Source organism: Astyanax mexicanus, chromosome 17, assembly GCF_023375975.1.
Source record: "Astyanax mexicanus isolate ESR-SI-001 chromosome 17, AstMex3_surface, whole genome shotgun sequence".
NCBI classification, from domain to species: domain Eukaryota; kingdom Metazoa; phylum Chordata; class Actinopteri; order Characiformes; family Acestrorhamphidae; genus Astyanax; species Astyanax mexicanus.
In genome coordinates, this window is record NC_064424.1 from 33873394 (window position 1) to 33980453 (window position 107060).

The 107060-nt window shown below is 38.2% G+C and overlaps 7 protein-coding genes across 9 annotated transcripts; 2 read left to right on the forward strand and 5 right to left on the reverse strand.

Annotated features, from left to right (window-relative positions):
- Positions 1–307: 307 nt before the first annotated feature.
- On the reverse strand, positions 308–7090 carry arsib (arylsulfatase family, member Ib). The gene is made up of 2 exons (XM_007236263.4): positions 6100–7090; positions 308–3611 (listed from the first exon to the last, which is right to left on the reverse strand). Exons 1-2 carry the CDS (start codon positions 6402–6404, stop codon positions 2207–2209), a joined length of 1710 nt encoding a protein of 569 aa, XP_007236325.2. The 5' UTR covers positions 6405–7090; the 3' UTR covers positions 308–2206.
- Positions 7091–8848: 1758 nt separating this feature from the next.
- On the reverse strand, positions 8849–12685 carry ndufa2 (NADH:ubiquinone oxidoreductase subunit A2). The gene is made up of 3 exons (XM_007236264.4): positions 12509–12685; positions 11766–11872; positions 8849–9020 (listed from the first exon to the last, which is right to left on the reverse strand). Exons 1-3 carry the CDS (start codon positions 12604–12606, stop codon positions 8929–8931), a joined length of 297 nt encoding a protein of 98 aa, XP_007236326.1. The 5' UTR covers positions 12607–12685; the 3' UTR covers positions 8849–8928.
- An 878-nt stretch (positions 12686–13563) lies between these two features.
- ik (IK cytokine) lies at positions 13564–24821 on the forward strand. Its single transcript, XM_049466183.1, has 20 exons — positions 13564–13714; positions 14327–14393; positions 14540–14632; positions 14900–14959; positions 15043–15210; positions 15674–15788; positions 16651–16721; positions 16826–16872; positions 17180–17343; positions 17460–17568; positions 17659–17698; positions 18149–18344; positions 19345–19363; positions 19899–19975; positions 20488–20573; positions 21144–21201; positions 21531–21619; positions 22248–22356; positions 23471–23505; positions 24455–24821. The coding sequence occupies exons 1-20, from the start codon at positions 13699–13701 to the stop codon at positions 24480–24482; spliced, it is 1647 nt and encodes a 548-aa protein (XP_049322140.1). The 5' UTR covers positions 13564–13698; the 3' UTR covers positions 24483–24821.
- On the reverse strand, positions 23340–54185 carry LOC103047121 (arf-GAP with Rho-GAP domain, ANK repeat and PH domain-containing protein 1). 3 transcript variants are annotated; one of them, XM_015602155.3, is made up of 24 exons: positions 53987–54185; positions 51907–52013; positions 51740–51792; positions 47812–48001; positions 46005–46091; positions 44307–44435; positions 43939–43999; positions 41709–41829; positions 41052–41209; positions 40518–40624; positions 38434–38633; positions 38052–38137; positions 36970–37152; positions 36678–36843; positions 35325–35369; positions 34598–34721; positions 32838–32937; positions 31303–31498; positions 30341–30386; positions 29858–30036; positions 28457–28666; positions 28222–28327; positions 26271–26418; positions 23340–25115 (listed from the first exon to the last, which is right to left on the reverse strand). In XM_015602155.3, exons 2-24 carry the CDS (start codon positions 52011–52013, stop codon positions 25071–25073), a joined length of 2847 nt encoding a protein of 948 aa, XP_015457641.3. In that variant the 5' UTR covers positions 53987–54185; the 3' UTR covers positions 23340–25070. The 3 variants fall into 3 exon arrangements, with proteins under 3 accessions (XP_015457641.3, XP_007236329.3, XP_007236328.3); XM_007236267.4 differs by having other exon boundaries at positions 47812–47998; positions 53997–54184; XM_007236266.4 differs by having other exon boundaries at positions 53997–54184.
- Positions 54186–56710: 2525 nt separating this feature from the next.
- Positions 56711–73650, reverse strand: oatx (organic anion transporter X). The gene is made up of 10 exons (XM_007236265.4): positions 72856–73650; positions 69857–69960; positions 65600–65754; positions 64947–65115; positions 63336–63459; positions 62175–62290; positions 61360–61574; positions 59362–59470; positions 57851–58057; positions 56711–57761 (listed from the first exon to the last, which is right to left on the reverse strand). Exons 1-10 carry the CDS (start codon positions 73255–73257, stop codon positions 57656–57658), a joined length of 1707 nt encoding a protein of 568 aa, XP_007236327.1. The 5' UTR covers positions 73258–73650; the 3' UTR covers positions 56711–57655.
- Positions 73651–77423: 3773 nt separating this feature from the next.
- LOC103021356 (reticulon-3-A) lies at positions 77424–87897 on the reverse strand. Its single transcript, XM_022676355.2, has 7 exons — positions 87777–87897; positions 85435–85645; positions 84433–84571; positions 83973–84042; positions 83015–83061; positions 78723–78781; positions 77424–78019 (listed from the first exon to the last, which is right to left on the reverse strand). Exons 1-7 carry the CDS (start codon positions 87850–87852, stop codon positions 77971–77973), a joined length of 651 nt encoding a protein of 216 aa, XP_022532076.2. The 5' UTR covers positions 87853–87897; the 3' UTR covers positions 77424–77970.
- Positions 87898–89216: 1319 nt separating this feature from the next.
- Positions 89217–94906, forward strand: LOC103021671 (microfibrillar-associated protein 3-like). The gene is made up of 4 exons (XM_007236270.4): positions 89217–89489; positions 92453–92639; positions 92846–93216; positions 94226–94906. Exons 1-4 carry the CDS (start codon positions 89427–89429, stop codon positions 94568–94570), a joined length of 966 nt encoding a protein of 321 aa, XP_007236332.3. The 5' UTR covers positions 89217–89426; the 3' UTR covers positions 94571–94906.
- Positions 94907–107060: the final 12154 nt, after the last annotated feature.

The following is a 107060-nucleotide window of genomic DNA, read 5'->3' on the forward strand; positions in this document are numbered from 1 at the left end:
TAGATAATCAACCACTGCTCTGCTAAACCTGTCAAGAATCTTCTGTTCCAACATACACACACTGACACACACACTCACACACAGCTGGTGTTTAAATATCAGCAGTGACAGTATTACGGTAAGATTTATAATCACCATAATATCAGCGTGTTAATGTGTACTATTTACAACATCAGACCCTGCGCTCAGAGTATGTGTGTTCAAATCCCTAACTAGGAGGTAATGAAGCAGGGAGATTCCCCGTCGTACACTTGTACGTAATCAAACAGAGACTTCTCCAGTTTAACGCTAATGAAGAGCTTAGTGCTAATGTTACAGTGTAAAGCTTTTATTCTCATCAGTACAAAAGAACAGCTCAGAAACAGAACAAATTCAACCACACGTTATACAGGAACATTCACAACCCAGTTCTGGAATTCTGTTCTGGGTGATGTCCATCCAGCTGAACTCCAGAGGTGGCAAATCCAGATCCAAAAAGTTCAAATTCACATGCTGATTTTGTTGACTGCTGACTGGACAGCTTGGTAACATTCAGTGACTGTATATAAACATGGACACCACGGTTCTGTCCTCTTCTGTTCTATAGAAATGAAGCCAAATATTTGCAATATTGTTAAGTTTGTAACCAGGTAGAAAAGGCTACTACCGTCCAGTTTAACCCCCAAACTGCTGTGCAAGGATCAGCATGCACAATGGACAATTTGAAGAAGAAGAAATTATGTTTTAAACACTATTTGTACCCAGACAAGGACATTGACCAAGGCTAAGGACCAATAATAACACCATGTCTACTATACTAAAATAAGCTGGTATGCTAGCAACTAATTAGATCACATTTTGGTAATTTTATGTTAACATCAGACTGTAAAGAACTTCATACAGAGTGACGTAGACTTAATTTAACCAACATCCCAACTCCACATGATCAATAATAATGATTAAATAAATTGATTAAATAACTAGGTAGCTATCTGACAGCTCAACAACAATTCAGTAATTCATGTAATGCAGATAATCAGTCTGTTTCAGGCCAGACTGTCAATTGCTTCATTCCTAAGTATCACCCTGCTTTCTTAGGATAGAGCAGAATACGGTTTTAAAACTATTAACAAATGTTGTAATATTAGAAAACTAATGGAATTGGACATTTGGATGGTAAGACAGTTTAAATTTAAAAAATTGAAACTTATGGGGATGACTGGAGCTTCCCATTATACTGCAACCAGCCAGCAGAGGAGCTAGACCTGTGGTGGCTTCACGTTTGAGAGATGCTGGGCTGTCCATGCTTGTATACAGTCATAGGCTACATCAGAGCTGGCCAGGCACTGGAGTGTATTTTTACCTTCTAGACATGGATTAACCACCATTGCTAAACACCCAGTGCAACAAGTTTTCCCCATAGTTGACCATGACATACAGGTGGTACATGTGGAATAACATGGGTTTATAAGTGCATGTGCATTTATATCTGTAACAGCTCCCAGTAAAAACATCGTAAAAAAGAAGACACTAAAAAGGTGCAACAGCAATAACTTCACAATGTGTGAGTGCAAAATACAGCATTAGAACCTGCTGGTTCTCTGAAGAAGCTAAATGTGTGTTCACATTGCTGTCGTTGGCTCTAATAGTTAAGATCTTTGGTCACAGAGCTCCCGTTTGAGCTCTTTCTCCAGTTCTGTGTAAGACAGTAACACTGTGTCGTCCTGAACCCTGTCTAATTTCGCTACTCAGACTCCCTAAGGCAAATATTTACTCTAGCCGGGGCTTCAACAGCCCTGTGATTTATCTAGTGCAGGTACACAGACAGTTCCTGACAATCTGCAAGGTTAAGCAAAGACTCTAAAGGCTCAGATAAATAATGATGGCTCATGTACACTGCATCGCTTCCATTGCAGGGCCTAACACTCACCACGGCCCATATCACACCGTTCTGCTCCAGCTCAGACTCACTCAGGTCACAGTTTCTTTATCCAGTTGGTCTGCAGCTAAATCAGGCCTAGCAAGAACCTAAAAATAACTACAATGATGATAGGAAGTGATAAAGTGGTCAGTGGCAGTCTCCAGGTTGGGAAGGAGTCTTAGACCAAGCACAGAGCTAACTAGGATTAACTGAAGTCAGGAGGATTTCTCAGAACAAACATGGCAGTGACTAAGTCCGTTTATGGCTCAAGTCTTGAAGATCTGATAATGCAGTTATGTCAGTGCTTCATATTCTATTGGACATGATCCTCCAGTTTAACTTCTTGAAAAAGGATCGTATTTTACAGAACCTGCACTTTTTCCTCTTGCGGTTCCTTCCCCTCTTGTAATAGACACCACTCCACTTGCCTTCCTGCTCCTCCTCGTCCACCCAAGGTACCCAAGCTCCACCGTTCACATTGGGGTTGGCACGAGGATCGTCTGGTGGATAGCACACAGGAATGGCTGTGTGGTTATATGACACCAGACGTGCCAACAGTTTTCTGACCACGCCAGGCCTCTGGTCTGCCAAGTCATTCCTCTCACAAGGGTCAGCGGTGATGTTGAAGAGCCACACAGACTTCTTCACTTCTCCAGTCCCTCGCTCCAGATTCCACCAGCCACCAGGGAAGCTGGTCAAAACCTGAGGTGGAACCCAGTCCCCATGGCCCGGGTCCCCTGTCAGAAGCTTCCAATCTCCAACCCTGATTGCAGCCTGCACAGTCGTGTCCCAGAGACCTTGACCTGCTTGCCAGGACCCAAGTCCTTGCCGGTTAAGAGGGTCAATATTGTGTAAAATTTCTAACCGTGGAGATTCTTTATTTTCACTAAGTACAGGCCAAATATCATACCCATCAAGCCCTTGGTCCTGGGACACGTTGCCTCCAGCTAGTCGTACCAGGGTAGGGTACCAGTCAGTGATGTGGAGGAGAGCCTTGCTGACTCTTCGCTTGTGCCGTAACAAGGGGCTGTGGACGAATCCCACTGCACGAATTCCACCTTCCCAGTATGTACCCTTGCGCCCTCGCAAAGGCCAGTTGCTGCCCCCTGTAAAGGGCTGGGCTCCATTATCACTGGAGAAGATTATGACACTGTTCCGGTAGTAGCCGTACTTACGAAGAGCGTAGGTGATGTTATGCACAGCTTCATCCACGATGGAAACCATGGCAGCATATTTCCTGCGAGGAACATTGCCCATGGACCGGTAAGGGTAGATGTAGGACTTGGGTGGTTTCAAAGGCGTATGAACCGCCTGCAGAGAGACAAAGATGAAGAGCGGCTGCTGGTCCGGATGGTGCGAGGCCAGAATTTTGCGTACCCTTTGGGTGTAGAGGTGGGTGGAGTATTTTCCTGCTCTACCCCAAGCCACCGATTCCCCATCGTGGAGGTCAAAGCCGCAGAGGGACTTGCCATCGCAGGAGCCGTAGGTGTAGTAATCCACACTTCCAGTCAAAGAGCCGAAGTAGGAGTGGAAACCCCGGCGAGTGGGCAGGCAGTCTTTTCGGTAGAAGCCCAGATGCCATTTGCCCACCATGTGGGTGGAGTAACCTGCCTCCTGGAGCCGCTGGGGTAGAGTCACCAGGTTCCTGGGAAGGCAGCTGGGCTGGCGAGGCCTGATGATCGAGTGCTGAAGACCAGTATGGATCTGATACCTGCACACACAAACACATACATAAATATGGTAATAAGGCCATACATACAGTCTAATCAAAAATGATTCTTTCATAAAATAATTAGAATTATACAATTATATAAAACAATTATTTCATAATAATTTTGGGGTCCTTTTTAGTGTTAGACCATAGAACCTTTTTTACTATAGTGGAATCTTTTTAAAACTTCTATAAAAAATTAAGTTTCTTGTATGTGAAGAGTTTCATAATCAGGTACAAAAAAAACATGCAGATAGTGAACAGTAGAACTGTACAGTGGGAGTAGGGGCAGATAGCCAGTGTTAGATGAGGCATTCAATTTTTTTTAAGTTGGGCCGACATTTAAAATTTAATATAGACAATATTTAAAAATATTGTCTATATTAAAACTTATATATGAAGTAACTCTTATTACTTAACAATAAATAAAGTATTTTAACATTTTTTGTTTGGCTTGTTAACCTTATACACTGCATTATTAACTGATTAATAATGGTCTCGTTACTGTCAGGTTTACCTGGTGGAACAGCTTAGATCTTCTCGTGCTATGTTTTCATTTGAGTTTGATGGTTCAGCTGGTGCCAAAATTTAGTTAATAGTGATTCTACTGAAAATATGTTTCTTTTGTGAATCATAGTACAGTCATTTTAAAGAAGGTTTCATTTTCAGCAGTTAAAACTGTCTTTACTTAATGTCGATTTCCCAGTATTTCTAACTCAGATACTAGTTTTTATAATCATGCAGATTAATTTTTAATTAATGCTACCATCCAGTCTTTTTGCTCTTTTAGCAGACTTACGCTAGTATTTGGTTTCCTCAGCTTGTTTACGTTACGGGTTGGGTCCTTTTCATGTGTATCTTTCAAGAGGAAAACAGTCAGTCTGTGAATATATAGTAAATAATACCAAGCATATTAAATGCTTAATTTCCTGCAGTTTATGTAAGTAGATAATATTAATCAACTTTCGTGTTATATCAACACTATGTTAATATCTCTCCCTGCTGCTACATAGTTAATGCTAGCTACAACTTTTCAGCAGTTTTAGTTCATAAAGGCGGATGCGCCTCCACAGTGCCATCTACAGACTGTTACCCACATCACAGCAGAGTTTCGCCTCTTGGGCTTCTATTTTCTTTGACTGCACTGGGAAAGAAAACACTGGAGAGACACAGTTTTCTTATCTAGTAAATAACCAAAATAAAAAAATGTACATTAAATACTTAACAGATTTTGTTATCTGGTGACTCTTAGTTGATAACATTACTGGATAAATGTATTTGGCTTCACTAGCTTGAGTTGGTGCACTGGCTAGCTGACTCCATGTGGTAAAGCTGATCACTTGTGTTTCTCTTGCCAGCTTATATGATTCTGAGGGATAAACAACCGTTAAAAACAACCTTTATTTACATTGTCTAATAGGCATCAGTTAGTGTTGAAATCCTGACATTGAATCAACGTTTTTTTTAAGACTATGAATGATCTTCTAAACTCAAAATACTTTAATCCCCTAATTTAATCCCCTAATACTCCCTTTCTACACTCCAGAAACACAGTATATAAAAAATACATATTTAAATGCAAGTAAAGTTTAATACAGACAATACATATAAATCCACAAAGTTAAGACAGTGTTGAATCAAAGTAAAATCAGTGTACACAAATAAATCAGAGATTAAGATTCTATGTGGGATGTGCTTAACATATGTTTTAAAATATTGGTATAAAATTTCATTTTATTTTTCTGTTTGTAATTTGTGACAGGGAAATACAGCCACCTAATATAATAATGTGTGTGTGTATATATATATATATATATATATATATATATATATATATATATATATATATATATATAATAATAATGATTGTGATTATCACTGTAATAAATGATTCTGATAATTTTTATGTACTATAGTTAAATGTAGGCTACAGTATGAATACTTTTAAATTTACTAAATCAACTTATTTGATAATTGCTCCCAGCAAATTAAGGTACATTTACAATGTTCTTTTACAGTGTTGTTTATAAAATAGATAATTATTTTTTTTCTAATGAATGTTTAAAACTCTTATATTTCACCTAAATAAAACATGTATTTTGGTGCAGTAGCATATTCTTGAAATGAATAAAGTATTTATGTTTTGTCTTATTGGCAGGAATATTGTTTTTGCATAGATACCCTGTGATATTATTTTAAGGGCCACATCATCAACATAACCAGTATGGCCAGTTTCGCCATCATGACCAATTTTGTTGACCAGTGTGAGCAGTTTGAGAGAGTGGCTGGTCAAGGTGATGTGCTGGTTTTAATGTTATGGCTGATTGGTGAGCAGTTCTGAATGTTATGGACTCGAATGGGCATGGGATCAGTTGACCTTATTTAACCCCTCCAGAACATCTGCTGAACACCAGTGTGTGTGTATGTGTATGTATGTGTGAGAGTTTGTGTGTGTGTGTGTGTGCGTGTGTGTGTGTGTGTGTGTTACCTGCCGGTGATGAGCTGGCTCCGGGAGGGGGTACAGAGGGGCTGTACGTAGTAGTTCTCCAGCCGAACCCCGTCTGCGGAGAGGCGGTCCAGTGTGGGGGTTCTGATCTCGGCGCTGTGGTAGCCGATGTCACTGTAGCCCTGATCATCGGTCAGGATGAAGATGATGTGCGGGGGTCGCTGCGGCCGCTTCACCGGAACCTCATCCACCTGGTTCGGCTTCAGCCAGGCCCACGAACCCCCGCCCAGCCGGACCAGCCCGAACCAGCACACCGCGCGCACACACAGCCCCGCGAGCCCGGACATCCCGCTCAACACCACTTCCGGCAGAGATCCCGATCCAAACTCGAGGCAAACTTCCTAAACACTATCTAGAACCTTGTAAAACTCTTCACAACTATCTAGAACCCGCGCGCTGTAGAGTAAAGCCCTGCGCGCGGACACAGCTCTGACGCTCGCGCTCTGCCACAACACTGCCCAGATCTGACCAATCAGAGCCGAGCAGAACCGCCGCGCGCACTAACAGAACCCAGAGCTGAAGTTTAACCAGCGGCACCAGCTCTTACTACACTTCTCTATACCTCCCTCCCTCTCTCCTAATACTACTCTCTATCTATCTCTGCCACACACACTCTTTCTCTACCACTCTCTCTGTCTCTCGTTCTCTATCTACCTCTTTCTCTCTCCACCACTCTCTCGTTCTCCACCGATGGGTGTCCTTTCCTTCTTATTTTTTTTAAAACTCTAAATCTAATAACACATCTATTTAACATGTACTGGTCAATCTCAGGCAGCTTTACTCAGTTTTTATAAGGTGTCTAAGCCGAAGATGGTTACATTTTTCTCAGTCCTGTTTCCAAACCTCATGCGACATTTAAAAAGCATGTTGCAAGTCAACTTATTGATTTTCTCACAAGAAAGAGATTATTTTAAAGAAATTGTTTACTGCTGCCACGCCTTTGCCCTGTTTCCCATCTATGCTCATGTTTTTCTGTGTTCATTTACCTTCTCCATGCTTGTCTTTCTCCGGTTGGTGGCCTGTGAGTGTGTTCCCCACGTGACCCCAAAGTTCCTCATTGCTTGCATTTGCGTCCGCCTCCTCGTCCTTCCTGCATCCCACCTGACAGAAGGACCGACCGATATGGACGCAGCAAGGATATCTGTGTATCTTTCTCTAACTCATCTCTAAACAGAAATAACAAGATCTAAAAACAGGGCCAGCTCAAGCCTTTAGGGGTCCCTAAGTAGAATTTCTTTTTACCAGCACCTCAGCACTAGATGCTTAATTGTTCAATAGCCTACATTGTGTGTGTAACACACCCACTATCATTAGCAATATTTGTAACTAGCTTACATCATACTGGTGTCATTCTGGCTTTTGTTTTTAACATTACATGGGTTGCAAACTCACAAAATTATTTTTATAACATTTCACTTTCAGATATAGACGTGACATTAATTTAACTACTTAAAAGTAACATCAGCAGAAAAGACACAAGAAAGTTATTTTTCTTTTTTTGTGACTTTTCCTTTCCTTTCTTATCCTGTGAACCTGACTGCAAGACAAGTTTATCTTTGGCAAGATAAAGTGGAAAAAAAACTCATCATAGCCTAAATGAACACCCCATCCACTCTTATCCTGTAACAAACTAGTAAACTGGGGCATATTTTGAGTATACTGTATCAAAACAAGCACGCCATTCCATGGAGTGGACAAAAACTTGCCCAGCTTCGAAACAGCTATCTCTGACACATTAGCAATTCTACCTACCACAAAACAGCAGACTCTACCAATGAGCCACAAGAACCTACAATGTTTTGTGAGCAGCTTTGGATCATTTGTGTCTCGTTCAGTTTTGGGCCTCCCAGCCAATACTATAACAAAAACAAAAGAAAAAAACCTTAAGGTTCCTGAAAAACCATGAGTCCTGGTCTTAAACCGGCAACCTTGGAAAAAAGAGCGAATCCAACTAACACAGAGTGTAACAAATGAAATAGAACTCTGGTCAAGAAATAGACTTAAAACTAAAAGTGGGACAACTGTTAGAATCACAGTTAGAACTGAAATTTGGATTAGGGTTAGAATCAGAAGTGAATTTGAAATCAACAACGAGACTTAAAGACAGAATCAAAAAATTGCGAGGGACAGTTGTAATCATAATCAGAGAGATCAAACACACTGTCAGGAACACTCTGAAGTTCTGCGTAAAAGACGTCATCTCCCTCGCTCTTTCTCTGCAGTGTTTATAGCTCTCTTGGTCAGGAGAGGGTCAAGTTCCAGCTGTCTAACATCTGCAGAGCTTTCAGATAAACAGCTTTTACAGCCGTTTCTCTCTCTTTAAACTGAAGCGATTCTGCAGTAGCAGAGAGAAAATGCATATCTATCCGTGTAACTTTCTACCTATCTTGTCTGTATCGCTATCAGTCCTTACTGATAGTCACTGTTCTACACCTGCAATTTACAGCACAGCCAGCAGATGGAGAATTCCTGCAGTAATCAAACAGATTACACTTAAGATTCCTGAATCCACTTAAATGTCATGACGTAGTGCAGTCACTCACTAAACACACATACATATTTACATTTTAACAAACATTATCATAGGTCCAGACTTTAAGGTGTGAGAATGCCCTAGATTTTTTTTTTTTTTTTTTTACAAGACATGGGATAGCTGTACTTTGTGCAACAATCCTTACTTTGTTTATAACAGTAGAGCATACCTTGTGAGACAAAAAAACACAGACTGAGCTTATGGAATTAAACACTATAATTTATTCTGGCAAAAAATTACATTTTTACACACAATACAAACAAATATGCAGAGTAAGATCATGGCTTTAAGTTGACTGCTTTCTCAAGCTCCTTGGCCACCTGTTCTGCGTTCATATTATCCAGAGCAAAGCTGCGTTCTTTCCCCAAACCTGGAACAGAAAAACAGAAAACCATGGTCAGAGCTTCAGTTCTACACTGTATACTAACACCACTTTTAACACAGCCCACAGGAACAGCATACAATACAGGGCGATTTGTTGTACCTTGGGCTAATACTAATTCCTTTCAATGTACATTTATACCTAGAGCAATTACTGCATGGAACAAGGTGCAACAACTCTCATGACTAAATCTAAGATCATCTTTAAAACACAGGTCAAAATATTAGAGAATTAAGTTATATTTAGTTGGGTATTCATTTATTATTGCAAACTGTGTGTGACAATGTCAATATTTATATATTGTGTGTTCTATTGGTGTTTTCCTTATTTAAGCTCTGTAGTAGTACTTTAATGATGAAACTTTGCAACATTGATGGAATTAATATTATTTTAAATAAATACGATAATAGTGACTAACCTGACATTTTGTACCAATCTGTGGATTTTATTGTTTATAGACTACAGTGTTATTTAATATAGCTATCAAACCATAAAAAGTGCATAGCAATTAAGTAGTTAATGTATTTATGAGCACGTTTTTTCCACATAAGCTCATTCTTTGCATTCTTGGTACAAAGAAACACACAATTTGTCCATAGGATGAGCATCAGTATCACTGGAGAGCAGCTCATCACCTCCAGACTCTGCTAGCTACTGGTCAGGGAATGCTGCACAGACCAGGTCATGAGATCAAACTTTCAAAACATAGGGCAGTATAGAGATGTATGACTAAATATATTCATTAAAAAATTAAAATCTATACATTCATTATGGATTCAAATTAATTCCTGTCAGACTATATTACAACACACAACATATTCATACTGCATTAGACTGTAGGACTGTGAATTGATACTGTATTAGACTGTTAAAAATAATGTTATAAAAATTCACAGTCAGAAGCATGATGAAAAAAAAAACACTTGTTTCCTGACTAAAAACTACACACAATAAAGATTCATAGTGCATTTAGACTGTATGACTACAGATTCACACTGCATTAAAATCACTTACTTAAACTGAAAAATGACACACACATGTTCCAAATTCATACTGGATTAGACAATAGGACTACAGATTCTTAGTGGATAACACACAAGTAACAAATGCCTATTTCACATTCATACCGGATTAGACTACTGGTCAGACTATAAAAAACTAGGGGTAATCTCGATTCAGATGTGGACAATCCTGAATTGATTCACAAACAATAAGAATCAATTTTCTAGACATAAGATATGATTGAAAACAAAATGACAGGACTCAAAAGGCAGAACTCAGAAGTGTAGCACATCAAACACATAACACAAGATACAGTCACGCAAGAAACCCCACAGGCACAAACTAAGCACTGCCTGGTTTGGGACTATTAGTGTGTACCGGTCAGATACGCTCTTATATCCTCCCAAGTGCAATGCCAAGGGTTGGACAATGAAACTGAAACACCTGGTTTTAGATCACAATAATTTATTGTGGCGACGGACAGTTCTGATGGAAACAGGAGAGTTGAGGTGCCGTGATTTGGGCAGCCGTGGTTTTAGGTTTTTTGGATACAATCCAGGTTAGCACCCAAACATCCCTTTCAGACAGCTTCCTCTTGCATCCACAGTTAATCCTGTTGGATGTGGTTGGTCCTTCTTGGTGGTATGCTGACAATACCCTGGATACTGTGGCTCTTGATACATCACAAAGACTTGCTGTCTTGGTCACAGATGCGCCAGCAAGACGTGCACCAACAATTTGTCCTCTTTTGAACTCTGGTATGTCACTCATAATGTTGTGTGCATTGCAATATTTTGAGCAAAACTGTGCTCTTACCCTGCTAACTGAACCTTCACACTCTGCTCTTACTGGTGCAATGTGCAATTAATGAAGATTGGCCACCAGGCTGCTCCAATTTAGCCATGAACCCTCCCACACTAAAATGACAGATGTTTCAGTTTTATTGTCCAACCCCTGTAGATCTCTTTAGATCTCTCTTCTCTCTGTCTTATTTCTAATTTTATTTTTATAGCTAACAAAAGCACTATATTTTATATCTTAAATGCTTTTAATATCACTAATTTAGCTTCTATTGCACTTTTCTTCATTGTAAATTTTCTATACTCTGTTTTAATCAACATCAAACTAATAATAATAATAATAATAATAATAATAATTATATATATATATATATATATATATATATATATATATATATTTTTTTTTTTTTTTTTTTTTTTTTTTTCCTTTTTAGGGGAAATAATTTAAATTTACTTGCACTTAAATATCAGGTAAGCCACTCCTGGGAATCTATTGTGTGTACATAAGTCACTATGAAGCTTTTTAGAATGTGTAACTTTCTATTTTATATTTAATACTTTTTTATGATTATACTATAATACTTTACTTATATGCAGATCAAACAAAGATCAGCCACAACACATCATCCATCCAAGTACTAATGCAATTAGGAAAAAGAAATCCTGTATAGAACAAAAAGATGCATCAATAATCATTTAATAATCTCATTACAGATCTCTGAATCGTAATCGAATCCAATTGTGTGGTGCCTCGGGATTCCCACCCCTAATAAAAACTATACACACAATTCATACTGGACTAGACTGCAGAACCATCTGCAGAATCAAACTAGAAAAAACATACTGTCAGACTGTAAAACTACACACACTGCAGATTCACATTGGATTAAACTCACTACACATAAATATATAGTGTTTTTTAAGGTCTTACCATATCGGGCCCAAAGCTTGGGCTGAACTCCAGAGCACTCTCTGATGAGAATGGGGAATTCTGGGTTGGCTTTCTTCAGTGGGACGTAGAACTGCTCTACAAACTCCCTGTTCAAAACACATTAAAACAACATAAATAAACAACTAGAAAAGAAAAAGCCGTGAACAAACTTTACATTCACTTCACAAAATTCACTAACAACGCTGAAAATGAGTTTTATTAAATGGTTACATTTTAGTATATTGTATTGATACCTTACCAATGATACCTTACTTTAACTAAATGCTGAAGTTGGGGTTTAAATCTAGAGTCCAAAACCTGGAATTGGATCAATGGTGGAAAGTAAACTTGTTTGGCTAAATGATCTGGGCATAAATACATTTAGCGTTAAACTGTATGGTGAAACACACATAAGTTCCTTTGCGTGTGTTTGGCTATTAGAGCTGTGGAGTCCAACTGGGACTACTGCACCATTCGTTCTATTAATTCCAAAATGTATATAAAATATATAAATACATCTACTAATAATACTTTTAAGATGTAAAATAATAAATGAGTGACCCAACAGCTGTACAGTCCTATAAACCTCATCCTAATACCTTAAATATTGTTATTATTTCGGCCTGATCAATTTCGGGGTTATAAACACCGCCATGCAGACTGCAGTAAACCCGTCTCTCCGAGCGGTGGTAAACCCCCGTAAACCCCTGAAAGCCCCCGTTAGCCCTGCTCGGGTAGTTTACCTGGCCCCCTGGCTCGCAGGTGAGCTCTGGCAGAAGTGCAGGCGGATTTCCCGCAGGTTCCTCGCCAGGTTAGACCCGATCGCCCTCACCGCCGCCATCGCTCTCACCTTCAGCTCCGCTGCTTCTGCTGCTGCAGGAGAAACACAGCGCGCCCGCAGCCGCTACAGCGACACCCAGCGGTCAGAGAGTGAACCGCACCTCGCTCAGGACTTTTAGTTTGAAATTGCCAACGAAACTTACATAATAATAATAATAATAATAATAATAATAATAATAATAATAATAATAATAATAATAATAATAATAATAGGTAACTCAAACATTCGAAGACACAAATAATAGAAACAACACTGACAAAATTATATCTAAAAGCTATTAAAATAAAGCAAACAGAAACATGGATGAATAAAAAATTAAAGTAAAAAAAAAAAAAACACAATAAACCTAAAGGGAATGCGCATAACAGTATAAAGAGTTATTTTCGTAATCCTTACAGTATGATAACACTAAACATTTTAAACAATTGAAAACTCATTAGAAGATGACAAAGATGTTTTAAGTAAAATGTTTAACACTCTTAGTGATCTAACTAACAGCTATTTTTGTTTTTGTTGTTGTTCACAGAGGGACTCAGCGAGTTAACAGTCTGTAAATATATTTTCTGTATTTTCATGTCTGAGATATTACAAGAAATACAAGATATATAAGTAATATTTTAGAACATTTAACTTTGTGCTATGTTACAGGAACATCATCACAATTCCATCGTCATTCTTTCACAATATTAAACGACGTCTCTAAGCAGTGAATGAGAATGAATGAGCAGTCAGTAGACTAAAAATAATAATAATATTGTAATAATTTGTAAGAGGTGAAGATCCATGAGCCAGGACTCATATTACTCATATTTATTACAATACACATTATTTAAAATAAATACATCACGGTTTAGCACTAATAAGGTGGAAATAGTAATTATTGTGGCATTAAAATATGTGATTGAATCGGTGGAATTTGGTGCTATTAGTCCTCCGGTGTGTAGGGGGCGCTGATCGCTGTAGGTGCACTGCAGTAGGCTCTACACAGCAGACCTCTGTAACTCGCAGCCGTGTTGTTTTTGTGACTGTTGGCTAAAAAATCCGCCAAATAAAGGACTTTCTTTACGTTAAGTTTAAACTTTAGCCTCCAGGATGCCTGAACGGGAATGTAAGTGTTTATAATATAGCGCTTTACGCGTTAATCTGGCGTATTTGATGTGTTTTATCGCTGTTAGCCTCAGTGTTAGTCTATCTTCATAAATACGTTGCGTTATTCCAGTATATTGGACTGAATTTGTGTTTTATTAAACAGTGACTGCTCCACTTTAAATGCTTTATAGTGGGACGGGAGGGTTCTGTAACTGTGTGGTCCCCAAATAACTGTGGAATCGTCTAGTGTAAAAAGTGTAAATTGCTGTAAACAAATATGAAACTGCCTTTGTGTTGGAGTCGTCCGTTCCACCTTAAATGATGCGGCAGTTACCTACTGCGACCCAATGTAATTTTTCTAAAATTTAAGATGGAACGGACTTATTTTTATTTTAATAGAGGGACCGCTGTTAATCTACGGTGTATAAAAAAAGAGAGAAAAACACAGAACTCAAGTTTAAACTGTTTAATAAGTTTAACACAAGAAATAAAGCCTAACTTGTGGTGATGTTTGTGGAAGCTACTGAAATGTAATGGTGTTGTATGGCTGATTTATACAGATTTAACTGTAATATGTAAAGTGTAATTTTTGACCGTTTTTATTTATTCACCCTCTTATTCTAATCTTCAGCCGAGCTGTACTCTAACCCTCTGGCCCCGGACGGCCATGAAGTGGAGGACCATCGCTCAGCTCTGCAGTGAGTTTGGATGATTTTTATTTTTAGTTTTACTTGATGTTTACTGCAGTTTTTATACATGGTATTGAACCTTGTGTTCTGTGCTATAGTTACCCCTTTGTTTCCTTAAATGCTGGTAAATCTGATAATCTATGTGTAATATTTAGATCCAAGCTGACCAATGAAGACTTCAGGAAGCTGCTGATGACCCCAAGGGCAGCCCCCTCCTCAGCTCCACCATCAAAGTCCCGTCATCATGAGTATGTACAACTTTGAACACAATTTGGCTTACTGAAATAACAATTAAAAAAAGGGTAAATAGTAGAAGCCATATGGTCCAATGTGTTACCTATAGTGTATTACAGTCTGAATGAGTCAGAATGAGCGTGTGGATCATCTAAACATTTTAAAGTGCCTCCAACGCTTACTGCAGTGAATTACAGTATATATGAATGACAACTTGAATTATATAAACATCATAGTAAGTGTCTGATTGTTGTAACCACATTTCTACTTTAATTTCCCAGAATGCCTCGTGAGTATAATGAGGATGAGGATCCTGCCGCTCGCAGAAGAAAGAAGAAAAGGTGGGCTTAAATTATATAGCGTTTGTGTTTAAATAAAGCTGTTGAAATGGTGCTACTGATCTAACTTGTTATTTTTCCTTTAGTTATTATGCTAAGCTGCGACAGCAGGAGCTGGAGCGAGAGCGGGAGCTGGCGGAGAAGTACCGAGATCGAGCTCGAGAGAGACGAGATGGAGTTAATAAAGATTACGAGGAGACTGAACTCATCAGCACCACTGCCAACTACCGAGCAGTGGGTCCCACCGCAGAGGCGTAAGAGACCAGTCACTCTCAGCACACAGTACAGCAGCATGTTTAAATAGTGTTTTTGTGATTGATTTATTCAGTTATTTTAAAGCGATAGTAAGTAAGAATTTCCTAGTTAGTGTCCTCTCTGGTGAGAATGTGTAATTGCACAGTGTGTGTTGAGAGTAATTTTAATGCAGAGTAATGTAAATTAATTGGTTTTAATAACTTATTTATATTACATTTGTTCATTTTCTCATTAATGAAATACTTAGAAAATATAGAGAGCATTTATATCCAATAAACCTACCAGACCACTTTCTTTTATAGGATGACTTTATTAGACATTGCAAGAATGGTCCTGCCAGAACACTGATAGCATTAATCAGAATATTCTTTCCCTGCCCTTCCCTGTCATACTGCTTTCAGTTTAAAATAAAAGTCTTATGGACTGCTGCTTTAAGGTTCTATATATTTTCTGATTTTACAGGGATAAATCGGCAGCTGAGAAGAGGCGTCAGTTGATCCAGGAGTCTAAGTTTTTGGGTGGTGACATGGAGCACACTCACTTGGTGAAAGGTTTGGATTTCGCGCTGCTGCAGAAGGTAAGCAAAAGCCTAAAAAAGCCTTTTTGAGCCAATAAGCCACAACACGTTGTGTGTCCAGAACTTTCCACAATGCTGTCATTTGGCAACAGGCAAACGAAACCACAAAACATATGCCAGCTCATAAACTTGTGAAGGCATGTTTGGCTTATGCAGTGCTTGTAAATATAATTGTAGTTTTGGAGAGTTTTTCTCTGCAAAATGTGCGGAGAATCATATATTTCTATATATCTTCCTTTTAATGAATCAGTCTGTCTCATTTACTGTTCCATTTTATTGTTTTATTCAACTTGATTTAGATCTACATGTGCATGTAGTGAGCCTACATTTCTAGGTTTGCTGAAAGTTAAAAGTAGAACTGCGAGTGGGAATGATAAAGCATGATGCTTAGAAACGTTCACCTCATGAATTTGTCTGCGAATCAAGTTTTTTTTTCTGCACTTAAAAATGAGAAAAACAAACAGAGCCTACCCCACTGTACAAGATGATGATGTACAAGTAACACCTCTGTGACTCAGTGCAGGCCCGGCCATGTTTAGTAAACTTAGAATTATAAAGTAAATCATTTGTTATGAAGAGATGGCTGGCTGAGTAATACACGGTCAAACTAACAGAAAACCACACATGGCCTAGTATGGGCAATAGTTGGTACCAGGTCACTAATATTGGTTACCTCATTGGACATTCAAGATTAATTTACTACTTAAAAGAATAAGAAATCCATCTTAAGTTGTCATTTTAAGGGCATTTTATTTTTGATTATGACAGTATTTTTTTCTGGAATTAAGCAGACTATTCTAAACAGTGCAGTAATAACTGTGTTTGATGTTTTTTTATTAATAAATAACCTCCTTTTGTTTAGGTGAGAGCTGAGATCACCAGTAAGGAACGAGAGGAAGAGGATATGATAGAGAAAGTGCAGAAGGAAGTGAAGTAAGTGTAAAATCCTGATCGTCTGCTTTAGTACAGATTTATTATTATTACTATTCTTATTTATTTTTATCAGCACTGATTTCTTGTGGTTTTGTGTTTTGTAGGAAAGATGAAGATCCTGAGCAGAAGATCGAGTTTAAGACCCGTCTTGGTGAGTGGGTTACTCAGTATATTATGTTGTGTTTATTATGTTAAAATATTTTCTATGAATAGAATGCATGTACATTATTATGTGGTTTATATTAAAATGGCTATGTGTGATAACTTGGTTCCTTTTTTATATTGCATTTTGTTGCTTTTTCTTCTTATTATTATTATTATTAGATTAATTTATGTGAAGAATTAATTTTTGGAATATTCTAATCAGGGATTATATTCAGAAAGTAGGTAGCTATGTGGCCAAAATAAGGCTTTCTAAAGCTTGACTAAATGTTCTGCTCTGTGATTGGTCCGTGCAGGGCGGAACATTTACCGGATCGTGTTTAAGGGGCGTCAGATGGAGAGGAATGAGTTGTTCTTGCCGGGTCGGATGGCGTATGTGGTGGATCTGGAGGACGAGTACGCAGATACAGATATACCCACCACTCTGATTCGCAGCAAAGCAGACTGCCCCACCATGGAGGTACATACACACACACACACACACAATAATATTAACTGTATCTGACTCAACAGCAATACAACAGTACAACAGCAGCAGTCAGAAAACTAAAGAATCCTGTCTCCCCCCCCCCCCAGGCCCAGACCACCCTGACCACAAACGACATTGTCATCAGTAAGCTGACCCAGATCCTGTCATACCTGCGGCAGGGAACCCGCAACAAGAAGCTGAAGAAGAAAGACAAGGGTAATAACAGTAACATCCTTTGTACCCTATATCAGCGCTTACCTAGAACCTCAGTGGGTCTCATGTATTAACTGATTGTTCTGTGTTTAGGAAAACTGGACGAGCGAAAAGCTCCGGAGGCTGACTTAAAGTGAGTACAGTATACAGTATGTGGAATAATGATTTTAATTATGCTTAAAATGGATGCATCAATTACTTTAGAACCCAGATTATTTATCCAATAATAGTAAAAAAAAAAAAAAAAAAAAAAAAAAACAGTGTTGAGCCTAATTATTAAAAAATGCTGAATATTTTATACTTAACAATAACATTTTAGATGAAATTAAAAAGTTTCAGAGAATCTGTGTTTAGTATCGCTATTCAGACAAAAAATTCATTTTATTGATAAATTTGGGCCAGAAATTGTAGAAGTATATAGAAGTACAATATTTGATTTAAAGTAAATACATACTGCATACCATTTGTACTATTGATAAATACAATAGATGTAAAAGTATGTGTGAATATAAGCTGATTGGTTGTTGGTGTACCTGAGCAGTATGATGATTTACATTGATCGTTGGTGTTTAATTGTCTTTAGTATATTTGAGGATATCGGAGACTACATCCCATCCACATCCAAAGCGACCCGGGAGAAGGAGAAAGAGAAGGAGCGGTACCGGGAGAAGGAGAGGGAGCGGGAGAGGGAGCGTGAGAGAGAGAGAGAACGAGAGAGGGAGGAGGAGAAGAGGCATCACACTCACAGCTACTTTGAGAAACCTCGACCTGAGGATGAGGTGAGAAAATAGGCAGTGAAAGGATGGATTTGTTTGACTGTATATTGCTGCAGTGTTATCATAATAAACAGCAATCAGCCATAACATTTAAACTAGGGGTGAGCAAATTAAATATCGTATTAATTTCAGGGACATGATACTGCAGCAAAATGCACATTAAAATATTATTTAGTATAAATATAGCAGCTTTAAACATTAAGCGGAAACAAAAACATCTGTACATTTCTATTTCTAATGTAATGTAATATAACAAAAACATTTAATATTAATAATTTAGTGCATGAATATATGCTGCAAACAAACTGTTAACTGTTAACCTGAAAGCTTAAAAGTAAATCACAAAAAAATACTAAATAGCCTTGAATACAGAATACTGCTGTTATCACAATATAGATAGTTTTTAACCAATTGAAACTTATAACAACTTTATCAATTATAATATGATTTGGCACACCCCACTGCCAACTGTGATGAATAATGTTAATGATCTGGTTCCAGTGGCTGCTGTATCAGTGTGGATATATTAGGCAGCGAGTAAACAGTCAGATCTTGAGGTTAAAGAATCTTTACCAAGAAACTATGAACTTCTATGAAGTTCTAGAAGACTGGGCCTGAATGTTTCCAGAACATCAAACAAGCAGGTCCTAGTATGCAGTGATCAGTATCGACCACGAGTGTCTAAGTGGGACACTTAACAGCATCATGGACATTCTAGACTCTCTGATGCTCACAGTAGCTTAGCCAACCTCACAATTTGCAGAATTTAAAGAATTTTCTGTAACATTAGTCTTGGTACAGATATAAGAGGACACCTTTAGAAGTCTTATGGAATCCACATCTCTATGGGTCAGAGGTGTTGTGGTGTTGTTAATGTTATGGCTGATTGTGTACCTGACGCAGTTCTGCTGAACAGCAGTTTGTCATAATAAATAAGTAAACAGTTAGTCTTTGAGGGATCGACTTTCTAATCAGCTAATTTTCGTTTTTTTTGTTTTCACAGGTTGTCGACATTGATAAAGGTAAGCTGACTTAAAGTTTTCCTTCTAATAGAAAACAGCTGGATCTGGAGTGCTGTGGACCATTTTTTCAGCAACATATGCTAATTTTATAACTTTATGGCCAAAGCTAATTCACTAAACTGTTCAGTATAAAATCAGTGTATCATAATTTTACCCCTCCATTTAGGCGAGGAGTGTCCTGATTCTTGTTGGAATAGAGGGTAGGGTGTGCTATTTTTTGTTGGGGAAAAAGGGGTAGAGTGTCCCCATTCTTGTTGGGATAGAGGGAGAAAAGGGTAGAGTTTACTGATACTTGTTGGGATAGAGGGGTAATGTGTACAAAAGACAATGACCATTACATTATTTTAGTTTAATGTAGTTTTAATGGATCTTTTTCTTCTTAATGAGCATAAAATAATTATTGTATTATTTCTTGGTAGGTAGCTAGCTAGCTAAATGTAAGTGCTGCGACAGCAGTTGCGGAGGCATTTCAAACTAGTAGCCAGCGAATGGCCACACCTTAACTGCCTCCCTCTTTTTCTGCATGTCTCCACAGGTCCGGGATCAGTGAAGGATCAGATTAAGCTGATTAATGAGAAGTTTGCAGGAGCAGCAGCTACACACTGGCAGGAGACATATCCTTTACTGCTCTGTTAGCAGGCAGGCTTTTCCAGTGCTGATGGACCTACAGATTTGTTTTAGTAGGGCTACATTCATACAAAAGGTAAAAATGGCCCAAATCTGATTTTCTCACCAAATCCAGTGTTTTTAGGCTGTTTAAAGCAATGATGGCTATAGATCACAACAGTTCATGCTCCTAAACTGCTACTCCTGCACTAAAGAGTAATGCTTCATGTGAAGTTTCGGTTTCATCTTCATATTCTCATCACAGGAGCTTTTAAGTTCCAGTAGCTGCCGCTGGGCTTACGGAGTATGCATTCCAGATCACTGTAAAAATTATGCTCACAACACATCTGAATATCACATATGATCAAAATGATTTGGGCCATTTTTACCCTGAGGTGCAAACCCCACCTAGAAGTGTAAGGAGCTGTGTGTGAAGTTCAGGGTGATCTGCTGTGTTTAGTAGATCCGTGTTCTGTTCAGTTCTGTTTATTTAAGTCATTGGTCTTTAACTGTGGGACACGGCCGGGACGAGGCGAGAGGAGAAGAAGCATGTGGGAGATTTCTTTGGCATGTCCAACAGTTACGCAGAGTGCTACCCAGCAACGTAAGTTACCCAGCATGCAACACAAACTAATCACAGAGCTAAAAAAAAAAAAAAAAAAAGGCAAAACATTTTTTTTTACTCAAGACCCAGATCTAGTTTTGAATATCTATTAAATTATAAAGTATATTATAATATATTAAATTAAATTTAAAAAGGTGTTCCTTATTATTTTTTATTGTAATAGAGGCCATGTTACATATAAATATTTAAGTTTAATAAGATAAAATGCTGTTAAATATATCAGCAACAATTGTATAACTTTTGTTAGAAATGTTTTATTTTGTGGACAGAAATAGTTATTTGTGGTTCTTTTGTGATGCTTAAATAAATTATTTTTAAACAAAAAAATACTTTAAAAATTAACCAATCACACTAGGGTTCTGTAAACATTCTGCCATGTGTCCACACATTCATAAACTGTCCTGAAAATAGGCCTTTTTATAACAAAAATTCAGATAATAATCAAATGTTTGACATTACAATCATAAAAACATCTACAATTTGACAGAGGTGATGGCAAGGTGTTTTTAAACATTATTTAAAAAGTTTATTTGTGTGTGATTTGTGTAGGATGGATGACTTGGCTGTAGACAGTGATGAGGAGGTGGATTACAGTAAGATGGACCAGGTGAGAACCTTGTATTTATGCACCCCATGCTTTTACTTTCAACATTTATCTACAATAAAGTACATAGTCCCTGTGTATATGTATATGTAAATTATGTGAGACTGGGGGCAGAGGTAGGTAGAGTGGGGTTAAAGGCAGAGAGAGGTAGAGCATTGGTGGATGTACAGTGGGGCCGGAAGTAGATAAATGTGGAGCAGGGCTGTACATTTGGAGAAGATGCTGTAATATGTATCTGTGGAAAATGTGTGTTGTGAATGTAATTTTGTAATCTTTTAGATTGTATATATGTTTTAATGTAAATCTAAATAATGTATTATGTGTTATTGCAGGGTAATAAGAAGGGGCCTTTGGGTCGCTGGGATTTCGACACACAGGAAGAGTACAGCGACTACATGAACAACAAAGAGGCCCTGCCCAAGTACGCAACCTACACACACACTTTACACACATTTTACACACACACTATGGCTATGACAGAAATTGATTTCTACTCTCTGTAGTGCAGTATATAGGGAGAATCTGTTTGTTCAGTGAAGGCAAGTAAAGTCGGACACGTCTTCATAATTAACATGTGCTAGACATAGCTAGTCCTGCTATTGGAATGAACTCTGATGCTGTAAATTATTTTATATTGTAATATATTTCATTGCTTGCAAATTCGTTTTTATTTCTTTTTTGTTTCTTTTTTTGATTGCAAAGGATCATATTTCATAAAAAAATGCATTAAACATAAGTAATGCACACATGAAGATACAATCATTTAAATGTTCTGTTTTGCAGTTACTGATTTTGTACTCTTTTAATATATTAGCAGTTCATTTTAAGGTGGCATTGGAATAAGATTATACAGTTTGTAATATTGTTAATGTGCTGAACATCGTCGGTTTTCTCTGCATTTTGGGGGGTTTGAAACAAGTTTGTGCTGGAAACCAATGTAACAATGTAGTAACCCTGTGCTCAGGCCTGTGCATCCTGTTGTAGTTTGTTCAGTTATTGACCGATGTGTGTGTGTGTGTGTGTGTGTGTGTGTCTGTCTCTGTGTGTAGAGCTGCATTCCAGTACGGGATAAAGATGTCCGAGGGGAGGAAGACTCGTCGATTCAAAGAAACCAATGAGAAGGCAGAGCTAGACAGACAGTGGAAGAAGATCAGTGCTGTAAGTATCTAATGTGCTTTGTGGTTGGACAATATATTGAATCTATTGATGTATGAAAATGGTTTAGTTTCTTGAGGGGTGACGGTAAACAGCGTAAAGTCTTAAGTAAATTATGTTGTAGAAACTTTGTATATAGACACACTTACACCATCTCAAATATCATCATCCAAAAAGACGCAGGATATGCGAGGCAGCGGTCATGCATACACAAACAGGGTTAACAGCAACATATCTCCACCCATAGTCTGTTAGTTTGTTCCATTTTATGAATAACTGAAATTTCTAATGTTGCACTGATACTAATGCTGTGTAGGTATCGGCACTGGTACTGGCACTAACGCACAGTGTCAGTATCGGTAATAGAGAGCACTGATACCCTAAATCAGACTGAAGCCAGTATTTGCTGTAAATGCTGTGCTTTCAAATGTATTATATCATTTTTGGGATACATAACACTGCTTTAACCAAAATAAAATTTATTAAAATGTAGCGCTATAAAGATCAGGATTTTTAGGCACCTTTTGTATAGTAAAGTCAGAGTTAATATTGGTATTTGTTGTCTGTATATCGGCACTAGAATAAAAGAGGTAATGGTGTATCCCTATACATTTCTTGTTTAAAATTAGAAATTGGCGTTAAATAAACATTAATCCCAAATTCTAACATTCAATTCCCTATCCTTTCTGAGGAAATATACAGGGAGAGTCAAAGGTTGCAGAAAATCCTTTTATCTGAGAAACGAAATATGGCCGCTTTAAAGATGTTGCCCATGTTCTGGACATAAAGCCTAAAAGACCTTTACCTATTACTTGCTGGGGTATTCATTCTTCCATTTCAGAAATAAAATTGTCATTTGACTCTTTCTATATTATATGAAGCGCTGAGAGAGAGAGAGATATGAGAGAGATTAGATAGAGATTATTTTCCTTACAGACAATAACACAAACATTACAAATAGAAAGAATCAAACACAAAATGAAAAATGTTGTGTGAACACCCTTTAATGATTAAGTGTATAGATACAGGTATAGTCTTATGTTACAGTATAGTAATATAGTATTAAGGAGTAGTTTGTTACAGGGTGCATAATAGTCTGTCTTTGTTTCGTTCACAGATTATTGAGAAGAGGAAGAAGATGGAGGCTGATGGGTAAGTTTATTTATTATTTTCTAAACTGTTTGTGTCCTTTGATATTAATGATATTTATATTTGTTAAGAAAAAAATCTGTGCATTTTTTTAAGAGCTTGCTTTGATTGCCTTGTAATCGACATGTATGGTAACACTTTACAATAAAGATACATTAATGAACAGTACTTATGACAGATTGTGTCAACTAATTAATTGTTGACAGTTAAGACATTATTAATCATTTACTTTTTTTTATCTCATGTCTCAATTCATTATCATTTACAAAAATCTTAAGCATTCAAATTTTAGTGTTTAATAATGTGTGAAATAGTGTCAATTAAGAATTATTTAGGATATTACTTAACCATCTAACAATGTTTATAACTGTCATAAGTGCTGTTATGTGGGACCTGTTATGGAAAAGTGTTGTCATCTGCATAAAATCCCTGTTTTAGATGGCAAATGAAAACAAAACAGCCAAATTAGGCTTTTAATATGTATAAAAATATATTAAAGATTTAAGAGAGTGTAATAATAAAACAATGGTTTGTTTCCGGAGGGCATAGCCATGCCATAGAGGGTTAAAAGAGCAGTTCAGTGTAAAGTCTCACATCAGATACCAAACATACCCTGTCTGATCGACTGAATTTGGGCTCAGAGATCAGTCTGGATACTCTGATTTAACATTAAACTGCTCCTTTAATATAAAAGTGGCCCATATCTTATTATTTTTGTCATATGTGAACAGATGTGTAATCTGTGTGGCAGTGTGAACAGCAAAAACAAGCTCAATCTGACATTTTCAATTCTGTTTAGGTACAGCTATAGTATGTGTTCTTAAAACCCAATACATATCTGATAATGGGTCTCAGTCTTAACATCCACGTCAGAATGTATATCTCTCTGTTCTCTAACTCCTCTCTCTCTGTTTGCTTTATCATTAACATTTGTAATATATCTCTTTTTCAGGGTGGATGTGAAGAGGCCCAAATATTAACCCTGTTGTGTTTCTTGTGTTTTGATGTTTGCTTTGCTTTTCAGTGACTGTGTGTCTGTAATGGAGCTGTTTTATATTGAGGATTATAATTGAGTACAGTAGTAAAGGTGTAGCCAGTAAATATTCTCTTAATTAAATTACAATTAAATTACTTGATAAAGTTACAATAGGAAGACATGTTCAGAGAGCATGTAAATACAGCATTATATATATAATCTGATTATTAATATTACATATACTGTTTACACTGTAATGTGCTGGAGATCCACGTACCTGCATAATAATACCTGTAGAAATGACAATAATTCAGTAATAAACTGCCTGCTTACATCACACTCACCTATACTCTCCCATGTGTTCTGATTTCTGCCATAATAATTCACAGAATTGCCTTCTGGGATCAATAAACACTCACACACTCATACAATCATAACATAGCAAAGGGCATAAACACCCATGAACACCAACACCATCCCTTCAGACACACACTCACACATTCAGTGTTTAATAGCAGATCCCCTAAGCTTAAATAAGGACAAAAGTGCTGCAGTGACCCTCCTGGACCACCGGAGGTCAGTCTTCTGAGCTTCAGAACACAGTGATAATTTCATCCTCCACTGCTTCTGGATGACTCTATATACACAAACACACACGTGTATATATATTAATTACAACATAAATGTGAATCATTAATTACTGTATCATTGTTGGACAGATTCAATTTAACTAAGCACCTGTGAGACGTAGGCAAAACTAAAAGGATGTAAATTACTATCATCTACTAACGTTATTTTCATATTTTGGAATGAGGTTTGGGTTCTACACAAATATATCAAAAGTATTTACATTCATTACTCATACATAAATTTAATGATTTTAAAACATATTTTTCTCAATTAAAAGTGAAAAAGTACAGGTTTCTAAACTACTTAACGTATAAAAGTATTGTAAGGATTAAAAAAAAATGCCATTAAGGTGAAAAAATGCTTAAGAGTCCTATAGTGCACTACCCCCCACCTAAAACACATTTCTCTAAAAGCTATAATGACTATAATTATATGTTAAAATGTCAATGTTGATAAATTTGTAATGCAATAGGCTCCCTGTTTCAGCAGCATACATGCCCATTGAAAATTATTGTATTTTAATACGTTACAATGGAAATATTAATATTAAAGAAGCTTAGTTGGGACATTTTACTCGAGTTTCTGCACGCATCATCTTTATACTAGGCTACATATGTTTGCTCTGTTCTTGCTGGATTGTGGGTGTGACGTGTGCAGGTGTGATGGATCAAATAAAACAATATGGTGTTGTAATGGTATTTGTTTATGGTATATATTTCTCATCCAATCACATTCAGATTCACCCTATCTGGATGGAGTGATTTATGTGGATATGCTTTTTTTGACAATGAGAAACTGTAATGAAAACAAGCTAAAATGAAATGGGAGTAACGAGGCTATTTTTTAAAATGAAAGGATTGAAAGTTCAGATAACTGTGTGAAAATGTAAGTAGTAGAAGTAAAAATCAGCTGATAAATAATTACTACAGTAAATTATAGATACCCAACATTTCTACTTAAGTAAACTAACGTATTTCTAGTTGAATGTGATGTTTGTCACGTCTTATTTTTTTTTTTAGATTTTTGCTATTTCTCTCCGTTTTTTTCTTAAGTTCAGAAACTTGCATTAATAAGATTAAGCAGTGTTTAGTGTAAGAGTAAGCAAACTTAATGATGTACAGTGAACAGTGAGTGCAGTTTGCCAACCCTGCGTATCACTCACCAGGAAGACGAGTGTGTGGTGGATGATGAGCTCCTTGGTGAGTCGCACCATGTCTGTGTTCATGGCGAGCTCCTGGAACAGTGTGGGCACGAACACTACCGCCAGGTTATGGGCGGTCATCCGGTTCACCTGACTGTGCAGCTGCACTCTACACACACACACACACACACACACATTAACTAAATTATACACAAATATACGCTATATGGGCATAATGTATTGGGACAGCTGCTCATTCACTGTCTTCCTTCAAATCAATGGTATTAAAACGATTTTATCCTACTTTTGTAGGGATTCTTTTCATTCAGCCACAAAAGCAAAGTTAGTGAGGTCAGAATGTTGAGTGATTACGACTCCACCTCATCCCCAACTCAGCAACTCATCCTACAGTATCTAAAAATGTTTGAAGGAGCTCCATACTTCCAGGAAACAGCTCAATACTGGCAATACAGAATGATCCCTAAAGATTCATGTTTTTTATCTGCTCCAGAGAGTTCTATTCTGTTGGTAGTACTACACAAACTGTGTGTCAGCAACAGATATATCTTATTTAAAATAATAATGTGATCATTAATAAAAGTATCATCAAATGCAAATAGCTCCAAAAATCATGATTTGGGCTTTGCATGACAACACACTGAATTTGAAATAAAACAGATGACAAGTCTATTACAAGTGTAGACTTTGATGTTTAATTCAAGAGGTTGAACAAATATATCCTATTAAGTGTTTAGAGATTTCAGCCATTTTTCAACAAAGCTTCCTCATTCCAGGGGCTCAAAAGAAATTGAAGAAATAAAGATTACCATAAATAAAATGTTCATATTTGGTACTTTGTTGAGAATACTTTGCATGTGATATCTGCCTGCTCACAACAAACTAAAACAACTACTTCCTGGAAAGTGTTTTTCACTTGGGTAGATGTTTTGAAGGGTTTTTTTCTTCACCATTGAAAGGGTTATGTGATCATTCCCCACTGTTCTTTTGAGCTCCATGGAATGAGGAGGCTTTGAAGAAAAATGGCTGTAATTTCTACACGCTTCATATTATATTTTTGATCAACCCTATTAATTAAACCTGAAAATGCTTCATATCAGTCAGTTCCATCTCATTTGTTTTATTTTAAATCCAGTGTGATGGTGTGCAGAGCACAATCATGAAGCTTATGTCACTGTCCTAATATTTCTTAACCTAGCTGTATTTGGACATGTAGTGTATGTAGTGTATGAGTTATTAATTCTGGACCTAAATCATTTGTGCAAACATAGTACCTACACTCACCAGTCCCTTTATAAGGTACACCTTGCTAGTACTGGGTTGGACGATTTTGCCTTCAAAACTGCCTTAATCCTTTGTGGCAAAGATTCAACAAGGTACTGAAACCATTCCTCAGAGATTCTGGTCCATACTAACAGGATAGAATCAAGCAGATGCTTCAGATTTATCAGCTACACATCCATGATGTGAGTCTCCCGCTCCACCACATTCCAAAGCTGCTCTGAGTTACTCTTGTCGTTCTTACAGCTGGAACCAGTCTGGCCATTCTCTTCTGACCTCTGGCATCAACAAGGCAATGCTCTCACAGAACTGCCACTTACTGAATATTTTCTCTTTTTCAGATCATTCTCTTTAAACCCTAGAGATGGTTGTGCGTGAAAATCCCAGTAGATCAGCAGTTTCTGAAATACTCAGACCAGCCTGTCTGGCATCAACAACCACGTTCTTGAGTCACTTGAATCACGTTTCTTCTCCATTCTGATGCTTGGTTTGAAGTGCAGCAGATCGTCTTGGCCATGTCTACATGCCTAAATGCATTGAGTTGCTGCCATGTGATTGGCTGATTTGACATTTGCATTAATGAGCAGTTGGACAGGTGTACTTAATAAAGTGGCCAGTGAGTGTATAATTGGTATATATTATAATATAATAATAGGTCAGTTTTATATCTTACATGTAGAGGTGTCCACAGAGGGCTGCCAGCGTGGCTCTGTTGTCAGGGTCCAGTTTGCTGACCAGGCGGCGGTACTGCTGCAGTCTATCTGTCTCCAGAGCAGCAGCTGAGAACACCAGAACAACCACCCTCAGTACAAACACCAAGGCCAAAACACAGAGAAACGTTTAAACAGGGCCTATGCCTCAGGACTACAGTGTTCATTTAAAACACTCAGCATGCATTCCTCATGTACCTGCTGCCTTGGCCCAGTCGGGTCTCTGTGGTGTGGGGATGAGCTCGTCCATCTGTCTGAGGAGCTGTTTAAAAGTCCCAGCCACGTCCACAATGTCCAGTTCCCCTGTTCCCAGCACAGTCTCAGCTGGAGCCGAGTGCAGGTCCTTCACCAGCTGATTGATCTTAGTGCCTGTTCCACAGCGCCGGTACAGACCTTCCACCTTCAGCCCTGTTACACACACACAAACACTCGTTTTATCACATAAAGACAATGGTGCTGCTACTATACCATCTTCAAATATCAGTTTCAAGATGATGTTAATGGTGCACTGACTGTAATGGGGGAAGAATAATGTCTCTGTCATTCCTACTCTGGGCTGAAACGCTGCTACTGCATTATGAAACTTTGGTGGAGCTGCACGATTTCTCTCTCCAGAACTGTGTATCGCTGTGTAGCCCAAGTCTAGTGTTAGTGTTTAAAATATTACTGTAATATTACTCTACCGCCTGGATCACTCAGCTCCTCAACTTATGCACCTGTACAGCTGTCTATGAGGGTCGTCCAAAGACCGATCTGTATTTACTGCAGTGGAGTAAAAGTAAAATTACACTCCCACCTGTAGGGGGAGCCCAGGAGCAAAAAACACCTAGGAAGTAATAAAACATTGCTATGCCAAAAGTTTGGGTGCTATGCCAAAAGTTTGCTATGCAAGTTTTCAGCCAGTGTCGCAGCTGCAAATACATTGTTCCCAGTCATTTTTTACTGATATTATTCCATAAGTGTGTAGTTCCTCCCTCTCTTTGCTTTTCGCATTGCATTGTAAGATAAGAGTGTTCTTCTCTCTCAAAATTCCAGTTCTGAGTACTGTATATATCATGATTATTTAAGTATTCTAAACTTTTACACTTGTATCTATATTATAAAACAAGGCAAGACAACCATTTATGCCATACTCTTGCTGGGCACAGATGAAATGTGGCCTTCACCTTTAAAAATCCGTGCAGTGAGCACAAATACACACTAGTGAGTACACTCAAAAGACACACACAGTGAGAACATTTTGTAAGAACACATAAACCGAGCAGTGGGCGACCAACTCTGCAGAGAAACAGTGGGAGCACAAAGGCTACACTGGGACACAACCAATTATCTGTTAATAATGCTTTAAGACTGATATATAAGCATTTGTTCTGATTGGCTGCTATGTATTGTGGGTGGGGCTTAAAATCAGCAGAAAAGAAGCGTGCAGCTCCACCAAACTTACACGGTGCAGAAGCAGCTTTCCAACAAAGAGTGAAAAATGATGGAGATGCCATTTTTCCCTTATTACAGCAGTGTACCATTAATATCATCCTGAAGCTGCTGTTTTAACATAGAACCAAATTAAAGGTCTGTAGAAGCGAGAGCGTGTAGACTGACCGTAGAGGGTGATGTGGGAGATGCAGCGCTCCAATTCAGGAGGAACACTGCCACTGAGCCCCACTGGCAGCATGTACAAGGACCGCTGGATGCCCCTCCTCTTGGATGAGATGGCTTTGGGCAGCAGGTTAAACCAGCTGCTGCAGCTCTGATCTCGCTCAAACTGCAGATACATCGTCCTTCAGGGGGCGGTACAGTCGCAGTTATACTCAACACCCACTTTAACTCAACAGTCAACATTTAAGTTAAAATCGAATGAGTACACACTGAATCTTTGGGGCTAATATAGTTAACAGTTAATAAACATTTATGCAGCACTGGAGTTACAAGTTTAATCTAGTTAAGATAAAATGGAAAGGTTATACCTCACCAATTAACAGACTAAATGAAGGAATTGGATATTTTTTACATTCTAACTTGCTTTAACTAATTAACTCAGATTATTCTGGAGATAAATTATTTTTGACTATAATAAATACTCACTGTTCTGCGGCGGTGAGTTCAATAGTGTTCTCCTGGGAATGCAGACCTGCACAAACAATACAGGAATAGATATATTAGTGTTCTGAATAATACAGGGGCGTAGCAGCAAATTCTGGGCCCTGTACACTCTCAATGTCATTGGGCCCCTATCCATGCCAGTACACAAGGGACATGAGCGAAAAAAAAAAATCAGGATTTTTCATGGGCTCCTCTCCCTGCTCGGGCCCTGTATAGTCAGGTCCACTTTTCCCCTCACTACCACGCCCATGTATATATACACACAGTATATATACAGCTCTGGAAAAAATAACCACTTAATAAGACCACTTAAAATTATGAGTTTCCTTGATTTTACCAAATTGAAAACCTCTGGTATATAATCAAGAGGAAGATGTTTTTTTATTTTTTATTGAATTGAATTTTTGCACCAGGACTGGCAGAAAGTTATCCAAAAGCAGTGTGTAAGACTGGTGGAGGAGAACATGTCATTAAAAACCTGGGATATTCCACCAAATATTGATTTCTGAACTCTTAAAACTTTATGAATACGAACTTGTTTTCTTTGTGTTATTTGAGGTCTGAAAGCTCTGCATCTTTTTTGTTATTTCAGCCATTTCTCATTTTCTGCAAATAAATGCTGTAAATGACAACACTTTTATTTGGAATTAGAATAATATAGAATAAAACAACACTGTTAATTTTACTTAAACATATACATATACAGCAAAATCAGAGAAACTGATTTAGAAGTGGTCTCTTAATTTTTTCCAGAGCTGTATATATATATTAGTGCAAAGCAATTCCCTAATGCTTAACGTAGTCTTCTGTTTCAATGAATATATAACTCATTTAGAAGTTTAGCTCCACCCATTCAGCCTACAGCAGTTTAATGACATGATTCAGTGTCGAGTCGACATTCCCATATGTTGATGTTTATGCTATAGAAGATAACAGGGACTCACTGTAGTGGGTGTTCTTTTTAAGGGGGATGACGCTGCAGGGTGTGTTGGGCAGGGTGGGGTAAATCAGCATCTCCCCTGGTCGGAGTGTAGCCCACACTTCAGCATGCTGGAGCCCTCCGCCCTCTCTCAGAAACAGCCTGGAAACGGCCAGAACCCCATCCAGCTCCTCATCCAGCAGCGGCCCCGGCATCACCACCTACACACACACACACAAACACACACGCAAAAACGTATTGTTGGTGTGTAAGCTACCATTAGTTGTTAGACACGTCATTAGTATTGTAGCTCCAGTGTTACTTGGCAGAGATTAAACTTATATTAGCTGTTAATTCGTTAGCTGTCAATAAGATTCCATTTTTAGCTACAATTGCCTTACAGGCCATGTTTACACCTGGTTAACATGTATTAACATGAATCCTGGGTAATCTGATCACAAATTTATCCAAACGCATAGCTGTTTACACCTGCCATTTTAAATTGCATCTAGTGCATGTTATCGTGTATTTTACATCACTTCCACTGGAGGCGGGGCTGGTTACGGTAAGATACTTCTAGTTCTCATTAGACTGACACCTTGCGTAGACAGTGAATATTGAGGTATTGCATTTATTATGTTCTAGCAAAAGCAGTAATGCAATATATGTGGGGGGCGGGGCTTAGCTCTCTGGGACGCATTGAGGAGCTTTAGCTGTGATGGTCATATGCATCTCTGATCACCTCTAAATTTGGTTTGAGTGATTGTGTGGTTGTGTGAGGATGAGTGGTCAGGTAAAAAGAGCTGAGGAATCAGGTAAGTCTCCCTTTTTAAGTGTTTATTGTTACGACACCAAAGACAGAAGCACCCAAAACAAAAATGCAATTAAATGAAAACAAAATATACAATATATATATATATATATATATATACTATTCACATAGTGGGATAGCTGCTACCACGTTAAAGATATCAGAGTAACTTTTCTAAAGTGCTCAAGATCCGTCTTACTTCCATCAGCATACCCGCCACCTTAAACCAGTGTGTTCCCTCTTTTAGTGTGCTCATCTGCACTTAAATACTTTTAAAGCCCTCCCTAGGCAAAACCAACAGGTAATTAGTTTGTAGGCAGGTGGACAAGACAACTGTACTAACTGTTATTTACACTATATGCATATTTATATAATACCACAGGCATGCATGCAACACTTGAACGTTCTTTGTTTCTTTCTTTTTTTTTCCTCACACAGGTCCTGCCCCAGGGCGATCCTTTGACTCAACCTAGACCTTAAGAACCTGAGTGGCTTGTGTGCTCACATTCTTACAGGCACCAGGGAAATATTCTCTCAGTCTTAACAGTGTTTGTGTACTTTAAGGTGTTTTGTGTAGGTGATGATGTGCTCAGGGCCAGATTGCAATGCATTCTTAAGACTCTATCCTGTTCACACCTGTACTTTGTGCTCGACACGTATGATCAGATCAAACAGGATGCATGTTAATATCAGGAGTGATTCCAGTGCTTCCCGGTGAGGTGTAAATCATTACTTGTTAGCTACATTACCCTGATAATGTGCAGCATGTGGGACAGCAGGGAGTCCTGAGCATCTGCAGTGCAGCACAGACTGTCCATCAGTGTCAGTGCCTCAAACTCATGAGTCTGCCTGTAACACACACACACACACACACACACACACACACACACACACACATTTAGGCATATTTCTGTTCCCTGGAAATTACATGTATAAATGTGCACACAAAATAACTATAAAAAAACTACTTAGAACACTGAAAAAATGCCATTTTCCTCCTCATTCCCTAACTATAAACTGTACCATGAAATATAATGATTAAAGTCCTTCAGATATGTAATTTATTTGCATTGTTGTGTGAGTCCAGATCCCATCTATGCTTTAAAAAATATTTTTTCACAATAAATCCATAATGTTTAAGTTAAAATACACATTTTAGTTGTGTCCCTGGGTTTCACAACATCCTGTTACCATAACACATTACCTCATCCAAAACATTTGGAACATTCTACAAGTCACATCCACAACAGGAAGTGACATCAGTTAGTTCACCTTAAGATCATGGGAAGACCAAAATGAAGTTCCCTCATTTGTTTTTCTGTAGATTTGATCTTATTGTAACTTTGACTGAGGAGCTCAATCTCAAACCTTAGTCCTGTTACCTAAATAAATTCTTAGATGTTATTTGTTTACTATTTAAATACAAATTTTGGAAAAATCACTAGAATGTGCTCATGCTACTAGCATAGCCGCCACTTAGCTATTTTTCATGTATTTGCTAATTCTATGCTAAAAACTCATTCCTGTTACTTTCTTTCCTGTTACTCAAAACATATAAAGTAACATGTAACATGAGTGAGTTCCAGTAACAGGAATGAGTGTCAGTAGCTGAAGTGATTTTTTTTGTCATAAACATTAATTGTGTGAACATGCAGTCAGCCATTTTTTTAAAATAAAGAATTTCTTGAGAGAAAATCAAAGGAAATAGTGGACTTGCTTTTAAATTTGTTTTTTTAAATGTGAAAATTTGTAATCTTCAGATTAGAAAAATAAAAAAATAAAAAATAAATAAAAGTAAAGCTACCTGAGTTTGACCAGTACAGTTTAAATAGTTAAATGAATGTGTTATTTATATTCAAAGTTAAAAAAATAAAAATAAGTTTATTTTAGAAGAGTTACAAGAAGCAAATGGCACCCATTCAGTGGAATTGCCACTTTCTTTTTTTACCACTTTAATATTTATACAATTTTATACACATGCAGTTGCAGACATGGCAGGCTCTGGCATTTAGAGGGCACCATTAGGCTTGGCGCACCATAAAATACACATTACAAATAGTTCTATACATTGTAATAAGAGTTTTTGGTGTAACACTGATGACATATGCACTATTTGTCCAAATGTTTATGGACACCAATATAATGGACTTCTACACTCAGCTGCTTTAAGTTGCTCACATGTATGCAAATGCACATACATAGCTTGTCTAATTTCTGCAGAACAGAAGTACTGTCAGTAGATTAGGAATAACCAGAGAGCGGATAACCAAACGTAAACCCACTGGCACCACACCTATACCAGGTATGGACTAAAGGGGTATAAAGAGCCCAAGCATTGAGCTGTAAATCAGTGGAACTGTGTTCTCTGGAATAATGGAACTTCTGTCCAATATTTTTGGAAGCGAGGAGTTTGGGAGATGATAAACTTTTGATGATACAAAAGCAGTAGCAAAAGGAGTAGCAGTCCCAATACTTATGAATACATAGTGTACCATGCAGAAGCGCTCACCCTGAGGACAGGTTGAAAATAGAGATGACCTCTCGGAGGTCCAGCACATCACAGGCTGCCGACTCATTCTCCAGAGAGAACAGAAACCGCTCGTCCTCCAGCTTCCCATGCAGCTCCTCCAGTCCTAAAAACACACACACAGAGCACACAGAACAGTAAATATAAGCTCACACATCATCTGAACAAAAAAGGAACAAAGAACTGCATAGGAAAAGATACACAGCCACTCCCCGGCTCTCACTTCCCTCTGATCCTTCCTCTAAATCTGGGTTCCCAAGGTTTTACAGCTCATGCCTCACATAACCCACATAACTTTCCGCAGCCCACACAAAAATGAAATCTATTTAAAAAACTATTTAAAATCTATAGAAAAACACTGACAGCTCAGTGATATGTGTATCACACACAGCACGTGTTTCCACGTGGAATGTATCCACTTTCTTGGCCTGCCCAGTTTCCAGATATAAGCATTTGTGGGACCGGCTGGTACATAACATTTCACGAGTAACATAAACATTTCGTTGGCCATTTAAACTTGCACTAATATAAATATAACTAGCTGATGAGTTTAATCAATGTGAGGCAATCAACTTCTTGGTTACGAAAGTGGATAATTGTGTGAGATAGGAAAGCTAGAAAAGATACTGTAGATTGAAGTAGAATACTATAAAGTGTATCACTGAGATTTTAGGTGAAGGTGTGGGTGTAGATGTGTGTGTAATCTTACCGATCTGTTTTGGATCCTGCTTCTGCTGGTTACAGGTTGGTGCCTCTGTAAAACACCACAAGCCTTCAGGAAAACACACTTCCACACACTCAAATTAAAACAGGTGGGTATAGATGGGTATAAATGAGTATACAATGTCTATTTATATGTATTGGTATGGACTGGTACAGAGGAGAACAGAAGGGTATCAGTATGGATTGGTTTAGATGGTTCTGATTGTAATAGGTGGGTATGGGTGGGTATGGGTAAGAGTATTGAGAGATATAAATGGGTGTAGATGAGTATGGAGGGGTACAGATGGGTAAGTAAAGATATGGGCAAGCATGGATATGGATAGATATGGGTATGTATATGGATGGGTGTGGGTATGGAGGGGTATTGATTTGGATGGTTATGAGTATGGGTATGAATAAGTATAGATATGGATGGGTATGTGTATGTAAGGGTATAGGTATGTATATGTATAGTTATGATTGAGTGTGGATATGGATGGTAATGAGTATGGGTATGGACGGGTATGTATAAATATAGGTATGGGTATGTATAGGTATAGGCATAGATATGTATGGGTGTGGATATGGATGGGTGTGGGTATGGCTGGTTATGGGTATGTATAGGTATAGATATAGATATGAATGAGTGTGGATATGGATGGTTATGGGTATGGCTATGGCTGGTTATGGGTATGTATATGTAAAGATATTAATGGGTGTGGTTATGGATGGTTATGGGTATGGCTGATTATGGGTATGTATAGGAACAGATATGAATGGGTGTGGATATGGATGGCTATGTGTATGAATGGGTATAGGTATGTATAGTTATAGATATGGATGGGTATGGGTATGGATGGTTATGGGTATGGGTATGGCTGGTTATTGGTATGTATAGGTATAGATATTAATGGGTGTGGTTATGGATGGTTATGGGTATGGCTGATTATGGGTATGTATAGGAACAGATATGAATGGGTGTAGATATGGATGGCTATGCGTATGAATGGGTATAGGTATGTATAGTTATGGATATGGATGGGTATGGGTATGGGTATGGCTGATTATTGGTATGTATAGATATAGATATGGATGGGTATGGGAATGTAAGGTTATAGGTATGTATAGTTATGGATATGGAAGGGTATGGGTATGGCTGATTATTGGTATGTTTAGGTATAGATATGGATGGGTATGGGTGTGGGTATGTAAGGGTATAGGTATGTATAAGTATAGATATGGGTGTGGGTATGTATGGGTTTGGGTGTGGGTATGGCTGGTGATGGGTTTGTATAGGTATAGGTATGTATAGGTATAGATATGAATGGCTATGGATATGGATAGGGTTGTGTTTTCTGACCGATGAACTCGTTGTGTCTCAGTAGTTCAGTCTGCAGGGCTTGTCCAGCATTTTCTGCTATGCTGATGGCGGAGGGACTCTGAGGATCAGTTAGGACCTTCGCCCCTGAGCACAGCAAGCACAGGGTCTCCTCCACATCCACCCCACACACCACCTCACACAGACGCTACACCCACAGACAACACAGCAAAGAAAAGATTTCAGCCATTTAAGCTAAATTGGTTTAACTCTGTTATTAATCAGATCATTTGTATTGAATTATTTAATGTTAATTAAGTGAGTGCAGTCTGACCTGGTTGAGCAGAGTCTGGTTGGAGATCAGTGGATGGGTTTTGCGGTAAAGGCCGCTGCAGTATTTAGCTTTTATAAAGGCATCCCGCTCTTCCTGACCAGCGTCCGGTAGGATCTGCTCCGCTGCCGGGACGTTATGACCCCACACGTTATTGGAAGCTTTATTACCATAAATTATAAACAGCTGTGGAGAAAATAAATAAATCACACTTTATTATTATGAGCAGCAGCTATAAATCAATAAAAACATTTATCCTTACTCATCCTTAGGCAACTAATAAACTATGCTGTATATTATCTACTATGAAATATTTTGTATACACAATTACTCCACTCTAAATTATTCAGTCCACCATGAACTATTCTGTATCTACTTTAAAACCTTAAATTGTTCAGTATTACTAGGAATTATACTGTATTCATTTAAGAAAAATCTGAATTCCACAACTTCCATAAATGATTCAGTATCCATTGTAAGTTATTTAAGTCCACAAATAAGTATTTAGTATCTATTATGAATTGTTTAGTATCCAGTGTAAATTATTCTGTATCCATTATAAATTATAAATCATTCAGTATTGACTGAGTTATTCAGTATCCACTCAGAATGAATCAGTATCCAATATGAATGAATCAAGATCCACTGTTAATTATTCAGTATCCAATTAGTTATTAACTGTCCAGTATGAACTACTCAGAATTATTTAGTATACAATAAAAATGATTTAGTATCCGCTATGAATGATTCAGTATCCACTAAAACGATTTAGTATCCACTAAGAATGTGTTATTATTCACTTCGTGTTTTTCAATATCTACTATAAAGTCTAATTAGGATATACCATTAACTATACAGTATCCACTTTAAATCATTCTGTAATAGTATTCTGTGTATAACAGTATACATGTACTTTCTGAAAAAATATTAGCATATACTGAATGTATACATTTCTAAAGTTCAATTTGAAAATTAATTTCAGCTTTTTTTTCTAGTGCAGTCAGTTTTTTTTTTATTCAGTCGAATTGTGCTGTGTTATGTTTTTAATACAGATGTTTTGTCAGTCCAGGGTGAATTTAACTCACTTTAATCAGCGGCTCGGTCCAGATTTTACTGTCCAGTTTGAGGCTGCGCACTTTGGACCGGCTGGTGCCTATAGAGCGATGCACTCCTGAAAAAGAAGATCATTAGAGAACTCAGTGACTAAAGCTCTAGACAGGCCTGGAGCTACCAGTACATATTATAACAACACATTTCACTACAAACTCACACATCTCAGACTTTATGCTGCCACTGAGATCATACGGAATCACACTTGATCCAGTTTATTAGGGATTACTGAACACTTCCATACAGCTTGATAGATTTAGATATGCTGTTATCTCCAGTGCTATACGCTATTGTATAAAAAAACTAGTATTTTATTATCTACATTGGACCAGTATAGATCTCATGCTATAGACTGACCTGCGCAGGCCTCACAGATCACCACTAGCAAGTTAATGGATGCCCACTCTGGGTTGGAGCTGCCACAGTCGGCACACACTTTGTTCCATGGACTGGCCCACAGGCGCAGCGCCACCTCACTGCAGGACAGGGCACTGCGGATCACCTCGTTCAGCTGGTTCAGCCACGTGGTCTGATCCTTGGAGGAGTCTGCCGAGAAACTGAACACACACACACACATCATCATTGATTTTTTTGGGGGGGAAATGATTTACTATAAACTATTTTGTAATCACTATGAATAATTCAGTATTCATGGTTCAAATAACAACGAAAGGATACTATTTTTAATAAAGGGATAATTTAAAAGAGGCTCTAGTACCCTGTTGGATATCTCTCTCCTGGATACAAGATGAGACATGGTTGGGCGTAGAGGCACAGGTTTCATATGCCATCCCTCAGCACATTTTCCCACAGATTTTGCAGCTGGACCAGTACATCATTCTCTACACTCATAGGTTGCTAACGCTGGCATATACCTTGTCCCATAAATTCTTGATAAATTTTGTAAACAGGCAGGAAAGGAAGTGCTGTAATCTGAGAGACATTCATGGAAAACCCTCGCTGTGTGTGGTTAAGCTTTATCCTGCTGAAAAATGCCAGTTGGAATCCCTGCCATGAGAGGCAACACACGTGGCCGCAGGGTGTCCTGCACATTTTGCTGAGCTGTTAGTGTCCCCCGTATCACTACTATGGGTAACTGACTGTCATATGCAGTGACTCCCCAGATCATTACACCAGCAGTTGGGGCAAAGGTGCACAAGGTAATTGCAGAAGCAGAATGACTCTTTCACTATTTTATACACACAGGTAATCCTGTGCAGTTTAATTAGCCAGTAGAATACTTACTTAAATACACAGATAGCTGTTTACTGTTTAAATATACCATATGTTTTAGTTATTGACTTACAAATAAAAATTATATTTTAACATTGTTATAACCTGCGCAAGAATGGAAGAATTTGCCATCCTTTCACCTGCATCATTAAATAGAAATGGTGCTTGCGAATATATCTATGCCGATGCGTGTGGTCTTAAAATAAGGTGTGTTCAGGCACATTTCTGGTGTATTACTATCTTGGCAACAGTAAACAAAGATGCACCACATCTACAGTCAGGCATTTATTGCTATTTTGGCAGTGACAAACAGCAATGCACAAACCCTTAGTACATGCCAGTTGGCAGATATGCAAATTTTACATCAACAATAAACAGTATACAAAATATATATATATATTTTTTTGTGTGTAAACAAGCAGGTTAGTTTCCTCTGTCGAGAAGCGCTGAACACATCCAGGTAGCTTTGCCATTGAAATAGCAATCCACCAAAGTCAGAGCGCACCTGGCTCTACGCCCAAAACACATCCATGACTAATACGGAGAATTAATACATGCCTTTTGCACATTTTGAGAAACACAAGGCATACTTTTCCCGTTGCTATGATAGCAAAGACACACTGACATGCCCTAAATCGAGCAGCGAGGTGCGCTATTGAAGGCTTGTCTAAAGATGGTTAAAATAGGGACCTAAATGTTGATAAGGTTTCCTTATATGGTATCGCAATGTATATCTTTATCTCTCTGAAAGAAAACGAGATATATGTTTTTAATTGCTTAGCCATAATTCATATAAACATAAATTCAATACATCTGCTACTAGGGGTAAATATATTCAAAATATTGATATTGATATATCAAAGTATCAAAATATTTTGTTTTGCAATAGTGTATAATTAAAAAAAATAATAATTTTATTATAAGTTTAGATGTAAAGATTGGTGTCAGACAGTGGTTCATTTACTGATGTGTTTTTGCAATATATATTGAATCATAACCTTGTATTATGATACATATCTTATCTCCAAGCTCCTGCCAATACATACTGCTACTAAAATCACTCAAACAGAAATGAGGTACATATTTAAATAATGAAAGAGTTGGGAGAGAGGGGTGAGGTCACAGGTCAGGTGTATAGGTAAGGGTTAATTAAATATATTAAATACTGGAAAACATGTTATCAGAGACATATAACCCTAAAGACTCACTTAAAGCTTTTGTAGGGAGTGATAAGGCTGAAGCCGTGTCGTCCGGTCTGCTTCACCGACGCAACATTCATCGACACTAAGGTCATCCCCAGACCCAGATTAAAGTCCTAAAAAAAAAAAATCCAATAACAAATCTGTATTTATTCACCTCTGTTAAATTATCCATTTTCATTTCTGTATAAAGAATGCACTGTGATTCATTCAGCATTCACAATAAATTACCATGAATATACCATGAATTATTTAATGTCAACCATGAACAATTCAGTATTCAGTATAAATTATTTAGTATCTGCTGATAATTGTTATGTATCCTCAAAGAATTATAGTATTCTGTATCCACTATGAATATGAATAAGTATGTACTAAAATAATTAAGTATCCACTATGCATTATAACATTCCATATCCAGAAAGTGAATACTCAAACAACGCGGAGTTGCAGCGCCCATGTTTTATTCAGCACAAGTTATAATTTACTCAGTATCCATTATGAGTTGTGTGCGTGTTGTGTGGGCGGGGCTTGCTGTGGTACCTCTTTGCTGTTATAGATCCACAGGTTGTGGCCACAGATGGCAGCATATACTTTGCTGCGAGGCTCTTTCATGGTCAGAGGGCCGTGGTGCTGAGGCAGGGGCGGAGCCTCCCTCCCACGAGAGGCGTGGAGTGATGTAACCCAGCCCTCCTGCACAGCTGTGAGCAAAACATTACAAAACCAGAACATTAACAAAACCAACAGAGTTTATATAAATCTTGTCAATCATGGTGTATCTGGACATGTCTGAGTGAGTCTGACTGGGTAAGTCTGGGTGAATCTTGATTAATCTGATTAGTTATGCCTGGGTGTATGTGGGTGCATCTGATTGGTTGTGAATTGATGAATCTAACTGAGTGAGAATGGGTGAGTGTGACTGGATGTGAATGGGTGAATCTGAATGGATGTGAATGGGTGAATCTGAATGAATGTGAATGGGTGAATTTGAATGAATGAGAATGGGTGAGTCTGACTGGATGAGAATGGGTGAGTCTGGCTGGATGAGAATGGGTGAGTCTGGCTGGATGAGAATGGGTGAATCTGAATGAATGTGAATGGGTGAATCTGAATGAATGTGAATGGGTGAATCTGGCTGGATGTGAACGGGTGAATCTGACTAAATAAGAAAGTGTGAGTCTGGGAATTCGATCTCCTCACCATCAGTGTTAGCCATGAACTCAAAGTGTTTTTTGCGAAAGTATATGGAGAAGCGTCCTTTGTCCTGCTGTTTTACATTGGTGATACTGGAGACGTGGAACACATGCTCTGTGAACTTGTCCTGCAGCACAGAGAACCAGATGAACATGATGATATTCTGCAGTGAGGACGCTTAAGAATGTCCTAATGAATTTACGAGCATTTAGCGTCAGAGCAGGAAGAACTGGTTCCAGGCAATGACAAACTTTTCTACGTGAACTGTTTAACCTTCTAAGACCAACTAAGATTATAGACTTTGATAAGTCAATTCAAATAGAACTGGAGGTGATTAGATATTACAATTACTGAGAATTCATGAAATGTTTATATAGCAATATTTTAAGATGCTTTATAATGTAAAGGACATTTTATAGACGTAAGGCATCTCAAACCATAGTGAATCACAGGGCAGAACTGACTCACAGAATATAGCCTATATTAGAGCTGATATATACACTTTTCCTGAATAGGCCTCTGACATACATTATATTCTTAATTACTTAAATACATTATATTCTTATGCTTCATGTGTATTTTTATATTGTGTTTTTTAGCAACATTTTGTTTGGAGGTTACCTGCCACTTCAAAACAAACGAATAAGAAGTGAGTAATGTGTTTATAAAGCAACATGTGAGTGTTTATGGACAGCCTCCTATACTAGTGGTGTAAAATCACAGTGGGCTGATGTATGGGCCTTTACACTAAACAGCAGACCATACGTTCTGTTTATATAACACTGTCATTGTTATTGCCAAGTAATAGGTTATTATAAACAGAACAATTAGCAGGACTTTGAAATCGTATCAGATTATAATCAGACTCGGTATCTCACTCTTTTTTCAGTTTTTCAAGTGAATGAAAAAAATCTATCACACACTAAAAAACTAGAGATCATACACTACACGACTCGAACCAGCTGCTGAACTTAATAGAAGACGACGCAAAACACATGCCTCATTTTAGCAAGCAGACTCAAAGTAAACACTATTGGAGCCACTATTTTTGCTGAAGCAAAACGAAAGAATAGAGAAAAATGTCTTTTCGGATGTTCTGTAGAGACTGCAGGGGGCACTGGAGGTGAGGAGCACAGTGGTCTGTGAAGGTTTACGCTACGTGTGAAGCAGATTGTTGCATTGTTTCCATTCCACCTTAAATAGCGCTGCAGTATGGAACATGTTCAAGCACCAGAATGTAGCTGTTGCATAATTTAAGGTGTAACATAAAATTACAATAAAAAGCTGCCTAATAAGAAGCCGACTTCAGCTTTATTCTGATGGTTAATGGAAAAAGTAAAAACATATTTAAACACAAAAACACTGCAGCAGATAAAGAAAAATACTTTCTGTATTTTCTTTTCATGCTCGGCTTCCATTGGCTGTTGATACAGACCAGTTTTCAAAGAATATGTTCAGAGTCAGGTGGAAAAATATCAAGTATGGCTGGTGATCCAGAAAAAAACATGCCCTATGCTGGTAGGTTAGCTCGTTAACTAGCTCCTAATTAGTGTAGGTTATTTTTTTCTGAATGACCAGCTGTTCTTGAGCTGGATTTTTAGCAAGACACTACTCGATTCTCGTTTGAACTGTCGACTCCCACCAACCAAACAATTGCAGACCAGCCAACCAGCACAGGCTTAGCCAGACTGAGAATTGGAAATATATCACGTATTATAAATCCAGCTTTAGAGTAAAGGCCCGTATTAGCCCACTGATATTCTACACAACAAACCATTTAATGCTATAAAACCTCTCATGTCATCTTGCGACCCGTGACACTACGTGCACAAACGAACCAAAATACTCTGAAGCATTTAGGTGCTCTTATCTTGGCTTCTGTTGACTTGTTGTTTCTGAGGCTAGGGTCTCTGATAAACTTATCCTGTTCAATATAGGTAACCATTGGTATTGCTTTCCTGGGTCAGTCCTGATGAGAGCCAGTTTCATCATAATGTTTTTGAGGGTCTTTGGACACTTTTAAACAGATTTTTCAAACGTACTGACAATCATTTCAATCATTTATTTTTTTAAATATATTTTATATATTTTTATTTACTTAGTTAAGTGATTCTTATCATAATATGAATTAGAATATTACTCAAATTTACTGTATACCAGTTCTAACTCTTTACAACACAACTGACAAATAAGGCAGAAAATCATTGTAATTAAATAACTCTTGAAAAGTACTCACCGTGCGCTTCTTCCACAGTGACATCAGCTGGCCATCAAATGTGGTCCAGAGCACATTGTGTCTTTAGGAGAAAATACATGTTACATTTAATTATTAAATTATAACCCATACTACAACAGTATATAATCATATTATAAACAGTTTTTAAGCAGACAGAAGCATTTTATTATTATTATTATTATTATTATTATTATTATTATTATTATGATGTGTCAAAATGTTAGAACATACAACTTTATTTTGAGTGAGGTGTATTTATTTTAAGTGATAAAACAATAGTATTTGTAGTAGTACTAGCAGTAGTAATAATTATATTGTTAATTATATTATTATTATTTAGGGTTTAAGAGTACTAATGCATTGGTTACTTGCGGCTCTTCCACACATCCAGCCAGCCGGATCGAGACACGGCGCTCTCTCTGCGGTTGGTGTCCGGTAGTGCGGCTCCTGGCCCGGCTGCGGATGATTTCCTCCGGCTGACCCGGATGGTTGCAGCTCTGTGGAAACGCAGACAAGGTCAAAAAACAACCATGAACTCAGACAGGTTCGAGAACACACCGAACCAATCTGTTCTGTTCTAATAAACAGTTCTATCAAAGTAAACACCTGAAAGGACTGAGTGACGTCTGAGAGGACATGGCTTTAAAACACTCAATCAATACCAGATCAGAGTTGATAAGTAGGGAAGGATGTATATTATTATGATGTGACTTTGATATAGGGCTGCAAGATGTATCGTTTAAGCATCGTCATTTTGATGTGTAGTCACACTGCAGGACGTGCAATGTCACCTAAGGCAATTAAATCAAACACGTCATGATGCAATGTTTTGCTGCTTGACACAAGAAGTAGATACAGAGTTATAATGTTCTGTATGTACAAATGCTGTCTCTGTGTCTGTCTCTGTGTGAGTGAGAGGCTGCTGCTCCCTGAGAAGCGAGAGGGGGAGGGGAAGCGGGCCTGAACACAAGGTAACCGCATGGTCTCCACATGGCTGGATGCATGCTTGTAAATGCAGCTGACAGCCTTTTTTAAACCTGTGCTCCTCAGTCCATCTGAAATCACACTTGTAACGCCAGAAAAATTTGCCTCAAAGGCTATTTAAAGGCCATTTAAATGATGATTATTACAGGACCAATTATAGTTGTTTTGCAGTTTTTCTCTGCAAGACAGTGCGGGGGTGGGGGCATGGCTGGGGACGTCATGGGTGCTGCATTGTTTAATAATTTTTGTCAAAATATGAATTAGAATATTACACAAATTTACTGTATACCAGTTCTACCACTTTGCAACACAACTGACAAATTAGGCAAAAAGTTCAAGTAATTAACTCTTGAAAAACCACAGCTGTTAACTGAAAGCCATTAAAGGTGATCAGCTCATAAACTGACTGAGAAAATGCCAAGATGTGTGAAATCTAAAATATAAACATAATTTTTTTCATAGTTTGGATGACTTTAGTTTTAATCTACAGTCCAGAAAAAAAAATTATAATGAAAAACCACTGAATTTAATCACATCAGGCAGAGACCTAAATAATTATGTTTGCTTTCCTCCTTTCCCTGTACAGAGGCTCTTAGAGGCTATTTTTAGGCAGTGTACCTCTTAGTGAGAGCTTGTTGACTTACACACGTACCTCTACGACACACTCAAAGACATTTTCTCCAGTCACTGAACTTGAACTGCTATGGATTGGAACCATAAAGTCTTTAGTGACAAATCTAGGTTCTGTTTGAAATCCAACAACAACATGATCAAGTGTAGAGGCCTGGGGACGGGACCGAGCTGCAACATTTGTGGTTATATGTGCTGTAGAATGCCATAGGGAACCTGTGTGCCTCCATGACTAACCATATTTCATTCAATCGTTTTCAGATTAGAGATGAACAGGGTTCTGGAGCCCCAATTCAATTTAACAGTTTTACCTAATAAACGTATCCTATTACATTTACACATATTCATTCCATTACAACTGTCTACCTCTTGCTGTGATGTTGTTTTTCTCAATGATTGCAATTATCTTTAAATATTAAAGGAAAACACTAGTGAGTTAGTGAAGATCTTACCGTGGTTTTTTGGTTTTAACTGGTTTGGTGAGCACCAGGGTGGGTACTGGATCGTTTCCATGCTGAGTGTTCCCTGTCTGAGACTCACTGAGAAAAATAAGGAGACATAACTCAGTTAATCAGAGATATTTATGTAAAAAATAAACAGTAATGATAAAGAGGTTCTTAATAAATCTGTATCTACTGTATCTATAGTGAGCAATTAGTTACCATACAATAATTTGAATTAATATTCAGACTAGAAGATTTACCGTGAGGAAACAATGACACAGACACACATTGACCTAATTATAAATTAAGATTACAGGCTTACAGCTTTCGCAATTTTTTGAGCGCTTCCGCACTTTACACTCATTAGCATGTTTCCATTGGTGATTCATAAACACCCTGTCACATGAAAATACCACAAGGATGAATCAGACTGAACTAAAGTGAATTTAAATGATTTTATCCAGAATGTCTTTAAACATGTTTCTTTTCCCAGGCAAGTGCTGATAAACCTCACACTATGGGACAGTTTCTCAGACAGAGAGAATCATTTCACCCCTTAGCCCTATCTCTTTGTTTTGCACGTGCACACCAAGGGGTAGGATGTCCTGATTCTTGTTAGGCTGGAAGTGGAGAGGGAAGATTTAGGTCCACATTACCCTTCATTTTTCAGAGGTACGCTCCAAATGTAGGGCTATGAGAAATCGCTGGCAAGATGGCAGCACAAGCGAACAAAGAAACCCACCAATTTGTGTATGAACCATAGTTTAATGTGTAGTTTTAATGTTTTATGGACATTTTCTTTATAACAAGCACAAAAAACTGCTAGTAGTTCATCTTAGTAGCCAGCTAGAGAACTTTTGCAGCATTTAAGGTGGAGTGGAAAATTCTAATAAAAAAAGCGAATAAAAGCTCATTTCAGGTCCCCATTATAGAGCAATTAAGGAATGGACAGTAATAATTATTTGCTGCACCACCTGCCCCCTTTCTGAAGACATACGATGCCCTAAAGCAGGGGTTGGCAATTAAGTTTGGCCACGGGCCATTTATTTTACAAGCCATTATTCTGTGGCGGCCACAAAAAAATTCTGTTTTGGAAAATGAAGTGTAATGGGATGGAGTGCTACAGACTAGTAGCTCTCCAGCCCAGAGGGTTGTTGAACCCAATTGCAGAACAGTTGATCTCAAAGCAGGTAAACCCAAGAAGAAAGAAGAAAATAAATAAACACGGGATCGAACCCATGTTGTCAGGGTCATGGTCCAATACACTACCACTGCCCTGGGTAGTGAACTGGGACATGGAAAGGAAAAAACACCCTTATAAGAAAAGCGTGACAGAGACGGAGAGGAATGTTAACAAAAGCTTGCCGGAGAAGCTTTTTTTTTTTATCATTCATTACAGTTCAAACAACGTCACGATCCAGATGTTTCATGCTTGCAGGCCACATCTGGCAGTAGGGCCACCTATTGCCGAACCCTGCCCTAAAGTTAACTAGTTATCCAGCAGCTAGGTTTTTGAACTTGATCGCTCCACTGCTATAGCTTTATCTGTATTGGCTGCATAAACAAACAGTCTCAATTTTTATGGTGAAGATTTCAACCCTTCCCCCTAACTCTGTTCCAAGGGAAGGAATTACACTTAAAAACAACAAGTAGGGATACAAAAACAAACATGTATTCTTATGTGGCTTTGTCTTCTCCAGATATAATATTGATTCTCAAGATACATTAAGTGACCAGACATGAATGGGGTATTTCTAACAATATAGTTTACTATATAATGCTATCATGTGTGATGGGATAGCTGAGCTGTACCCACTTGGCTGTGCTAGTAGAATTGGGCTGCTGGACACTGACGTTTTCCTGTGGTTTTAAAGGAACGTCATCTGAAGAATCTGAGGTATAGTCGTCTATGGACGCTGAGGAGGACAGCAGTGGTTGCCTGGATCCCACACCAGCACTCTCTGTGACGGCATCATGCCTACCGTTTAGCGGGTTATCGGTTTCTGCTGGGAGAGAAAACAACATTCCTTTGGTTAGCGGTCTGATAATCAGCTGATCTTCTCCGTTATCGGAACATTCCCACCACTATCTCCATGACATAACATCTCAGTTACATCACTGTTCTACCCACCCACAGTCTCCACAACTTATCACAGCAAATCTGCACAACATCAAAGATTTCATTACATTTTAAACACATTTCCTTTGAAGTTCAAGTGATAATTGGTGAGTATAACCTTTTATTTTGTGAGCCACCAATTATCACTCAAGCTGTGCTAACAAGTAAACTCCTTACCTCCACCAAAAAGCATTGAAGCTACAAAAGTAATGTAGCTGATCAGTAATGGAAGCTTGTATCCCACCAGTTACCTACATTAGCCCTGTAGCCCTAGTGCAAATTGGCAGAGTTTAAGCTTATATTACTTGTTAAATAAAATAACCATAGGAACAGTGCTAAATTTCACTTGCAATGCACCCACAAGTCTCTTTTATGTAAGGACATCCTACACATCAACAGTAGTAAAGCAGTAGTATAATGCACTGTTTATTATCACTTCTCTCTATTAGTTCTATTAGTGTCATGATTGGTCACAATGCATGGTTATTAACTGCTGTTACTAATAATGCTAACCTGTGACATCAAATGGGCAACACTTTTTGTTTGGATTCTCCAAAAACACCAGTAAATGGTTGTCAATCAGCTGCGGAAAACTCCATGGTTTACATAAAGGTTTTGATTTTTTTTTTATTATTATCTGAAAAATAAGTATTATCATGTTTAACCATAACACCAGAGATGTATAAAGTAATGAAGACCCAGAGTTTTATTCTAAAATGTAGTTGATTCTAAAATGTACTACTCAAGTACTGAAAGAATGGGAGCATTCTTTCAGTACTTGAAAAAAAACAGCTTAATCGCTAGATTCACTCAATAATGAGCAGCTTCATCAAACCCGGTGACAGTACAGAGCATCTACTGCTCTGGACGTGATAATGTGGTTTTGGAATGATTTGTAACATTTTATAATTATAATGAGTAACTTTTTTATAATGAGTAACTTTAATTGTAACGAGTAATATTAAACTCATGGAAAATATGTTGTGAAGTAAAAGTCGAAGTAGAAGGAAAAAAAAATATTCCAGTATATACAGATACAGTATTTTTAACGTCCTTGAGGTACTTCCTGTTTTTGTATTTCTCTTTGGTAAACAATGTTAAATATAGTACTAGCCTCCCCAGAACACCTGAAAAACCTGTAGATTTACAGTAATAGTGTATTCCTGTCATTACACAGGCTTTGTATTTCTTAGCTTCACCCTTAATCTGAAAAGTTAAGCTGGGAACAATCAGTGACAACCTGAGTCTAAACACACAACCCACATTTTCTGGTTCTCCAACATTACTGGAGCTTTTTTTATCTGTTCTAACGTGTCGTCATCCGGCAATCTGAGCTACAGTGCTGTCATGTGAACGTACTGCAATTCATTAAAAACAAAATTTCAGCCTTACCTCAATCATATACTCAGTAAAACTGTTTTTTTCAGGGGTATGGGGTGTTTTTGGACGCTTAAATCATTCTGTGCCTTTAAAGATGGTTTAACATAGAACATTTTTAAATGGTTTTATATAGCACCAGAAGAGTTAAGAGTACATGTGGTATAAGGTTCCATTACTTTCCAATAATTTTCAGAAGAAAAAAATTCCACTGTAAATAAATATTAACATTTATTGAATGCTGCTGTTTCACTGTAAAAACGAACACGCGCTGGACATGCCAATGTTAAGTTGAAGCAAACTGACAACCATTTCTTGGAGATTTTTATCTAATAAATTCAGACTGTTCATCAGTCTCTCCTCCTCCATCACCCACATGGGAGTTTCCTGTTTCCTCAGATACAAAACAGACACTAAATAAGTAAAGATTTCTTGGAATTCTGAAATTCCTGCATTTTCTGTAAATATACAAGTCACAGGTGTTTATTATTTAGTGATATTGTTTGGATTTAAATAAATGGAATAATGTTTTTTTAATAAATACAAACTTCATAAAAATACAGTAAATCAGGGGTACATATCCACACATTTTCAAAAGCAAACACTTGTACAGCTATCCTTATGATGTATTTTCACACACTCTGTAAATGCAGATTGTTACTTGGCCGTATTGACTTGTTACGTGACTTGAGATTTGGCCGTATTTACTTGAGACTTGACTGTATTGACTTGTTACTTTACTTAAGACTTGGCCTTACTGAATTGTTACTTGGCCGTATTGACTTGTTACTTGACTTGAGACTTGGCCGTATTGACTTGTTATTTGAGACATGGCCGTACTGACTTGAGATTTGGCCGTATTGACTTGTTATTTGAGACTTGGCCGTACTGAGTTGAGATTTGGCCGTATTGACTTGAGACTTGTCCGTATTGACTTGTTACTTGACTTGAGCATTGACCTGAGACTTGTCTATGTTGACTTGAGACTTGACTTGGGGCTTGATTGAGACTTGGCTGATTGACTTGAGACTTAGCCATATTGACTTGGGACTTGGTCGTATTGACATGTTACTTGACTTGAGACTTGGCCGTATTGACTTGTTACTTGGCCGTATTGACTTGTTACTTGGCCCTATTGACTTGTTACTTGACTTGACCATACTGACTTGAGACTTGGCCATATTCACATGTTACTTGGCCGTATTGACTTGTTAATTGGCTGTATTGACATGTTACTTGGCAGTATTGACTTGTTACTTGGCAGTATTGACTTGTTACTTGGCAGTATTGACTTGTTACTTCGCCCTATTGACTTGTTACTTGACTTGACCATATTGACTTGAGACTTGGCAGAATTGACATGTTACTTGGCCATATTGACTTGTTATTTGGCCGTATTGACATGTTACTTGACCGAATTGACTCGTTACTTGACTTGAGACTTGGCCGTATTGACTTGTTACTTGACCGTATTGACTTGTTACTTGGCCATATTGACTTGTTACTTGACTTGAGACTTGACCATATTGACTTGTTACTTGGCCGTATTGACTTGTTACTTGACTTGAGACTTGGCCGTACTGACTTGTTACTTGTTCATATCGACTTGTTACTTGACTTGAGACTTAGCCGTATTGATTTGATTATTGTCCGTATTGACTTGTTACTTGACTTGAGACTTGCCCGTATTAACTTGTTACTTGTCCGTATTGACTTGTTACTTGTCCGTATTGACTTGTTACTTGACTTGAGACTTGTCTGTATTGACTTGTTACTTGGCTGTATTGACTTGTTACTTGACTTGAGAGTTGACCTGAGACTTGTCCATGTTGACTTGAGACTTGGCCGTATTGACTTGTTACTTGACTTGAATAGCTACATTAGTCTCATAACTACCCTGGTAATTATTGGGGTATAAGTTTCCATTACTTGTTATCTACATTAGCCACATATCTCCTGTGCTAACTGGTGACCTGTAAGCCTTTTCTATATAGCACCAAAATATTTCCTATAATTTCATGATCAGTGTAAAGAACATCTTTTCAGTAGTATTGTATAAAGTATTATAGTGTTGTTTATTTTAATTGTTGTTATTTATGCTAAAATTTATTACATTAATGCAGTAATTCTGTATAATGTGTTATTATTTACCAGATACCTTATTATTAGGATTATTAATTAATTACTTTATTATTATTATTATTATTATTATTATTATTATTATTATTATTAAGATTTTCTAACATACCCTCACTGGGGACCTCAGGCCTGCTGTTGACATCTGGTTCATCCACTGAGACACTGTGACATGACAACAATCAGAAAGCACACATTCAGATCAAACAGTCTTATGGGTGACTCAGAACTGATCTGTTTGGATAAGAATTCTCTGATGACGTAAGAACAGCAGCTCACCTTTCAGTGAAAGACCTCTGTAAGTTCTGTAGGTTCCTGTCTATCGTATACCTGGCTCTGGGTTTAGGCACTGGGGCAGCCATGCCAGCGCCGGTGGGTGAGGGCATCTAGATGAATTTATTACAAATTTAGTTCAGCACTGTGGATCAAAACTGAGAGGTTTACTATAAACAACAACTAATATAAAACTAACCATTTACAGAGCACAGTTACTATTCTGTTATTAACAATAGTTAGGTTTTTAGCATATACTATGGTTTATTCAGTATCCCCTATGAAATATTCAGCATCCACTATGAATTATTAAGTGTCCATTATTAATTAATCAAAATAAAATACAAACCATTTATTACCCACTATATTTATTTGATATTTACTATGAATATTTTATGTTTTACTACAATTACTTTTAATTAGTATCTAGTATTAATAATTTAGTATTTAGTATGAATGAGTATATACAAAATATGATATAATATAAATATAGTGATCAGTACAAAATAATCAGTGCACAGTATAAACCATTCACAATCCACTACAATTTTTCAGTATATAATCTAGATTATTTGCCACCCAGAATAAATGATTTAGTATCCATTAAACTTCTATTTGTATCCAGTACAAACAATTCAGAATCCACTATATTTATTTGATATTTACTATGAATATTTTATGTTTACTACAATCACTTTCAATTAGTATCTATTATTAATAATTTAGTATTTAGTATGAATGATTATATACACAATATAATATAAGTATAGTGATCAGTGCAAAATAATCAGTGCAAAATAATCAGTGCACAAACCATTCACAATCCACTACAATTTTTCAGTATATAATCTAGATTATTTGGCACCCAGTATACATGATTTACTATCCATTAAACTTTCATTTGTATCCAGTACAAACAATTCAGAATCCACTATATTTATTCAGGATCCACTAAACTCATTCACAATAAACTATTCATTATATTCTTTATAAACTATAACAGTAACAGTATCTACCATATTTAGTGTCCACAAAAAATACAGTACAAATTAAAATTTGAATTATTTGGTGTCCACAAAGAAACCACTGCAAATTGTTCCGTTTCAGTTTAAAAGTTTTATTCAAAGTCTTCAGTAAACACTATAAATATTCAATATGCATTATGAATTGTTTAGAGTTTAAGGGTTAAGTGGCCTTTATATGACCATAAAACTCTAAATAAACTGAAATGTTGAGATTAGCACGCGCTCTCGTATCATTGAATAATCACAGTGTAAACACAGAGTCAGGCCTGAGAAAGCTCTCTTTAGAAGCAGCTCTGGTACACTCCTTAATACACACTGGGCAAAGGTGAGCTGACTGGCACTGATATGCAGAGGCTTCCTAAGAAAAGGCTGGTAGAGTCAGCCATAGCATGGTAACGTAATGAAATAGAGACTGAAGTAGAAGTAAAAGTGCCTCAGCTAGTGCTGGGTTCCTCTGGAGAACCTCTTGAGAACCTTTGGAGAACATCTTAGAATATCTAGCACCCGTCAGCCTCTAAACTACCAGTCTGAAATTGGCGTGTAAATGGAATTGTTCGTTCCACCTTAAGTGATGCATCATCCAGTGTAACAGATGCACCATTTAAGGTGGAACGGACAATTCCATTCACAAGCCATTTTCAGCCTGGTATATTTCACTTTTTGAACATTTTTGAAGTACAATAATCCACTTTAACTGTAGTGTAAAAGACATGAGCTCCAGTAAAGCTCTTCAGAACCGGAACCACCAGAATAACACACCAGAAACAAGTTAACCCCAAACACACAATCAGAACCTGAACATTATCAGTATAATTAAATAACAACACTGTGTTTACGTACAGAAAAAAAAGTAAGGTGTTCTCCAGTCCATCTACCTGAACTAACTCAGGTAAACCTAAACCACAGTCCACTCACTGCTCGCTCATTCACTCACTGCTCACCTGTGCTCAGGTGTCATTTTTAAGGCTATTTTTAATCCCTGTACAATTCAGTGTTTTGGTCAAGAAAAGAAAGAAATCAGCCTCAGGTGGGCTTTACAGGTAAATAGACCTGAAACTCACCTAAACTTACCTGAGAAGGACTCCAGGGAGTGTGAGCGTGTGTGTGAGTCTCAGTGTGTGTGTGTGTGTGTGTGTGTTAATGGTTGAATAAAGCTGGTTTCTCCAGTCCGACCAGTTCAGATCTCATTATCTCCACATTTCTCTCAAACACAGGAAGGAACAATAAAGAAAAGTCAAAAAAGCAGGAACTCCCACAGCACGCGCCAGTCCTGCGCCTGCTACGCCTCCGTCCGGCCGGCAGGTGGCGCCACCGAGCGCCGCTGGTGTCGCTCAACCATTAACCACCTTCACACAACCTGCCGCGTTTATTTAAACAATTAGAATTGTTATATTATACATTATCTTTTATCTGTTTACTCACATATAACCTTATTTTTGGTATTTCTGCTTTTCATTTTTATTGTTGGAATTTTTTTATTATGTTTTTTTTATCATTTATTGTTTTTTTTTTTACATCTTTGTAAACTTTTAAAGCATTTACCTTTTAGCATTTACCTTTTTTGCTTTATTATTTTCCTGTTACTGTCAAGAAAATATTTTCAGCATAGGTGAACATTTAACTATTATTGTATGTGAAAATAAGCAGAAATATAAGCACTATAACCCTCTTTAATGAACAGTTGAAACCAGAAGTTTAAATTTACTATATGAAAAAGTCACATATGCATGTTTTTTTCATTGTCTGATATTAAATCAGAATAAAACTTTCCGATTTTAGGTTAATTCGGATTGCCAAAATTATTTAAATTTGCCAAATGGCTGGAATAATGAGAGGGAGAGAGAGAGAGAGAGAGAGAGAGAGAGAGAGATAATTTTTAAAGGGATTTTATTACTCTCTGCAAAGTCAAAAGTTTATATACACTAAGATTACTATGCCTTTAAAAGACTATTCTGTAGGAAATGAGAATGAGCGTGTAAAATAGCTACCACAGACCATAGATATCTTATATGCCACAGACACTTGTCTGCCCGCCAACCCCTTCCCAGATGCTAAGCTAATTCGGGTTGCCAAGTTGAGGAGGCTAAATCTACACAATCCAGTGCAAGACGAGTTCAGTAACGTTTCTCAATACAGAGTACACAAGTTTGGACCCCTGTACTTGGCAAGAATCAGACAAACCAAGTCTCCCTGAAGCTGCGGGAGTCTCCCGCATTTCGGTAGTGGCTCCCTGATGCCCACGAGTCACATATAATCTCAGAAGGAGTGCCCCAAGAGTGCACTGCACACAAACGCGCACACAGGCGACAGACTTTTTTTTTCTCTAATCGCGTGTGGGAAGGAGAGAGAGAGAAAACAGAGAGGGTTCTGATTAGCCTGTTCTCTGCAAAGAGTCTGTGAGACAGCCAATCAGTTTTTAGTGTGGGCGGGCAGTGTTTTTTTTTTTTTAAATCAACTTTTGCAACTTGGGATGTCTGAAGAATGGACTTGGTAAGTTCGGCTAGCGAGTGCGTACTCCAGAGGACGGGAGGACGTGGGGCTTTTATTCTGTAATTGGAACAGCTGCGTACTTGATTTCGTCACTTTCTCAGGGCACGGAAGAGTTAAAAAAAATTCCATAGTCTATTTTTTAGTAAATAAAACACATATCTGAAGTCTAAATCACTACATTCTCACCTGAAATTAAGTGCAAACTTTATTTTATCACACAGCAGTACTGTTTTCAAAACTACCTTACAGGTAGGTACTTTCTCCTGTACCGATACTTCTGCGAAGTGCATTCTGGGATATTGGACGATAAGAAGTCACCTTCCATGCATCCTCAATAATGTGGGAGGAGCAAGAACACATCCGGGTCTTTGTTGTTGTGTTCGGCTAACTGCAATCTTCTAATTAGAACAGTACTTGGGCTGCAACTGATTGAGAAACTGCCATACTATGTAAGTTAATCAGCTAATAAATACTCCTCACTGCCGAAGCAGTAATCACACAGCGGCTCCTCCGTTGTTATTGAGTTCAGTTTACGTTAGCGTGTGGGAAAAACATGCATTTATGTCTTTTTATGTAGTGTATGTAAATTTCTGGTTTCAACTGTATGTATTTAAAATAAATAACTGTATGACATAGTATGATATAAAACAATATAACAATATAATATACACTGCCTGGTTAAAACAAAGGTCACCATCAGGATTTAACTAAGAAAATAAGTAAGAGCATGACATTGAATAATTACTGCATGGATGATTTTTTTAGCTGACAAGTTATTTAACCCAAACTGATGCAGTAAGTAGCTCCTCATCTGTTAAACATCTATGTGGAAAGACACATTCTATGTTTGTGGAAAAGAGAGGCTCAGGGAGCATGAAACATTAATATTATTCAGACCTGAACCTCACTGAGAATTTTTGGGATGTGCTAGAGAAGGCTTTATGCAGTGCTCCAAATCTTCTATTATCAATATAAGATGCTGGGGAAAAAATCATGCAATCTGGACAGAAATAAATGTTGTGACATTGCAAAAGCTTGTGGAAATTATCCCACAGTAAAGTGTAGTACACTACAGAGCAGCATAGTATAGTTTAGAATAATACAATGTAGTGTAGTTTGTGTGGAATATTTAGTACAGCAGTGTATTTTTGTAAGTGCAGTGTATTTTAGTCTTCTGAAATATAGTGCAAGTATAAATTATTGCATAGTGTTAACAGGGTGTGAATCTGCCCTCTAGTGTTTAGACTCTTGAGCACTGTGAGAAAGGAAATGAAAAAATAATGAAACCATAAAAATGGTTTAGAAATGTGTTCGTTTATTTTGTGCTAATCTTTTACAACCACATGTCACACTCAAATTCAAGTTTCACTTCTTTACAAACACACACACACACACACACACACACACACACATACACAGACAAAATCAATAAGAGCTTCAGTCTCTTAAATGTAAATAAGACTGCATTAATATACAGACGTGAGGATGTTCAGGGGGATGAATATTTTAAAAAGTGCTGCAGTGTCTGATTTTAATCACCACACTTCAGTTCTAGACTAAGTTTATTTTAGTGCAAACACTTCAATACTCTCACTCTCAGCTCAGTAATATTACAGTAGTAATGTAACAAACATTTTCATTGTGTATGACAGTGTTGTGCTGTACAAATATGACTGATGGATACAGATGTTCAGGCTTTATCTCCTCTATAAAATTATTATACTACAGGCATATTTTTCTCTATAACATTCGTTGTTCATATAGAATTGCTGACTCTGCACTAAATTCCCAGTCACTGATAACTGTTCAAAAGTTTGGAATCACAGATTTAGTATAAACAATAAATTATAAGATAAAATTACTTTATGATCCTGCTGATGATGCAATTTTGCAGGTATATAATTATAGTATACAGTTTTTAATAGAAACTGTTGGCTAAAAAAAATAGCAATACTGATGTAAAATATCTAATAATAACACCCAAAATATCTTTATTTGCAAAAAAGTTTACTAAGGGAACTGATTACAGACTTATGGGCAGAAAAGTATACATCTGTAGTGTAAATACAGTACAGTATGTACACTAAAGCATATATTTGTTGTAAATATATACACTAAACTATATATCAATATTGTATATACTGTAAACTATATACAGTAAGGTATATCTGTAGTATATAACAATAAGAATGAATCTGTTCCAGTAATATCAAGTAAATGTAGGTGATGGATGAAGTGTCTCAGAGTACATCTGGTTTTTCATCTTCTCCTCGAGTTTTATCCACCCCCTCCAGAGCCACTGATTCACTCGCTACCTGCTTCTGAAAACTCCGCCCTTTCTGTCCCCTGAAACACAAAACCATGCCAACATAACCAGTGAGTGAAAGCACAAGGTGTCAAGTGTTCATAATACTATTAAAGTGGCCAGTGCTTACCATTTCTCCTCCACATCCTCAACAGTGTCCGGCAGGGGAACATCGAGGGTTTCTGGGAGCAGGAAGGCAATGATTCCTGCCACCACCGCAGATCCTCCGTACACTATGCTGGGGAAAGCTGGGAAGAGTTCATCCAGAATGAGGACAGCTGGAGCAGCCATGGAGCCCACTCGAGCCATCATTGAGGCAAAGCCCATCCCAGTCTGCCTGCACACACACACACACACACACACACACACACACACACAGTAAAAACACCAGTACACATCTCAGAAATGTGGTGGAGAACCACGTTTTGTTCATTCCCACTCCAGGATGAAATGCTGCTACTGCACTACGGAACTTTGGTGAAGCACAACGGCTCCTCTCTCTAGATCTGCCTAACACTGTTCCTCAAGCGGCTCAGTCATTTGCTAAGGTATTGTAAGGTGGTTTCTAAAGTGTTGCTATGGTATAGGTCTTGGTTGCTAAGGTAATGCAAAGGCTTTGCTTGGTGATTGTTAGGTGGTTAATATTGTTATTAGCCTCCAGCAGACTGGACTTTTACCAAGCTCACCTCCAGAAACACACCCAAACACTGTCTTTATTCAACCCACCTCTCTAATCTCATCCAGATCTTCACCCCTGGCCTAGTTTTGGATAACCTGTTAGCCCCATCTCTGAACTTTGGATTGTTTTTATTATCTTTAAAGTATGTGTGTGTGCGTGTGTGGGTGGGTGGGTGATCAGGTGATCAGGGTCAGTACAGTACTGATCAGGGTGAGTACAGTATTGATCAGGGTCAGTACAGTACTGATCAGGGTGAGTACAGTACTGATCAGGGTCAGTACAGTACTGATCAGGGTCAGTACAGTACTGATCAGGGTCAGTACAGTACTGATCAGGGTCAGTACAGTTCTGATCAGGGTGAGTACAGTATTGATCAGGGTCAGTACAGTATTGATCAGGGTCAGTACAGTATTGATCAGGGTCAGTACAGTACTGATCAGGGTCAGTACAGTATTGATCAGGGTCAGTACAGTATTGATCAGGGTCAGTAAATTATTGATCAGGGTCAGTAAATTATTGATCAGGGTTAGTACAGTACTGATCAGGGTCAGTATAGTATTGATCAGGGTCAGTACAGTACTGATCAGGGTGAGTACAGTATTGATCAGGGTCAGTACAGTACTGATCAGGGTGAGTACAGTATTGATCAGGGTCAGTACAGTATTGATCAGGGTCAGTACAGTACTGATCAGGGTCAGTACAGTATTGATCAGGGTGAGTACAGTATTGATCAGGGTCAGTACAGTACTGATCAGGGTGAGTACAGTATTGATCAGGGTCAGTACAGTATTGATCAGGGTTAGTACTGTATTGATCAGGGTGAGTACAGTATTGATCAGGGTGAGTACAGTATTGATCAGGGTGAGTACATTATTGATCAGGGTGAGTACAGTATTGATCAGGGTCAGTACATTATTGATCAGGGTCAGTTTAGTACTGATTAGTCTCAGAGTGAGACTGACCTGATGACGGTGGGGTACAGTTCTCCAGTGTACAGGTAAACACAAGTAAATGAGGAAGAGGTGAAACCCTTTCCCAGCACAGCCAGTGTTGTCCGTACCATCTGCATATCTGTTCAAAGAAACATTACTAAGATTACTACACTGTAAATTTTCTGTGTTTTATACAGAACAAAGTACATTTCTAAAGTTCCCTTGGAGATCAAATTACTATACTATAATATATTATTATAATAATAATATTTTAATAAAATAATTACTTTAATAATTTAATAAGCAATTTAAACATATATAAGTATTAAATTAAAGTACTATATTTATATATATTGAATTTATTCTCAATCTACCCAAATTCTTTAAATCTATATTTTTACATATCTTTCTACCTATTGATCTATGGCATACTGCTCTTATTGCCCTCCACCCAAAGCAAACAGTTCGCCTTTGTCCCATGTCCAATTTTCTCACAGAAAACTATCATTTACAGCCTTTATTTATCTCTAATATGTTAAAATCTGTTTAGTTGCCAAGCCTTAAAGAGATCATTAACAGTCTGCAGACATCCTACACACACTTTATTTAGAATAAATTAATCTTTTTTTAAATTATTATTAGTAGTATTTTTATTTAACACTGTTTTCTCTCCAACTTAAAAGGCCAATTATCTAATGCCCATTTATATGAATTCCCAACATCAATGCAATGCTCCTTACCCTGAATGTAAGGACAAGTGCATGCTTTATTCCATACTTTTTTCCAGCTGCCACCAATGCATTTCATTAGGCAGCCAACATGCTTGGAGGAAAGAACCAGATCGCCATCTCTAAAACATTAGACAATCAAAACCTGTGCCAGCCAGGATAACAACGTGAGTGATGATGGGAGACAGAACGGTCTAACCAAGTCAAAAGGAGTGTGGACTATTGTATTCTCTCAGGGTGCTTTCACACCTGCCTCGTTTGGTCCGGACTTTCGGACTTTTCAGTTTGGTCCGAACCAAAGTAGCAGGTGTGTAACGGGCCGCGAACCACGGTTCTTCTGAACCACGGTCCGGTTCGCCTGCAGTGTGAAAGCGCTTTTCTGGATGGTTCGAACAGCAACGGCAGCAGAAGAAGAAGAAAAAAATAACTACTACTGACTGCAGCCTGCGGGAAGGCGGAGTTGGACGTCCAGCGCGTCCAGTCCCACCCACTTTGTCCACGCCACGCATTGTCAGTCTCGCAATCTTGTAGTGTATACACAGTATTTAAGCCGAACGACGGGGCACATTATATTTAAAGTCCGCTAACTGCCCTGTACATTGTTTACTTCCGTTCAGAGGCGGAGCTAAGACATGATGCTGACAAATTGGGCGGGACTGGACGGCATGACGCTAACAAAGTCGGCGGAGCTGGACGCACCGGACGTCCAACTCCCCCATCTGCAGGCTGCAGTCAGAACCCTCTCAAAATAACCGGAAAAGCAGGAAAAATAAGCCGTGGATACAGTTGCTCAGGACAAGCACGTTCATTTGGCGAATTTGAACTAACATAGAGTACTGTGCCTAAGTTGCTGCTGCTGCTGGTATAAAAACCACAATAGCAGCACTACTAAGGAGATTAAATTAATCAGTTCATTAATTGTATCCTTATTCACCGAATGAACCACCCGCTGAATTGTCAACACGCCAACATCAGACGCATGTCCTTCTAAAACCAATCAGCGTCAAGTTAAGGAAAACGCATCGATACGGAAGTGATGATGAAAGGATGTAGGAGTATCACACAAAGGTCTTTGGTGCGCTCACTAAACTGCTGTGTGAAAACTAAAATAAGCGGACCAAATATAGCATGTAGCAAACACATGAACCTTGGTTCGGACCACGGCCCGGACTTTTCAGGCGTGAAAGCACCCTCAGACTCCGGCAGCTGATAGTAAAGTAGCATAATCTGGGATTCAAACCAGCAATCCTTAAATCCCCCTTTAGATCTGTTTTTAGTCTGCCTAATTCATGATTCTCACCTTTTGGGACAAATATGTTGGCAAAGATGACGGCCCCCGAGGCGAGGAGACAGGAGGCCTGGGTCATCCGCCGGCCAAAGAAGCTGAGCATGCCCAGAGCCACCAGTTTTGCGGGGAAATCCACAGCACCAAAAATTATCTGCATAACATAAATATTCACCCCGAACTTCTGCAGGTCCATGGCCAGACCGTAATATGCAAAACTGGTGGAGAACCTGTTGGAGAGGTTCAAAATATAAATAAGTATTACATAGACTAATATATAGAACACTATTTGTGCACATGCATATCTATAACTTCACACTGGAGTTAAATGGCTAATGTAGCTAACAGTTTTTGTATATTATATCCCACTTATTAGCACTGGAGCTATGGAGCTAATATTTAATATTTAACATTTAATGGAAACTTAAAAAATGAATTTGCACTGGAGCTCTGAGGCTAGGTTACCTAGCTAGGTAATGAGACACTGAAGCTTCAACCAATTTCCACTGTAGCTGTGGTGCTAATTTAGGTATCAGTTATGGTTTGTGTATATTCAATGAATTTGTACTGTAGCTAAGAGGCTAACATAGCTACTAAATAATGGATCTAAATCAATCTAATCTAATCAATTAGCACTGCAGCTAAGAGGTTAATGTAGCTTAGAGGTTAATGGAAGATCTACTAGGCTGGATTAAGGGAGTATGTGCTTTCTGACACTGCACAGAGAAGTGATAAATAGTGAGTTATATATTCCATATTGTATTCTATATGTAAAAGTTACAAAGCTCCATTTTTCAAAACTTTGGCTGTAAGACTGTAAGGGTTCCTACCAGACCGCCACAATGCACATGGAGATTTTCCTCATCACTGGAGTTCGCAGCAGGTCGTAGGCAGTGTACACTGTCTTACTGGACTCGATTTCTTTACGCATGTGGGACTGAAGAACCTGAACACAAAAAAAACCCTTTTATCATATCACTGAATTTTGCTGAAAGCACAAGAACTGGATTTCTCCACCAATCTTCAAGTGTTAAAGTAACATGTTTGTCTTTGTTTAAATATTATGATTGAAGGAAGCAGTGTGAAGACAGAACTGTTACATTTAGATGAAATGGTGCAAAAAAGAAGCCCACTATTAGCATTGCTAATACTCAGTTTGAATTGCTACAATGCCGTTAGAAATCACTGCTGAATCGCTAACATCCCTATTGCACTTTAAGGCATTTATTTTTACACACGAGAGTCTGAACCAGAGTCCACGCCAAGGTTTGTGTGATACATTTGTCCAGTGATTACAATAGTCATTGTCACGTTTCACATTTGGTCCGGTAAGTTTTAGTTTCACACTACATCCTGGCATCATCATAATAATTGGTTTGTAGAATTTTGTCAGTTCATTAAGTTGCTTTGCCAGGTGTTGTGACGAATTCTATCTTTCTGTCAAAAAAAGAGTTAAAGATTATCAGCAGACTCTTTTCATTTCTGTTAATATATAAGTGTTAATCTACAGTAAATAAATGAATTTCCAGTCAAAGGGGTGTCAGATTTTGACATCAAGTCTTTTTTATCCTCTGGTTTGTTTAAAGACTAACTTAACTTCCTGTCATTGGTCCGAACAATCTATAAAAGGGCTTTTACACTGCAGACAAAGAGAACACCTCTTTTAGACAGACCCAACAGAAGAAGTCCAGACCAAGTCCCTTAGCATCAACCCCTGTGGATTTAGCAATACTACATCATTGTTAGCCTTGCACCATCTGCTGGTCTGTCATATTGTAAGGCACAGTAGACTTAATAAACTAAATAGCTTATTCCTTATTGTTAAAATGCAGTTGATGATTCTATGCAGGATATGCCAGTTTGGCAAAACTAGCCTTGCATGTTTTTACTTGTTTATTTATTTTTATTACTAATCATCTATTTATTTTTATATTTTCTTTTTCATCAATTAGTAAAACACAGACGGAAATGTTATTTATTTTTATATCTACCTCCAGCGTGATTTTCTTGGTCATCTCTGGCCTGCCGTTGATCCGAGCGACGTGGTGCAGCTGCTTCAGTGCTTCATCTGACCGGCCATTCAGCACCAACCAGCGAGCCGACTCAGAATACCACCTAAACCCAATCAGTGATTAATTAATATACTGTATATACAGTGGTATGAAAAGGTTTGGGCACGCCTAATAATTTTCATGATTTCCCTTTATAAATCATAGGTTGTTTAGATCAGCAATTCCAGTTAAATATATCATATAGCAGATGAACAGATGATATTTAAGAGGTGAAAAGAAATTTGTAGGATTTACAGAAAGTGTGCAATAATTCTTCTTACACAATTAGGCAGGTGCATACATTTGGGCACACCAACAAAAAAAGTTTAAGCAGTGTTTAGAGTCGTTGTCTTGTTGCAGTATCCAGCCCCGGTGCAACTTCAACTTTCTCACTGATTCTTGAACATTGTTCTCAAGAATCTGCTGTCCGACTGTATCAGATTGTGATAATAACTGGAATCCATGTGACCCTCAACTTTAACATGATTTCAGGTATCTACACTGGTCACACAGCCCCACAGCATGATGGAACCACCACCAAATTTTACAGCAAGTGTTTGTGTTGGAATGTGTTCTTTTTCCACCATGCATATCACCCTCTAAATAACTAAATTTTAGTTTCATCAGTCCTCAGAACCTTATTCCAAAATAAAGCTTGCTTGTCTAAATGTACTTTAGCTTTAGCATACCTCAAGCGACTCTGTTTGTGGCATGTGCTCAGAAAGGCTTCTCCTACATTACTCTCCCATACAGCCCCTCCTTGTGTAAAGTGCGCTGAATAGTTGAACGATGCACAGTGACGCCATCTGTAGCAAGATGATGTAGGTCTTTGGAGCTAGAACTGTCCCTGTGGTCTTCCATTTCCTCACTAATTCCTCACAGTGGAAACTGACAGCTGAAATCTCTAAGAAATCTCTTTTTGTATCCTTCCTCTAAACCATGATGTCTAACAGTCTTTGTTTTCAGGTCATTTGAGAGTTGTATTTTGAGGCTCATGTTGCCACTCTTCAGAAAAGACACAAAGAGGAGAAACTTGGAATTGGCCACTTTAACTCTTTCATAATTGGATTCACCTGTGTATGTGGGTCAAGAGTCAATGAGCTTACAAAATACATTTTGTGTTCCAATAATTAGTGCTAAAGGTATTCAAATCAATAAAATGAAAAGGGTGCCTAAATTTATGCTGGTGCCTAATTTTGTTTAAATAATTATTGCACACTTTCTGTAAATCCTGTAAACTTAATTTTACTTCTCAAATATCAAATACCACTGTGTTTATCTGCTATATGATATATTTAACTGAAATTGCTGATCCAAACAACCAATGATTCATAAAGAAAAATCATGAAAATTATCAGGGGCGCCCAGACTTTTTCATACCACTGTATGGTATATATTTTTTGTTCCAGTTTATTGGACTGTATCAGATTATGTCTGAATTATTGGACAGTGTCTGACTGTATCCAAGTTTACTGGACTGTATATGACTTTGTGTATTGGTTGTGGGTAATGCTGTGTGCTGATGTAATGATAAAATGTTGGGGTTCTCACCAGCTGTAGAGAAAGAAGATGAAGAACGGTGAGCAGACAGCCACATGCAGATAACGCCAGTCCTTTAGACTGTAGGCCACACCTGCCAGGAGCACCTGACCAAAAGTGAAGAAGAAGGAGGAGATGGTGCCCACCAGTGTCCGGTTTTCAGTCGGGATCCATTCGACCTCTGCAAAGACGGGGCTTTACTGGTAAATTTATTTAAGAAAGGTAATTATAAAAGTCTGGCACGCCTGTCTTTTCTATTTATCATCATGTCCTATTAGAAAGTTTAGAAACCACCCCTTCATGCAAAAAAACAACAACACGGGACTAAAGCTGACTGTTAACGCCCAGCTGAACTTGATTTAAAACACATACAAATCAGTTTCTGTATAATGTGCCTTTTAAGTTGCAGCATAGTTGTTCAGCTAAAATATCACTGAAATTAAAAACTATTTTAGAAATTCTAAATGTATCTTTGAAACACAACATAACTGTCTGCAACTCTAGATAAACAAAATTTTCATGGAATGCCGCTTGCCATAATGAGCATAACAGGAACTAAATAAAAAGTGATTAAGGTGGAACATATGATTTGTGAGTAGTCTGAAGAAATAGAGAAAACCCTTATTGCATTCTGATAATGATCCAAAATACATGTCCACACTCACTGAGAGAGGCAGCATTTAGGATGACCCCGGAGACGGACATGCCGGTCAGAAAGCGAAAGGTGCAGTAGGCGAGGTATGACGGGGACAGCGCCGTAAAGGAGCCCAACAGGGCCAGCTGGAAATACGACCAGATCAGCAAAGCCTTCCGTCCAAACCTTCAGCCCCCCCAAAAAAACAGAGAGAGATAGGTAATAAAATATAAATTAATAAAAATAAAATAAAGAAACAATAAAAAAAAAATAATAAAAAAATAATAAATAAAAAGGAATTGTCATGAACAACATAAACAGACAAATACAATATACAGACATATACACATAAAAGTTTGTAAAAAAAAAAGTAAATTAATAGTAAATAGTAATAGTAAAAGTAATCCAGATAGAGAAACACAAACTATCATGTAGTAACTTAAAAGTGTTAAACAACAATTAGAGAGGCTTTTATCTGGGGTGCTCTTAAATGGTGTTTTTTTTTATTGACTAATCATTTCTTACAGTACTTTTTTCTTAGTTGGGTAGTTCTTTCCATAATATGAATTAAAACATTACTCAAATAGAGCTATTCACTGTATACAAACTCCAATTCAACTTTACAACTGATGCTCTTAAACACATTAAGGGACATTCAAGTAATTAATTCAAGTAAATAATTTTTCACAAGTTCAGGACAGCTGTTAACTAAAAGCCATTCAAGGTGGATTTAAAACATACCACTGAATTTAAGGTGTATCAAACCTTTCACTGTTACTGTATGTATTGTTTAAGTGTAAAAACAAAATGAAATCAGAGCTGCGTTTTGACAAGAATTTGGAAATATAATATGTATCACAATACAGGGGTTACAATTAAGTACATCTCAATACAGTATATTGTGATTTACTACAGGACATACAATGCAATTGTTTTAATCAGATTATAGTATAAAAACAGACCCCCCCGTTTTATATATTATATATATAGTGGGTGGGGTTAAACACAACACCAAATGAACTACTGCCTGACACTATTTACATGTAAACTAATAATTAAAATGGATACTGTATATGTTTGCTTTTTCTTGTAACAAACATTCAAAATAATACATTTCCCCTCACTATCTCTGACTGAACTTACAAAAGCATTGTCCCAATTTTTTTTTGGGAAATTATTGTCATCTTTTGTCATTTCCTGTCATTAGAGCTGTGTTTGTGGTGGTGTTCAGTCTGTCTCCTCAGTGAGATAACTTGGTAGCTAGCAGGTACGTAGCTAACGGTAGCTATCGGTTAACTACAGATAGAAGAACAGTTTTTTAGCCACAGAAAAAGACTGAGCTTCAGAAGAGTAAGCATCCACTGATGAACAGCTGAAGAGGTGAGATATAGTGAGTGAGTAAAATGGCTAGAATAATTAAACATTAGCTGCAGTGTAGCTCACTGGCTAACCTCAGAACCCCTGAGATTAAAAGCTCTGATTAACATTGATTGAGTGTTGCAGTATACGCACTGGTGGTTAATATATACTGCAACATAATGAATTTCTCAAAAGGTTAGCTACTGTGTTGAATACACAATAAGTGGATCTGTTAATTTAACAAAAAAATGATACAAATGATTATTTTTTTAAACTAAGATTAATTTGCCTTCGCTCATTTTCTGTGAGACAAATAAATCAGAGCCCCAGAATGCAGTAGGTCCACCAGACACAGCTGGACTTAAAAAATAAACTGTTAAAAAAAGAGAAGACTTTATAAGAATTAAATTACAATATTTAATTAGTTAATATAGTTTTGATATAAAAATGGCAAAAATAATACCCTAAATGTAAATAATCATTTTGTTGGCATTTTTAATCATTTGGATAGCACTGTACCTCTGTAAAAAGCTGTTTATACAGTAGAAACATATGTTTTATTGGGGCGTTAAAGCAGTAACACACATGAATAATTCGGAATTTAGATCAGTAACATGGTATTCTTTTTTTTAACGAAGATTAATTACACCACCAAGTTTGACCCCAACTGAAAAGCTCCAAAACGAACAACACAATGACAGAGGAGACATCCCCTGGTGTGTCCAGCTGTAACTTTCTGGAGTCAGTCTCTGGTCAGACTTACAGATAGTGAGCTTTGGGGCAGGTGAAACCTAAAGCCCATGAGGCAGATAGGACAAGTTCTAATTTAGAAATCTTTACTTTACTTTAAGTTTTTTTGTAAAGATCTCAGCTCGGTTGGTTTTATTTGACACCACTAATAAAAACATGTTTGCATTTTACATTTTTCACATTAGTCCTTTTTTTTACATTTAAATATTCACTATAAAAGTTTGCGTCTTTGGAACAAGTGTGATTAATCGCAATTAATCACAGAATATTGTCGTGATTAATCTGATTAAATTTTTTAATCACTTGACACCACTACTTTTTATATGTAAATATTAAATTATATATAGCCTTATTAAATAAATTGTTGTGAATGTACCGAACCATTTCACAAGTTTTTTTTTTTTGCCTCCTTGTCTATTGAATCAGCTCTGCATATCATATAGAAGCACTATAATTCTGTAACTACAGACTGTAGTATATCTGTTTCCCTGCATACTTTATCCTCCTGTGCTGCTGTTTCTGATCCCTGATTTAATTTTGTGAACTCGACTCCAACAAAGAATAACAATAATATGTTTCAGATTAGTAGCACACTTTTGATGCCAGATTTGTCATTTATCAGTGTTGTTTAAATTCAACCTCAGTTTTCTTTTTGGTGGACAGAAAGGTAGTTATCCTCAAAATTTGCCGTGTAAGGGTTTGGAAATGATGGACAGCAGGAGGACAGTTAGATATAAAATATAATGTAGGTTCCATCGGTACAAAAAAGTACATATTTGGTTTCGGCAATATATTGTCTCAATTGACCTGAAAAAGTGGTTCATAATGCTGGGAAATTAAATCTTCCAATGTGAGTATGGCTCTGGAAACTTAGGCCATTCGAATGTTTAAAATGTCTTGCACCGTACCTTCGTAGAAATGAGAGAGTTTTTCCAATAGTCTGATTAACTGTGTATTCACTTCTTTCTTTTAGCAATTTCCAAAATGTCCACCAACTTTTAATCTTCACTGAATTCTCTGCTAAGCTTACATTTCCTGTTTCTGGTCTCCTGTGGAGTACCTGCTTTTAGCTTTCAGGATGTGAAATAAACCCCAGCAGATATAAATACACCAGCTATTCAGAAAATGCTAATCCACCAGCTCTAGTTAATCAGAACACATACCGGGAGAATCATTAAATAGACTGTACAGAGAGTTTTCAGTGTGATTATAAAAGTGCAATATCAAAAATGACCTTATTTAGTTTAAGTTATTTTATCTTCCTTTAATCATAACTTACATATTACAAAAAATAATATCATTATCATAATTAATTGCACTGACTAGACTACAAAATATAATTAGTCACAATTTTACCCATACAAAATGCTAATATTACGACCAGTCCCACCAAATACGTGATTAATCACAATGTAGAAACTTTTCACACAATGTGACGAATCATAATGAATCACACAAAGCAAATCTCATTAAACCCAAACAACTGACCAATTTAAATGACAGAAAAATGTGATTAATTACAGTTTGCTATATACGTTACAAATATTATAACAAACAGCACAAAAAATGTATTTATCACATATAACCACACAATGACACAATGTGATTAATGATAACCATAAGTATAGAAATATTAACCAAAATAAGAGCAATTTCAATAGGAATCCCTAACTAATTAGAACTAATTTGACTAACAGGGCTTACTTGGTAAAATAAATAAATGTGATCCATTGATCCATTGGATTAATCACGACTAGTCACACAAAACAAAGTGATTAATAACCACATAGAATGATGTGATTTTTCATGACAAACCACAAATGTGATTGATCTTGACTAATCACAAAGAACAATGCCATTAGTAACGATTAATCACATTGGTCACACAGATCAATGTGATTAATAGGACTCATGATACAAAACAATCAGTCAATCAATCAACCTTTATTTTAACTCGGATGTACATTGAGGGCAGCCCTCATTTTCAATGTAGCCAAGCATTTACAGAAAAAGGGATTGACATAACAGAGAAAATGAAAGCTACATTTAATTATTGTAAAATATCAGTAAATAAAATATAAAAATAGATTAAAAAAAAAACAAATGCTAATCATGTTGATTTATAAAGTTATATGGTAGTTACGTTTACACAGTACTTGATTTTTTACTCTTTACTCACCTATCTGACAGTCCTCCAAATATAATGGCGCCCGCCAGAACTCCCCCCATGTAGATGGTTTGGCTCATCTGCTTCAGTGATCGTAGTTTACACACCAGATCCCACTGAAACACAGCATTCATCACCCTCAGCTTCAGTGTGTCCTCTAGTATATGGTTCTGAAATGTACAGGTTCTGGAAGAACCCTAAAATAACCAACCCTTTCTATCAAAGGCCTTTCTATTAAGTTCCAGACATCTAGAAGTTAGAGATATACACATGAAAAGGTGTTAGGGAACCTATAATTGTTGCGTTAATATTGATATTATTATTATTATTATTTAATATTACTATTTAGATTATTTGTATATTGTTACCCTTCTTGCACCATTTAGCAGTTTGCAGCACCCTTGCAACCATGTGGGATACCACAGCCACTATATGACAGCACCCTAGCAACAGCCTAGCCTTACCTGGGATACCATAGCAACAACCTGGGAAATATTTTGAAGCCTAAAAAGGGATTGTACAGTAAACCCCTGAAAGAACCCCTGTTCTAGGGTATTGCTGAATAGCTGCAGTGGTATCCCAGGTAAGGCTAGGGTGTTTCTTAATAGTTGCAATAATATCTCAGATAGGGCTGTTGTGTTGCTAGGTAATTGCTGTGAAATTGCTTTGGTGTCCCAAGTAAGGCTCAGGAGTTGATAAGTGGTTGCAATGGTATTCCAGATAAGGTTAGGGTTAAGCTAGATGGCTGCTATGGTGTCCAATGTAAGAGTGTTAGCAAAATGCTAGCCTTACATATGTTCCATTAAAGCCACCTAGTGACATCATTGCAAACACCTACAAACACTCGAGCCTTACCCTGGATACCAAAGCAACCACCCTTCACTCACCTAGCAACAACCAAGTCTTATCTGGGATACCATAGCTACAACCTAGCAACATCGCCTCTATTTTAGACACCCTAGCTTTCCTTGGACACCAGAGCAACCACTTAGCAATCACTTAGCAACACCCTAGCCTTACCTGGGACATCATAACAACCAACTTCATAACAGGTAGTTGGGAAACTGGGAAGCAGAACCAAAGCAAACCTTTATTTTGGCTAAATTGTTCAAAGTTTACATCAGTCAATAAGAATGTTTAATCTGGTTTAAATGTTCCCTGGATGTACATGAGAGGCTCCTGGGGGTCATCCTGAAGCCTGAGTTACATGTGAGTTCATCTGTTGGGAAGTGTAAAAAAACGAAGTGTGTATTTTTAATTTTTCATAAACTATGCACATTTTATTTGTTTAAATAGGACAGCTGCCTCGGTGGGGAGCTGCACTCATGAGACATTATTCGGACAGAAACCACAGTGGGTACAATAAAACACAGGGCTCGGGTTACAGAGCGCTGTCCTTAAATTGCCTTACTGAACTAAAAACAGCGTTCCTATAAAACAGCTTTTATAATTGAGTTAGATTGTGTTAGAGTGTCCATTTCCAAGCCCTTAGAGTGTTTTATATGGCACATTTTCTGCACTTTAGACTGTGATAAAAATACAGTTTTTACTTTTATAATTGTGTTACATTGTGATACAGTACCCATAATGCCAACAATACACAGTTGCTATCTTTAAAATAACTAATATTTTCTCGTTAGTACAGTTTCTGCTCGTTTAATTGAGTTAGATCATGAAACAGTACCAGTATTTTTACTTTATTACAGTTTCTGCTTGTTTAATTGAATTAGATTGTGATACAGTTTACATGCAGTAGAGTTTTTGCTGAGTTTGCCAAGACTGTGTTTGATAGGCATTGTTTTCATGTTTTATTAGCGTAGGTGAAAGAGTATTTATACTGTGAGAATTTGGGTCAAATCTATTTGATGACCTATTTTTAAGTATTTTAGCTGCTGGACGCAGGTATGACAGTGACGAAACATCCCTGTTTGTCTGAGCGTTGTACTCTGGCCTAAATCTGAGGGTTCAGTACACAACATGATGTAACAGTGTGCCATAAACACGACAGATACCAGCAACAAAGCCCAGCAATGCCGCCAACTAATAAAGGATATTGTGTCACTAACAGAGAGAACTGATAAAGCATCCGTTTTTTCATTCATAACATTTGGCACTTGCAAAGTGACGTACAGTAATTCTGGATATTAATGTTATTAGAACATCAATCTGGATATGGATGTTATTAATGTTTTTAGAGCTTCATTCTGGACATTGGTGTTGTTAGAACTTTAGTCTGGACATTAATGTTAGTAGAAATTCATACTGGATTAGGGGTGGGCGATATGGCCCAAAATAATATTATGATATTTCATGGTATTTTTGCGATAATGATACCCTTATATATATTTTTCAACAGTACACTACTACAACTAAATTTAAAAAAATCTATTATTGCATACAATATGATATGGAACACCCCTAACTGAGATATTTTAAAAAATACAAGAATTCTCATCAGATTGTAACAAAAGTAAATGAACCAGAATTACATGATACTAATAATGCACTCCAAATATCTTGATGTATTCTGGATTAGAATAAAATAAATAATACTGGAAAATCTAGTAGATCTATCATGGATAATATGAACAGTGTGAATTCCCCTTTCTTTAAAATATAAAAAGTAGTACCCTCATGTGATAATCAAAGGTGGCTGATATTTCAGGGTATAATATCTTTCAAAATATTAAAAAATGTGCCATGATATGGAACACCACCCTATATTCTAGATGTTATAATATTAGAATTTAATTTTGGATATTATGTCATTAGAATTTTTATTCTGAATTCATATTTTAAAATTGTCTTTCCAGATATTGTTATTAAAAAATGATACTGTATATGAAATTTAGAATTATGTTATGCTCAGTATTTTATTATTTTATTCTGTACTCTTTACATTTCTAAAAGATTTATTGTAAGCTGTGTATTGTTACTGAAATACATTTTTATATTTATATTAGCATCACTTAATATATATTAATTTTTCCATCAAAGCTTAATAGACCCACCTCAGACACTATGGTGGAGATGAACTCGGTTCTCTCGTAGGTCCAGCCATCCTGGCAGGTCTCGGTCTCTGCATCGGTAGTGTTGGACTCTGCATGGCTTGCGTTCTGGTGGAGGAGATGCCACTGGGCGGTGGTGTATCTGCTGCATCTGGACAGTTTGGATCCCTCCAGAGGGATGAATGCTGGCAGTATCTCTGCGCTGCTGGGTTCTGATAGGTTCTGAGTCTCTGCAAGGGCAGTTATGTTGGGTATTTTGCAGTAATGTCCAGGAACACCTGCAGTGAAGTTGTTGAGCAGGTTCTGGCTGGCCATCAGAAGGCTGGGTATGGACAGCAGAGCCACATGGATCCATTGAAAGCGACCAAACCCTCCAACATCATTCAGAAGGTCAGCGAAACCCATATTAGTTTCTTCTGCAGGTCCGCTGTATGGGAGTTCTGTCCGGTTCAGATTTTTCTGAGTTTCTAACGTGTGAAGAAGATCAGCACATTTCAGAACACCTCACTCCTCCTTCCGCACACGCTCTTACAACATCAGTCAACACAAATAAACCCGCTGGACCCCCGCAATCACCAACGCTGGAGGGGGTTAATCATTATAAAGTGGTCGGTCACATTCCATTCCCCACAGGAGGAACATCTGCTCTGAGTGTCCAGTTTTGAGAGTTTAGAGCGGACAGGGGTGTAAAACTGACTGGGACACTTCGTTCATCCTTTATCAGTCACTGGCGCTCCAATGGTAATCATTCCTCAGACTTTGCTCAGGAAATGCTGTAAGTCTGAAATCCCTCTCAGTGGAATGTGAGTAAAGAGCTTGTTCAGAACAAACCCTCCAACACCTAATCCCAAATCCTGCCCCAACACCAGTGGTGCTGCAGTCTATATTGGTCATGGAAGTGTACCAATATTCATCATGGACAAGAATATCATGGTATTATTGGACTTTGATTTATTTGATGTTAAACTTTTTCTGGAGCTGAAGTAGAAACTTTAGTAGAAACAAACCTTTAAGTTTTGTTGAGGATTTCTGAAATCAACAAGGGTAAAACAGTTAAACAATTAAAACATATTTAGTATTTTGTTAAACATACAGTGGTGTGCAAAAGTGTTTGCCCCCTTTCTGATTTCCTGATTTGTTGCATGTTTGTCACACTTGAATGTTTCGGAACATCAAACCAATTTAAATATTAATCAAAGACAACACAGGTAAACACAAAATGCTATTTTTAAATGAAGGTGAGAAAAGGGGAGAAAAAAAATCCAAACCTACATGGCCCTGTGTGAAAAAGTGTTTGCCCCCTAAACCTAAAAGCTGGTTGTTCCACCCTTAGCAACAACAACTGCAACCAAACGTTTGAAATAACTTTCAATGAGTCTTTTACAGCCCTGTGGAGGAATTTTGGCTCCACTCATCTTTGCAGAATTGTTGTAATTCAGCGACATTGGAGGGTTTTCCAGCATGAACAGCCTTTTTAAGGTCATGCCACAAATGCCACTTAATCGGATTCAGGTCAGGACTTTGACTAGGCCACTCCAGTCTTTATTTTGTTTTTCTTCAGCTATTCAGAGGTGGGCCTGCTGGTGTGTTTTGGATCATTGTCCTGCTGCAGAACCCAAGTTCTTTCAGCTTAAGGTGACGAACAGACACATGGTCGGACATTCTCCCACAGGATCTTTTGGTAGACAGCAGAATTCATAGTTCCATTTATCACAGCAAGTCTTCCAGGTCCTGACTCAGCAAAACAGCCCCAAACCATCACACTACCACCACCATGTTTTACTGTTGGTATGATGTTCTTTTTCTGGAATGCAGTGTTTCTTTTACGCCAGATCAACTGGGACACACACCTTCCAAAGTGTTCAACTTTTGTTTCATCGGTCCACAGAATGTTTTCCCAGAAGTCTTGGGGATCATCATCAAGATGTGTTCTGGAAAAATTGAGACGAGCTTTAATGTTCTTTTTTTGCTCAGCAGGGTTTTTTGTCTAGAAGGCCATTTTTGCCCAGTCTCTTTCTGATGGTTGAGGCATAACCACAGACCTTAACTGAGGCAAGTGAGGCATGTCTTCACCATTTGTGGACAATGGCTCTCACTGTTGTTCGCTGGATTCCCAAAGGTTTGGAAATGGCTTTATAAGCCTTTGCAGACTGATAGATCTCAATTACCTTCTTTTTCAAATGTTCCTAAATTTCTTTGGCTCTCGGCATGCTGTGTAGCTTTTAAGGATCTTTTGGTGGACTTCACTTTGTCAGGCAGGTCCTATTTAATTGATGTCTTGATTTAGAACAGGTGTGTCAATAATCAGGCCTGGGTGTGGCAGTGCAGTAGAGACAGTGTACTCAGGTGTCAGAAACCACAGTTACGGTATGTTTTAACAAGGGGGCAATCACTTTTTCACACAGGGTCATGTAGGTTTGAATTTTGTTTCTCCCTTAATAATAAACACCTTCATTTCATTTTGTGTTTACCTGTGTTGTCTTTGACTAATATTTAAATTGGTTTGATGTTCCAAAACATTGAAGTGTGACAAACATGCAAAAAATCAGGAAATCAGGAAGAGGGAAAACACTTTTTCAAACCACTGTATATAGTATGTTGCACTTTGACCAGACTTAACAAGTTTTGATCAGAATTGTAAATGTGGCATATATAGAGCTTCAGGGGGTACAGAAAATATTTAGACCCCTTTACATTTTTTATTTTTCGTTTCATTGCAGCCATTTGCTAAAATAAAAAAAAGTTCATTTTATTTCTAATTAGTGTACACTCAGTACCCCCCAAAAAACAGAAATGTAGACATTGGGCCAGTCAAGAATGGTCACAGTTGTTCCAAAGTCAATCCTTTGTTATTTTAGCTGTGTGATTAGGGTCATTTTCTTATTGGAAAGTGAACCCTCGGCCAAGTCTGAGGTCCAGAGCACTCTGAATGAGGTTTTCTTCCAGGATATCTCTGCACTTGGACGCATTCATCTTTCCTTCAACTACAACCAATCAACCTGTCCCTTCAGCTAAAAAACTCCTCCATAGCATGATGCTGTCACCACCATGTTTCACTGTTGGGATTGTATTGGGCAGGTGATGAGCAGTGCCTGGTTTCGATCTTTGACTCATCAGACCAGAGAATCTTATTTATAATAGTCTCTTGTTCTAATCCTTGTGTTTTTGGCAAACACTGTGCAGGCTTTTATATATCTTGCACTGAGGAGAGGCTTCTACCAGGCCACTCTGCCATAAAGCCCTGATTGGTGGAGGGCAGCAGTGATAGTTGACTGTGTGGAACTTCCTCCCATCTCCCTACTGCATCTCTGGAGCTCAGCTACAGTCATCTTTAGGTTCTTCTCCCACGATTGCTCAGTTTGGCTGGACGGCCTAGTCTTGGAAGAGTTCTGGTCGTCCTAAACTTCTTCTGAAGCTTGAGTGCTGCATAAATGCTCTTTTGTAACCTTGGTCAGATCTGTGCCTTGACACGATTCCGTCTCTGAGCTCCTTGGGTAGTTCCTTCTTCCTCATGATTCTCTTTTTCTCTGACATGCACTGTGAGCTGTGAGGTCTTGTATAGTAAGGTGTGTGCCTTTCCTAATAAGGTCCAATCAGTTCAATTAAACACAGCTGGACTATAATGAAGGAGTAAAACCATCTCAAGAAGGATCAGAAGAAATGAACAGCATGTGAGTTAAATGAAACAAAGAGTGAAAAATGTGAAGAGTGATTTATCCAGACAATGCTGGATTCTGGAGTCTATAAATGGTTGTGTACTTGTGCTTGCCTACCTCTGGATCAGGCTCTCCCACTATGAGAATGTAATATGATATGCCCTGGTGCTACAGTAGGGTGACCAAACGTCCGTATTTCCCGGGACATGTCAGTATTTCACGTCCTGTCCCGGGCGTCCCGGGTTTTTTTCAGGTGAGGAAATGTCCTGGTTTTTAAATTATCTTCATTGGACCAGAGAGCAGCGCAGCGGTGCAGTCTCACGGTAAGAGCACACACACAACGCTCCACCCTCAATGCTCCACCCTCACCCCCCCCCCCCAACTTTTTTGAAGTTGGACCACTTCATTTGAACACAATCTGGCTGACTGACTGTGGTTTTGTAAACTTCTCCAGCCTGATGAGCATCAACAATTCTTCTTCCGAGCTGCTCAGAAATCTTTTTTGTGCCATAATTAAAAACGTCCCATCCTAAATCCACCATTAAAATATCTACTTATCTTAAAATCCCACATTTTGGCACTCACAGACATGAAGGTTGGTGTTATATTCAATCATTATGTTTTTGTACTTTAGATATTCTTTGTTTGGTTACAGCTTTGGTTAACTCTTCAAATGTAAAGACAGCATCTTGCAGTCCACTAAAAAAACTTTTTCTTAAAATTATTCTACTTAGCACCAAAAATGTCCACTGTCTGTGAGTACCATTTTGCTTAGTGTACTGATATTGTATAGTACTACAGTAACAGATCAGCCACAGTCTGAGACAGCACATCTTAACAGGGAACATATTTAGTAGGTTTTTCTGATAAATTGGTCAACAAGGGTATCCAAAATAAGGGGTTATAAACTGGACATAAAGTTTTTATTTACAGTTTATTTTACTTTTTATTTTAATTACAGACAAAAAGATACAATCAGAAAAAACAGCCATGTAGAACAGGATAATTATTATTATTTAACCAAAACAAAACACCAAAACTATATTTTGAGGGGAATTGCCATCAGAATCATCTGGGTTGGGTTTCCGAAAAGGTTCTCAGCACGAGTTTGTATCACACTAAGCAGTCTCTCTCTCTACATGTTAAGATGTCTTTAAAGCTAAGATGCTTTTGGAAAAATGCCCCCAGAATGGTTACTCTAAACCTTACAGAATCACACTTAGGTTTCAGGCAGTAGCGCAGTAGTTATTGCAGTGTCGGCTGCACACTACAGCACACTTCAGCACGGGTGATCCACCAGCAGTAACAGGGCTGACAGTGCCACCTACTGACCAGGTATTCACCACTTTAACTGACTGACTGCTATAAAGAGAGAAAAAAAAAATGAAACGATTGAACAATTCCTCCTCAAACTAAACATCAGTCATCAGAAAGGAAAAAAACAAAGAAACTATAATAAAGTTCAGTCCGTTTTGCTGCGCTGCACCGCTCCAGGAAGCTTCTCCTGCAACCTGAAAAACAAAAGCACCAACCACAGAAAATTAAAGGAATATTTAATTTAAAAAAAATGTAATGTAATCTAGCTTCAATAGTAACAAAAAATTTGATTTCATTATCTGCCAGTTAGCACTATGTGCAAATGTAGCTAAAAAGTGATGTAAATTATATCCTACAAACAATGCTAAAGCTAAGGTAACCAACACAATATAAAATCAATCATACATACCACTAGTTACTGCTGGTACTGGAAGCTTATACCCCACTAATTATAACTGGAGCTATGCTAAGGCTAGTTTAGCTAACATGTTCTGGAAGCTTTTACCCCACCAATTAGCAATAGAGCTATGCTAAAGCTAATGCAGATAAGTTATTGGAGTTCCATATTCCACCAGTTAGCACTTAAACTACGATGCTAATGTAGCTAACAAATCCTCTACTGCACTAGTTAGCACTGAAGCTGCTTGCAAGCTATATTGGATGCTTACATCCCACTAATTAGACCTGGAGCTATGCTACGGCTAATGCAGTTAACTCATAATAAAAGCCACCAATCAGGACTAGAGCTACAAAGCTAATGTAGCTAACAAGCTAAAAAAAAAAAAAACATATACCTCAACAACACAGCTATGCTTGATAGTAGCAGTAGTAGTAGTAGTAGAATACACAATTTCTAATGCCGTTCTATTTTTTTTTAAATATCTTTAACTCTCCTACTTTTCCAGTTTCTCCTCCAGCTGAGTCTTCACCAGCTCCACATAGCGATCAATCTGGGTCTGAGGACAAGATAATAAACTGTGCAGTAAATTATAAATATACATTTACCAATTACAAACATTTTATATACTCTTTGTTGTTTTTCCAGCAAAAAATATCTTTAAAAAAAAGATATTGGCAGTGTGGGCAGTGTGCCAAGTCTGCATCTCCATTAGAGGTTAGATCGGGCCCAAAAAATCTGACCCGTCCCAGCCCGAGCCCGTGCACGTTCTGCCCGAGCCCAACCCAACCCGAACCATGAACTGGCTGTTTTCGGGCTGTTTGAATGAGCGAAATATAATCAGAATTATGTTAATTAACACTGTAACATAGAAGCATAGAACTATTATTTAATTAAAATGATTTTTAAGAACAGCTACACACACTGCTGCGAGTCAAACGCGGAGGCGTTCACGTGCGCCCAGAGCTACGTGATGATAACATTTTTCATTTTTATTATAGTTTAATTTTTTTTTTTTTGCTCCTATAGTTCAGTAAGTTTTAATTTGTTTTTAGAGTGGGCTTGCTAGTTTTTATTAGTTTTCACACATCTTATCAGAGAGATCAATCTAAGAAACGAGAGAGAGAGACAGATTTGTGTGTTCTGGTGTATGAGCTACTCACAGGTAAAGGTTCTAACACACTGTATCTCCTGTTTCTCTTTCATCTGCCTCGCGCTCATATTGTAATCCCATACATAATTCTGCAGTTTCTCAGTGTATTCTGTCGTATTTTGCGGCTAGTGCGAGCGCTTTAAACGAGAACAAACGTCAAGGACCGCAAGGCGCCGTGCGCTGCCGCTGCTGTGCCGTATCCGACTCCCTGCTGAATCCGACTGAATCGGCACAACACCGCCCGCTGTACAACTCCACTGAACAACAGCGGATAAAAAAATTAAACACAAAAATGAGGGTATTCTATCAGTAATTTCAGTTCGTTTTAGTTAGTTTTATAAACACCAGTGTTGGGCACGTTACTTTGAAAAAGTAATTAGTTATAGTTACTCGTTACTTCTCCAAAAAAGTAACTGAGTTACTAACGGAGTTACTCCACTATAAAAGTAATTAGTTACCAGTAAAAGTAACTATCGCGTTACTTTTTATTATTCGCCCGTCAAAAAAAGGAAATCAATTATGCATTTACTATTATTATTAGAAAAATAACAAAAAATAACAAACGAAAATAAACCCAAAATGTTAACAAAAATATAATCTAACGAATTTCAAAAAAATAAAACGAAATTCTCCACACAACCAAAGAAAATTACTAAAACTTGTAATACTGAAAAAAGCGGAAAAACGCGTCTGGGGATGAAATTTAACAAACCAAGCCACACTCAAAAGAAATATGTATATATAAAACAAAATAATGGACAAAAACAACAATTTAATGCCCGTTAAAATGGTATTAATATAAGAGCTTCACCAAAAGAGAATAGAGGTTAGATCGTGCCCAAAAAATCCGACCCAGCCGGAGCCCGTGCACATTCTGCCCAAGCCCGAACCATAAACTGTCATTATGAGCCTGACCCGATCCGCCCCATAAACTGTCTGTTTTCGGGCTGTTTGAATGAGCAAAATATAATCAGAATTATGTTAATTAACACTGTAACATAGAAGCATAGAACTATTATTTAATTAAAATGATTTTTAAGAACAGCTACACACAATGCTGCAAGTCAAACGCAGAGGCGTTCACGTGCGCCCAGAGCTACGTGATGATAACATTTTTCATTTTTATTATAGTTTAATTTTATTTTGTTTTTATTTTTTCTGTTCATTTTAGGGTGGGCTTGCTAGCGCGAGCGCTTTACACAAGAACTAACGGACCACGAGGTGCCGCGCGCTCGGCACAACAACTCCCGCTGTACAACTCCGCTGTACAACAGCGCTTATAAATAAATTAAACACAAAAATGAGGGTATTCTATCAGTAATTTCAGTTCGTTTTAGTTAGTTTTATAAACACAAAATACAGTTTGAGATAGTTATGTTTTTTCCTTTTAATTACCGTTTTTATTAGATTCAGTTAACACAAATGTTTTTCACTTTCAGTTTTCGCTATTTCGTTCGCTTTAGTGAACAATAATAATTGGTTACTTAGTAACATTGTAATTATCACACCAGAGCTTTATATAAAATAAAAATAGGAGCCCGATTTCGGGTCGGTCCTCAGGTCAGGTCGGGTTCGGGCAGAGAATCTAAGCTCTAAAAGAGAAAGCAGCAGCACCACAAAAACCGGAGCAGCTAAAAAGAGCTTAACGTCCTTAATTCGGAACTTGGGTTGTCCACGGCAATCACTGAATTGATAAGAGCACGCAAATCGTCACAATTGTGCCTCACTTCACCACGCCAAACCACGTAAACCTACAGGCACAGCGGCCAGAAGCTCAAGTTCACCGGACAGAGGAGGGGTTAACCAGGGCAAAGCGAAGTAAAAAAAAAAAAGTTCATAGAGCTGCTAAAGTAACGTGCAGTAACGGGGTGTCGGAAATGGTAACGGCGTTATAGTTACAGTCATAGTAATTAGTTAGATTACTCGTTACTGAAAAAAAGTAACGGCGTTAGTAACGCCGTTAGTTTTAACGCCGTTACTCCCAACACTGATAAACACACAATACAGTTCCAGTTAGTTATGTTTTTTCCTTTTAATTACTGTTTTTATTAGATTCAGTTAACACAAATGTTTTTTCACTTCAGTTTTTGCTATTTCGTTAGAATTAGAAAACAGATGCCTACATCTCTGACTATTTTCTGGAGCCCGATCCGACCCGAGAAATGTGGTGGGAAATCTCGGCCCGACCCGACCCGAGGTTCGGGCAGAGAATCTAAGCTCTAATCTCCATAAAAGTTGTCAGTAGAGGAAAGCATAAAGTGCTGCAAGATTTTCTGGGAAAACACTGCACTGACTTTAGACTTAATGTAGCACAGTGGACCAACACCAGCAGATGACATGTCTCTCCAAACCGTAAATAATTGTGGAAACTTTACACTAAACTTTGAGCAGCCTGGACTGTGCGTCTCTCCACTCGTCCTCCAGACTCTGGTCTCCTAATTTCCAAATGAAATGAAAAATTTACTGATGATCAGTGATGGTTTGGAGAGACATTTCATCTGCTGGTTTTGGTCCACTGTGTTGTTATATTAAGTAAAAAAAATAAAAATATTAAAACTTCAAGCTTTTCTCAGCTGACAACTTTTATGGAGATGTGGATTTCATTTTCCAGCAGGACCTGGCACACTGCCCATAACACCAAAAGTACCAATTGGACTTATATAATATTCTAATATTCTGAGACAACGATTTTTGGGTTTTCATTGGCTGTAAGCCATAATCATCAATAATAAAATAAATAATTTTTTTTAGATGCACAAGTACCAACAGTATAAGGTAAATCATTTATGCATTTAAAAGCCTCACTTTATCTGCTTTAAACAGTATCTAGAGTTTTGTGATGAATTTACTATGATGTGACAGAGTAACACTTTTTTACACAATACTCTCTGTAGTTTTATTCAGTTAATATTACCAACAAAGTATCTGGAAAGTCCTATTAAAGCACCCAAAATAAAATGTTTTTAAAAGCTTTCAGCTGGCAATTTTAACTAAATATTTTAGCTACTTTTTGTGTTATGGATATAAAAATAGGGCAGTTAGCACTTGAGCTGTGCTAAGTTAATTTAATAATTAAAGCCTATATTTATAAGCAATAATGCAGCTAACAGGTAACTGAAGATCATATCCCGGTAATTAACACTTGAGCTATGAGGGCAATGTAGCTAACATGTAAAGGAAGCTTATACCAAACCAATTAGCATTGAAGCTATAAGGGTAATTTGGCTAACATGTAAACAAAGCCTTTACCAAACTACTTAGCACTGAAGCTATAAGGGTAATGTGGCTATCATGTAAAGGAGGCTTATACAAAACCAATTAGCATTGGAGCTATGAGGGTAATGTAGCTAACATATTAAGAAACCTTATTCCAAACCAATTAGCATTGGAGCTATGAAGGTAACTTATAAAATGTTCCCTCTATTACATAGCAGGGGGTAGCAACCCATTTTAAATGTTAGAAATTCATTGAAGCTTAAACCCCACCTATTCCTCACTATGTATCACCTTTGCACATTTGTTTCTGACCTAACTTGCATTTTTATAATGGGCTTAGAGGGCGAATAGCCGCTAATATTAAGGGAGGGTCTACTACTTAAAGTACAAACATCAGAAGATAACCTGTGTTGAAGCTCCTACCTTGTTTTTCTCGTAAACCAGAGGAGCACAGAAAAAGGTGATATCAGCTGCAGACAGAACAACAGACGTTAGGAGGTTAACATCATCAACTTCAGTGTCCAACAGACTATGACCCTGTCTACACCTTGCAATAACATGCCTGCAGGGTGATCTGATAAGTGTCCAGCACAAAATACAGGCATGAACGGGATACAGTTTTCAGCATCGTAATCCAATCACCCAAACCACATGTGCATATGACCACGTTATTTTATGCCACAGTGTTTTGATGCATCCCTGAAAGCAAAACCCCACCTATCTTAACCGCATCACAGACCCTATAAGAACGTATATAACTAATACCACTCCATGTACTGTTTGCACTGGTTAGCACACTACAATAAGACACTAAAGGATAATGGTGATTGTTAGAGCCATTATGGAAATAAGTAAATTGTAACTTAAAATTTTGTAATATTTAATGTTTGTTGGAATATTTGATTAGACTGACTGTTGCCTATTCAGTAATATTTTTTGTTTAGTAAGTTTTTGCTTAATTATATTAATTTATTCGTGACATCATGCGGCTGAGGCTTGAAGTTGCATCAGCCACTAGAGGGTTATAGTGCAACAGTTTTTGACCGTGACTACATGGAACTAAGCCATTCTCTTAAAAATATGGAAAGAACTTTTATTTTTCTTTGTAATCTGAATATTTTGGTTCAGTAAACAGCTGAAACTTTAAAGAAGTCTCGCGTCATTGACTTAAGCTCAAGGAACTGGTCATTATTTGAATTTTGGAGAAACTGCACCTACAGTGATACTCGTAGCTAGAGCACAGGTGGAACCAGTTGCCTCATCTCAGACACAGTTAAAATGTCAGGTGTGAATGACTGACTTTTACCAATCATTTGATATCAGATCATTCAAGACACATGTTATTGCCAGGTATAAAAGGGACCAGAAAGCTGTTTCTTACCCAGGATTAGAAGAGTTACACCATTAAAGACAGCACCCACGTACGTCAGGATCCACATCAGACCCGCCAGCTATAACAGAGACAGTAGTTCTGGGTGGGTTCTGTACTGAGAATTATTATGGTACACTGATACATTCTTGCAATTCTAGACAACATCCTTATAATCCATAACCATTAAAGGAGGCAAATCTTGGTCCCGAAATGATAAATCCAGAAAAGGATTTTCAAGAAAGTACAAATTTGCTCCAGGATTTTGTTACCAGGATTCTAAGTTCGGTACACAATCCTGAGGGAATGCTGATTTTCTGGACTTCAAAGCACCATCAATAACACCATCATATTGCCCACTAGTGGACTAAAACCACAAGAGCCATCCAAGCAGTAGAAACAAAATCCTGATGCAGATTTGTATTTTCTGGACCCAAGAGATTTATCTCCCTCCTTAGTGGACTAAACCAACCTTCAGCGAGTCCACCACATCATCCACCAGCAGAAGCCTCCTGGTGTGGATCAGAGCTCTGTTGAGGTTCAGCAGGAGGACATCAGTGTACCTGTGGGCTGTTTCTGGAGTAATGCTGATGTCCCGGTCCAGCAGAAACCTCAAAAACACATATCATAGTATAAATGCACCCACACAAACATTATGACCACAGCATCAGGGGCAATTTCATACTGTAATATATAGATATATATATATTTTAAATTTTCTGTGTGTTTTGCAACATGAGTTCAGCGTTTCCTGTAATCTCGTATTATTCAACATGTCTAGTGATGAAAATGAATAGATAAAAACGAACAAAAAAAAATACTACATATTACAAAAGGTATGCTCAAGTATATGCAAAAATCTAAGAGCATGAAAATTTTAAACTTTTAATTTATTTTAAACAAGAACATTTGAAAGAATTCAGATGATAGTGTTAATTTTCTATGTATATAATCATATATGTACCTGTATTGTTTTTAATAACCTTTTTTTTTTTTAGTTCATTTAACACTTGTGTGTCAATTTTGTGTCATTACAGTGATTAACTCTAATGTAATTCTTGGCTAAACAAAAACATTTTTTTTGCAAATTATTAATTTAAGTCCACTTTTAATAATAATGTTTTTTTTTAAAGAACATAATTGAATTTATTTTGGTTTTTGGTCACATCTAACTAATTTATCCTAGTTTGTAGGTACCGATAACTTTTAGTTCGGTAATTTAGCTTTTATTTTTTTCTTTCTAGTCCTTCCATATTGATTTTATAACTGTGGACTTATTGAGCAAGTTAAATAAAAGAGATTATTCAATAGAACTGCACAACTGCTGTGGATTTCTGACTTGAAAGCAGCTTTTAACTCTGTTTAAAAATTAATTCGAATTTCACTTATAAAGGCATGGATGATTGAAGAGAAAAACAGTGAAACAATGTTTCGGGAGCAGATTAAAGCAGATTTGATATGGCTGTAAACAAACTTGAATGGATGTCCTTCGTCAGACTTCTGGATGGCTTGGAAGACGGATTTGTAGACTCTGAAGGTGATGGTGACGCAGAGCAGTGCCAGCAGCAGATACGACACCACGCTGATCAGACTGAATGTAGCCAGAGAGACCAGAACCAGCAGAGAACCCCCAAACACCAGAGCTGACCTCTTCATATCCCGCCAGTACACCAGCTCCTCCACCACTGAGAGAAAAAGAAAGAAAGATTAGCATCAACATCCAGAATTAAGTTTTATTAAATCTGGAACGCTGTGTAAAATAAATGTAAATAAAACACAGAATCCAATATTTTGCAAACGTCATAAACTGGTTTTATTTACAATAAAAAAGAGAACACATATCAGATCTCAAAACATTGTAACAGAGCTATGTCTACCATTTTGTAGCATTCCCTCTTTTTCCTGCAGTCTGTAAATGTCTGAGGTGAGGAAAGCAGTTGCTAAATTTCTGTCTCTAATGGAAGATTCTAGGTGCTCAACAGTCCTGCGTTTCTTAGTCTATATACTGTTTTTTGTTGATAGTAACTTTCCAGATGTATAAGCTGCCCACACCACAGGCACTTACCATGACTCATACCATCAGATTCAGGCTTTTGAACTTCGTCTGCTTTATCGTGCTGTACAAAGAATTTAAATTTTTGATTAATCTTACCAAAGAACAGTTTCCATTTTGCTTCTGCTCATTTTACACAAGCTTTTAGTCAAAACAGCATAATTTTCAGACGGTGGTGACGTTTCTTCTTTTGCACATGATACAACTTCAACTTGCATTTGTGTTTTGCACAATGAACTACACAGATAGAGTTCCTGAGCATATGCAGTGATTTCCAGTACAGAATCATGCCTGTTTTTAATGCAGTGCCACCTAAGGGCCCAAAGATCACCAGCATCCAATACTATGTCAGTCTTGTCCCTAACACTCTAAATCTTTTAATGATATTCTGTTGCATATAGGTTGGGATATCCAAAGTGTTCAAAATGTTATGATAAGGAAGGTTTCCTGAAATGATTCCACAAAAATAATAAAAAATATTTTATTTCTGAGAGACTTTACCTCTATAAAATGCTCTTTTTATACCCAGTCATGTTGCAATGCTGTCTTGAGGTTCTAAATTAATTATTGCAAGTTAATTATTTTGCTTTTATTATAATGCTTTACAAAAATTGTAAAATGTTAGCCTAATGTTTATGAGATGTGGATTTTTTTTTTTTACTTTTATTTACATTTTACACAGCGTCCCAACTTTTTTGAATTGTAGATTATTCCTTTTTTCTACTACACAAAATGCTGAGTAAACCATCTAAATACAACTTTGAAAACTAGTCCATCATGTTTTAAAACCACACTGCATCAGAAAGTTTAGAGCTGTTCTGTGTGAATATAAAGGCCTAATAAAGCCTAAGTAACCATTTACACCTCTATACAGAAACACACACTCCTCAACTGCTCAACGTGCTGATTATGAGGGATTATAGCAGGTGGATTGGATTCTGCCAAGCAGAGTGTGATTCTGCTTTAAACCTTGGAAAGAAAGTCATGTGCAAAAGCTTAAACTCAAACCTTACGGAACACTAAGCTTGCAAACAATGCTAATATCCTTCAGTTCAGCTCTGTAACGCTGTATACTGAGCTTATAATCACTGTGCGCAACTATTAAAGTATATTTAAAATATTTAACAGTTTACTAAAAGGGCTGGATTATATATATATATATATGGGTGGGGGAGGGAAGGAATTTGCAAATTTATATAACGCATCCTGTATTGAGTGTCAGTGAGAATGTTGAGCATAATTTATATTAACACACTGGAAATGTGTTTTAAAAACGTATTATTGTTACCAAACACTTTCCATTCCAAAAAAATATATGAATATTAAATGATAGTCCAGCCCTGTTTATACACTGTAATACAAAGATATTAGTTATAGTAGTGTCGTTAATATTTTAACATGTCTATAATGTCAAATAAACAGAGCATTATAGTGGATAAAGCACATGTCATATCTACCTACATATAAACCAATATAAATATTTAGCCTCTCTAATTGGAAATAAAAGTTTATGTTAAAATATAATAACTATAGTTATTGTATTTAGCAAAATTATCAACTTTCTTTTTACATATTTAAACTTCCAAGCTAAATTAGCTTCTAACTTGCTTACCTTGAATTAAAATGGTCCGTTCCACCTTAAATAATAGAGCAGTTTAGGCATCATTTAAGGTGGAACGGACCATTCCTATAATATTAGTCGCACAAACTGTTAATATCCACACATAAACATAAAACGTGTTCAGTAAAGCTGTTAAACCGACCTGAGCGCGCGGAGTTGTGCAGAGTGTTGCTGGAGTTCAGCTCCGCGGGCTGACCGGTACTGTTCGGTTCCTCCATCTCTGCAGGCCGGTGAGGGTTCGGTAAGTGTGTTTGTGTGTGTGTGAGCGCTGTTGTGGTCTGATCACCCCCGCGGTGGGTGGGGTTTTGGGGGTCATGATCCCGGGCCGGAGGCTGCAGGTGACTCAAACCAACTAGATTCAGAAAATAAATCAAACAACCAATACATGGTGTTTTGGCGACACCTGCTGGTCAAGTGTGTGTAAGCGCACTGACGTTATTTAGAGTAAATACACTTTAATATTAGTAAAGAAATACAAATATTTATATAAATTAATATTATATATTATAGAAATATGTAAATCATGAGACTATAACCTACCAGTAGGAACTTTAGTTTTCATATGCCCATTTGTATTCTTAATACACATAAATGACCTGCCGTTAGTGTTGAATGAACCCAGGCTACAGATTCATGCAGATTATACTACTCTTTGTGCACTGTTAATGATCTATCTAATACGTTGAAGGAAGAATTAAAATCTGTAACAAACTAGATCAGTAGCAATCAATTAATGCTATATATACAAACACAAAAAACATTATAGTATAAATAATTTAATAAATCATTTGGGAAACCACTTTAAATAAAGTTAACATTAAATAAAGATGAAAAAAGAATTTAACAATTTCAAGATGTGAAATTTTTGGGTGTTATAATAGATTGCAAGAAGCTAAATTTTGTATTTATGTTTATAGGTATATATTTGATTAAAATGAATATTGTTGTTTTATTTTATATAAACTATGGACAACATATCTCCCAAATGCCAAATAAACAGTTTTCAGATCTCAAAAAAGGCAACGAAACAAGTTCATATTCATAACGTTTTAAGAGTTCAATATTTGGTGGAATAACCCTGGTTTCTAATCACAGTTTTCATGCATCTTGGCATGTTCTCCTCCACCAGTCTTACACACTTTGCAAAAATTTAAGCAGTGTAACTTGTTCCAGAGCTGTACATAAAAATAATAGATAGATCGATAGATAGATAGATAGACAGATAGATAGATAGATAGATAGATGATAGATAGATAGATAGATAGATAGATAGATAGATAGATAGATAGATAGATAGATAGATAGATAGATAGATAGATAGATAGATTTCCCAAAGGAAATTTAGGCAAAATATATATGAATGTACTCACTACCTTCTGTCTGTGTTTATCACTACTTCAGCCATATCACTATCACTATATCTCCTTTTTGGTGTGCTGACCTTTAGCCTACTCTTAAATCTACTTTCCCACCTGTATTCAGGGAAGGCTGGACTGTAAGTCTAAACCTCTAGCCAATCCTGCAGCAGGTGGGCGGGGCCTGGCTGTGTACAAGTGCTGAAAAATACCTTTGTGTCTGTTGAGCAGGTCTGACCGGCCCACTGTCTGTACAGGAAGTTCTCACTGTGATTTACTTCTGTGTTGTCTTTATTCTGACCTGCTTTTAATTCCACAGATAATTTATCCCAAAGGATCCCTGGAGAACGGTCCTATACTAGAGTTCTGCTCTGCAGGCCTGGCAGAAGAAACACACCCAGCATGTTCCTGTGAGCAGCCTGTGACAGCTCTTCACAATGACCCGGGTCATATTCCTCAAAGTCTGGGCCTTCGTGATCTCTGTCCACATCATCAGTCAGGTATGGCTGGGTGTTTAAGCTTTATTACAGTATATTAATGTATTATATACTTGAAAAACAGGTTCTGAACATGTGCAGAATTTTATTAGACCCTAAATTTCAGTTCTGGAGCAACATAAAGTGTTACCTCTACAGTTGGTGTAAGTAAATGTTATTGAACTCTGTAAAAACTTGTAAAAACACCTTATTCAAACATGGTCTGATTTAATTTACATTAAAAAAACAACACTGATACAACACTGATACACTGTTTCTCTATATTAATGTATTTAAAATATTTTAAATAATTAAAAATAATTTTAAAATAATGCAGAATTAATTTAAAGTGATTGGTTTCACTGTAAGTAAAAGGCTAAAATAAAAGTATCAATGGCACTAGCTGTTTAAAGGCCAGGACCAAAAGCAGGGCTTGACACGGGGCCACCAGCACGCAAAAAAATCATACACTTTTCTATTGGAAGGGCAACCATTTAAGGGCATAAAAAAAACACATTCTAAATTTTCTCGCTCTAAAACAGTGCTTCTCAAACTGAGGGCCACTGTGGGCCACCATGGGGGCCAAAGAAGTATATTAGGTTTTATCACCTCTATATATGAGTTTCCAAACCTTCATCATACTTTCTTCTTTCCATCATTCTGATACAGGCTGATCTTAGTTTAACCTGTTTAAAGAATGCTGTTCCAGACCTGCATTCTTTTTGCAGGTTTTGGTATAGTCTATAGTCTAATTCAGGTATTTCTATGAATGTTTTGCACCTTGTGGTGAACCCTCTGCTCTGGTACACCGACTTCCTGGAGTGTTCCTCACTTGGGTGGATGTCTAGATGTGTTTTTTGTTCACCATCAAAAAGATTATGCGATCATAAACAACAACTGTCTTCCGTGGATGTCCAGGCCTTTTAGGCCCTTTTGATTTCCCAAGCTCACCAGTGCGCTCTTTTTTCCCCAGAATGTACCAAACTGTTGGTTTAGCCCAGGGGTGTCCAAACTACGGCCCGTGGGCCATTTGCGGCCCGTTTCCTTTTTTGGAGCGGCCCGTGAGGTATTTTAGAAATAAAATGAAAGTTGGCCCGCTGTTAAGCAGGTTTTATAATGTGAGATTCAAAGTTTGAATGCTAGGTGTCAGAAACGGGCCAAAGAGTCGGAGAGGGTGCGCATTTCTAGCGCAGAGAAGCGGGCCAAAGAGTCTAAAAGCGGAGAGGGTGCGCATTTCTAGCCAGAAAAACGGACCAAAGAGTCTAAAAGCGGAGAGGGTGCGCATTTCTAGCCAGAAAAACGGACCAAAGAGTCTAAAAGCGGAGAGGGTGCGCATTTCTAGCCAGAAAAACGGACCAAAGAGTCTAAAAGCGGAGAGGGTGCGCATTTCTAGCGCAGAAAAATGGGGCAAAAGAGTCTAAAAGCGGAGAGGATGCGCATTTCTACCGCAGAAAAATGGGCCAAAGAGTGTAAAAGCGGAGAGGGTGCACATTTCTAGCCAGAAAAACGGACCAAAGAGTCTAAAAGCGGAGAGGGTGCGCATTTCTACCGCAGAAAAACTGGCCAAAGAGTGTAAAAGCGGAGAGGGTGCGCATTTCTAGCGCAGAAAAATGGGGCAAAAGAGTCTAAAAGCAGAGAGGGTGCGCATTTCTAGCGCAGAAAAATGGGGCAAAAGTGTCTAAAAGCGGAGAGGGTGTGCATTTCTACCGCAGAAAAACGGGCCAAAGAGTCTAAAAGCGGAGAGGGTGCGCATTTCTAGCGCAGAAAAACGGGCAAAAGTGTCTAAAAGCGGAGAGAGTGCACATTTCTAGCACAGAAAAACAGGCAAAAGAGTCTAAAAGCGGAGAGGGTGTGCATTTCTACCGCAGAAAAACGGGCCAAAGAGTCTAAAAGCGGAGAGGGTGCGCATTTCTAGCGCAGAAAAACGGGCCAAAGAGTCTAAAAGTGGAGAGGGTGCTCATTTCTAGCACAGAAAAACGGACCAAAGAGTCTAAAAGCGGAGAGGGTGCGCATTTCTAGCGCAGAAAAACAGGCCAAAGAGTCTAAAAGCGGAGAGGGTGCGCATTTCTACCGCAGAAAAACGGGCCAAAGAGTGTAAAAGCGGAGAGGGTGCGCATTTCTAGCGCAGAAAAATGGGCCAAAGAGTGTAAAAGCGGAGAGAGTGCGCATTTCTACTGCAGAAACACGGGCCAAAGAGTCTAAAAGCGGAGAGGGTGCGCAATTCAACTGCAGAAAAACGGGCCAAAGAGTCTAAAAGTTGCCGAAATTAAGGACTTTTATATCTTAGTTTATACAACACTGTCAAAGATAAAGATAGTTAGTCAAGTAAAATGGTGTGTAAATGAAATAATCAGGAAAAAAGTTATTATTTAAAGTGGTATATTTCATTATTTGTTTTATAACAGAGTGTGGCCCGTGACTTCAAATATATTTCTCCTTCTGGCCCCCAACAAAAAAAGTTTGGACACCCCTGGTTTAGCCGCTTCTAACATTTCCGCTATTTCTCTGTCTACACTTCAAAAGCATCTCAGGTGTTTCATTTCAGATCCAGTGTGATGACATGCAGAGCCCAAAATATAAAGACTGTGTCACTGTCCAAATATTTTTGGGCCTGACTGTAGCAACAGGAACTAATTAAGCTGCCAATTCATCATGATTTTTTTTAGGAAATGCACTTTAAAAATTGTTTATCATTCGAGACCTGGGTTATTTGATCAGTAGAGATTTGAGCATTGGCTGGAGATGTACAGAAAAACCCAGAACCATATTTGTATTTTATAATGATTAGAAGGGTTTTGTAGAAGCTAAAACTCAGTCAGAGCTAAGATATCGAGTTTAACATTGGTTTTGGGTGACTGTTTAACAGAAGTGTATGAATGTAATTGTCTGCCATATAATTTGATGTGCTATAGTACCAGTAATTTAGTATTGGTACTGATGGTACTGCATGTTTAATGTTGCCGGTGTTGTTTTTTTTTATGGCTCAGGTCCACGGAGAGCTGTCAGAGGAGACGACCCGGCTGGTACCTGAGCAGCTGTCGGGCCTGCCGGTTCTGCTGGACCTCACGGTGAAAGAGGGCAGCAGTGTGGTTATCTGGTGTAATGTGAGCGAGGTTCTGGATCACGTCGTGTGGTACAACTCCAAAGGACAGGTTCTGAAAGCAAATGCGTCAGGTAAAATATCGTGTTCAGGTTTTACTCTCCAGTGTCCATTAACCCAGAACCGAATCATACACATGCAGTATATGCTGTCTGGAACCTTTAATACCTGTAATTCTTTTAATGCTGGACCAGTATAAACCAGCATGTGCTGTGTTTAGAATTTTGATATACTCGTCATTCAGCATCAGACCAGTAACAAACAGCTCTTCTCTGTTCAGGTGAGGGTGGGTGGATGCTGGTAGAGAAAGACAGACTGAACATCAGCTCTGTTTCATTCGAGGACAGAGGGCGGTACACCTGTGTAGCCTGGAATTCTGCCGGTGTCTTCAACTACACTGTGAGTTTGAGGGTGAGCTACACCCACAGCGGCCTGGGCCTCTACTACGTCATCATCTGCCTGGTGGCTTTCTCCATCACCATGGTCCTCAACATCACCCGCCTCTGCATGGTCAGCACCCACCTGCGCAAGACCGAGCGCGCCCTCAACGACTTCTTCCGGGTGGAGGGAGCTGAGAAACTGCAGAAGGCCTTCGAGATCGCCAAGCGCATCCCCATTGTCACCTCCGCCAAAACCCTGGAGCTCGCCAAGGTCAGTGCCAGCGCCGGTCTCTGGTATTCCAGCAGACGACAAGAGAGCATGGGGAGGCGGTACTTATGAAAACAATAGAAACATATACTACAGCCACAAAAAAGTTACCACCAAAAAATAATATATGGTTATGCTCGTGTTCATCAGGGAAAAAATCCATTGATGGAATAACCTAGTCTATATTTAGTATATTCAGGTAGCCAGCTGACCTCATTCTTTCAGCACATACTGTTGCTGAACCTAAGCCTGCAGACCAACTGCAGCAACAACCCCACATCATTTACTTACTTAAATCCAGGTGGAGACTTTTTTTTTTTTGGCCAGGCAGTGTATATAGTGTACAAGTCTGTTTAGAACACTTTTTAGAACAATTAATAACCAGAAAGAAGCTCTAAATATATGGAAAATGTTAAGAATTAAATTATATGAAAAAAATAGGAACAATAAAAAAATAAGAGCATTAATATCCATAATGGAATAAAAAAATATCCAGTATGGCAAAAAAATTAAAATACTTTCCAGAAGAAAGTTGTAATCAAATTTAAATCCATATTTTTATATGTGTATGTGCAAAATATATTAAAAACATATAGTGTGTGTGTGTTAATAAATACATTCCAAAAAATCAGTTTGATGCAGAATTAAATTCTATTAAAAGTCCTGCAGAGTGAGGTTCCAATGGCATTAAAAGCTATGTGTGGGTAAAAGCAATATGCATTCAAATATGTATTCAAATACCAAGTTCAAGATAGATAGATAGATAGATAGATAGATAGATAGATAGACTGTATTAAATGGCGTTTATTATTGCCACGTTTTCTTCTGCATACTTGAAATAATAAATAAATCATTGAATTTAGTATTTATATTGAATGTAAGAGGAAATATAATAATAAAAGTGAATATTGGGTTGATGTTAATCTGACTGGTCTGGAATATGACAGTTAGTGTTAGTGAATGTACAATATTTTTAATATATTAATGATAAAGGCTGTTTGATATGCTGCAGGTGACGCAGTGCAAGACAATGGAGTTCGCGAGGCAGATGGAGGACCTGGCCCGGAGCATCCCACTGCCCCCACTTATCCTCAATTGCAGGATGCCGGCGGACGACACGGAGGCCCACCCTGCTGATGGTGGGGGTCTGGCAGCTCTGGAGCAGAACCAATCTTCAGTTGTGCAGAGCGACCCGGCGGAGAGGGAACCGCTCTGCAGGAACAGTCTGGACGTCACAGTGTCTGTCCACCATTTATCAGAGACTGACCGTCCACCTGCTCATGCTGAGGAGCCCAGTGTTAACACACACACCTTCGAGATCGACACTGCTAATGCTAATGCTAATGCTAACACTTAGCATAGCTAATGTTTTTTTTTTAAAGGAAAAGTTCAGTTAATAGGAACAAACAGCCATCAGTCAACATGTTGCAATTGTTGTAGAAAAGAAAATGAAAGGTGGGCTACTCCCACCTCTCGTCCGGGGTACAACTCCCCTGCGTGTTCGTTTGATAGAGAGAGTCAGACAGGTGGAGTGAAGTTGAAAGCAAACCAGGTATTTATTACAAAGTGCTGAATATTCAGGAGAACCCACACATGAAAGACCGTCTAACAGCCGTCCCAGCATAAGTTCTGACCCCCCTCTGATCTGACTCCATGTTTTATACCCAAAATGACGTAAGCCTGTTGATGAGGCGTTGTTAAAATCATCTCATGTTAGCATGCACGTGTTAATACTGAAGTTTCACGTGTCTGACAGGACCACTAGTGTTTGACCTTGACTGTGTTCTTCCATCCTGGCACTATCTGTGTGTGTGCGTCACCCCCCGCTTTGAAGCAGAGGTTTTTTAGGGAGGCACTCACTCACCAAAAGGCTGCTTTGATCTAATAGCCTTTTTGTAGCAAATTAGCCCCGTACCAGTCGAATTGATGACCGTTAGTTAGGGTCATGCAGTAAAACAAAATACTTCAAGCCTGAGCTACATCTCATATGTTATATGTTAATGTGGGTTAATTTGTCATATAATAGAGTCTGTGTTAGTCACATGCCTGATCAAACAATGTTTTACTATATATGTAAAGAATATATTGTGATTATTGGTTAATCTTCTATATAATTGCGTGTAAAATACACTGTGAGTAAAAATGATCAAATATAATGTGAGTATTGGTTAATGCCTATACAATACAAGGTTTCACACAATAATTATGTAATTATAGATACTAAGATAAGTAATCATTATTGAAAGATATTTGTCAATACACTCAAGGTAAAATAAACAGTTACTCTTTACAAGTTACAATAAGCTAATTGGTGGTTACTGGATTCTATTCACTGTTAGCCACTTTAGCATGGCTAGTGAAGCTGCTCTACTGTGTGGAATTAAAATCGCTTCCTGGAATTGATTACTGATCAATATGAAAAATGCTCATTCCTGTTTACAAAATTGATTAAATGTGGTATTTAAAATATGTATATGTAAACAAATTTCAATATTAATGAATAACTGGTGGTGAAATGTAAATTAATTGGAAATGTAGCAGAATGTGAAAAATTATAAGGCACTGAATACAATTTAATTGAAGCTGATGTTTAAATCTATTGCTGCTTGTGATCTAATGACTGATTTGTTTGAAGGTGATGCTGATTGTTTCCATTTTTTGTTTCTTGTTTTTAAGAGTGGGTAAAAAAGCTTTTTTTGCCACTCATATATATTAAATCATTTATAACACTACTAATACTTTTATTATCTTCACATTTTTTTAATGCATATTTTTCATGTTGGACAAACCAAGGACAAACACTCGCAGATACCAAATGCACAACTTATTAACATGGGGGCTAGGCATACAGGGGTAGTTAGGGACAGGCAGGGTCAGTAACAGGAAGGCAGCAAAAATCTCCACAAAACCAACCAAAATATTCATTCTAATAACAGGGGCTGTACCGAAAATGGCTCCCTATACTCCCTCATTAGTATTGTGTTTTATAGAAAGAGACAATTCAGTTAACTTAAAAACAGTAAAACAAGTGAACACTACTTCATCCGCACTGGTCACGTACACACACACACACACACATACACATGAACGGATGAACTAAACCCTAAACTATATTTTTCCCATTAATAGCTGAAATGTATTAAAATGTTTAAATTTGTTTTAATAAAAAATGTCCTAACCTTTAAAAATGTTTTTATTGTGGTATTTTTTGTCCTTGCAGCACCCTATCAGGTTCAACTGTGCCATAGGCAAGGACGATATATGTCTGTGTACTTTGAGTACTTGTTGAAGGTAGAATATACAGCTACACTAACATTTCTTTCCTCTATTAAAGCTCTCAGTTAAGCTCAGCACATTCAAATGTTCTAATTTAAAAATCATCAAAACCACCCTGAGATATGTATGAAAAATAAGTCATGATTTTAATTATGATTAATACATTTTTTAAACATTTTAGTAAATAGTAATTAAGTAATTGATGCAATTAATATAAATAGCATTTATTAGTGTGTGTCAGACATGCAGCAATGCCGTGTCTCTACTAGATGGCGCTGTTTCTCATTACAGTCTGAATCTGGTGTAAAACTGAAGGATTCAGGTTTAACACGGTTCAGCTGACAGGCCTCATTCTCTGTGCACAGCCATACAGTACTGAGGAGTCTGATGTGTGAAACAATCTGACTGCAGACCTTTACCCCTCTCTGTCTCTGTCATAACTCTGTCCCACTCACAACACCTGGATTTTGCTCTCTGATAATTATCCCCCTCCTTATCTGAACTCCTGGAAAAGTGTGTGTGTGTGTGTGTGTGTGCAAAGCTTTTTAAAAAAAACTAAAATGTATACAAATATGCTATTATTGGTTCTATTATGTAACAGCTAGAAGCATAGGCGTAGGAACCGGGGGGGATGGGTGGGATATTAGAAACCCAATATTAGAAACAGGTGGATTTGTCCCCCCCAAAAATGATATCAGTTCGCTCAGGTCAGCTGTACTATTAATGAGGAGACAGACCGGACCAATCACGGAGCCGGTTCAGGTATTAAGTCACGCCTCTCAGTAGAAACAGCCAATCAGCTTGCTGGTTTTGCGGCGCGCGGAGCAGAGGCAGTTTGCTGTTGGGGAAGCCCCGCCCCCTCGCTGTGAGATTTAGCAGCGGGATCGGGACGCAGCAGCTTCAGCTGATTTTAAAACAGATCTGGACATGCGGAGATTTTTCTAAAAGAAAGGTAACGATAGGCTAACCACTTCAACTGTGATGATATGTTTCTGATAGCTGGTTAAAAATACACGTCTCTGAATCAGCACACAGTTTAAACCCACTGTGATTAATAAACTGCAGCTGTGTTAGTGTGTAAGCTTATCTTTGGAATTAGCTAGATTGGGAGTCAGGGTTAAAGGAAAAAAATAAAATATATATGTAATGTTTCCCTGTACCTGATCAGCTAATCACTTTAATTTTCAAACTGTTTATTCATTTAGGATTACATGACTTACTGTGAGCTATAATGAACGAAAATTGATTTAACTAACTAGTTATCTAGAAGCTGGATGTAGATGATCGCCAGAATTTCGTACAGTACTTTAAGTTGGTAGTTTAAAGCAGTTACTTAACCCCGATCACTGCCCTAAACTAGTGTTTTCCACCTGATCAGCTAATAAACAGTCATTTACTGAGTTTACCTGTTAAAATCCTTTAGCCCCCTATGGAGCCTAAATTAATCATGTATATCCACCAGAGGAAGCTCTAGAATATGCAGAACAGTTTTAATATGCAGTAGAATATATAAGAACTGGGTTGAGAAACACTGCTGTAACGTGACTTCTGTTCATTTGTAGTTCACAGTAAGACCACATATCCTGACGTTTATAAAAGTCTCTATGAAACGTAAAGTTACATTCTTTTACATAAAAGGACACCATCTTAAGAAGAGCTCTCAGTAGAAAAAAATAAAAGTGCAGGAGAAAATGTAAATATACAACAGAATTGACATGCCAATACATAATAATAATAATAATAATAATAATAATAATAATAATAATAATAATAATAACAACAATAATAATAATCTGTTATATTATTTTAAATATTAGGTGATAACTCAGACATTGCTTGCATAATTTTTCTAACAACAGTAGCTGTAATGTGGAGTAACATGTTTAGGTTGTAAAATCACCTTATAATAATAATTTACTTTTAATTAAAAGTAATTTCCACAAATGTTGTTCTAGGAAACTATTGGGTGGGCTTGGGTTCATATTGGCAAATGTGTCCCCCCCAATATTAAGCCCGCTCCTACGCCCTTGGCTAGAAGTGACTAACAGATAAATCAAGGCAATTTCTTCTTAAGACTTAATCTTTTAATAGGCAATATTTAAATATAAATAACATAATGAATATAAGAATGGTAGAATGGAACTAGATTGCAGTTCCTACAGAAACTGCGAGTGTGATTGCAGTGCTGGCCGGGGTACCCAAACTATTGACCAGTAGCTCAATTACACACAGAACTGGGGCTCTGATGTGTCCAAACTTTTGACCTAATGCTGTTTTATCCCATAGCTGCTCCATACACTCACAGTACTGGAGTTCTAGCTGCCATCCTTCGATCTAGCTGCCGTCCTTCGATGGGCCCGATTCATTCCTATGGGGCCACTTCGTATGACAATTGTACGAAATCCGTACGTCGTAACGTTTCGCGCAGCATATTTTCGGAAAGAACTCAATAAGTTCTATAGGTCCTCAGGTTTCGTCCTCGTATCTCAAAAATTGTGACGTACACGGTCGTGCAAAGTTCTTCCCATTCATTTTCAATGGGAAAAAAAGCGCACATTTACGAAGTTTTTACAAAAAACGTAAGTCCGATCGGAACGCTCTATACAAGCCCGACATTCCCGATAAGGACGCACAATTTGTCTTTTGAACGAAGTCGATATCTCGAAAATTGCGGCACTAGTTAACCGGACAAAAAAATAGGTGGAATAATAAGAAGAAGAAGAAGAAGAAGAGGAAGAAGAATAGGACTTAAAGAGAACAGTACTGTGATTGCCTCCTGCAATCACACTAATTACATTATTGTTAGTTGTTAGATATTTTAGTTAACTATTTTAGTATAATTATATATAACTTACAAAATTGATAACAATATTTAGTAATTAACCATTAATTAAATAATGATTGAAAAGCTTAAATGCTTTGTAAAATGATTAATTTTACCAAAAAAGTATACATTAGGGCAAAGCGGCCTGGGTTTCATTCCAGGCTGCCTTCCTGAGTCTTTCTGTGTGGAGTTTGCACGTTCTCCCCATGTCTGTGTGGTCCTGGTGTTCCTGTTTCCTCCCACAGTCCAAAGACAGCACAATCAAGCCAATTGGGACCCACTTGAAATTGCCCCCTGGGTGTGAGTGTGAGTGAATGTGTCTGTGTGTCTGTCTGTATCTGTCTGCCCTGCGATGGATTGCCGGCCTGTCCAGGGTGTATCCTGCCCTCCACCTGATACCGGCTGGGATAAGCTCCAGCCCCCCTGCGACCCTTAACAGATAAAGCGGTATCGGCGATGAGTGAGTAAGTGAGTATACATTTAATCAGGTTGATTGGATTTAGTTAACGTTACCATTTACAGCGCTATATATAATACATACAGGGTACACAGTAGTTTTACATATAGTGTATATTATCTTAAATATAGATATACTGTAAGTAAAAATAGGTATAAATAGAACAAACATTTGAATTTGTAGTTGAATGAGTATATTTTGATCTGTTTGTGGTTGTGATGTGTGTGTTATTTCATTATTGTGGTTGTTATCATGCTACAGTGAGTCAGTGTTGTTATCAGTTCTGGTTCTGGTTCTGTGTGAGGGAGATGAGCTGTTCTCACCAGCTGCTGTTTTTATGCTGAAATGTTTTTGTTAAAGTAAACATGGCAGAGTGAAGACACAGTGTTGAAGACAACTGTCCACAGACACAGTAAGCATTATAACAAATTAGTGATGTCAATTGATAAAAAAATTTAAACAGATTGATCACAACTAAATTCTGTGATTAACTCCGATTAATCACATTTGTTCTTATTAAGATGTAAGTTTTTATAGTGGATATTTGAAAATAAATAAAATAATGAATGTAAGAAATGTAAAATGCAATTATATTTATTTTAGTGGTGTCAATTGAAATACTAGTATATACTTGTATGCTTGAGGGGAGATAAAACCAATGTGGGGCACTGGAATAAAGAATGCATGACACATTAGAGGCGAGTTTATTGTACACATCTCAGCTAGGTTGTAAGGATTTCTGAATTAGAACGTAATTTGCTATAGGACTATAGAGTATAAACATCTCAGGAAGTGTTTGGTATTGCACACATGCTCACAATGGGGGGATGAGCATTTACGTAAATGACCTGGGGGAAATATGTAACAGCCAGTAGTAAGCAATGTGTACACTGTACACTGAAGAGCTTCTAAAGCTAAGTGTACGAGCACGTGTGTAGCTATTCTCAGTGCGTATAGAACCAGAGTTTGTGTTGTGCTGAATCACAGAGACCACTGGACCTAGCTCCTTTCTTTTCATTTATCTATTTCTGTTAGTAGCACCATAAATGTGCTTTGGTGCTGCTTTAGATCATGAATGAACTAATAAATAAGTAAGTGGAATAGCGCCAGAGCGAGTCTGAGTGTCCTATCTGCTCCATGTGCTTTGTGTTTCACCTGTTCTAAAGCTCAATATCTGGGTCGGAGCTGGAAATCTGAACCAAGACCAGAGCTCTGAAGTGTTACAACTATACGCCGCTTACCGGTGGATGTCTTTTACCCTGTTGTTTGAGGCTTTGTATGTTTGTTTCTGTATATGTGTTCGTAGGTAAATGGGATTTAATTGAGGTGGTTGATTGGTGGAGCATCGTTTACCCTCTTGGTGTAGGGTTGGAAGTTGGATATTTAACTCTCTAAGCGTTAATTTAACACTGCCAATTTTACTGTGTACATGGCTGTAAAACAGAAACATGTTAAATATCAAATATGAAACGAATGGGATTCGAACGTTTTTGTTACAAGGGGATATAGTGATTCGTTGTTAAGCGATTGCTTAGATAGAGTGCGGGAGATCAAACGGGATGATTTTCTTTATACAACCCGCTTGAGCAAGCCAAAGCCACTTACTTTTGTAAGCACATATAGCCATCTTTCCCAGTTTTTGAAGCGTGTGGTTAATCATCATTGGCATATACTGAGTAGTGAGTCACGTATTGGACGGACTTTTAAAGACCTACCCCAGTTCTGTTATAAAAGAGCTTCCAGTTTAAAGGATCAGTTGGTTCGGTCTAATCTGCCGAGTAAGCAGGTGCATTTTTCTTTAAAAATTTCGGATGGTAATTTTAGATGCTTGAGCTGTGTTGTTTGCAACAATATGATGAAACAGGACTGTTATGTATACATTCACAAACACAGGAGAAGTTCAAAATCAGGGGTAGGATAACGTGTCTGTCCACTTTTGTAGTGTAGGAAAAACAATACGACAATTAAAGACTAGGATTTGTGAACATAAATGTACAATCAGAAAAAAAGATGAAAAATCCGCAGTAGTTAGACATTTCAACAATGCTGCACATGATGCTAACTCTTTGTGTTTCATGGGTTTAGAAATTGTAAATTCTTCGACTAGAGGTGGGAATCGGGAGCAGTGTCTCCTACAGAGAGAGGCTTGGTACATTTTTAAGCTTAATACAGTAAATCCAAAAGGTTTTCTTTAATTTTTTGTTTTTGATGTGCATGTGGATTTTTAAGATACTGCCATTTTCTAATAATTTTGTTAAATTGACTTTGAGTAGGACATATTTTCATAAGATTGTGATAATTATTTTTCCATGAGATTGTGATCATTATTGTTGTTCTGTTTTTTTTTAAATAATGTATGTAATTGTTTTTGTTATTTTCTTTTCCCATTTTTGCACATCATTGATGCTTGTATATTTATTATATTTCTGAAAAATACTGTTATACTGTGGACTCTGTTATGACGTAGCTAAGTGGGGCGGGGTGTGCACACCTGGTTGATCCATTTAGCAGCGGGTCTGGTGTTTGCTGAGCACACTGAGGAAGGCCTAAGGGCCGAAACATTCGTGTTTTATCTGTGAGTCTAATAAATACATTGGATATTATACAGGGGAGGTTGGATCATCTATCCATCATTCTGGTCACACTAAAACTGTTTTTGTCGCTGAATGCAATCAAATCCACACATCAATTCTTTAAATCCAAAATCTAGTAGAAAGTGTTTCCTGGACAGTAGAGACAAAAGCAGGATAAACTCTGTTTAATACTTTTGATTTCTATGAATAAATAAAATAAATATTTTCAAGATTTCAAGAGGAACTATAAAGAATGAACAGGTGTTACAGTACTTTTGGACATAGAGTGTATATGTGTTTGATACAAGTGAATTTTAAAAGTAAACAGTTTAAGATCAGTAAATGAAGCCACGCCTCTTGCTGCACCTGTTCCTTATCAGCTCTATCCGGTTACAATGTAAAAACCACATCCGCACTGAGTGTGTGTTTAGTGTAATAGTGTGGGTGGAGTATCAGCACTGTTCACCCGACCTTCACCAACTGATCTATTCCACCTTAAATCAGAATTCTGTATCAGGTCCACCTTAACCCATAAAAGGCCAGACCCAGTTTGGAATATTGATACAAAATTCTGAACTGAATTAGGTAAATTAACTGAGCAGCTCATTCATGTTTTTTTTCTATTGTGATATAGAGGGCACATGACTAAATATATTTAAGTTATAATCCTGATGTGACATAAATGATACAACAATGTACTCTTACTTTCTAAAAATAAATAGGTTTAATACTGGTGTGCAGCACAGGTATGTGGTACAGGTGTGCAGTAAGTGACTTATCTCGCCACATGTATTAAAACTCCAAGTGATCTATTTTAAGCGTTTATTTATTTTATTGTTGATGATTATTGATTACAGCAAATGAAAGCCCAAAAATCAGTGTCTCAGAAAATTGGAATATTACATAAGATCAATTGGTTCTTTTGGCAGTGTTTAAATCCTGCTGGAAAATGAAATCTGCATCTCCATAAAAGTTGTCAGCAGAGGGAAGCATGAAGTGCTGTAATATTTTCCAGGAAAACACTGCAGTGACTTTGGTCTTGATATAACACAGTGGATCAACAGCAGCAGATGACATGTCTCTCCAAACCATCACTGATCATCAGTAAATTTTGCATTTCATTTGAAAATCAAGAGAGCAGAGTCTGGAGGAAGAGTGGAGAGACACACAGTTCAAGCAGCTTGAGGTCTAATGTAAAGTTTCTACAATCAGTGATGGTTTGGAGAGACATGTCATCTGCTGGTGTTGGTCCACTGTGAATTGCCAGACAAATAAGTGTGATTCATCACCCCAGAGAATGAATGGGGATTTTGCGTTGCACTTGATGATGTAAGGCTTGGATAGAGCTGCTTGGCCATGGAAATCCATTCCATGAAGCTCTCTGTGCCTGACAAATTCTGATATTTTTGGAGTTTAGATCCAGATAGCTGTACATGCTCTATATTCCATACTTATACATGTGTAATAGGCAGAGTGTAACAACATACTATAAACTGATCATTTTCATGTTACAGATAAACAAGTAAATACATGATTTTAAGAAACAGATGATAGATAATATATGTGATTATTTTACTGATATTAGATTAAAAAAAAAACTGTAATGTTGGAACAGTAAAGAAAACACATTTCAAAAAGCAGTTTTTTACATTTCCTTTTAACTTTATTTTATTTATTATCATCCATTCCTTCATTTCAGCCCGGCATCATCAAAAATTCAGTGTGAATAATGGGGTAAAAAAAAACTCAATAATGATTATATCCATCCATCCAACCATCCATCCATTTTCCTCCGCTTATCCAGGGTCGGGTCGCGGGGGCAGCAGCCTAAGCAGGGAAACCCAGACTTCCCTCTCCCTAGCCACTTGGGCCAGCTTGTCCGGGGGGAAATCCAAGGCGTTCCCAGGCCAGCCGAGAGACATAGTCCCTCCAGCGTGTCCTGGGTCTTCCCCTGGGCCTCCTCCCGGTGGGACGTGCCCGGAACACCTCACCAGGGAGGCGTCCAGGAGGCATCCTAATCAGATGCCCAAGCCACCTCAACTGGCTCCTCTCGATGTGGAGAAGCAGCGGCTCTACTCTGAGTCCCTCCCGGATGACTGAGCTTCTCACCCTATCTCTAAGGGAGAGCCCAGACACCCTGCGGAGGAAACTCATTTCGGCCGCTTGTATCCGTGATCACCGGTCATACAGGGACCTGACAGCCCGTATCAAAGGGCCCGGTACCCCATACTCCCGGAGTACCCCCACAAGACTCCCCGATGGACACGATCGAACGCCTTCTCCAAGTCCACAAAACACATGTAGACTGGTTGGGCGAACTCCCATGACCCCTCCAAGACCCTGCTGAGGGTATAGAGCTGATCCAGTGTTCCACGGCCAGGACGAAAACCACACTGCTCTTCCTGTATCCAAGGTTCGACTATCCGACGAACCCTCCTCTCCAGGACCCCCGAATAGACCTTACCAGGGAGGCTTAAGAGTGTGATTCCCCTGTAGTTGGAACACACTCTCCGGTCCCCCTTTTTGAATAAGGGGACAACCACCCCGGTCTGCCAATCCACAGGAACTGCCCCCGATGTCCACGCAATGTTGCAGAGTCGCGTTAACCAACACAACCCTACAACATCCAGAGCCTTAAGGAACTCCGTGCGAATCTCATCCACCCCCTGTGCCTTACCACCGAGGAGCTTTTTAACCACCTCGGTGACCTCAGCATCCGAAATTGGAGAGCCCACCCCAAGGTCCCCCGGTTCTGCTTCCTCAATGGAAGGCGTGCTGGTGGGATTGAGGAGGTCTTCGAAGTATTCTGCCCACCGGCCCACAACGTCCCGAGTTGAGGTCAACAGCACACCACACCCACTATAAATAGTGTTTGTGGGATACTGCTTCCCCCCCCCGAGACGCCGTATGGTGGACCAGAATCGCCTCGAAGCCGTACGTAAGTCATTTTCCATGGCCTCTCCGAACTCCTCCCACGCCCGAGTTTTTGCCTCAGCAACCACCCGTGCCGCATGCCGCTTGGACTGCCGGTACCCGTCAGCTGCTTCCGGAGTCCCATGGGCCAGAAAGGCCTGATAGGACTCCTTCTTCAGCCTGACAGCATCCCTCACCGCCGGTGTCCACCAGCGGGTTCGAGGATTGCCGCCACGACAGGCACCGACAACCTTGCGGCCACAGCTCAGGTAGGCCGCTTCAGCAATGGAGGTGCGGAACACGGCCCACTCGGACTCAATGTCCCCAACCTCCCCCGGAACGTGTTTGAAGCTCTCCCGGAGGTGGGAGTTGAAGCTCCGTCTGACAGGAGACTCTGCCAACCGTTCCCAGCAGACCCTCACAATTCGTTTAGGTCTGCCAGGTCTGACCGGCATCCTTCCCCACCATCGGAGCCAACTCACCACCAGGTAGTGGTCAGTGGAGAGCTCTGCTCCCCTCTTCACCCGAGTGTCCAAGACATGCGGCCGCAGATCAGATGACACGACAACAAAGTCTATCATTGAACTGCGGCCTAGGGTGTCCTGGTGCCAAGTGCACATATGGGCACCCTTATGCTTGAACATGGTGTTGGTTATGGACAATCCATGACGAGCACAGAAGTCCAATAACAAAACACCACTCGGGTTACGATCAGAAGGGCCATTTCTCCCAACCACACCTCTCCAGGTCTCACTGTCATTACCCACGTGAGCGTTGAAGTCCCCCAGCAGAACAAGGGAGTCCCCTGGAGGGGTGCTCTCCAACACCCCCTCCAAAGACTCCAAAAAGGGTGGGTAGCCTGAACTGCTGTTCGGTGCATAGGCACAAACAACAGTCAGGACCCGTCCCCCCACCTGTAGGCGAAGGGAGGCTACCCTCTCGTTCACTGCGGTGAACCCCAACGTACAGGCCCCGAGATGGGGGGCAACAAGTATGCCAACCCCAGCTCGGCGCCTCTCTCCCAGGGCAACTCCAGAGTGAAAGAGTGTCCAACCACTCTCAAGGAGACTGGTTCCAGAGCCAGAGCCGTGCGTCGAGGTGAGCCCGACTATTTCTAGCTCTAACTCGCACACCACTATTTCTATTTCTAACTCGCACACCAACTCCGGCTCCTTCCCCTCCAGAGAGGTGACATTCCACGTCCCAAGAGCCAACTTCTGCAGCCGAGGATCAGATTGCCAGGGTCCATGCCTTCGGCCGCCAGCCAAATCACACTGCACCCGACCCCTTGGGCCCCTCCCACAGGTGGTGAGCCCATGGGAAGGGGGGCCCCTGTCTCCTCTTCGGGCTATGCCCGGCCGAGCTCCATGGGCAAAAGCCCGGCCACCAGGCGCTCGCCAGCGTGACCCACCTCCAGGCCTGGCTCCAGACTGGGGCCCCGGTGACCCGCGTCCGGGCGAGGGAACACTTAATCCAATGTTGTCTCTCTTCATTGGGGTCGTTTGGGCTGCACTTCGTCTGGTCCCTCACCTAGGACCTGTTTGCCTTGGGTGTCCCTACCGGGGGCATGAAGCCCCTGACAACATAGCTCCTAGGATCCTTGAGACACTCAAACCCCTCCACCACGATAAGGTGGCAGCCCAGGGAGATATAATAATAATAATATAATAATGATTATATTTTACTGCAAAAGAAGTACCTGCAAAAAGAAGTACCTATGAGGAGCAAAGATGAGCAGAGGATTTTGTAACACAAGGATGAAAAAATTATGTTCCTCAGATAAAAATTGGATGACTTTTTTTTT

What these genes read in the sequence shown, in the direction of transcription:
- LOC103021671 (XM_007236270.4), top strand. Translation starts at nt 89,427, where the DNA reads ATGACCCGGGTCATATTCCTCAAAGTCTGGGCCTTCGTGATCTCTGTC. An exon ending in CTGTCCACATCATCAGTCAG is followed by an intron (nt 89,490 to 92,452) that starts GTATGGCTGGGT and finishes TTTATGGCTCAG; the next exon opens with GTCCACGGAGAGCTGTCAGA. An exon ending in TCTGAAAGCAAATGCGTCAG is followed by an intron (nt 92,640 to 92,845) that starts GTAAAATATCGT and finishes TTCTCTGTTCAG; the next exon opens with GTGAGGGTGGGTGGATGCTG.
- LOC103047121 (XM_015602155.3), bottom strand. Translation starts at nt 52,013, where the DNA reads ATGCCCTCACCCACCGGCGCTGGCATGGCTGCCCCAGTGCCTAAACCC. An exon ending in GATGTGTGGAAGAGCCGCAA is followed by an intron (nt 44,000 to 44,306) that starts GTAACCAATGCA and finishes TTTCTCCTAAAG; the next exon opens with ACACAATGTGCTCTGGACCA. An exon ending in ACCACACACTCGTCTTCCTG is followed by an intron (nt 25,116 to 26,270) that starts GTGAGTGATACG and finishes TTGTGTATATAG; the next exon opens with AGTCATCCAGAAGCAGTGGA.
- oatx (XM_007236265.4), bottom strand. Translation starts at nt 73,257, where the DNA reads ATGGGTTTCGCTGACCTTCTGAATGATGTTGGAGGGTTTGGTCGCTTT. An exon ending in TTTGGAGGACTGTCAGATAG is followed by an intron (nt 65,755 to 69,856) that starts GTGAGTAAAGAG and finishes GGGGGGCTGAAG; the next exon opens with GTTTGGACGGAAGGCTTTGC. An exon ending in CTGTACCCCACCGTCATCAG is followed by an intron (nt 58,058 to 59,361) that starts GTCAGTCTCACT and finishes GTGTGTGTGCAG; the next exon opens with GCAGACTGGGATGGGCTTTG.
- ndufa2 (XM_007236264.4), bottom strand. Translation starts at nt 12,606, where the DNA reads ATGGCGGCGGTGAGGGCGATCGGGTCTAACCTGGCGAGGAACCTGCGG. An exon ending in CCTGCGAGCCAGGGGGCCAG is followed by an intron (nt 11,873 to 12,508) that starts GTAAACTACCCG and finishes TGTTTTGAACAG; the next exon opens with GGAGTTTGTAGAGCAGTTCT. An exon ending in CAAGCTTTGGGCCCGATATG is followed by an intron (nt 9,021 to 11,765) that starts GTAAGACCTTAA and finishes TTTCTGTTCCAG; the next exon opens with GTTTGGGGAAAGAACGCAGC.
- LOC103021356 (XM_022676355.2), bottom strand. Translation starts at nt 87,852, where the DNA reads ATGGAGGAACCGAACAGTACCGGTCAGCCCGCGGAGCTGAACTCCAGC. An exon ending in TGTAACTCTTCTAATCCTGG is followed by an intron (nt 83,062 to 83,972) that starts GTAAGAAACAGC and finishes TTCTGTCTGCAG; the next exon opens with CTGATATCACCTTTTTCTGT. An exon ending in CTGGAGGAGAAACTGGAAAA is followed by an intron (nt 78,020 to 78,722) that starts GTAGGAGAGTTA and finishes TTTGTTTTTCAG; the next exon opens with GTTGCAGGAGAAGCTTCCTG.
- arsib (XM_007236263.4), bottom strand. Translation starts at nt 6,404, where the DNA reads ATGTCCGGGCTCGCGGGGCTGTGTGTGCGCGCGGTGTGCTGGTTCGGG. An exon ending in AGCCAGCTCATCACCGGCAG is followed by an intron (nt 3,612 to 6,099) that starts GTAACACACACA and finishes TTGTGTGTGCAG; the next exon opens with GTATCAGATCCATACTGGTC.
- ik (XM_049466183.1), top strand. An exon ending in GCTGAAGAAGAAAGACAAGG is followed by an intron (nt 17,569 to 17,658) that starts GTAATAACAGTA and finishes TTCTGTGTTTAG; the next exon opens with GAAAACTGGACGAGCGAAAA. An exon ending in AAGAAGATGGAGGCTGATGG is followed by an intron (nt 23,506 to 24,454) that starts GTAAGTTTATTT and finishes TCTCTTTTTCAG; the next exon opens with GGTGGATGTGAAGAGGCCCA.